Source organism: Cryptomeria japonica, chromosome 10 (genome assembly GCF_030272615.1).
Source record: "Cryptomeria japonica chromosome 10, Sugi_1.0, whole genome shotgun sequence".
Lineage (NCBI taxonomy): Eukaryota > Viridiplantae > Streptophyta > Pinopsida > Cupressales > Cupressaceae > Cryptomeria > Cryptomeria japonica.
The window spans coordinates 267,060,472-267,204,650 of record NC_081414.1 but is presented as its reverse complement, the minus strand read 5'-3'; the positions used below and the strand labels follow the sequence as shown (position 1 = coordinate 267,204,650).

Sequence of the window (144,179 nt, the reverse complement as noted above, 5' to 3'; positions counted from 1 at the left end):
TCCCAAGATTGGGAAACTGCACAAGGATGGGGGGGTACCCATCCCAAGAGTCATTCCAGAAAAGGACCTCCTCCCCCCTCCTGCAGATCCAAAAGAGTCCCTCCTTAATGAGAGATGCCCCCTTCTTGAGAGTATACCAAATAGTTGAGCCTTTTCCCTCAAGTGGATATCTTGGAACCTCCTGAACTGGGATCCTCTGCATATATTTGAAAGCCAAAAGCTTAGCCCACCCACGATCCTGCTCGACGCACCACCTCCAATACAGTTTAGCCACTAGAGCCTCCCCGAATAAAATAGCCTACCGTAAACCAAGCCCCCCCGACTGTTTCGGGCTACACACCAGGTCCCAATTAACCAGACTCCGTTTGGAGGAGGATAGATTGCCTGCCCATAAGAATTTCCTTGCCAAAGAGTCCAATCCCTTCAAGAACCACATAGGAGCCACTTGAAGCATACAACAATAAATCAGAAGAGCCTAAACCACCGACTGAATCAGTTGCACCCTCACAGTGAAAGATAACCATATGTGCGTCCAATTTTCCACCTTCGAGTGAAATTTATCCAAGATACCCTGCCATGACTCCCGAGGAGGATTACCAGGAGAGATAGGAATACCCAGATAAGTCATGGGAATAGTACCCACTTGGAACCTCAAGATAAGAGCAATCCTCCTTTGAATAGCTCCAGGAGTGTTGAAGAAAAGAATAGAAGACTTATCTTCATTAATCAACTGACCCAAGGCCGCCAGATAGACATCCAAAACCTTCCACAGATTAGTAGCTTCTCTGATCTGAGCCAGACCCATCAGGGTCATGTCATCAACAAACTACAAATGGGACTGAGGCTGCAGATCATTACCTCAACTCCAGCCCTGAATACTACCCAAACCCACATTATGTTTGATCAGCCTCCCCAGACCCTCAGTTAGGAGAATGAATAAGTAAGGGGAGAGGGGGTCCCCCTGGCAAAGTCCCCTGGTCGCACCAAACAGCTTCGTGTGATTACCATTAATAAGCACTGAGAAAGAGGTGGACGTGACACAACTTATAACCCATTGGCTCCATTCCTCAGCAAAGCCAAAAGACCTGAGGATCTTCAGAAGGAAGGACCAGTGAACTCTATCGTAAGCCTTAGCCATATCCAACTTGATAAACATAGATTTTTCCTTAGAGGATGTCATAGAGTGGATGGTCTCCGTAGAAATGACCACACCATCAAAAATTTGACGCCCTTCCACAAACCCGCTTTGTTTCTCTGAGATAACAGCCCCTAGACACTTCTTTAGCCTCTCTGCAATCGACTTATAAATGATCTTGTATATCGCATTGCAGAGATATAAGCCAGAACTGGGCTAACCTGTTGGCTCCATCACACTTAGGGATTAGTGCAATGAAGGTTGCATTCAAGGCCCGAAGCATCTGTTTGTTCCTCTGGGACTCTTGGACTACTTCGAGTAAGTCCATTTTGATGATATCCCAGAACTCTTGAAAGAATTCAACTGGAAACCCATAAGGTCCTGGAGCTTTTCCTTTCCTCGTGTGAAAAACAATCCGCTCAAGTTCTTCCAACAAAATAGGACACATAAGCTGCTCATTCATCTCCCTAGACACAAGAGGAGGAATGCAAGCGAGGACCCAGTTCTCCTCCACCAATTCCCCCTGAGAATCCTCACTGAAGAGGGATCAAAAATACTGAAGAGCCTCCCTAGAAATCTCCTGCAAGGATAATAACATCTCACCGCTATCATTGACCAGAGCAGAAATGGAGTTCCCATGGCGTCTCGCCTTCACAAAGTTGAAAAAGAAAGCAGTGTTCTTATCGCCCGCTTGAAGCCAATCTATGTGAGCTCTCTATTTCCAGTAAATTTCTTCCCTGAGTTCTCATTCCTCTAAATCCTTGAGAGCCTTGTCCTCCTCCTTAAGCAAGGCTTCAGACAAGCCTTGCTCTCTAATTTCATTGGTGATGCCACTTAACACTATTTGGGCAGCTTTCTTAGCGTGAAAAATGTTCTTGAAACACTGCCTATTCCACTATTTCAGCTGAAACTTAACAAACTGTAGCAGCTTGGCAAAAGTAAACATGGCAGTGCCAAAGGCTGGCCTCCCCTTCCTCCACCACTACTCAACTAGAACGTGCAGAGCAGGATCCCGAAGCCACATAAGTTGGAATTTGAAGGAAGGAGAGCGAGCAACCCAGGTTAAAGAAGAGACCAACTTGATAGGCCAATGGTCAGACCCTCTCTAGTCAAGAATCTCAGAACTTGTGGACCACCCCCCACCAACCCAAGGACTGGAAACTAGGAATCTGTCCAGCCTTTCAGCAATCCCAAACTCCCCCACTCTCCTATTGTTCCAAGTGAACAAACCGTTGTTGGGCTTAATTTCAACCAGATGCAGGGAAGATATACTATCCCGAAAGAGATAAGAAGAGGGGTCCAGTCGCATGACTCCCCCCTTCTTCTCACTCAACTCAATGATAGCATTAAAATCTCCCGCCATAATCCAAGGATGAAGAGGGGCCAACCTTCGCATACAAAAAATATGAGACCAAAGGTTTTGCTTGCCCAGAAAATTAGTGGGAGCATAGATATTAGTAAACAAGATATGGTCTCCGATCTCAAGACTCGAGGCAACCCCGGTTAACGATGACCTAGAAGCCACCCACCAAACAAGGCGAATCTTTGAAGGATTCCACAGACATGCCACTCCCCCCGATGACCCGGCAGTCCCAATACACTGATACTCGCCTCACCCCCATAGCTTTGGCACCAGCCCCATCATACTCTCCACCAAAAGTTTAGTTTCTTGTAAAAACAAGACATCAAGTGAATGATTCCTAATCAAATCCCGAACAGCTTTTTGTCTAGGGCCGTTGTTCAAACCCCTCACATTCCATGAAAGCATAATCATTTAGGAGGATTGGAAAAGTGAGAATCCAAAGTCTTTACTGACCCCGACTCAACCAAATTCTCTCCCATCAATTTGATTTTATCCAAATCCTTCTTTCTGCCGGCCTTTGAGATTTTCTCCGAAGCACTCTTCTTAATATCTTTCTGATGAAGACCCAAGTGAGCCGAAGACTTTTGAGTTTTAGCTCTAGCCGGTTCCACTTTCATAGCTATCGGGGAGCCCTCCCCTTCCACCAAATTCACCTCCAAAACAGGAGTGAGACCCACCTCAGCCCCTGCAATCTGCTACATCTCCATTAGATGGCTTCCAGTCACTAGCAAGGCCTAGGTAAAATCTTCCATAACTCTTTCCGGACCCCCCCTGAAGCATCTTGGTCCAACGGGGTTAACCCCGGATTCACTTCCTGTTGACTGAGGTTGTCCAATGCTTTGAATATGTTGAAGGTTTCCTCCTCCTGTCTCTCCTGAAGGGACCTCTTATGGCCACGATTTCTATTCCTTGTCTTAACTAGAGCAAAACTATCAACACCCACTGATAGTTTTGATACTTAATGTTAAGTACAGATGCCAAGCTAATAAGATGAGGGGGGGGGTGAATCATACAAACTTAATCTTCCATAAAAACATCAGATTCAACCTCGGTAACATATACTTCAGTAATATAACCAAAACTGCTAAACATGCAAACTCAAAAGCATATAAACATCATAACAATCATAACACCAAATTTAACGTAGAAACCCATATAGGGAAAAACCACTGTGGGATTTCAGACCCACTAAGAAATATACTCTTCTAGAGTATGCTCAGTTAAAAGAAAATCCTGTTAAAAATTATAAACACATTGCTAGATGTGACCCGGTTAAGGGATTTCCCTCAGATCTGTTAGGATCTTCACCTTGTTAAAGGATTTCAAACACTCAATCAGAATGTCACCTTGCTAAAGGGTTTTACAAAACAGGTCTTCAAGCTTCTGTGCTCGGTAATCACTATGTAGCATCCATGTGCATACACTTGCCCGCATACACTGTTTATCAACATTTCCTTATTTATAAACAATTCGTCAACCACTTAATCTCCTTGATCAAATTTCTCATGATTAATCATAGCCATCAGATCTTCAAACTTGACCAGGTTCAATGTATCCTTCGATCTGAAAATGTTTTACCCTGCCTTGGAACTTGCATACATTTCTTGGAACTTGTGCTAGGGTAATGTGGTTCAATCTAAGTTGTAGATCTTCCTGTCGATTTTCCTTTGTCATAGATTCTTTAACAAACTTCATGCACGACATACCAATCATTTAATCAGTTCCAGCTCATCAGCTTCCTTCATTAAATAACGCTTGTAATCATTTAATGCATTTTGTTATAGCTCGGTTACAACTCGGTAAATACTAAACTTCACTTGGTAGACATTTTGCCTTCATTAACCGATAGCGATAACCTTAGGGTTTACCGACTAGGTTCTTTGCTCGGTAACATAGTATAGTATTAACCTTACAATCAACAACATATGTAGGATATAAAAACAATCTAAACATCATGATCTCATCATTGTCTAACTTGGTAATAGTTTCCCATTGAATAACTTATTTTTCCCTTTATTCATCACATTCTTTCTATGTCTTTTACCAACATCTTTATACTCATCAAATCATACTTCTTAAGATATGGCAACATCATACTGAATTAGAAAATCAATTTCTTGACATCAATGACAAAATAATAATATTAAGACAGTAAACATCCTTAATCAGTTATATCCATAATCATCAACAACCTTCTCAATATCCTTAATGAAATGCCAACAATCTCCCTTTGTCTGCTATAATGCCAACAATCTCCCCCTTTGGCATTGATGGCAAACCAATTGATTTGACCTAAATGATTCGGATTCATATTGTTGTGATTTTGAAATGCTGAAATGCTCCCCTGTCATCAATCTTCTCCCCCATACATTAGTCTTCTCCTCTTTCCTCAATCTTCTCCATTCTTCTCCCCCTTTGACAACAATGCCAAAAAGTAAAGAACTAAAACATAATTTCTTCCTATATGAAGTGAATTCCTGCAGTTATGTATCAACTTAGTCTCGGTTAGAGCATTTTGTCTTCAATTCCTGTTCCCTATATTGTTTCCTACACACCTTTAGAAAAGCTCCTAAAGTGTGTAAATCAGCATCATCTCTTAAAAGATATTCTGTAGAGTCATCGAATTGATGTTTTCACCGAACTCGGTCAGTGAATGGAAGATAGGGGTAGGACCCCTAACTTACTTCTGAGATACTCAAAAGTGTCCCTTAGCAGTGGCTTGGTGAAGATATCTGCTATTTGTTCCTTTGTGCTAACATACTCCAACACCACTTTCTTCTCTTGAGCTTCTTCTCTAAGATAATGATATTTGATAGAGATGTGCTTTGTCTTAGAGTGCATAATAGAATTCTTTGAAATGTTAATGGCACTAGTATTGTCACAGAATATAGTTACTGGCTCTGTAACTTTCTCATTTATACCATCCAACAATTGTTTGATACATGCTATATTGGTGCAATTCAATGTTGCAGCAACATATTCAGCTTCTGTTGTTGACTGTGAAACACATCCTTGTTTCTTGCTAAGTCAACTCACTAGTCTTTCTCCTAAAAAGAAAGCTCCTCCACTTGTGTTTTTTCTGTCATCAATGTTGCCTGCCCAATCAGCATCAGTATAAACTTTTAAATCAAAATCATTTCCTTTCTGATATACTAAGCCATAATCCTCAGTGCCTTTCAAGTATTTGAAAATTCTTTTGATTGTTGTCATGTGTGTTTCCTTGGGATCTGTAGAGAATCTTGCAATTATACCTACTGCATGTGCTATATCTGGCCTGTTGTGAACAACATATTGCAACTTTCCAATCATGGATCGGTAGTGTCTCATCAACAGATGCAGATTCATCATTCTTTTATAGTTTACAGTTGGTAGTCATAGGAGTACTTACTGGTTTTGAATCCTCCATTCCAAATTTCTTCAAGATTTCTTTTATGTACTTGGATTGATTAATGAAAATCTCATTTTTCATTTGCAATATTTGTAAACCTATTAAATACTTTATCTCACCGATTAATGACATCTCAAATTCTTTGTTCATTTCATTTCAAAAGTTCTTACATAGAGAGTCATTTCCACAAAAGATAATATCATCAACAAATATGGCTGAGATCAATATTCCATTTTCATCATTCTTCATGTACATATTGTTGTTTTCACTTGTCCTTATAAAACCAATCTTGATTAAATAAGAGTGCAATCTTTCATACCATGCTCTAGGTGTTTGTTTTAGACCATATAAAGCTTTGTTCAATTTACATACCTGATCTTTATTTTTGTCTTCAACAAATCCTTCAGGTTGTTCAATAAAAACTTCTTCTAATATACCATTCAGAAATGCAGATTTGACATCCATTTGATATACCTTGAAATTATTGTAAGCAACATATGCCAACAATGTTCTTAATCCTTCAAGTCTAGCCACAGGTGCAAAAGTTTCACCATAATCAATTCCCTCTTCTTGAGCATAACCTTTGCAAACTAGTCTTGCTTTATTTCGAATGACCTCACCTTTTTCATTCAGCTTGTTTCTGAAAATCCACTTTGTACTGATTACATTTTTGTCCTTCGGTCTTGGGATTAGTGTCCATGTGTCATTCTTTTTTATTTGATCAATTTCTTCTATCATAGAATTTATCCAATCTTCACTGTTAAATGCCTCTTTCACTATTCTCGGCTCAAATCCAGATATTAGATATGTGTTTTGTCTTAGTTTGTTCCTTGTCATTACTAGATCATCTTTATCTCCTATAATCTGACTTGATGCATGATGTCTTCTAACATACTTGGCTAATACAGGCTCGATAGGCTCTGTATGATCTCCTTCATCACTCGGTAACTGGATATTCTCTTCATTTTCTTCAACAATTCTCTCGGTAAGACTTGTCGGTTGAACATAGACAAATTCATCATAATCTTATGGTTCTTTGGAGTTTCCTTCATCATTTCTTTCTGCAAATTCATCAATTTTCATATTTGCACTTTCTAGTATTTTTTTAGATGATTTGATCAGACATTTAAATGCTTTGCTTCTAGAAGAATAACCTAGAAATGTTCCTTCTTCACTTTTCTGATCAAACTTTCCATTTCTATCATCTTTGTGTACATAACATCTACTTCCAAAGATTTTGAAGTAACTTACATTAGGTTTCTTGTCATACCAGATTTCATATGGTGTCTTCAAAGTTCCTTTCTTCAGTTGTACTCGGTTCAGGGTGTAAACTGTTGTGCTTATTGCTTCTCTCCAAAATGTTTGTGGCACTTTCTTTTCAATCCTCAGGGTTCTGGCACAATCCACAATAGATCTGTTTCTTCTCTCAGCTATTCCATTTTGTTGTGGAGTTCTTGGTGCAGAGACTTGTCTTTTAATACCATGATCATTGCAGAATAAGTTGAACTCATCAGATGTGAACTCTCCTCCTCTATCTGATATAAGACATTTCAGTTGTCTTCCTGTTTCATTTTCAACTCTTGCCTTGTACCATTTAAACATTGGAAAAGCTTCTGATTTTTCTTTTAAAAATATTACTGACATCATCCTTGAATAGTCATCCACAAATAATATGAAATATTTATCACCATAATAACTTTGAACTTTCATAGGACCACAAAGATCAGTGTGCATAAGATCTAAAATTCCCTTAGAAGTGTAGGACTTACTTGTAAAGCTTGATCTTGTCATCTTACCCATCTGGCATCCTCGGATAGCATTCACAGGTTTTTCCAAACTCGGTAGACCTCTTACTCGATGCTTCTTACTTATTTTGATCGGATTATCAAAATTTACATGACAAAACCTTTTATGCCATAACCGAGTATCATCTATCTTTGCATACAGACATTTGTTCTGAGTTGAGTCAAGGTGAAATGTATTACCTTTTGTTTGTGTCCCAGTAGTAGCTAACTTTCCATTCTTGTTATGAACTTTGACAATTCCTTTCTGAAATTCTATTCAGTAACCTGTGTTGTTTAGCTGTGCTACACTCAACAAATTATATTTCAAACCTTCAACCCAATAAACATCATTGCATCTAGCATTGTCAAGAAGTGTTATGGATCATTTACCTTTCACCGGACATGGTGCATCATTACCAAATCTTACATAACCTCCATCATAGTCTTCTAACATAACAAACTTGTGTTTATCACCTGTCATGTGATGTGAGCATCCATTATCTATGATCCAAGAATCATTAGTATTTATGTGAGATATTAGGGCTTTTTCTTCATACCTTTCTTCATCTGATCCATCTTTGATAGCCACATAAACTACTTCCTCTGTATCAGTTTCATCTGCTTTATCATCAGCTATTAAGCATGTCTTTCTATCTCTTCTTCTGAAGTATCGGTGTCCTCTGTTATGATTATCTTTTTGTTTGTCATCTCGGTAATCTCTCTTTTCAGTAGAATCTTTGTCAGGACAGTTAGAAGCCATATGTCCTATCTTATCACAATTGAAACATTTCAAAGGTAGTTTTCCCTTATACTTACCTTTGCCTCCCAGTAACCTTCTGGCTAATAGTGCTTCAAACTCTTCCTGCTTTCGGATTTCCTCATATAATTTGTGTACTTCTTCCATGTTCTTGCAAAATCTTTCACTTGCTCCACTGTGATCTCCTTCAGAGTACTTATACTTTCTTTCATTGTAATCATTAGATTCATCAAGATGAAAAGAACTAAATGCAGATTCAACTTTATTTACCGAAAACCCACTGTTATCAAAATTACTTAACTCAAATGCATGTAGCTTACCAATAGTAGCATCTAAAGAAACTGGCATATTTGGTACAAACCTCAATTCATTGATTGCAAAGACTCGGATTGCATAAGCTGGTAGAAGGGTTCTTAACAACTTACTTGTTATATCCTTTTCTTCAATGGTTCCACCTGCTCCTTTGATTTAATTGACAATCTCCTTTAGTCTTGTACTGTACTGGGTTATGTTATCACCTTCATTCATCCTCATAGATTCAAGTTGCCCTCTTAGACTGTCCACTTTTGCTCTTTGAACATGTTCATCACCGCCATACACAGATATGAGCTTTTCCCACATTGCCTTTGCATCATTGTAGCCTTCTAGATCATTAAACTCTGAGTCGGTCAATGCATATGTTATTTCAATCATTGCTTGGATATGTTCTTGCTTTGCCTTTATCTCTTCCATTGTCAATGGATAGGTGCTCGGTGTAATGAAATCATTCTCCAGATAATATACAGCATATTCTCCAACTCCTGATAGGTGCAGCTTCATCCTTTTCTGCCATGTAGAGAAACTTGACTTGTTCAGCTTTGGTGCATCCCTCTTATACATCTTTGGATCTTTGCCTCAAGTACCTTTAAACTTTTCTTCCAGAGTTCAAAGCTCTGATACCAATTGATAGTTCTAATACTTAATGTTAAGTACAGATGCCAAGCTAATAAGATGAGAGGGGGGGGTGAATCATACAAACTTAATCTTCCATAAAAACATCACATTCAACCTCGGTAACATATACTTCAGTAATATAACCAAAACTGCTAAACATGCAAACTCAAAAGCATATAAACATCATAACACTCATAACATCAGATTTAACATGGAAATCCAAATAGGGAAAAACCACTATAGGATTTCGGACCCACTAAGAAATATACTCTTCTAGAGTATGCTCGGTTAAAAGCAAATCCTGTTAAAGATTACAAATACATTGCTAGATGTGACCCGGTTAAAGAATTTCCCTCAGATCTGTTAGGATCTTCACCTTGTTAGAGGTGACCTTGTTAAAGGATTTCAAACACTCAATCAGAATGTCACCTTTCTAGAGGGTTTTACAAATAAGACTGTTAAGTCCACTCGGTTAAGAGATTTTTTGTCACTTCACAAAATAACAGTAATAAAAATCTATCTGCAACTTCACATCTAAAATGCTAAAGCAGATTCTTATTTGCTCAATACAATCTAGACATAGAACTAATTTTGTCCTTCTGTTGGGCTCTATACTCGGTTATTCAAAATAGGTCTTCAAGCTTCTGTGCTCGGTAATCACTATGTAGCATCCCTGTGCATACACTTGCCTGCATACATTGTTTATCAACAGTTCCTTATTTATAAACAATTCGTCAACCGCTTAATCTCCTTGATCACATTTCCCATGATCAATCATAGCCATCAGATCTTCAAACTTGACCAGGTTCAATGTATCCTTCGATCTGAAAACGTTTTACCCTGCCTTGGAACTTGCATATATTTCTTGGAACTTGTGCTAGGGTAATGCGGTTCAATCTAAGCTATAGATCTTCTTGTCGATTTTCCTTTGCCACAGATTCTTTAACAAACTTCATGCACGACATACCAATCATTTAATCAGTTCCAGCTCATCAGCTTCCTTCATTAAATAACGCTTGTAATCATTTAATGCATTATGTTATAGCTCGGTTACAACTCGGTAAATACTAAACTTCACTCGGCAGACATTCCGTCTTCATTAACCGATAGCGATAACCTCGGGGTTTACCAACTAGGTTCTTTGCTTGGTAACATAGTATAGTATTAACCTTACAATCAACAACATATGTAGGATATAAAAACAATCTAAACATCATGATCTCATCATTGTCTAACTCGGTAATAGTTGCCCATTGAATAACTTATTTTTCTCTTTATTCATCACATTCTTTCTGTGTCTTTTACCGACATCTTTATACTCATCAAATCATACTTCTTAAGATATGGCAACATCATACTGAATTAGAAAATCAATTTCTTGACATCAATGACAAAATAATAATATTAAGACAGTAAACATCCTTAATCAGTTATATCCATAATCATCAACAACCTTCTCAATATCCTTAATGAAATGCCAACAATCTCCCTTTGTCTGTTATAATGCTAACACCCACAACCTCGGCCGATATAGTAGCTTTTCCTTTATCAGCCCTATCTTGGCTCTGGGCCAGTTGCTGAGGCTGGTGCACCACTGGTTTATATCTAGGACACTTATATTGTAAATGGCCATACTTATAGCACAGATGACAACGGAAAGGTAAGGTCTCATAATCTAACTGTTGAACCCAAGAGTAAGAACTGGCACACATATCTATAGCATCTGGTAAAGGTTTACTAAGATCAATTTCAACACAGATGCGCGCAAAGGTCATTACCTTTCTCCCTAGGGTTTGCGATGAGGATCCCACTAGTTTCCCAAGCAGTGCAGCCACCATCCGTAACACCTCCTCCCAACAGCACTCCACTGAAAATCGTGGCAAGCGAACCCACACAGGAACCCTGTTTGGGAGCTCCTCCGAAGGGTTAAACCCCGCATGCCAAGGTTTGATAAACAACCCCACCTGGTTGTAAAAATACGGGCCTCCTTCGAAGACCCTATTGCGATCCTCCATACAGTTGAAAGTAACCATGAAATAGTTGTTCGCCAACAGCATAATCTCCATTTCTCCATCCGGTGCCCAAGTCCTCTACGCCTAGTTATCCAAGAACTGCAGGGAGACCCTCATTTCCAGAAATTTGCAGTAAAGCAAGTGTTTTGAAAAGTACTCAACATCTTCAGCAATCATCTCAAGAGGAATAACCAAGTTCGGCCTTTCACTACATCTCTCGAAACACCCATTAATCTTCATGAGGCGAGAACTACCAGCACTTCCAGACCCCGGTTCTGAGGTGAAAAGATTATTGAAAAATGTCTTCATATTCTGAAGTGGGGGTTTTGAACCCACCGCAGCACAGAAGTCCATGGTTGGGGGCCCCTGTGAGGCCTCACCACCAAAGCCCGACATCGGATCACAAAAAGAGTTAAAAGGCGACAGAAAATAGCCAAATACCAAACCCGAAGAGCCCCTCGAGAAATCGCAACCCCCAAGATTCAACCCCTACCAAGCTTCTCCTCCAATGATACCAAACGAGCCCCCCAAACCCCACGGGAGACCCACGGGGTACCCACTACCCACAACAGTCCAACACCCAACACCCAACACCCCCGCAACCCAAAACTCCCCCCGGCGACCAGCGAAGAAGCCTTTCCTCCCCAAGCCGCACCCCCCCACTACTCTCCCCCGACACCCTTCCCTACCCTCCCCCTCTGCACCAGCTGCAGCTGCGCGCACGAGCTAGGGCTTCAAAACCCTAGCTCGGTCGTTCACTCCTCCCTGCACGCGAGCCATCTGCTCCTTATGAAAAAATATGATGTTGATTCCTCGTATTATATTATATATATTATAATATATAATACAATATATATTATTTTATATCATATTATATATAATATAATATAATATAATATTGTATCATATAATACGTATTATATAATATATTATTATATTATAATATAATATAATATAATAATATATTATTATATTATATAATACGTATTGTATTATATTATATATATTATAATATTATATATAATATAATATAATATTGTATTATATATAATATAATATTGTAATATATATAATATAATATTGTATTATATAATATGTATTATATAATATTGTATTATATTATAATATAATATAATATAATAATATATTATATAATACGTATTATATAATATGTAACATATAATATATTTTTTAAATTAAAATTACAAATAAAAATCGGATATCCGATTTGCATAGGCAATTACCAGGCCAAGGTGTACTGACACCCAGGCCAAGCAAAAAGTCAACACGGATTTTCGCGTTTTTAGGCAAGTGAGGAAGGCTATTTTTTTCACATCGCCACTTTTTGGCCCCCCTTGATCCTGCACTAACCCAAGTCTTCTTCATCTGATCTTTGATCTCTTCAACTTTTGCTTTACCCTTCTCATCTAGGTTCACATTCTTGTTTTAGTCTTCCAGACCTCTCCTTCACATTTTTGCTTCTGTAATACTTAGCAATATCACCGGATTTATTGCAAGCATAGCAAACAATATTTTCTTGCATAGGTCTGAAGTTCATCTGATTTCCCCTTGATCTGCATTGATTAGCAACATGTCCAAACCTACCACATATATGACATCTAACATTTCTCCTATTTTGAAAGTTATTCATCACACTTTTGCACTCATTTTCCTTATGACCATACTTATTGCATTTAAAACATTGACTGGTAAAAGATGGACCATTATTATTAATCCTATTTCTACATTGACTAGCCATATGACCAAATTTATTGCAAACAAAGCAGTTACCATTGAACTTATGAGTATTAGGTTGCCTTACCAGAGGCTTTCTTGAGTTGTTCTTCTGTTGTGTTGATTTGGAGCTTTCACCCTTCTCAAATTCAAGTGACTTGCAAGCATCTCATCTAGATTGGTTGAGCTGACTCAAAACTTCTCCTTTTACTCATTTGCAACATCTAGATCATATCTAATAAGAATGATCTTCCTTTCAAGATCTTCCTCATGTTGTCTAGAGTCTTGCAGGTCAAGCTTCAATTGTCCATTCTCATCCTCAAGTTTGCAACATTCTTCAATTTTTTCTTTTAGAGACTTAGCAAGTTTCTCCTCATTCTTCTTCATTTCTACAATCTCTTTTGTCAATCTCATCACAATGGCTTTCATCTCATTCTTTTGGATTGTATTGGCTCTAGCAAGTCTGTCACATTCTTTTGTCTTTTCCTTCAAGGCTTCTTCATGAATGCTTTGACTTTCTTTTTGCTTAAACTGATCAACAAGCTCCTTTCTCTTCTACCTTGACTTGTTCAATTGATCCATCAATGTTTCAATGAAGTTCTCAGCATCTTTAAGGTTTACTTTCACTTGTTGGACCTCAGCCTGGGCTTGATCAAGATCCTCAAGTGCTATAACAAGTTGTTGCTTCAAACTAGCGGAATTCATTGATTCACTTTCCTAGATCTTCCTCAAGCTATTAGGCTTCTTCCAAGGAACTAGGCTCTGATACTAATTGTTGGAATCAAGGAACACTGAGAGGGGGGGTGAATCAGTGTCCTGCAATTTTTAACTTTATTAACTTGTTCTTTCAACCACTTGATGCAAAAGAATAAAAGTAAGGTGCAAAAATACAAAGCAAAGATCAGCAACACCATAACACCAAGATTTTTATGTGGAAACCTGATTAAGGGAAAAACCACAGTGAGATTGAGACCCACAATATTAATAAACCTTATTAGAAGTATAATAATATTACATGAGGGGAATGCACATGCATTCAGACATATTGCCTAGAGCTCACTACTCAAATTACAATAAGAGCTACAACCCCTGAAGGCTCACTGCCTTACAAATGATTACAAATAATAATTGGAATGTTTGAACTGATAAACAACATCTACAAATGCCTAAAACGGTTAAGCACAAAATACTATGATCTGCAACACTGCTCTATTCGGATATTTTGTTGTATTTTGGAGCACAAATCCTTCAATTGCACACTTGAAATTGCGCACAATTGTTCATACACACATCACACATATCTACCCATATCAAAAATGATCAAATCAATCATTATAATATATTTGCAACATCAATTTAGGTTTATTTCATGTCAGCCCAAAAACACGTAACACACAAATGAAATGTGTTAGCCAAGTCGGCTCAATCCGATCCAAAACAACCAAGCGGACCAAAATAAATTGTCCATGCACGCTTCCCATATGTCGGCATAACATCCTCGAACACACAAAGAATCACCAAAATTACTCTGCACGATTTGCACAAAGAATCTTCACACGTTACAGCTGACGAACACTGTTCTAATAGAAAACCTGTCTATCGGATCTTCCAACTCACTCAATACTCAACACCAGAGGCCATAAACCTGGAATAAGGCATATTACATGTCCACAATGTGTCTCCAAGATTCGCAACACCAAATACTCAACACAAATGATTCGTTAATCAAAACACTGTACACTCTACCGGATGACTTGTTCTTCTCACCGAACCTCAATCAATCTACAGGTATGAATGAATCATGAACTGCAGATTGGATATCTAACTCAAGTTGCCATCAATGACAACATCTGATCATCAATGTAGTGTCTCTTGCAAACATGTAATGGTGCATGGTTAATTAACTCAAGTGCATCTTTTCATTTGACCTCTAATAGAGATTGGTTTATGAATATAAAGAGTTTAATGTAAGGTAAGATGTACTTGGGTGATGATTCTCATTTATATATTGTTGGTCGTAGTAAAGTTAGAATCAATTTTCTTGATGGTAGAATAAAAGGGATTAATGATGTTTTGCATATATCTAGACTAGCACGAAATTTTTAATATGTAAAAAAACTATTGTATGCAGATATGCAGGTAGTTTTTTTGTTTTGTTTTTTTGTTTTTTTGTAGGATGCAAAATGGTGAGAGGTGCTTTGATAATTGCTAGAGGTGTCAAATTTGACACATTATATAAGCTAAATGCATACACTATCGATTGTTATATTGTTATATGTGTGTGTTGGGGTGGGGGTTTCACCTTCAACACATGGTCATGGCTTTTGAGTACCTAAGGGTGCTCTTTCTTTTTAATCAAATTTATTTGCACAGAAGACTATTATTACACTAAAGACATGGCCACATTGGAGAAAAGGGTCTAAAGATCTTGAAAAATAAAAAAACTTTTGAAGGTTTGAATGATTGTAATCTTAATTTTGATTGTTGTGAGTATTGAATTTATGAAAAATAAAACCACATTAAATTTTACTCAAATGCTCATAAACCTTGTGATGTGCTGGATAGTATTCATTATGATGTGTTTGCTCCTGTAGATGTTCCTTCCATGGAAAAATCCACATTATTTTTCATTTATTGATGATATACCATAAGGACATGGAAATATTTTCAAAAAAGTAAATATGAAGTTTTCAATCAATTTAAAGAATTCAAAGCAATGGTTGTGTTATAGGCTGAAAAGAAAAGAAAATATTGAAGGACTAATAATGGCATTGAATTTTTCTCTAAAGATTTTGATAGATTCTATAAAAATTATGGTGTTAATTAATAGAAGACAACTTCATATTCTCCATGGCAAAATGAAGTTGCGGAAAGAATGAACAAGATACTAATGGAGAAGACTAGGAGTATGCTAAGTGGTGTTGGTCTAGAACAAAAATTTTGGGTTGAAGCTATTGCCACTTCTTGCTACATAATTAACAAGTTCCCTACATCAACTATTTTTGATAAAATGCCTATGGAGACATGGTTAGATAATAAGTCTTAATTGAAACATCTTAGAGTTCTTCGTTGTGAGATATATGCACATGTGCTAATAGAGAAGCAAACAAAGTTGGAGAACAAAATTGTGAAATGTATCTTCATTGGGTATAGCTATGGTGTGAAAGGATACAATCTTGGGATCATCTTGCACAAAAAGTAACATATACTAGAAGTTTTATTTTTAAAGAAACTAAGTCTCCTATTACATTACAAAAAAAGAAAAATAATGTTGTCCTCATTTTTGTTTCCAAAAATGAAGGACCACTACGGTGAAATTTTTGTGAAAAAATGAAAAAATTTATTCTATGGCACGCTTCCCGAGGTAGAATTTTGACTAACCCTTGGACTGGCTTAATCCTCAGTCCATTCTCGAACTACGTTTCGAATTTCGTCCAATTCTGGGTTCGTTTGCTATGCCTTTCCTTCAATTTCGGGTTTTAAAACCCAGACTGCAGGTGGAGAATTTTCTTCAAACTGCAAGTTTTAATGATATTCATTGTTGTGGTCTTTGTAGGGGAATTTTTGATCGATTACATGTGCATTTTTATTTTAAAAATGTCACTTGTAATTTATTTTAAGTTTCCCCTTTAATGTTTTTATCTCTTTATTGTTTTTTTGGTCATTTTTAGTTAAAATAGGGGTTTTTTGGCTCAACTGCAAGTAAACTTGCAGTTTGTTCAAAAAACCCCTACTTTAATGGTTTTCGCATGTAATAGGGATTTTAAATCCCCATTACATATGTGCAAGTGTTTTTTACTTGTTGTAGGGATTTTATTTCCCCCTTACAAGTATTTTTAAACTTGCAGTTTGTCTTTTAAAACCCCGTTTTTGGCTTGATGAGTGAAAAAGTGAAAAATTAAACTTGTCATTTGTCTTTTAAAACCCGATTTTGGCATGAAAGAGGGAAAAGTGAAAATCGAACTTGTTGTTTTCTTTCTAAAACCCGATTTGCTTCATTTTGAACAAATCGAACTTGTCTTTTGTTCCCAAAAACCCGAAATGCAAGGGAAAAAACGATTTTTGACCATTTCAAGGCGAATTTTGTGGAGAAATTGTTGGAGGAAGGAGGCGTTTTGGTTTGCATCCTATCTTCATGCATTGTTGGACATCTCTCACGCCATTTGGAGGATACATTTGCTGGTTTTTACCCTAAATCAGCAACCACACTCTTCTTTAATGCCACGTTTTGAGGAGTTAAATCTTTAACAACTTGCAATCTCCTAAGGCGTTTTGCCCTCTCTCACCTAGGCGTGGAGTATGGGATAGGTTTCAAGACATTTAATGATCCATTGAATGTGCATTGAATACCACGTTTTTTGCAAAAACGTGATTTCCTTTGGCTGCGTTTTTAACCTTTGGCGTCATTGCCTCCAACAAATACCTTTGGCGTCATTGCTCCAACAAATACCTTGGGCGTTTTGCTCCAATAAACTTGAAATGCACACTTCCATTGGCATTTTGCTCCTCCAAGTTTAAGATTGCTGCCATATTTGGGGCATTTTTACAAAAAACGTGTTAAGGGTTTGATAGTCCGGTTTTGCTTCTTCATCTCAAGAAGTATTGCATTGTTGGAGAAGCATTTTGCATTTCTAATAAAGGTATGTTCTTCCTTTCTTCTCTTCTTTTTATTATTTTCTTGTTTTCTTCTTTTTTCGTTATTTGTTGCATTTTTTTTGGCATGTGATGTTCTTCCCCTAAAAATTGGTTTTCATGAAAGAAATCTTCCCTTTGAAATGCAATTGTTAAATTGCATTATTCTTCTCAAAATTCCATTTTAGCTTGTATTCGGGATTTTTAATCTCGATTACAAGTTCGCTGGAAATTCTTGTTTTTCCCCTACGGTTAAGGAATTTAATCATTTTTGGTTAAAATTCCAAGCTTGAAAAGTGTGAAATACCCCTCTCTTGCAAATTCGGGTTTTGAAAACCGGATTACATGTTGAAAAGATCTTCCCATTTTCATGAAAATGACTATCCCGGATATTCCCGTTTCTATCCATTCACGTTCCCCATATCCGTACTTTCCATTTCCATCATTTCCCGTAAGTCAAAATCCCATTTTTCATCCATTTCTCCATTTTCGAATTTACAAGTGTACTTGTATTCGGGTTTTAAAACCCCGATTGCATGTATGTACTTTCCAACTTGTACACTTGCGAAAATTCTCCCAAGATCCGAAATTGGTCAAAGTCAAGATTTTCCCATTTCTACATATCTTCCCTCTTCCTCTCACAAAACCGTGAAATTCAGAGATCAAAGTTTTACCCATTTGAAAAAGAAAGAATGATATTTGCAGTTGATTATGATGTGGCCTTAACTCTTTTAAGTCTTCATCACAGCATTCCAGGTTCACAATCAATGTCAGATTTGCCGGCATCGCCAACTCCAAAGAAAATGAAATACAAATATGACAAATACCAGAATGAGGTTACACCTTCCCAGGTATCTTCTCCATTGGATCGCATCAGGAACACAGAAATAGGGCACGTTGATATGGCAGAATTCATTCACAGGGTAGAAGATCCACAGGATAACAACTTGCAGCGGCTGTTGGACAGCCATATCCATCATGCATCTTCTTTCCCAGTGGCTGCCCTAGAACCTGAGTTTGTTGTCGCATGCGCCCATCATTTTGACAAAGAGTCAAGAGTCATAAAAAATGATGATGGTGAAGCCATAATTCGTCTTGATGCGGATACAATCGAGAAGGTCTTCAAAATACCTCCTGCACCTGTTTATATGGAAATCACCAAAGAAAGTGCAGCAGAGTATTATGTGAAAAGAGAAAAAGATTGCAAGTGCCACATCAATAGGTGGATTCAAGAGCCACGTTCTTCCTTCTCAAGATGGGCAAAGTTGTACCGTTGTGATTTCAAGTGGGAGATAGGAGACACCATCACTCTTCTCAGCAGAATGTTGGGCCTTGAGCACTCCAATGTCTTTGAGCCATGGATGTATCAATTCATCATGTTCATACGGCAGTCGCATCACATTTCATGGGGTGAAATCATCAGCGATGCTTTGTGCGAACAACTTGCAGCGGTTCCTACCACTATGACCTTCTTCATGAATTCTTATTTGGTATATTTAGCAGCATCACTTAGACACTTTCCAGGTCTTTCTACTAAGGGTGATCGCTCGCTTATACCAGTTTGGGAATATTATGACCAGTTGCCTTTGAAACCTAGCAGACTGCATTTCAGAAGAGTCCAAGATGCATTCTTTGGATATTTCATGTGTCAGTTTGACATGGATCTCAGAAATAAAAGAGTATCAGATGAGGCATGGGTCAAGGTGTCTGAGTATGGGTGTTTATTCCTGCAATTTCCCACCTTCACCTACATGAGGATTGGGTGCTATGATGGACAACCATACATGCTTCCAAGATACCCAACCGATAAGATAATTCTTATGGAGTTGGGAAGACAGATTATGGTCGTTCACACTCTTCAGTCTGCTAGACACAAGGTTGGAATGGGGATCTCCAGCACAAATCCATTGAAAATTGGTCGATACTCCCCTGTCACATCTGTGAAGGCTAAGGCCATGGAGGTTGAATTGCAGGAAATCAAGCTTAAGAGGTTCAAACCTAGAGCTGATTTTGATTATAAAGGTATGAAGGAAAAGATCAAGAAATCCTTTGTACATGTTCATCGCATTGAAGACATCTGGGTAGATCTCCGCACAGAAGCCGAAGTTCTGAAGATGGATTACTGCAGGCTCACTGTTGAGCAAATTGTTGACTTGAACTTGGCAGATATCCCACAAGGGATGATCGATGACGGGCATATACTTGATCCTGAATACACTTCACGAAGGGTTGAGGAAGCTCCACTTCCTTTGATCCAATGGTCACACAAGGAGTGCGTCTCCATTCTTGACAGATTTCAGCCTATCTTGGCCAACACTAACGCATGGCTGAAAAGTAATGTTGTTAGACTTATCAAAATCAAGGTTGGTAAAGAAGATGATTCTACAGGGCCTCTTGGACGGAAGTCTGAGATTCAGATTGATAATAAGGAGGGTGCTTCATCTTCAGGCACAAGGATCAAGTTACGAGTTAGTCGTGCAGTAGTGCTTCCTTCTGAGGAGACAACTACTCGTGGGAAGGAGAAATCACGGTTCCATGTTCAGGTGATCGATCTGGATAATCCAGAAGAGGGGCAGCAATCTGATGATGCACCTAAGTCTCCAATTTCAGACACGCCTCACGAGGTCATTCCTCCGGTTTCCATTGAGACGCCTCTTTCTCCTCCTGATTTGCTCATTGATGAGTCTCCTCAAAATGCAGTTCCCATTTCAGCATACGAGCCTTCTCCTGATCAACAACGAGAAAGTGTGTTGAAAGTTCCTGAAGATATTCCCACTTGCATTCAGTTATCAGAAATTGATACTTCCACTTCTGGTTTTGAAGAATTCATGAGGCAATCTTCATGTCCATTGGTAACTGAGCAAACCGTGGTCGCTATTCAAACAGATATTCCTCCTAGGGTGACCACGGTAATTCAAACAGAAACTGCTTCTCCTTTGCCTACAGCTACTACAGGAAGTGAGTTGATGACTTTGCCTCCATGGCTTAGTTCTTTCACCCTGAAAAGAAAGAAGCAAGAGATCTCACCTGATGCCTTTGACTACTAGCAACTCAAACAGTCCAGATCCAAAGTTGCTAAGAAGGCGAAGACTATTTCTAGGGTAACTGTTGATAGCAACAAGATGAAAGTAGCTGAAATTGTGGAACCTATTGCAGATAAACCACTTGATGAAATGTCAGCTGCTGATTATAAGGTTACAAGGGTAGAATTGGGCAAGCAAACACATGAGGTCATTAAACATGATGCTCAGTTTTCTGTTGCTTCACTAGTGCAAAGGTGTGACGATCTTCTTGCAAAGAAAAACAAGCTAGAAGAAGAAAACCAACAGCTCATGGCAACCATTCATAAAATCACAAAACCTGTTGTTGAAGGGAGTAACTCCATAGGTTCTTCTAGTTCCCAAGAATCGATTCGTGGAGTGGAAAGGGCTGCTCAGAAAGTACAAGCACTGGATTCCTGGGTTGATCAGCTTCATGATCAATGTGTGCAAGTGATAAAAGACATTTTTCAAATAATGTCTAAGCTGGAAACCATTGAGGAGAAATTGGATCAGACTTCTAACACTTTCAAAAAGAATCTGGAAAGTGTTGAGAAAAGTCTGGCAATCTGGCGTACCATGCCCCAACAACAGCTCAATATCCTGCAGGATCACGCCATCATCTCGTCCAGGATCATGTACTTGGAATTTGAAGAACTCATGGAAAACAAGACTCTTGTTCTTAAATCCCTCATCGAAGAGATCAGTGATGCAAGGAGATTCCGGGATGAAGTTTATCAAGGTATTGTCTCACATTGTGAAAGGGCCTCTTGCAATATAGTAAGTCAGGATGGAGAGCTGATTCCAGAAGAAGAGGTTCTTGCGGATTTACAGATGAGGATTCATGGTGAATGGAGGAGTGAACAATTCTAGGCAATTTCAATTCAAGCATTGATGAAACACCAAGCCTTTTTGCATGAGATCCGGTCCATCCTGGATAAAGACAATTTCGCGCTCCTCCGCTATCACGACACTATTGTGAAGACTATGGTTGTTGCTAAGAACACCCATGAACCGAATCCCAAGGAACTACAAGCAAGCATCCGGAAATTTCAAGGATTCATGTCTTCACAAAGTTCAACTTAAGTGTTTTTCAGCACTTAGTTGAATCTTCTCTCTTTTTGTAATTTCTTAGTTGTAATTTTGTTTTGACAAGATACATGTAAAAGTAATTTATGTAAAATGCAAGTTACACATTACTTGTACTTATGTAATTACATGTAAGGCAACTACAAGTTGTGTCCGATTAGGACTGTAGTTGGAATAAGTCTTAGTTAGTTAGAATAACTCTTAGTTAGTTAATGAAGTCTCAGTTATTTATTGAATGAGTCTTGGTGGTTGAGAAAATCTCTCAAGTTAGTTAGGATCCTCCCACCTTTTTCTCATGGCTCCTATTCTATAAATACTTGAGAGGTCCATTGTAATTTTTATCTTTTTGAAAGCAAGCAAAAACTCTGCCAAATTTACAGCAAGAAGTCTTTGAGCTTATGTATGTGAATTGAAGGTTTTGAAGAATAATAAAGAAGGATTACTCAAGTTTGGAGTCTTTGAGCTACATGTTTGGGTTTGAATCTTTTATTTCTTCTATGCAAAGTGTTTCTAAAGGAGCTTAGTCCAATCTGATTTGAAGTCTTTGAGCTGCAAGTAGAGAAGATTAATTAAAATAGGAAACTCTCTTGAAGGAGCAGCAAGTCTTTGAGCTTGCACTAGTTCTTGTCTTTGTGTTAAAAGAATAGATTATTTCAGTCTTTGAGCTGTTATCTTTTATTCGTTGTAAAATTTAGTATAGCAAAAGGGTAGATAGGACTTCCAATAGTCAAGTCTTTGAGCTTGATATTGTTGTCCCATCCCGAAGGAAGTGACGGAAGTCTTTGCGCTTTCAAGAAACTTCATTTCCTTTCTCTTATTTCACTTGAAAGTGGTTACTGCTGTTATTCAATTGCTATCATTTTCTGTGAAGAGAAAAAGATATTGTCTTTCTTGAAAAAAGAAGAAAGATTGCTGTCCCATCCCATTTTATTTTCCAAGTTGTAGTTAGATAGGGGGAGCCTTCCCTTAATTAGGAGAGTTTTTACTCGTGTGCTGTGGTTGAAACCACAATTTTGTATATTTCCCCAAGTGTACAAAATTTTCAACCAACAAATAAGATGTGATTCAATATCATTCTATGCTTAAGAAAATTGAATCAAGACCCCTAGATAGACAAGAAGTTGAAGAGAGCTCATCTAACTCTAAATTTTTAGAAAGGAGTAAGAACCTCCAACTCAGATTGTTCAAAGGTCTACAAGGCATAGACAAGGCATAGACAACCACTTGTAAGGTATTCACCTGATGATTGGAGATATTTTTTTTCTTTGAATACTAACATGGATAAACCTAGATCTTTAGAAGAGGCATTAGGTATGAATGATGTTGAATTCTAAAATATTGGTATGGATGAGGAAATGATAGCTTTGAAAAAAAATGAAACGTGAAATTTTGTACCATTGCCTAAAAGACGAAAACATGTTGGTTACAAATGGGTGCTCAAAAAAAATATTGGTTTGGATGGAGGTATTAAAAAGTATAAAGTGAGGTTGGTTGTGAAAGGCTACTCTGAGGTTGAGGAGTTGATTATCGTGAGATATTTTCTCTCGTCTCAAAAATGGTATCCATTAGATTTTTGTTTTCTACTGATGTAGTTTATGAGAGGTTGAGAAAATGGATGTAAAAATTGTTTTCTATCATGCTGATTTGCAGGAGGATATTTATATGACACGGCCAAAACATTACATTGTAAAAGGTAAAAGTAATTTGGTTTTTAAATTTAAGAAATATTTGAATGGCCTCAAACAAAGTCCTAGGATGTGATTTATTGTTGGCAATATCTAATGTGTTTATGCAATTTCAAGTTCAAGCAAGCAAGGTGACATTAGAGGTCTATGTCTACAACCCCTTCTTTAGTCATTTGGGGAATGCCTTTTAAATTAGGTCCAAGATTTTGCCTGATCTGCCTTCCTTTGCCAAATCCCCTCAATGGGACTAGCAACACAACCATTCTAACTCTTCTCAGCACCACCTTCACAACTGTCTGTCAAAGAGCCACCACTCCACCACCACAACCAATTAGACAACACTCTAGGTGGACTTTTCCACCACCTCTACCTCCCGAACATTAGGGTGGTTGACCTCCACCTCTACCTCTGCATCACTCTTCTACGTCATCTCAAGCATGTGGATAGGTTCCCCAATCAAGGGAAATTCCCTTGCTTGGCTCTTGCATATTAACACCGAAGAATATGCAAAACTAGTTACAAGAAGATCCAAATATAGTGATATTGCTTCTCTTACTAGTGGGGAGCCTGTGGAAGATGGCAAGAATTTGCCAAGCAAAGGGTGGGATAACCCCAATGCGCAAGATCCCCCCTCAGCCCCATGAAACACTAGTGTTGCCCGCGCGGCATAATTGTCATGGTTTCCTTTTTATTATGTTATACTGCCTTGACAGTTGTTTCCGTTGTGGGGACATGCTCTCATTGTGTTGTTTCCGTGTTTTGGAGCCACATGTTATTGTTGTTCTCAGCTTTTCCATTCTGACTTGAGGAGATTATCGTATGTCCCCCGTAATTTATCAAGATCTGACTCTAAACTATTACTTGGGTCTTAGTAAATGGTCTTTTCATCAAAAAAATGTATTCTACCTTTGGAATGCCACAATCCATTTGAGAAGCGTAATCATGAAATTGCAGCTTCCAGGAGGGGTAGAAATTGTTTCATTGCATGAATCCATAATGATTGCACTACAATCATCTCAAGAAATTACCCCAGAAAGTAGAATTCCAAAGAAAAAGGTAGCATTGAATGTAGCAGTATAAAAGAGTAACTAATCATGACCTGCTGTACAGACTTGATGCTGACGCAAATAAGTGATAGATGAGAATATTCATATTGCATGGGAAGGCAGGAATAATGGAAGAAAAGATGGGGATGGAGATGAAAGAAAATAAGATAGATTCTCCATGCCATGATATCTATGTTGTGTGCCAAATGTTATTGTATTTGGTGCCTCAACTTCAAATATCCAACACAAAGAAACGATGTATGAGATTTCTACATAAGGCATGAACGGTTAGAACAAAGAGATAGAAGTGTATGGATGATGTCTTCATACAAAACCATTATCATTTATGGTTGGTATTATGTGTCGTACTTGAATCTCATAAATCTTGTTTCTGAGTATCCAACACATATACATTAACACACAAAATAGATAAGTACTCTAGCTTCACATATCATACTATTGATTGCTATACCATATTACAAATGAAATATGGATTAGACAAATACGTCATAAGGAAAAAAAATTAGCAGATAAATCTGTATCATATAGGACAAATATAAACTGGATGTACACTTGCTAAAATTTTGAGCGGCAAAATAGTTGTGATATTTGTGGCTCTGCCAAAGCAATTCTCAAATTCTTGTTTCAAGTGGCTTCAACTATAACAAACCTCACACACTGAATTGAAAAAATTCAGGACATATTATGCCGTTTGCATCTTCTTCCAATTCTTCTACAGCACTGAGAACAGGAAGAATTTACGCAGTCCTTGGCAGCCAGATCACGACAACCAGAAAAGGAGCAATTAACTGATCGTGCAGGTTTATTCTTAGGAACCCACATTTTTGTCACATCAGCAGGAATTTGTTGTTGCCCCATTACATTTGGTCTACTAATAACTTGTGGTGGGGGCATCATTCCAGATATACGTGTCCATTCTTCCCTTGGATTCCCATGATGAAATGAGGGAACAAAGTGGTCACTTCTAACTAGATTTTGTGACATCCCAGCCGATGATAAGTTTACATAGGGATCAACTGTTACTCTTCTGATGTTTGAATCGAATGGATAGGACACCGTTGGACGAAATTTGTGCAGAGACTGTTCCTCTCGATTGGTTGGATGGTGATGCATAATCTGATTTCTAAAGGCAATATCCATTTGTTGTTTATGGAAACCATTTGCATAGAAATGATTATATCCATGACTAAATCTCGGTGTAAAAGAAGAATTCCTTCTAGCATTGATATTTTGAGCTTGATGGTTGACAGCTACACGTGCCTCCGAGACTGCTACATTCCTCACAGGTGCAGCAAGAAAGCTTGGACATTCATTGCTTTTGGCTCGACCTTTTTGGTTTAGTGGCCTTTGTGTGTTGGAACATGCTGCCTCCTTCCAAGAAGACTTCTGCGATGTACTGTGGTTGTTCAACTTCTCCACTTTGCGTCGCTTTGAAGGTGATTCAAACTTACAAGAATTTTGAGAATGTTTATGACCTGTCAAGGGCAATAAATAAATTCAGTTACATCCCAATTTCATATCAAAACTACCATACAAACCGTCGCACAAAGATACTAATTAATTACCACAACATATGTTGCCGCATGCCTCAAATGAAAAAAACATAAAGGAAAAGAAATTTGTCATTGTTGACAAACCTGTACTTCCATACTTCACCCTTGCAGCGGTTCTTACACTTCTAGCTTCAGCACCTCTTGCATGTTTCTCTGCCAAAACTTTTTCTCTCTCTGCTTCATTTGGCCAAGGCTAGAAATACAAGAAAATAATATTAAAGCTTATGTTTGCTTCATAATTACCACTAAACGGAGAACTATAAAATGTAACTGGATGATTAAGACATTAAATATGCCTAATAGACACCTGTCGATATGTTCGCATACGGTACAAGTTGCGTCCCTTGATAAGCAATGGATAAAGTGGGGGCAAAGGCTTCACACCTATGCTCCATAGGATTTCAACCTTCTCAATAGAGAATCATGCATGATTCAGAATCTGGAAAATTTTATATTATAGCAATGAACTGATATTGTTTGTATAAAATGTGGAGACGCTGCTTACAGTAAAAGTATGCTGCTGCTTGGCTGCACCATAGCTTTCCTTCACAACTTTTCCTGCTATAGTACGTCTACCAATAGGATTTTGTGCGCCACCTCTTGATGCAAGATCATATCTATTCCACAAAACACAAGGTACTATGGTTAAAACAGAAAGCACTTGCAACAAGAAATCATGTTATTAAAATGGTGACAATTACTACATTAAAAAAAAAAACTAAAAATACTCAGCAGTGATGGATATGATGTCAATACTTTTCATAAACCTTCTGTGTGAATAAAACAATATCCCCAGTACAAACATCACCTGCAGCATCAAAAGCACTATTCTCAAAACAGGCTTCATGGTAATCACAACAAATTATTTCCATTACTGAGAACTAAACAAGATGAATTTATATCTTTGTAATCAAAAAGGTACTTCAAATGATAAAAGACAGAAGTTGACCATGCCTCTGCAATTGATGACAAATGACGATTTTGGATAAGCTTTTTGACCACCCCCATCTTTGATCCTGCAACAGCAACATCTATGACTATATGTTTGCTTCAAAATGACTGACACAGATAAGCAAGCAAATTAGGAATACCCTTCAGTATCTTGGTAGTAAGTAAAGAAAGATAACATTTGTCTCGTCATTCAGACTCAATTTCTCTAGACTAGATGTAGGAACTCTTCTTCAAACTAGGTGCACTGCTTAAAGTAGTATTACAAACCATTACCCACAGTCCAAAGAGTTCAGAGAGGTTCCAATAAGCATGCAGTGCAATTTATCTACAGTCTTGTGATGCCTTGTAAATCCAGTTGGCCTAATTTAATTGACATAACACTTCAAAGTTCAAATACATACTACATAACTTCTTTAATCATGCCCAGTGCCCAGCTTTTTCTATTGGCTTAAAACTGTCATTTGGTTTATCTACTCAAATTTTGAAGTGAACACCAATAACAATCACTTAGTGGTTACCGTTAGACATATCAATTTAGAGGCAGCTCCTTTTGATAGCTACAATATAACTCATTTGCAAAGTAGCAAGTGTGTGCCCATACCTCCTAGAAATGGACCACACCTAGCTCAAAATGGCCCACCTAAAACATACAATTTGTGTGTGTGCTGGAGCTGGTGTCTCCCACACCCAGAGGTGCACTGGTGCATCAAACTTACACGCTAGATAACAGATACAGCCAGGTTACAAACCTCTGAACCTCAGCTGAGTTGAAAGTATTATTTAAAATACACAATGAAAAGATTTTTTGTTTTTTGAATGGATACAACTGAGTTAGATATTGGCATCTCTACCCTTAAGCAGCTGGTTACAACATGCTGAGTACACATGTAAATATCAAAACTCTCCTTCAGTGAACCTGCCATAACTAGGAAGATCCATTCCATCAAAGTGAGCACGGATCAAACCTAACCCTCACTGCATTAGGTATCTCTGGGGATGTATACCTCAAGGGATGGTGTGGCTGTGGCACACCATTACACTCACCGATTGGGCTATAACCCCTATGATAAAATTAAGCTAATAAAGAAATAAAGGAGAACCAAACACTTAAAAAGACTCATTCATTTTCAGCTTTTAGCAGCCAACATTCAAATCTGATCAAGGAATAGAAGTCCTACAAAGAGGAATTAGTTTTGTGCCAACAGAAAGGGGCTTGACTGTTTCTCAACTCCTAAATTGCTAAACCTGGGACCTGTTTAAGTTTGGTTTACAGATTTAGTCAAAAACAGATTAGGGGTCAGGTTTGTTTTGGGTTCATCAATTATATATAGAACACCTAAAAGCAGGAATATTAGGAGCAATATACATCATAAAAAAATTTATGTACACAAATATTTATAAACCTTGTACAATATTAACAAAGTTAATATAATTATAGAATTATAAATAAAGTTAATTGTTGGAGTTATCTTTTATTAGCTAATAATTATTTATTTAATTATTAGTCTATTATACTCCATGCTTAAGCTAAACTTAGGAATCTTATAATTCTTTAGGGTTTTCTCCTTTAGGGTTTCGAGTATCCTCTTATAAGAATTCTCTCTTTGTATTTTCATAACAACTGTAATTATTGAATTGCATTCTTGTTGCACAATCAATATGACTCTTGTTTTTTGGATCTCTGAATTATGACCTCCATAGCATTTTTGCTTCTCTCGCTCTGATACCATATTGAAGTTGAGGAAAAATCAACAGCAGAGGACCACGGCCTGCTGCAGGCCGTATGGACCTGCATAGGTCGCCGGCCCCCCAAAAAGGCTTTTTTTTTTTGTTTCAAAAAAAAAAAAAAATGAAACCTTTGTGATTAAGGTATTTCAAAAAAAAGTATTTTTACTTTTGTTTGAAAATCCGGCCTTGGCGCTGGCCCGCCCTGCCGAGTCCCGCCGCTCGGAAACCCCGCCACCACCCCTGTACCACTCCCACACCGCCTAGGAGCTGTTGGCCTGTTTCCGGCCCCCTCCTTTGTTTTCCGGCGATTGGGATTTTTTGCCGAGCACCGGATTTTTTTTTCGACGAGTTTTTCCAAGTAGATTGTTTTTTTGGTAGTGACGGCCATACGGCCGTCAAATTTATGCTCATAGACTGATGATGTCAGCACTATGTAGGCAACCTTCAAGCCCCTTCTAGGCCCATCCAAAGCACCTTCAGTTTTTTGGCCATATCTTGGGCATACGAAGGTGTTTTTCGACAAATCTTATATCGTCGGAAAGCTCTTTCCGAGCTCTATCTAGAACTGGAGGTTTGAATTTTTTATTTTTCTTTTTTGGTGGTGTTTTTTTGCTATCAAAGCCAGAGGTTCTTTTTTACACTCCAAGAGATATAACTTGAGCATCCGAACTCCATTTTTCGAAAACTTTATATTGTTGGAAATCTTGTTTAGTGTTCTTTCCATTCATATGAGTTTTCTTTCTAGATTCTGCTCCAGGTATATTTTATTTAGTTTTTTGCTATTAAGCACTCTGGTGAATATTTTGGATGTTCCAGGTCCTGGGATCTCTTTCTTTGAGTAGGATGTCTCGTCTTTCGCTGTTCTTTCTGTTTCCAATCTTTTGTCTCTTCTGATCCTTGTAGCATTTTATTTATGCAAACGCACTGAGATAAAGTGCCACCATGCATTGTATACTTGGGATCTTGAACATCTTGTGCCTTATTGTACATGCACTACTTATAAAGTGTCATGGGGGGGTTAATGTTTGCCTTTGTTTGACATCTACCTTTGTCACGTGAGTGTTCCTTCCACGACATTAGCCTCATGATGTGTGTCAAGTAAGTGTTTCTTCCACGACACTATGTACTTTCTCTGTACCTTCGATGTTCCTGGTTCTTCGTCATGCAGTTCTTGTTGGCCGTTCTTTTCAGTCTACCTGTCCCTCTCCCTTTTCAGCATTATGGGGAGGTTTGTCCTGTTGTTCTAATGCTTCCTTGGTTTGATTGATCAACTCTTCAAGCTTTGGTGTTTCATGTCATCTGTATCTTCGAGTTCAGTTGTTTGCCTTTGTTTGCCATCTGATTGGAGTAGTGTCATTTGAGGGCACTCATGCAGATTACAATCTTCTCTACCTAGTCATGTTCTATTTCAATGGAGGTTCTTCAGATCAGCAGTTACTTTTCGACAGTGTTTGCAACTATTTCATGCTTCAGTAGTGTTCTTCATTCTCTTCTTTTTTGTTCCTATCTTCTAGAACACTCTTGCTTGGAGGCTTCTTAGTCCTTCACTTGAGCTTTCATCTCTTCTTGGAGAGGAGTTTTGTTCCCACAGGGTTTTCTCCTTTTTCTCCACTTTACAAAGATTTTATTGTACTTGGGTACCTCATCAGGCCTAGTTGTTGGGACCCATTGTTGCTTTCCTGCATTTTTTACATGTTTTTTTAGTCCTTAGTTGTTTTTTAGCTACTCCCTAAGTTCATCTTAAGGGGGGGTGTTGGAATTATCTTTTATTAGCTAATAATTATTTATTTAATTATTAGACTATTATACTCCATGCTTAAGCTAAACTTAAGAATCTTATAATTCTTTAGGGTTTTCTCCTTTAGGGTTTCGAGTATCCTCTTATAAAGATTCTCTCTTTGTATTTTCATAACAACTGTAATTATTTAATTGCATTCTTGTTGCACAATCAATATGACTCCTCTTTTCTGGATCTCTGAATTCTGGCCTCCATAGGTTTTTTGCTTCTCTCTTTTTGTGACAGGTTTGCATGCAGGGGATCTTTGGGAGCTGTAGAGTTGATTTTTCCTCAACTTCAATATTATTAATATAAAAATTAATTAACAAGACATAATAAAATATAAAAGCATGTTAGTTTATTTAAAAGGTTGTGCTCAAATGACAAGGCCATATGGTTCTCGTGATGGAGACCCAAGTTTGAATCCCCCTAACTAACATCTTAGTTCCACAGGTGTGTGTTCCAGCAATATCCCTACAATTTTAGTTGTAAGTCATATCCCCACTAATTGAGCAGTATCCCTGCAATTCGATTGTAACAAGGTCTTGGGCCCAAAAACAAACCTACATACCAATATTAAAAAAAAGCATATCATTTTCTGTATTAATATATTAGATTTTCAATTTAACATGTGAACGCATAACATAGGTGAAAAAATATCAACATATGCATTTCATCTGTACTTCGCTAGACCAAATACAAAGGTTTTTCCAACTTAATCAACCCCAAACACAGGTTTAAGAAATGATTATGGCTAAAGAGTATGCATACAGATCTAATGTGAACCATCAACAATATCATCAAAAACTAAGAACAAAACTTATTTTCTAGATGCACACTAAATATATGAAAGCAAGAAAAAGGGTATCCAACTACATTACCTAGGGACGCGTCCCCGGTTTTTTTTTCAGGCATCCCCGTCTCGGGGACATCCCGGGGACAGGGGACTCCTAAGGGACATCCCCATAAATTTTGCACATTGACAGTGAATTTTGACAATGAATTCTATACGCAATTTGACTTTGACTCTCAATTTAACACAAATTTGGCATAAGAACTTTGCTAGTTCTTATATTTTAAGGTTCTATGTAATATCCTTGTTGTTATTAACTAAGATATCCAAGGGATATTGTCAAACAATGTACTGATTACTTTGTTGTTCAAAGTTCCTAACTCTATAACCTGCGTGTTATGCAGATTTGTAGACCACTTGTGTGTTATGCTGTTCTGATTTCTGCAACACTTCAGACTAATTTTGACTCTAGGAAAATTGGTTTTCTAATGCGGATGACTTGCAAACAAATGGGACAATAATCAAGGATGATAATGCAACTTGTATTTTTAGGTTTTGATGAAAAAGCATGAATAGATATGCAGAAATATGTGATTACAACAGACTGTAATTATGACAAATAGTTGGCATGCAATCATGTAACAACACATAGACTAAAGCAACCTTATATCTTCCTTTATTAAAAGGCGATAGACTTATTACAATGTCTAGATAAGGGCCAAAGACTTTTGGCTAAACAATGATAATTTTCAGTGTCTGAGTAGAAATGACAGCCATGAATTCACACATACATAACTGAAACTTATTGTAAATAGTGCCAAGAAGAACCTGGATATATCGCCTAGGTGTAGAAGTGAAGAAGCAAGCAATATCAAGATGCCTTATGCACTCCTTATGCCAAATCGGCCCATTCACCGAAATCGCCCCTGTTCTGAGGTAAATGAGAATAACAAATAAATACGAGCAGATTCAACTCCTTTCAATCATCAAATACCATCGTTGACCTTAACCAAAGAGGGCGCTCCAAACCAGAGATGAAATTGATGCATGAACTAGGAGTTATGATGAAAATCGTGGGACATGGAAGGACTGATCGAATTTGTCTCAGATCTGAAAAGCCTGCAACTCTCTTCAAAATCACCTCCAATATGCTCCAAGAAAATCGCCTAGCCTCTCTCAATGTGTAGGCAGGATCATCACTGTTCATTCACCAAAGAGCTGAAGTCTTCACCAAAAATCATTCACCATGAAAACTGATATCAAACCTCAATTAGCTCAGTATGAAGGACTGAATGTCCCTCACTCTCAAGGCAACCCTTCAGAGGATCTCTCACCCCCTCATTTATGCAGATCAAAAGGGAGGTATTGTTCCCTATGACCAAATCTGCAGAAACCCTAGGCTCCACAACCACAATGCAAGAGAAAATGTCAAATCACCAATGCCAAAACAATGAGCCACATCCCCATTTAACCTTTTCCTCACATGGATCGGTCAGCTTCTAAAAGCTTCTCTTTTTAATAAAATAATATTTTAATATTTTTTCATAAGTGACTTATTAATTATTTTATTTTGTACTTAGTCACTTTATTAATTTAATAAAATATAAAATCATCTCACGTATGTTTTTAAATAAATATAATGAGACAACTTATATAATATTAAATTAAATAATTTTCCCTTATTTCTCCAAAAATCAAACACAAACAATTCTAGGCCAAAAACGGGGACATTACATTCTATTATGTATATGTGCATGCTTTATCCATGTTTTCATATGAATATTTTAAATTTCCCTATATATTTTAATTTTTCCTATTTTTATATAGCCGTCCCATTTGCCATCTCCTAGCCGTCCCCAAAATTGGCAAAAATCACCGTCCCAGAAATGCGTACCCCCGTCCCTTGCCGTCCCCAAAATTGGCAAAAAAAATCACCGTCCCAGAAATGCGTACCCCCGTCCCTTGCCGTCCCCGTCCTGGAAACTCAGGGTAACATAGGTATCCAAGGATTTGTTGATGTGTGAGTCTTCCATGAGCTTGAAACTATATGGGACAAACCAACAGCTGCCAATTCATCTACACACAGTGCACCTAAATCTGGTGTCTACACTCAAGTCATTGACAGAGGTAAAATCAATATTTAAAATGATCAAAAACTAAAAAATAAATCTAAAAGAAAAGACATTTTTTTTGGGTAGGCTCACTCTAGATTCTTTTGGGTTTTGTTCAATTCAACCCAAGTTCATTATGGACAAAACCATAGTTGGACCACACCGTGGCTGAATCTTCTCATGTACTAGTTCCAACTCTAGATTGGGTACGAACCAAACTCAGAACCAGCCATAAGCCTTGACAAAAGGTAACAGAACTTAATTACAACAACTCTCAAATTTTTGGGCTTTTCAATGATTATGGGATGTATTTTGTCATCGTGATAAGCAATTATCATTAATGAAACTCAGATTTTGCAGTTTTTAAAAAACTGAACTTCAAAATTGTTTGGACACACCCACACCTTGTGCCCCTACATCATAGTAACATTGCTGATTCACAATATCTCATTCTTATTTCATCTCGAAAGGCCTAATTTGATCGTATCTTAATCACTCAATATCAAGAAAAATTAATTTAGAGGCAACTCCTTTAGATTGCTAAAATATAACTCCTTTGCAAAGTAGTAGTTGTGTGCACGTAAATCCTAGAAATGAACCACTTAAAAAGCACAATTTGTGTGTGCTAATGCAATTTTCCCCCACACCCATAGGTATACTGGTGAATCCAACTTACACAAATTAGAAATGTAATCAAGCACTCTAAACCCCAGCTTGTGTGAAGGTATTAATTAGAATACACAATAAAATGGATCTTTTTTTTTATTTTGATGGATACAAATGAGCTACATAGATATCAGCCTCTTTACCCTTAAGTAGCCATTTACAACATGTGGTGTATGTGTGCACCTATATCAAAACCTCCTTTAGCTAAGTTGCCACAAGAAGGAAGATCCATTCCATAAAAGTTTCCCAAGGATTTGTACCTTGGTGGATGGCATGACACATCATCACCTTCACCAATTGGGCTACAACCCCTTCGATGATTTTATAAAAATATCAAAGGAGATGAGCTTAATTGGTAAGGATGATGGTATTCTCCACAATTACAAGACTCACCAAGAGTCCTAAGGTGGTCGTAACTTTGTGATTGAGGAACTTGGTGAATATGATTAAGCTCACCAAGTCAATCAGATTTGCTAAACCCAAAAAGTCCCTTCATAATACTGAATTGTATAAGTCAAACATAAAAATTAGAAACAAAAAAAGAAACAATCAAACCTAACACTCTAAAATGACCTCTAACATTCTCAAAACACATTCATTTTATTTGCAAGAACAAAGACGAGAAAAAAGCATATTGGAGCTAAAATCACAAGCCGTTGAAGCAAAACAAACAGATAACTTGAGTAGGAAACATTGATTTGGTATACTTTGATGAGACCGCCATTGATTTGAAGCAGCCCACTGTCAAATTCAAGAAAATCTCGAGAGGTATTTTCCTATTTTGAATCATTTCTTTCCCTTTTTTAAAAATTTTGTTGTCTTCTACATTTGTTTATATTTTTCATTTTAGATTCATGGAACAAGAAAGAAACGTGGGAAAATAATGAGAAATCGTTTTTACCTCATTTTCTAGTTTTATTATGGATTCTTTTGGTTTTGATCTCTTTTTATGAACAAGACCTAGCTATTTCTTTTATTTTTTAGCTACAAACCCTAACCATTTTTTACTATTTTCTGATTTCTTCAGTGTCACCCAAGGATGTGTCCCCATTTCCAAGACATCCTAGGGGTAAGGGGACGGATTGGGAACATCCCCTAGCCATCCCCAAAAATCTGGAAAATAAAAGAAACACCCCGAAAATGCAGGGACAGCAGTGATTCTTAGAGGGGACATCCAGTCATCCTCAAATGGTCGAGGGACGTCACAAATGTCCTCAAGGACTGCCGGCCATCCCACTTTTCCTAGCACATTTTTAAAAAAAACACACAAATACTTTTAAAAAATAGTTTTTTAATTTCTTTTTGTGGGCCCCCACACCTCAACAATAGTGCAGAAGTGTTTGATAAATTTCATACACATTAAACTACATATGTCAGTTCTAACTACAACAACATGAAATAGCGTCTTTTGTAATATCCCCTTCCTAAGCATTTTAGCATGATGATAGCCTATTCATAGGTTCCCATAGGCTAATGAGTTAAGGTTAGGGGACTCTTGATGACAGTTCGATCCAGCTTTTGGCAGTGATAGGTGTTTCTTTGAGCTCAGGTAGTTGAGATTGCATAACGCCCTTTTTTGGAATGGTTTTGGACAGTTTTCCCATACTATTTTTAGTGAGTCAGCCCAAGCACCAACTTAGCCAGTTGTCAATATTTCTATTTGTATATATGTCAGTGGATGCATTGAATGTTTATAACTTGGGTTTTAAGATGGTCCAGTGTATTTAATTTACATAATTAAATTAAATATTTAACTTTATCGTTAATTCATTATTTAATTATTGACTATATGGGTGCAAATATTAAATAAAAGACTATGTTGGAATATGTGCCACTTTATGGGAGACATAAGAATTTTAAATAAAATTAAAAAGCTCCTCTAGATGGGCATGGGAACTAGAGAGCTATGTAAGTCAGTGTTTAGAGCTCTTTTTAATATATGCCTAGTTTGATATTTTGGAGAATACATTTGCTGGTTGAACTTGTTCATAATGTGGCTTTGTGAGGACGAAAACCCTTGCAAGTAAACATCTTCTACGTTGGTCAAAGATCCAATCTAGAAGATTAATGGTGATTTCATTCAAAGATCACAGTTGGGCTTCATTGTTGGTTTAATATCTTCAGTTCGATTCACATAGAACTAACAGAAAATTGAAAGGAGATTGTTTGGAGCTGATTAAGAAAGTTTGCAGTAGTTGTAAGAGTTGATTACAACCTCCAGGCTAGTCATACTTTCCTCCTTGCTGGCCATATTGTCTTGGGATTGGCATGTGCATTTTCATAGCTAGGCGCTTTGGTACTTGAGGGATTTTGGAGGCCATTATTGAGGTGTCTAGGGCTTTTTGTGTTTTCTGTTCAATATTGTAATATCTAGAGCTGTATTTCACTATTTTGGACTCCATATTTGGGTGCTAGTTTACTCGGTATTCACAACATTGAACTTTTTTTACATTTGCAGAAAAAAGGTATGTTTGATAATGCATTGTAATGATATTTCAATGATATATTAGTCTTCCAATTTATTGCTAATTGTGGTTATTTCAAAATATTGTATTTGTGGAGCTATTTTTGTTCATTATTATTGCAATATCTATCTATTGTGATTCACAAATTCTACATCTCTATCTTCTTCTATAAAATACTTCAAAACAGAAAACAAAACAAAAATATAAGGGTGTATGTTATAGTGGTATCAGAGCAATATGTCCTACCATCCTGAAGGGTTCAGAATGATACAACAATGATGTGTCAAGGTTAGAGAGCAACCACCTTTCACATATCACTTCAACATTCCCAGGAACAAGTCTAATAGTAATTTGGCAACTAAACAACAAAGAGCACTAGAAGAATAGAGAACAACCAATATAGGTGATAGGGATCCAGATGGAGAACGATTCTTGAGCATGCTAGACACTCTTCTTAGAGGGCTAAAGCTGCAAAACAAAGAGAACAAGAAACAATCAATGTCTTGGACATCTAATTGACTTGATGGCTCGTCAAATGGGGGTGAACAAAAACAACAGCAATGTAGGTGCAAATAATGGACAACAAGGTAGTAACAATGGACAAGGGGATAACTCAATTAATAACAAAAATGCAAATCAGCAGGTAAGAACAGTTAATTCCAAGCCCCTTATGCCAATTTTCCCAACTAGGTTTCAACCACTGGCTGATAATGAACCCCAAGTTACGGATTTGTAAAATCAATCTATGTATCATTGGACAAATGGAGGTCTAGATTATCAGGCTGCTATATCACTAAGGGACTACATTGACCTCAAAATGAAGCATAGACCCTGTGTTGGAGAAAGAACAAATAAATATGACTTGCAAAAGAATGTTGGGAAACTAACCCTTCCCTACTATGATGGCTCAAGAAAGACTTTAGGTAGAGCTTGGGTGTAGAAAGTAGATACTCATTTCAGCTCAATCCAATGCCAAAAGAAGAAGCAATCAAGTATGCAGTAACACACCTGGATGGTATTGCACACAAGTGGTGGCACCATGGGATGATCACTATGGGGCATGATCAGATCATCTCTTATGCTTAGTTCACAAAGAGGCTTATTGAGAGATTTGACAAGAAAGACTTGTTGGAGTAATTAGGCCATTTATCTAATTATTTATTAATTGGGTCCTTTATTACTTTTTCACTTAAGCTAAACTTAGGTGCTTTTTCATTTTATTAAATTGGAATAATAATAATTTAAGTTGTCTCATTCATTATGATTGTGACACTTGGTGCATGCTAATTTAATCTAGCCTTTAGGGTTTGCAGCTAAGGTTTTATTCATCTTTTAATAAGGATTCATTCATCATTGTAAGTGTATCTCCAACCAATCAATTGTGCACTAATACAGAATTCATTGGTTGTTATAGAGCATATAACCTTTGCTTGATCTTTTCATCTTTGTTGACAGCCTCATCAGTGTTGTCAACCCATCTTCATCACCCATGGGGCTTGTTCTTCATCACATTTTGTAGAGTCCTAATTTGTCACCTTCTATTGTGATTGGGCATGTACCTAATCGGTTTGTGGCATCTTCATCATCCAAGGACTTGGCAACACATGAGCAGTTTTCAGAGACATCTCCATATATCTAGATTTGGATTCCTACATCTTCATGTTTATGGGAGTGTCTTTTCATATCTCTAGTGGATTGGTTTCTTCCATAGGGGAGAAATGTTGTTTGTAAGCAGTGGATCATGTTTTGTCTTCAAGCATTCATTATTGGCACAAGATCCTCATTTTCTCTCTTATGGGGGGTATATTCGTTGTATTGTGACAGAAGCAATCCTTGGAGGGTCACATTGAGTCCTCCTCCTTTCCTTCTTTCTCTGGTACAGTTATTGTATTTTTCTCTCTTTTGGAGAGGAATTTTCTCCCACTAGATTTTTCTCCGGTTGTGAGAGTTGCATTGCTTTGCATTGGTTTGTACATGAGTATCTAATCAGCCCTACTTTTCGGGACTCACTCATACATGCATTTTGCATTCATCATTAGCTCTTTAGCTTATCCCTAAGTTAATCTTAAGGGGGGGTGTTGGAGTAATTAGGACATTTATCTAATTATTTATTAATTAGGTTCTTTATTACTTCTTCACTTAAGCTAAACTTAGGTGCTCTTTAGCTTTTATTTAATTAGGCTAATAATAGCTTCACTCTAGTTTAATTGTAGTTGAGCTTTATTGAGCTCCTCATTCTTTTTCTTAGTTCTCCTAAATTTAGTTTAGGGCATCTTTGTGCTCTCTATATAAGCACATCATTATGCATTGTAATTTCATCCTGTAATCTTTGCTTTTGAGGAATATGGCATATGTTTCTTGCTACTTTCTTTTGTGGAAGGTATTCTAATTTGTTGTTTGATCTTGCAATCTTGTGTTGTAAAATTCACTTCAAGGAATTAGCTCAGCTGAAATAGTGGGTTCAGTAGATGCATGTGTGAATGATTTTCAAAGACTTTGAGAGTTGGTCACAAATATTTTAGAGATGAGGCTTATGGTTCTTTTCATGGATGGCTTTAGAAACCCCTTGAGAGGTTGGATTGAGGCACTCAATCCACCTACTTCATAGGAAGCCATCAAAAAGGCTAGAGACATGGAGGCTTCTACTTTTAGGAGCAAGTTTTAGTCTAAGGGATTCCCTCGCAAGAAGGATAAGGATAAGAAACATTTTCAAAAGGAATCAAATTAGTCACGAAATGAATCTAACAGGTTGGACAATGAGTAGTTGAATGATCTTCAAAGGAAGAAACTATGCTTTCAATGTAGGGAGTCTTGGGACCCATCTCACAAATGCAGTGTAAAATCTAAAGCAAAACAATTAGAGTACTTTTCAGCGAAAGAATCAACGTCAGAAAAATCAGATCAGCAATCTGATTCAAAGAGCAGTGAAGAGGAAAGCCCATCAGAAGAAGAGCAAAGAAGTGGCGGTACAGTCACCCAACTCTCTAGTGTCCAAAAAGAGTAACATTCAAGGTTAGAGGTGTGCAATAGGGGTAGAAAATAATAACGCTTATTGATACAAGTGCCACTCATTATTTCGTTGATGAGGGCTTTGTGGCTAGGAGAGGACTTCAAACTGAAAAACATGAGGGCTTCAGGGTGATGGTAGCTAATGGGTACAAGATCTCTTGTACTCGAAAGATTAACAATAAAAGCATACAGTTAGGATATTATGAGTTGAAGGAAGAGTTTTATGTGATGAATATAAGAGATAGTGATGTGGTTTTAGGGATGCACTAAATGCTATCTCTTGTGGATTTCTCCTTCAATTTGCAAAAAATGGAGATGAAGTTTGAATCAAATGGGAAGAGGATAGTGCTCAAAGGGTTATCACATGGGGGTCACAAAGTTGTATCCTTCAAGAGGACAGAGTGTTTGATTAGACATGATCAAGTAGAGTGGGCAGCAGAGTGTCTCATCATGCCTACAATTGCAAACCAAGAGAAAAACAATTATCATCCTGACATCCAAAAGTTGCTATCAAAGCATAGCAAGGTGTTTGGGAGTATTCCACGTGGAGTGCCACCAGAGAGAGGGATAGAGCGTCTGATAGAGCTGGAGGAAGGTGCCAAACTAATGATTACTACAAATTACAAACATCCTAAAAGGCATAAAGATGAAATAGAGAAAGCTATTATAGAGTTATTGGAGATGGGGTGCATTAGACCCAACAAGAGCCCTTTTGCTTCAACAGTGGTTTTGGTAAAGAATAAGGATGGGACAATATGGATGTGCATTGATTATAGGTCTCTAAACAAAAAGATGATAAAAATAGGTATCCCATTGCTAGGATTAATGAGTTGATTGATGAGCTACATAGTGCTTGTTGGTTTTTTAAGATTGATTTGAGATCAAGCTACCATCAAATTTGGATGGGAGAGGATATAGAGAAGATAGATTTCAGATGCCACTTTGGACGCTTTGAGTTTTTGGTGATGCCTTTCGGTTTAACTAATGCACCACCCACTTTCCATTATGTTGGTTGAAAATTTTGTGCACCTGGAAAGATGTGCAAAATTGTGGTATCAGCCACAGCGTGAGTATAAAACTCTCCTAATTTAAGGGAAGGCTCCCTTTTCTACTATTACTAACTAAACACTAATCTACATTGGGTGAAACAACATCCTTTTCTCTTTTTCAGAAAAGACGATATTCTTTCCTCTTCCTAGGAAAGAAACAGCAGTTTTAACAACAAATACAGTAGCTTAAAGAAACAAAAAGAAATGAAGTTTCCGTGAAAGCCCAAAGTCTTCGTCACTTCCCCCGGGACGGGAAAATAGAAACACGACACAAATTCTTGAGTTCCCACTATCCTATCTACCTTTTTCAGAATAATAAAAAAAGAACAATATACAGCATATGGCAGCACAAAGTCTGCAAATATGATGCACCTTCGAACTATTTCAAATGGGAACAACCACAAGCACAAAGTCTTACAACTCTTCTCAACTTTCAACACCTAACTAAACTAATTCAACCCTTACTATTTGCAGCACAAAGTCTGCAAGAAATCAAAGTGCAGCTCTTCTTAACAACTTTACTACAATCTCAAGCAAATACAAAGAAATATCCCACTATGACACAAGAACGCAATGGACATAGAAGTATGGCTTCAACACAAAGTCTGAAAGTCTCTATGATTGTAAATTTCTGCAAAGTTTTCTTGCTTGCTAAAAAGATAAAAATTACAAAGAGCACCCTCGTGTATATATAGGAGGGGGGTTGAGAGCAAAATGTGGGAGAAGTCTAACTAGATGGGACTTTTTCCACAACTAACTAACTAACTATGACTTATTCAAATTACAGTTCTATTACTAACCAACTTGTAATTTGTTTACATGTAATTACAAGTTACAAGAATGCAAGTAATGTGGCTACTTGCAATTACAATTTTTGACATTACATGTAATTTGTCAAAACTAAATTACAAATGCATAATTGAAACTAATCTAAGTGTCTGAGACATGACTTTATTTACATCATCCTCCGTCTAAGAGGTCTTCATGCTACTACAAGATGCTAGTACTTGAAGTATTCACGATTGGTGAAGGTATTTGATCGAGAACATCAACTTGCATCATTGTCCATGAATGGTAATGACAGCGACCTTGTGAAGATCAACCGCTGAACTTGAAGATAATGAGCATTCTTCATTGGTCACTATAATAATGAAAGTCGTTGCTTTTTGTCACCTAGTGCTGCTACAATGCATTCCTCTGCTGCATTATCCTTCATTTGTCAAGTTCTCTCTTATCATGGCATTGACTTTCACATTTGGTAAAGGAAAGAAAATATTCCCAATGGTGAGACTAGAACCATCATCCCTGATTTTAGATAGGACTTGACTTAGCCACTATTTTCTGCTTCATGGTTCATGCCATCTTGACCCTCTCTCTGCATATGACAGCATACTTTTTCCATTTAATGTCATCAACATATGACAGCACTGGCTTGGCTTGTGCTTTCTGTCCTTACATGCATTGAAAACCCCTTGCAATCAAGTCTCTAAGACCCGACTGCAAGTATTGATCTTGCAAAGGAAAGATGTGGGAATTAGAGTATGTGGAGACAAGGTGACTTTTGGATCTTGGGAGGTGGAATGCGAGTGAAAAGCAATAAGCTTAAAAAGGTGGAAATGACCAATGCAATGTAGGGAGAAAATGGGGAAGAGATGTTGAATCTTATACTTGCAATCGGGTCTTGGAGGCTTGATTACAAATAAGCGAGTTTGCACAATAGATATAAGCTTGCAATTGGCTAAAAATAAGTGGCAGGGATGAGCTTGCAATGAGAAAACGGTGGGGCATAAATGGAAAAACTCCGATACTTATACTTGCAATCGGGTCTTGGAGATCCGAATGCAAGTGAACATGTTTGCAAGGTAGATATAAGCTTGCAATCGGGTTTTGGAAGGTAATCTGCAAGTATGAAATGAAACAAGGCTGCAAGGTGAATATAAGCTTGTAATCGGGTCTTTAGGACCCGACGACTCGACTACAAGTGGATACACTTCAAAATGCTTATGCAATATGGGCTTGCAATCGGGTTTTGAAACACCGATTGCAAGTGAAAGGCAATGAGAAAAATCATGAAGGAAGACCATGATTGCAATCAGGGTTTCAAGACCCAATTGCAAGTAAAATGCAAAAGCAAAACAAGGGCTTGCAATCGGGTCTTGGAGGCCCGATTGCAAGTAATCACAACTTGAAAGGGAAAAATAAATGCCTTCATACTTGCAATCGGGTTTCAAAATCCCAATTGCAAGCAACTTTATTTCATGTCCTTGTAAAGCGAACTTCACTTGTAATTGGGTTTTAGGAACCCGACTGCAAGTGCACAAATACATTATAAAAACAAATTTACTTGTAATTGGGTTTCTAAGACCCTACTGCAAGTAACTTTAACTTGTAATGACTTCAAAAAAATTCCTACTTGCAGTGACATCAAAAAAGTTCCTACTTGCAGTGACTGACCTGAAACCCGAAATTGCACAGAAAGCTAGAAAAATGAAGGCAAAAATCAACTGAAACTTGGACAATGATGACAAAAACACCCACGCATGATTTGACATTAACAAATATGAGTTTTTTGCCTCATAAAACGTCAAATTTTGAGTAAAACTTTGTAGGGGTTGTCAAATATTTGGAAGTTCAAAAATTGAGACAACGCAATCTTGCATGAATCAGGTATTCAGGAAGCAATTAAGAAAGTTTGTGTTAATATATTTTGATGATATCCTGATTTGTAACAAAACTTGGGAAGAACATATGAGGCATCTTGAGGAGGCTTTGAGCATACCGAAGAGTGATTCATTATATGCTAAGGAGTCCAAGTGTGAATCGAACGATTGAGAGTTAATCCTAAGAAGATCAAGGCTATTGTTGAGTGGCCTACACCTACGAATTTGTCACAACTTTAGGGATTTTTTGGTCAGTGTGGCTTTTACAAGAGCTTTGTAAAGAGTTTTTCACAAACTGCAACTTCACTTACAAATTTGACGAAGAAGGGAGCTTTTGAGTGGTCCAACTCAGCACAAAAGTGTTTTGATCACTTCAAATAGGTAATGTTTACATGCCTTGTTGGCAATACCAAAATTCTCCAAGCCTTTTGAGTTGGAGTGTGATGCTTCAGGAGAGGGGAATAGTGTTGTTTTGATATAGAAGAAGCATCCCATAGCCTTCAAGGGCAAGAAGTTGAGAGGTGTTGAGAGGAGCTACTCCATATGTGATAGGGAGATGTTAGCGATCATGCATGCTTTGGCCAAATTCAGACCAAAATGGTAGGGGGCAAGTTCATCAAAACAGATCACAATAGCATCAAATATTTTATGAATCAAAAAGATCTCAACAATAGGAAACAAAAGTGGGTGAGTAGACTACAGGCATATGATTTCGACATTGTTTATGTTAAGGGGAAGAAGAATGTAGTTATTGATACACTTTCCAATAGGCCTCATTTGTGTTCATTGGTTGAGATCACCATTGATTAGAGAGGGATTATTTCAGAAAAGTATGCTAAGGATTCTTGATGAGCAGGGATCATTGAGGGCACTATTCATGATGACAAGTACACAGTGCTCAATGAGTTGATGATGTAGATAGAAGTGACCTCTCACAAAACCAAACTGATATAAATCAGTAAACTGTCTCTTGGATGTACAATGCAATTCAGAAATTCTTCAAACAATATCAAAAATCTGCAAAGAATAATGGAATTTTCTCACACCAAACCACTTGAATTGATATGACATCAAACCATAACTGAAATTACATTGATATGACAGCCATAGGGGCTGATGAAAATCATAACAAATCAAATGTAAAACTAATCTACAACAACAACCTTACATAAATGTCAAATATGAATGCAAACTATGAGACCGTCTACAACTTTGAGCCTATTGGCCTCACAATAACACCTGCAATTCTGAGTACACTAACAAAACCACCTGCAAGAAGAAACTATAACAGGAAAACCACCTTCAAATCTGATTTCCAGCTTCCTTCATTCCTTCCTTCTACACCTTCAAATCTGAAAACTCTTCTTAAACAAATGAAAGAATGAGAGTTTATTCCTCAAAAAGTCTATGAAATGACTTTCAATGAGCATTAAATGATCCTAGGAAGGCTACGCCCAAACCTAGAAGGCTGTATGTTTTGAATTTTAGAAATTGAGTTTGATGTCCTTGAATGATCTTACACTACCATTATGGGAATATGCCAATAATAACAGTTCAACTTTGCCATTATCTCCACCCAATTGACTCCCGAAATAGTCAAGATAGGAACTCCATCTTGGGCGCCCACCTTGAAATTAATGAACTATCATTGTTTGCAACTCCTAGAATCTTGTCATAATGCATTAAATCAAAATGTATGTCATTCCAAGTAGGTGGGGGTCTCTTCCAAATCCAACACCTAAGTTAGCCAATTTGAAATATTTGACATTGTAAATGCCAACAAATGCATCCAAATTTACACAAAAATTTAGCGTAAGGTACTGACCAAAATATTTAATAAAAATATTGGTCTTTATTACAAAGATATTCAAACTACAACATTTATTCACCTAAACTATGGAAATAAAAAAATAAAACATATTTTGGTTGATAAGGATGGCCCCTACACCATGAATGCTTTTGCATCATCTCATTATTTACAAAATGATAATCTATATGGTGCCTAATCCATAGCTTAAGGTGAAGATATTGAAGACCTTTCATTGTGCACCTATGGCTGGTCACCCGCGTTTCTTCAAGACATATAGGCACATCGAAGAGAGGTTCACATGGAAAGGGCTTAAAAATGAAGTCCTTAAGTATGTTAAAGATTGCCCCACATGCCAACAGAATATAGATGAGCAAACTTATCCAATTGGTTTGCTTCAGCCCTTACCCATTCCCAATCAAAAATGGGAATGTATCTCCATGGATTTCATCACCAAGCAACCTAAGGTACAAGGCAAGGACTATATATGTTGTAATAGACAGGTTGACCAAATTTGCACACATTTTGCTATTTTTGCATCATATACTACAACTAGGTAGCTAATTTAATCTTAGGGAGATTTTCGGACTTCATGGGACACCCAAGAGCATAGTGAGTGATAGGGACAGCAAGTTCTTAAGCCTCGTTTGGCAGGAGCTTTTCAAATTAAGTGGGACTGAGCTCACTCCCAAAACAAGCTACCACCCATAGACAGAATCGGTGGAGGGGTATCTCAGGAATTACATTTCAGGACAGCAAAACACGGGTGAAATGGCTACACCTTGGAGAATATTGTGTAATGTCCCCACTTTGAAATATAATTTAATAATAAATAATAGTAACAAAATTAAAATATTAAAAAATGTAATTAAAATATAAAGGAATAAAATTAAATATAATTGAAATTTAATTAAGTTATGAATGGTCAAAAGACATAAAATGAAAAGTTGGGACTCCCTCAAACATGAGATATAAAAGGGAGAAGAGAACCTCATTTGAGGGGGGATAATTTGGAAATCAGAAGTGCAGATTTGATTTGAATAAGATGTGCAGATCTGATTGTGAAAGGTTGTGTCCCTTTCAAAGGGCAGAAAGAATGAAGAGATGCATTCTTTCAAAGGGTGCTAATGGTGAAAGAGTGTCTCTTGCCAAAAGACATACATGATGAAGAGGTATGAGCTCTCCATCACATTGAAAGATATAAAGGAAAGGAATCAAAAGCCTTCAGTGGCATCACCATCAATCAGATCAGATCAGATCAGAACTGATATTAAGTTACAGGCAGTAACATATTTGTTCTTGGCAGTATGCATGGGGATGTGCTTAATATATGCAGCCTGATAATATTCTTATGCAGAATTTAGTAGTAATAATAGTAATATTAATATAGACTGCAATATGTATGACAGACATACTTAATTTTATATACATTCATAATAATTGAAAGACAAATATATTCACAGTCTAAGTACTTAATCAATTCTAATTCTATTCCCCAAGGGAGACGGGTGTTGTAGGGAGAGGCAGAGTAAATCCACTCCAAGATGAAAGGACCCCAAGGATGGAAATATTGATGTTCCTGACGTCTGGGCTGAATTAGGGAGGTGGTGTCATAGCGCCCTAAACAAGCCAATGCCCTCTTTTGGGATTAAGAATGAGAAGGGACCAGGAATTAGGACTAGAGTAATGACAATATTAAGTTAAATTAAGGGCAACTTTTAATTATCTACTCCGGATTAATGTAATATACTAGGTAGTAATGTACGTTTCACTTTGGGAATTGACAGCCTATATATAGGAGACATTACAAATGGTATCAAAGCTTTGATCCTGCCATCCTGCAGGGTAAAGATGAATCAATGAATCGTTCTAGTCAATGAGAAGAAATCTAACAATACGTTTATTCGTGTGTATGCTCCGTGTCTACATATATTAATGTGTATGCTTCATGTTTTCATGTGTATGCTCCGTGTTTGAGCTGATGTATTTCCAACATGTCTATCATGTTAGCACAAGTAGACATAACCAAGATAATGAAAGAAACATCACTTGGTATAAATTATCTTAGAGTTTATAGAAGAAGCTAATTACAGCACAAGATTACAAATTCCAAATGGTTGATTTGGAGAATCCTCATCTTGGTGGATGACTCAGCTTGAGAAAATTGGCATTGCTTGAGGACAAGCAATCTTAGGTGGGGCGGACTGTAATGTCCCCACTTTGAAATATAATTTGATAATAAATAATAATAACAAAATTTAAATATTAAAAATTCAATTAAAATATAAAAGAATATAATTAAATATAATTGAAATCTAATTAAGTTAATGAATGGTCAAAAGACATAAAATGAAAAGTTGAACATGAGATATTAAAGGGAGAAGAGAACCTCATTTGAGGGGGAATAATTTGGAAATCAAAAGTGCAGATTTGATTTAAATAAGATGTGCAGATCTGATTGTGAAAGGTTGTGTCCCTTTCAAAGGGCAGAAATAATGAAGAGTTGCATCCTTTCAAAGGGTGCTAATGGTGAAAGGGTGTGTCTCTTGCCAAAAGGCATACATGATAAAGAGGTGTGACCTCTCCATCAAAAGATATAAAGGAAAGGAATCAAAAGCCTTCAGTGACATCATCATCGATCAGATCAGTTCAGAACAGAATTGTTAGTAATTTATAGGCAATAACATCTTTGTTCTTGGTGGTATGCATGGGGATGTGCTTAATATATGCAGCCTGATAATATTCTTATGCAGAATTTAGTAGTAATAATAGTAATATGAATATAGACTACAATATGTATGACAGTCACACTTAATTTTATATACATTCATAATAATTGAAAGGCAAATATATTCACAATCTAAGTACTTAATCAATTCTAATTCTATTCCCCAAGGATGAAAGGGCCCCAAGGATGGAAGGATTGATGTTCCTGACGTCTAGGCTGAATTAGGGAGGTGGTGTCATAGCACCCTAAACAAGCCAAAGCCCTCTTCTGCGATTAAGAATTAGAAGGGATTAGGAATTAGGACTTGAGTAATGACAATATTAAGTTGAATTATGAACAACTTTAATTATCTACTCTGAATTAATGTAATATACTAGGTAGGAATGTATGTTTCCCTTTGGAAATTGACAGCCTATATGTAGGGGACATTATATATTGCTATAATTATACCTATCACATGTCTATCAAGATGTCACCATTTACAATATTATATGGGTATGAGGCACTTGACTTTATTAACTTGCTCTTTGGGAATGGTTGATTGCATAAGGCAAGAGATTTGTTACAGGAGATTCAAGATATTATGAAATCCTTGAAAGAGAACTTGCAGCAAGCACAATATCAGTAGAAGTTATATGCTGATCAGCATCGGATACAATGCAGTTAAGAGGTGGGTGACATGGTATATTTGAGGCTCCATCCATATAGACAGTCCACTCTTAAGAAGAGTGGATCAGATAAGCTTAAATCCAGGTTCTACAATCCTTTCAAAGTCTTCAAGAGGATTGGAGAAGTAGCCTATGAGATAAAGTTACCAGCTAGTAGCAAAGTGCACAATGTATTTCATGTGTCTAGGCTTAGAAAGGCACTCGGGCATAATGTGGTTCCCTCATCAAAGTTGCCAATGTTGGATGAGGAGGGAAACTTAAACTTGATTCTAGAGGCCATTGTAGACTACAGGGAGCGCACTCTACAGAAGAGAGTCACAAACAAGTACTTGGTCAAATAGAAGAAATTGTCGTTAGAGGATGCAACATGGGAGAATGAGCAAATTTTACAGCATCCACAATTGGAATTGCTTGGGAACAAGAAATTTTGAAGAGAGCGGACTGTGTCCCTTTCCTAAGCACTTCAATATAATGGACGGTTACCCTATTCAGTGGGTTCCCACAGGTTAATGAGTTAAGGTTAAGGGACTCTTGATGACAGTTTGATCCAGCTTTTGGCAGGGACAGGTGTTTCTTTGAGCTTGAGTGGTTGAGATTTGCATAACGCCCTTTTATAGAGTGGTTTTGAACAACTTTCACATGCTATGTTAGTAAGCCAGCCTAGGCATTGACAAAGCCAGTTGTTAATATTTGTATTTTTAGATATGTCAATGGATGCATTGATGTTGATATCTCAAGTTTTAAGGTGGTCCAGTGTATTTAAGTTAAATAACAATTAAGTTATAAAGTAATAAAGTTAAATTAAATATTTAATTTTATCATTATTTGATTATTTAATTATTGACTATATGGGTGCCCAAGTGTTAAATTTAAGTGCAAATATTAAATAAAAGACTATGTTGGAATGGGCGCCACTTTATGGGAGACATAAGGATTTTAAATAAAATTAACAACCTCCTCTAGTTGGGTGTGGGAATTAGAGGGCTATATAAGTAAGCTTTTGGAGCTCTTTTTGATATGCTTGGTTTGATATTTTGGATAATACATTTGCTAGTTGAACTTGTTCATCCTATGGCTTTGTGAAGACAAAAACCCTTGCAAGAAACATCTTCTACATTGGTGAAAGATCCAATATGGAAGATTAATGGTGATTTCATTCAAAAACCACAACTGGGCTTCATTGTCAATTTGATTCACAAAGAATTCAAGGAAGATTGAAAGGAGATTGTTTGGAACTTTGGAGCTCATTAAGAACCTTTGCAGCAGTTTTGAGAACTAATTACAACCTCCATGCTTGTTGCACTTTCCTCCTTGCTGGCCGTACTATCTTGGGATTGGCATAGGCTTTCTCCTAGCTAGGCGGTAGGATTTTTGAGGGATTTTGGAGGCCATTATTGAGGCATCTAGAGATTTTTATGTTTGTTGTTCAATATTGTAATATCTGGAGTTGTATTTCACTATTTTGGACTCCATATTTCAGTGCCAATTTGTTGGGTATTCACAACATTGCACTCTTTTTACATTTGCAGCAAATAGGTATGTTTGATAATGCATTGTAATGAGATTTCACTATTTGGGTGTCTCTAGTTTTTATGTGATATTACTCTCCCAATTTATTGCCGATGGTGAGTATTTCAAAATATTGTATTTGAGGAGTTATTTCTGTTCATTATTATTGCATATCTATCTATTGTGAAACACAACTTTTGCATCTCTATCTTCTTCTATAAAACACTTCAAAACTGAAAACAAAACAAAAAGAAAAAAAAAATTGATTTGCAAATTTGGCAAACAAACATTTGTGGGGGAGGCGTTGATCAATCGAAATTGCCTCACACATGACATGCAGAGATGATACTTTGTGCCTAGATATGCCTATTGAACTTGTGTACAAAGTACAAAGTCAACTAGAGACCTTTGACCAACAAAAGATACTAAAAGGGAGGTAAAGAGAAAGGATGGCAACTATTCATGCAAACCCTTGTTCTTTGATTCCTCCAATTCCTACACATATGACCATTAGTGGCAGTGGTGATGGCAATGACAATTCTAGTGGAAATGCTAGTGTTGATCCTGGAGTTTGTGTATCCAAATTGAATTCATATATTATACTACACACTACCCCAAGTTCCCAACCATCACTTGAAAACATGGGTTGGAATAAAAACAAGCATGTTGTCCAAAGAGTGCAATCGAATGATCTTTTAGTTCTATTGCTTGATTTCATTTTACATAGTCAACTAATTAATATTATTTTAGTTTTAAAATACATTTTTTTATTTCTTTGCCTCTTGAATTTTTTTAGTTTAAAGGCTTTTAGAATACTTATTTTGTTTATTTTCTTTGTTTTAGGTCTTCTTATTGGCAAAACGTAGTAGATGCAATTACAATATGTATGAAATTGATTAGCAGCAATATACATGTACGAAGAAGCGATGCATATTCATGACTAAGGTTGGATTAATAGGAGGAACAAAACAATATTGAATTTTCTTGTATCTTCCTCAAGTGATATAGTTTTCTAAAATCCATCGACTGTAATGTCCCCTTCTCAAGCCTACTCAGTTTGGTGACACTTGGCCTATTTCTTGTGTTCTCATAAGCTAATTGGTAAGGGAAAGGGGACTCCAAAGTTCTTGAAGAGCATAGGTTCAGTTTTTCTTGGTTACTATTTTTTGGCGATGAACTTAGTTGGAATCAAGATCCTAATGACACTTTCAAAAGTGTTTGTTGATATTTCAAGTGTTCTCCAGACTTCTTAGAAAGCATCTATTTTTAAGTTACCTAGTTGATTCTGATCATCACCATGTTGCTTCAGTTCATCATGGTGTGGTCAAAGTTGGATTCTAATATCATTGCAGTGCTTTCTACAACTCGGATGAGATATTTTAAATATGCACTTAAGTTTCTAACGTTAATTTATAAATTTACTACTTTAAGTGTTATATTTTTATAAAGATGTTTATGTCCCCCAAAAAAGGACACCTGGGAGAGAAAAAGAGGACCTTGCACATGAAATGATATTTATATATTTCAAAAAGTACTTTTGAGCTAAAAATGGATTAATATAATTTTTAAATTGCAGTCCCTCCAAAAAGCTATAAAAGGTGTTGTGGCTTATTTTTGCCATATATTGATGAATGATATTGTTATGTTGTCAGAATGAACTTGGGTTGGGTTCTTCCACAATCTTATGATAATGAAAAACCTCTCAAGATTTCTAGTTTCGAAGATGAAAACCTGCCTACCTAGGCTGGTGTGATTTCATTTAGGAATCGCCAATGCTTTAATTTGAACCTTTAATTTATTGCTTTCCGACATTAAATATTTTGATATGTTTTGAGTTGCAGATTTGGAGTGAAGGTTTCTAGTTTTTACTACGTATGGGTGTTTTGAAGGTTTCCTTTAAGTTGGTCGTACTTCCCGAACTTGGCAAGTCATACCATTTCTATGTATTGTCCCCTTCCCAAATTGCACTTTTCCTTACCTATTACATAATTAAGGGTTAGGGAACAATCATACTAATTAATTGATTTGCTAACAAGTGGAGCTTTAATAAGTAGAATCTACATAATAACTTAGTTGCCAAAAATACAATTTCATATTTATCTTGTTATTAGAGTTTGATCAAGTATAAATTTAACACATAGAATTGGAAGGAAGAAGACATGAAGGTTCGCCTAGGGTCATTTCTACACCAAGCCCAAGAAAGGTTGCCTTCTACAACCTTCTTGCTCCACTTGGTGGCCCATACTTACTGGCCTACCAGGTCTACTTCTTCCATATTTTATTAGGCCTTGTGAGGGAAAGGGTAGAGAGTGTGACTGGGTTCCTTGACTGCTCTGTGTAAGGACCATCCCAGCTCTAGATCGAACTTTGGTCATCCTAGGATGGCTCACTTACGAGCCTCTCATCACCCCTCCTTCACAAAGTGTATTCTTCTATCATTTGAAAGTTTTCTAAAAAAATGTATTTAGTATTTACTATTTATAATGATCTTACATATACAACATGTTCCATATTTATGATGATTATACTTGTTAATATCTTGTTCATTAAGTTTAACATCTTAGTGGATTATACATACTTATTATTTAACATTTTGATGTTTAAAATCTGTATTCTTTATGTCTGTTTAATATCCATATTCATTACACTTAATATCTATACTCCTTATATTTAATATCTACATTCATTAGATTCAATATCCATATTCATTATATTTAATATCTGAAAAAATTATGCATCTTTAATATCTGCAGTATGTTGTCTAATACCTACAGTAATTATTAATACTTTATTTAAATTCAATTATGATTAATTATGATCCTGATGCCCACAGACTTATTCTATATTAATTCCTTAAGAATGCTACCAAAGTTAGAATGATAAAGTAAAGTGTTTATATCCTATTGAATTTCTGATGTTGTTACAGTAAGTGGCAGTTTAGATACATATTACCTGGTGGGATGCACTACGTAGTATTGCTTGTCTTTGACTCTTCTTACCTCTCCGATTTCTTCCAGCTTTCTCCTCCTTTTCCCCACGATGCCTTCCCCAAAGGATTGCTTAGTCTTTACTATAAGTATCTTCAAACAATGGGCTGATTGGATGAGACGTGTCCCTTTCTCTTCCTATGTTAATTGTGTCCCTTCTTTGAAACGATCTGTCTTTGTGTCTTTAAGAAATGTTTTAATCCCAACTAGAATCGCTGTATCAATAAATAGTAATCATGCTTTTTCCTTTGTATGATATTACTAATACTTAGTCAGTGTTAGGATATGTAAAAGGATATTAACATTTGCTGATAATAATGCTTAATAATTAAGTAATGGTTATTTAAATCATGATGAATAATTAATTAATAAACATTATTACAATTAATCAACTAATTAATTAATGGTTAATTAACAAATGATCAAATAATCAACTAATTAACTAATCATGATGAATAAATAATCAACTAATTAAACAATGGTTAATTAACAAATAATCAAATAATCAACTAATTAACTAATCATGATGAATAAATAATCAACTAATTTCACAAATATGATTGTGTTATATTATCATAGTCTAAATGATCTAGTATATCTGAGCAAAGGAGCGGGGCATGACATTCTAGCTTGTTGCACCTTTCAAACTCTTTATGTGGGTGTTGATCTTTAATTTTATAATTTGAAATGTTTGTTGGTGATGATCAATGTATTGGTTGTACATGTTGAAGGTTGCAGATTGAAATATGTAGGAAGCCCTACCATCATGGGAGTCATAGCATGTCTTTGAGGAGGGGGTGTGAGCTTAAGTTTGAAGTGCTAATTTTTTGAGGATTCTTTTGGGCTACAAGGTGGTGCCTAGGCTCTAGATGGGAATTCCCATTGGATTCGTGAACTTTGGTTGGCATCATTCTTTTCAAGGGGTTGTACAGCCTTCAACACTTGTTATTTGATTGTTGTTCAATGTTCATCGATTATCAGACCTACATATGCCTGATAATCATTTCCAAATTGTTGTTTCATGCTTTAAGTGAGTTTTGGTGTGTTTGGATGAAGATCATTGTGTTTTGGAGCTGATGATTACAATCCATGTTCATTATTGGCAAGTTGGGTGTGCATTGATTGGGTTTCCTAAGTGATTAACTTGCTGACCAGACTGATACAGCATGATATCTGATCTTTTTCAGACCTGTTCCAGTGTTCTGCTTCATCCTTACAAGGTACCACATTGTTATTTCAATTGTTGGGTTGTTGGGTGCATGATATTTACCATCATTTTGGGTATAACAGTAGTTTATTTGAATCAGCACATTTATCAGCAGTTAATCAATGAAATATTGCAAATGGACTAAACACTGTATCGCTTCAGAAGGTCATACCGTCAAAATATTTCATTACTATGAACTTCATTTTGTAACACTGGATGTTTGTTGGTTGAAAATTTTGTACATCTTGGAAGGCATGCAAAATTATAGTTTCAGCCACAGTGTGTGAGTTTAAAACTCTCCTAATTCTAAGGGAAGGCTCCCCCTTTCCTACTTCTAACTATTACAAATTGACTATAACATATCAATACTAATTTAACTTACGTGGGACAACATCCTTTTCTCTTATTTAGAAAGCTGACATTCTTTTCTCTTTTTCAAAAAAGAAACTACAACTTAGAGTAACAAATTCAGAAACTTTTAGGAAATTTCAACAATTACAAAAATGCTTATGCAATAGGAAGCAAAGTTTCCATAAAAGCACAAAGTCTTATGTCGCTTCCCCGAGACAAGAAAATAGAAACAGAAGCCCAAAGTCTTCAACTCTTCTACTATCCTATCAACCTTCTAAAATGATTATTATGGTAACAACGTACAACAGCTCAAAGTCTGTCAATATAATGCACTCCTAAACTGCTATGAACAAAAACAATTACAAGCACAAAGTCTTGTAGCTTCTTCTTATCATGAACATTTAACTATGCTAATTTAACCCTCAATATTTGCAGCACAAAGTCTGCAAAAAAACAGATTAAAGCTCTTTCCAACAACCTTACTAGAATCTCAAGTATATGCAAAAAAAATTATCACTATAACATAAGAATACAATGAATATATGAATAAAGTATCAACACAAAGTCTGAAAACTCAAATGTTCTCTTTATATTGCTTGAGAGTCAAATTTACGAGTATAAAACACAGTTTTTATCACTATAAATTTTTGCAGAGTTTTTCTTGCTTGCCAAAAAGATCCATATTACATAGAGCACCCTCCAATATATAGGAGAGGGGCTAAGAGAAAAAAGTGGGAGAAGTCCATCTAACTAAGACTTATTCCACAACTAACTATGACTTATTCCAAATTACAGTCCTATTTGATTTTGACTTGTATTGTTCTTATATGTAATTACAACTTTTCATTTGACATGTTATATGTCAAAACCAAATTACATAATGCATGAGAGACAATAAACTAAGTGTCCGGTGACACGTCTTCATTATCGTCATCCTTGAAGTCTTCACATTGTTGCAAGGTAACATGTGTTTCTAGGTCATCTGGAATGGAAACATAGTAATGGATTTGAGCGTTCTCGGAGTTGGACAAAAATCTAACAAAAACCATGTGTTGTCGAATAAAAACTCCAAAAATGCAAAAAGGAAGAAAAATTGACCAAGTTTGGGAAAAGTTGTAATTTGGGTTTCAAAATCCGAATTACAAGTGAAAATGCATATGACATGTAATGGGGATCTTGAGACCCGAATTACATATGGGACATGTAATGGAGCTCCTCAGACCCGAATTACATATAAGACATGTAATGCATGAGAGACCCTGAGACCCGTATTTACATATAAGACATGTAATGCATGAGAGACAATAAACTAAGTGTCGAACTATATGTCCAAACCAAATTACATAATGCATGAGAGGCAATAAACTAAGTGTCTAGAGACAAGTCTTCATTATCGTCATCCTTGAAGTCTTCACATTGTTGTGAGGTAACATGTGTTTCTGGGTCATCAGTTATGGAGACATAGTAATGGATTTGAGCGTTCCCAAAGTTGGACAAAAATCTAACAAAAACCATGTGTTGTCAAATAAAAACTCCAAAAATGCAAAAAAGGAAGGAAAATTGACTAAGTCTGGGAAAAGTTGTAATTCGGGTTTCAAAACCCGAATTACAAGTGAAAATGCATATGACATGTAATGGGGGTCCTGAGACCCGAATTACATATGGGACATGTAATGGGGATCTGTTGACGTGTATTTTGTACACAATCATACACAGAATAAAATACCCAAAGGCATCTTATCCTCTCTTGAATAAAGTCTCTAACTGCTGAAGATTCGCATGAAGGATCAGTTAGGATGACTCCAATGTTCTGGTTAGTAGGGTCTCTACGTGTGGATAAGCACCAGTTGGTATGATGTGATTTGCTGTGTCCTCAAGGGGATCTTACACTCCGAAATTCCGAAATCTTACTAAACTAAGAAGCTTTTCAAAAAATAACAAAAGGGATAGGGTTTTGAAAGAATTTTAATCTAGTCTAACCCTAAGAATGACTTCATGTGAACAAGACTTGGCAAGATTCAACCAACTTCAATTTTGCCATAAGATAACAACTCAATTGAAATTGATGCGATCTTCTAAGGTAACAAAATGATTTTCAATGCATTAAAGATCAAAGACACCACCACGAAGGTACATATCCAAGACACAATAATGATTGAAGGTTAAGTGATTCAAGGTATTCTCCAGTCGACCACGCAAGGCGTTCCTACAATCAGCAAGAAGCTAGTGGTTTGGATTACGAATCCTACCAAAGATCAAGTCTCACACTATGTCCTTCAAATTAACACACTACTTTGATTGAGCATGATTCAAGTAAATTTAACAACCATGAAGATAACCAAGAAAGTTGCAACAAAACACCATAACTTCAATATTTCATTGATTTCAAAGTCATCATGTACAACAATTGCTTGAATTCCTCTCCTCAAACTCAATCTTGCTACAAAAGTAAAATTGCTTCTAATTTTAATCTCTCTAATCTCTCAACTATGTCTATTCTCTATTACTCTAGTTACAAATGAAATGAAAAATGAGGGTATAAATAGCATCCTCAATTACAATGAATGGTCCAGATTGAAAGTAGATCAACGGTCAAGATCATGACACCTAAACCCTAATTAGGGTTTGTTACAAATGGCCTCCTTTTTACTGAACAATATTAAATGCATAGCCAAATATTAAATTTGGCACAAAAACCTAGGAGACATAAACCAATGACAAATAAGATGCCATGTCATCTATAACAACCTCTCATCTAGAATCTTATTCCCTTTCCAATTCTCTTTTTTAGCATATGCAATGAATCTTGATACGATTCCTTCGATCTCTGCAATTGGAATCTCGGGAAGATTCTTCATACTTTCTTCCAAATGGATGACTTGATCGAATGCATCTAGAAGAGCTGCGTCCCATGAAGATTCAAGTTCCTTTGTTCTTTCAATCAAGAGCATGGTGGCAAACATCTGATCATATTGCTCATCTGTAACATTAGCGTCCTTGCAAAAGATGACCTTGATTCTATCCTCTAATTCCTGCATATCCACATCTGTCTCGACCTCGATCCTTCTGCCAAGAATGGTACGAAGTACCTCAAAAACTCTGTCCTGGATAGGATTGATCACCTCCTCAACTTGGCTACATTTAGTACTGATGTCCTCGAAGAGAACACTCTTCATATGGAGTAAGGTTGACCACTGAAGCAAACTGTGAGGTCCTCCATCCATGATCTTTTCTTGCGCTAAGACCTTCCTTGATGTGTGTCTAATTACTTTCAAGACAGGAATGATAACATCTTTGGTATGGGCAAATGCGGCTACTGTTATCATCAAATTGTGGATTATCTCAAGAACCTGGATAGCTTGATGAATAATCTTCATCATCCTTGTTACAAACTCTATGGCCACTGTATGAGATTTATCCATCCAAGTACTTGTACGCTGGACCATATTCCTGAATCTTTCTGCCTCATTGATTGATTGAAGTGGAAGTGCCTGCACTGGTGATCTAGCTGGATCCTGACGTCCCAAAGGTTCATTGATGTGACTGAAATATGTCCTCCATGCACCGACCTCTCTCTCAAGCTTTCTATTCTTCTCCATTTCTTCTCTAAGCTTGTCCTTCAATGCTTCAAATGAATCGGTGGCATCATCCAACGTCTGCTCTGGTGTGGATGGTCCTAGCTCAAAAGTCTGTATATCATATTCCTCTGCTAGGATCTCACCTTCATATTTGTCTACTGCCGGTGTAGCTATCTGCAGTTTTCTGGATCCAGTCTCATCTCGAATCATCTTGGACATCTTGGTAGCCTTTCTCTTCTCTGTTACTTCGTGAGAACGTCCAACAAGGCTCTCTAAATCAATTGCATTGTCCTCGTCCTCTACTACGATCACCTTGGTTAATCTTTCCTTCAACCAATCTGGGATAGCCGATCTTGTCTCTTGAACTTGAATTTCTTTATGCACTATTTCCTCTTGTCTGGGAGGAGATGTCATTTCATTGTCTTCTTTATCTTCATCAAACTCATAATCTTGGAGAGATCCATCTGGTGACCCTTGCTGTGCCTGTCCTTCCTCCTGCCTGTCGTTCTGTACCATCGACTCCATGGATTCTTCCACTTGAAGTGTCCTTTTCTCCTGTTGAGAAGATGTGCCAGATGAACGATCTCGGTTGGCCTCTTGTTTCTTCTTGGAAGATTCTCTCTTTCCAGGTCTCTCTTTCCTCTTCGAACCTCTTGGATGGAGATTGCCCTCACTGGCACACCGAAGGTTACCTTCACCTGAATTTCTAGGATTAGGATTGCCTTCACTCACACTAGCTCCACCTTCGGCTGGTTTCTCTTCCAAAGTGAAAGTCATAGCTATACCTTGTTCTCTCAACTTCTGATGCTGTACGTCAACCCATCTGCGAGTACAAGACAAGACTGGAGCCATTAAAGCATCTAAATCCACGACCTTGGGCTCATTCCAATCTAACCTTATTGATTTGCTTTCTCGATCATAGGATGACTGGATATGTCTGCCACTGTCCTGTGCTTGGTCTGCCACTCTGTAAATCCTGCATTTCCTGATGAAATCCAAAGGCAATCTAGAATGCATTTTTCGTTTCACTTCAAGATCATCTAAGAGATTCATCATAAAATCTTCAATTTGGTACTCATGCTTAAATTTCCTACCGACTGTCTCCTCTAAATGTCCATGTGGATCAAAGCTTTCCCTCAAAGCAAAGGTTGAAAAAGAATACAAGGCTAACTCCTCTGCGTCATCCATGGCTAAAGCATTAGGACATACCTCAACTGAATTGCCCAAAATGATAGGTACTGGAACTCCATTCCCATGTCTGTGTCTGAATGCCTTCGCATATGCTGCCAACTGTCTTGTTACTTCAAGTAACACAATTCTGTCTGTCGGATATCTCGGCAACATGTATGGAGGTAAAGGACATTCATGCACTCTAATATAAGTAAACTTCGGAAATTGGATAAACCAAGCACCGTACCTCTTGATTAATTCCTGTGCATCTTGAGATAATCTGTTGTGAATCCCACCTTGCAACGTCCTTGTGATGTTCATCGTGAAGGTATCATTAACTAGCTTGTAGTTGCTTCCTGGCGGATGATGCAAGTAGGCATAGGAATCACAAGCTCTGACCTCGCCGGGTCCTCTTCCAATCACTCCTCTGTGAGGTAGTCCTGCATACTCAAAACTCCTGATCAAGGCATAGATGACGTATGAACTCATGTGGAAGGACTTGGTAGCCTTGAGTCTCCTCAACTGTACGTCTAAGCAATGGCTAATCATCCTAGCCCAATGTATCGTACCCTTTCCCTGAACAATCACCTGGATGAAGTAGAACATCCACTTCTCAAAGTAGAAGGCGTGAGGGGCTCCTGTAACTCGGTTGAGCATTGTAATCAAATCTCTGTACTCCTCCTGGAAATCAATCCTGTGCGGTGTGTTCGGGATCTTGCTCAGACGGGGACGGCTCTTAAGTAACCAGTTCTTATTGATAATGCTTAGACAAGCATCTGGATCATCTTCGTACATTGACCTGGCTCCTTCTACGCTCTTGTATATCATGTCCCTATGCTCTGGAAGATGGAAAGCTTCACTTATAGCTTCCTCTGAAAGGTACGCCAAAGTGTTTCCCTCATTGGACACGATCGTTCTGGACTGTGGATCATAGTGACGAGCACACTCGATCATCAACTCATGGCACTGAACAGCTGGAGGAAAGCCGGCCGCCTTAATGATGCCACTCTCAATTATTCTCCGGGCGACAGGTGATGGCTTGCCAATGTAAGGGACCTCTCGAAACTTCCTCGTGCTGAAGTTACCCAAGTTAGTATCTCCAATGTTGCTCCACTTCGACACGATCTTAGTCTCCACTTCTTCGGTCTTCTGATCTTCTTTCATGAGAGCTGAACGACTGGTGGATGCTCCCGCCTTCGGGGTTGCCATACCTACACAACATTTCATAATGAGAAACTAGATCTTGCAATATATAACATAGATTAGAGAATATTTTAGGAAACTTCATGATAAGTCTTAGAGTTATCATTTCCTAAAAAACGATTGAGCTAGGAATTCAAAATTCAAAATTCAAAATTTAAGCTATGACGATCTAAAACTTAAAACAATAAAACCAAATCGCCATACCTCACGAGAGAGTTAACTCTAGAATGCAAATGAATAAAATCGCCTAGGCAAAATTGACGTTAGATGGCCTTCAACGTGATCTTTTCTTCAAAATAGCAATTTCGCCACCTTTGGTATGTCCTTGACGTAGTCTTCCAATGCTTGACAGGTTCGCACAATTTAAACTTCAAGTTCGCACCTCCTTGGATAATATTTGCGCCTTCCTTTGGATATAAATTCGCACCTCCTAACTTGAAATGAAATTCGTACCACCTTGAACACAACTTCGCACTTCTCCCTTTTTCTTCCTTAAATCGCACTTGAGATGATAGAATGATAATGTGAAAATAAAAATCTTCACCACCCTTTATAGCGCTCACCTCATATTCACCTTGAGGCCGACTTGGTAATTAAATAAGGCAATTTAAACGATTTTTAAATAAATACAAGGGCCGACCTCCATAAAACAAATAAATACCAAGCGCTATATTTAATTTTTTATTAAAATAATTAATTAATTATTTGCCAACGTTTTTTAATTTAACAATTTCGATTTTTACAAGGCAAAAACAATTAATTAATACCAAGCGCAAATATTAAATGCCATTTTAATTGGATTTTCAAACTTATCGAATTTTCTAGCATTTAAATAATTTCAAAAATGTGTTTGAGCGCCAAAATTTGAAAATGAAATATACAAACCTCATCGCCCTGGTCCCTGACTGAGGGACAGGAGCGATCCATCATCTTGGTCTCGATCTTTGCACTTTTGACGTTCAAAGTCTTCATCTTCACGTTGAAGTTGGCATTTTCGTTGGGTCCTTCAATCTTAATTGACTTGCTTGTGCGAATGAATGCATCTCATGACCATTATCGCCCTGGTCCCTTGGAGAGGGACAGGAGCGATCCCTATTCTTTTACGTGAGATTCTTCGTTCTTGATATCAATTCCTCGTTCATTATCCTTCAAACAACGTTTTGAACCCTTTGCAAGTTTGTTTTGTCATGATCTTCGAAGGATGATAAGTGCTTTAGCAAATATCGCCCTGGTCCCTTGGAGAGGGACAAGAGCGATCCTCATAATTTCTCCTTGACCTTTGTAACTTTGAACTTCAATCTTTGTTGTGAAGGATAAACAATGCTATTCTTTCATTCCACTTTCGTTTTGCTTGAATTCCACAAGACACCTTGATGTTTTAGAAGATCATCGCCCTGGTCCCTTGGAGAGGGACAGGAGCGATCTTGAAGCTCTAGCTAGAATTTGCCACCTTTCAACCTTTGTACTTCGATCATCATCTTTCAAATGGCGTTCTCGATCTTGCCCATCCTTGTCTTGCCTTGATTTTAAAGGAATATGAGTGTTTTAATAAAAATCGCTTTGGTCCTTGTCCAAAGGACAGGAGCGATATAACTTTCTTATTCAAATTGGTATACTTTGACGTTCGACACCTTTGCATATCACCTTGTTAAGACGCCTTAGACCTTGTGTGATCCTACAAAACCTTGACTCGGCATGAATTTTACATGAATTGGCAAGTATAATAGATATCGCTCTGGTCCCTTGGAGAGGGACAGGAGCGAACTTTAAGATTTTGAGCTTGTCTTTGTTTCCATCCACTTGCCATCGCTTTCATAATGTAAGATGAAGTCCCTTGATCCTTCTTAATCACTTGATACTTGTTTGACTTTTGAAATCTATGCCTTTATGGAAATATCGCTCTGGTCCCTGCCTGAGGGACAGGAGCGAACCTAGGTGTCTTGGTGTAAATCCTTTAATGTTGCGACCTTTGATGCCTTGTGTTTGATTGAGATGCCTCGAAACGCCCTTTGCCACCTTGTTCTTCATCTTGGAGTGTCTTGAACTTAAAGAAAAGGCAACATTACCATTATATCGCCCTGGTCCCTTGGAGAGGGACAGGAGCGATCTTGCTCTTGTGGGCTTCATCTCACCTTGTTAACTTCAAAAATTATCTTCAACGTATTCGTAATGTTCCTTTCCACTCATCCATGCCTTGGGATCCATTGTAACTTGGCAAGAAAATCATCTAAGACAAAAATCGCTCTGGTCCCTGCCTGAGGGACAGGAGCGAACTTGGGCATTTAGGTCCCTTGTTGACGTTTCATAATCTTCAATTTATCTTCAACGGGTTTAACTCATATCTTTTCTTGCCTTCAAAACAAAAACTTGCTTGATCTTTGTCCAGAACATGCCCTATGAAGGACTTCGCTCTGGTCCCTGGGAGAGGGACAGGAGCTACAAAGAACTTCGCCCTGGTCCCTGACAGAGGGACAGGAGCGATTTTTACATTTTGAGTCATTCTCCTTCATGACGGCACTTCAAGTTATATTCATTTGGTAGAACACATCTCCTTGGACCTCTTCAAATCATCAAGTCGTTAAAATCCTGCAAGGACAAAGCAATATTTGATTTTAAGCTCCGGTCCTTCACTGAGGGACAGGAGCGATTTTCTTCCCTAAGGCATTTCCGTGTTCGTGAAATTCTTCAATTTATATTCAACGGAAAGATCACGCCTTCCTTCATCACTTTTAATTCGAAATTCATCTTGACTCTGCAGGGACAGTAAGATATTTGAAAACGAGCTCTGGTCCTTCACTGAGGGACAGGAGCGATTTTGCTCCTACAGGCCAAATAACATGATTTCACAAGTTTAATCAATTCACGAGGCAAAAACAAATCATTCCCAATGCCCGGGATCAAAAATCAAAAAACTTCAAAATTTAGTCAAAATTACTCAATTGGACAAAAATTCACATTTCATCTTCAACACTTAGACAAATTTAAGCTCTGCACTCAAAATTTCCAATTGAAAATAGACCATTTTGGCGAATTCATTGCATTCAAAATTGCATCCTACGGAAGGAGGCTCAAAAAGCTCTCAAAACTGACTGGATTCTGGCCTGAAAAGACGGCAAAAACCCTAAGGCTTGACCCTAAATCCAGACAATTGACTGACTAACAAAACCCTAAAAAACGAAGCGAAAGGCGAGCGAGAAACGAGCAAAAAGAGGGGGTCCCCATTTCAAATGGGGCGATGTGTGAAATGGTCACAACAGGGTCCTAAGACCCGAATTACAAGTTAAAATGCATATGACATGTAATGGGGGTCCTGAGACCCGAATTACATATAGGACATGTTATGGGGGTCCTGAGACCCGAATTACACGAGACATCTAAGGGGGGTCCTGAGACCCAAATTACATATGGGACATGTAATGGGAGTCCTGAGACCCGAATTACATAAAGGGGCTATACAATTATGTAATGTCGAGTTTAAGACCCGACATTGCACGAGGTAAAAAATTTCTAACTCTATAAATTAGAAAACTTTGTCAGAATGAAGAAAAATGAAGGAAGACTGATTGAGGACAACTCGAGGGTTTATACTACATGAAAGGGCATTTGAAAATTACCTCGAAATGTGTTCCTAGAGGACATGGACTATGAAACTAACAAATTTTGCAAGGTTTATCCCACAATTTAAGTGAGCTAAAATTGGGGACAACAGTGAGTACTATGAGTGATTTGCTCAAGTTTATTAGTGATCTACTCACCCAACTAAATAAGTGGTTGTTATAATCGCCCACCAGTGGATAAGTGGAAGGATCTAGCTTTTTATTTCCAATTTGTATAAGCCTTTTTATTGAAAAGTGGATGTGCCCTAAAGATTTTCCACGGAAAGGTGGAGGTGCCATTGTAATTCCCATTGAACAAGTGGATGTTTTCTATGTTCAGTTTTTGCATTACATCCCACTAAATAGATGGTATTGGTCGGCTTGTCGCCCGTGGCTTTCCTTTCAGCAATTTGCTTTCAATTGTTTGTAACTCGAAACACTACGATACCAGATTAGTGCAAGGAGGATTGGGTCTAGGTACGGGTGCAATTCGGATCCGGGTACGAGTCAGTTTCCGTCCAGGGTTCGGCCCAGGCACCCGAATTCGTTGTGGGTTTAGTCAGGCCTAACCCACAGTGAATCCGAGTGCCCAGGACGGACCCTGGACAAACCCAGGCGTACCCAGACATTTCATAAATTTTTCCAATTAGTTGAGTCTAAATTTCGAGTTTGGATTTGAGTCAAAAATCAGCTTACTATATGAACCAAGTCCAAGTATTGTAACTATAATATATTACTTTGATCATAGTTTGCAAACTCCGCGAGTACTCTCTGAGTTGTCAAGTACTCTATTTTTTTTTGCTCGATTTTTTACAAGTTTAACTTGCAAGTTTTTATAAACACAAGAAAAACGTGGGTAAAAATGCATACGCAAGTAAAATGCTGGTTAAAATGCATTTTTCATACATTTTTTTGCTTTAAAACTATGCATTTTCTCTTTTGAGATGTCAATTTTTAATTTAATAGATTTGTAATTGAATTTTTTGCAAAAAATAAAAATAAAAAAGTTTTAGTACTTTTTTCCAAGTTCTTGCCAAGTATTTGCCAATTTTTTGCCAAGTTGAAATTTTTGGGCTTGCCGAGTACTGCAAACTATGAATTTGATTATGCCATATACCAAGAATCAAACCCTTGGAGGTACATTTGGGCCAAATTCAACCCCTAAGTGACTTTAATGGATTGGTCCCCCTCCTCATGGTAGCTTAGCTGGAGGAGGCTTCTAAAAAAAAAGTATGCTTAACATGTTGCAATCCACTTAAGGGCAAAGTTGTTGGTATTTAGAGATAATCCAATTGTATCCATCAAAAATAAATAAATAAAAGAAGTGAACACTAAAAAAGCCTCTTCTAGCATCCAACTTTCAAAATTGATCAAGAAATAGATTTCCCACCAAGAGGAACTAATTTTTTGCCATGATAAGGGAGTTTGACTATTTTAACTTAACTCCAACAATTCTCAAATTTGTGGACTTCTACAGTGAATTGTGGATGCAATTTGTCATTATGATAAGCAATGAACATCTATGTACCCTGGGGACACGTCCCATTTGTTTTTCTTGTTGTACCCATCCCAAGGGCAAGGGGATAGCTCAAGAGGGTCCCTTAGTTGTCATCGTTTTAAAAGAATTTGCCCTAAAAGTCTTAGGGATGTTGAGACATGCGACGACTAGTCGAATGTCCTTGAGACAATCGAGGACATCTAAGATGTTCCCTAGCCATCCTAGGGACAGTCGGTCATCTCAAGGATAGTCGGACATCCCTTGCACTCTAGAGGTGTTTGCAATTAAAAAAGGTCCAAATTTTAACCCACACCACTATTAGCCCTAAAACAACAAAAAAGGACCTCCCTATCTCATTGTAACTCATTTCTACATTTGCAGCCAAGTTAGAGAAAAAAAATTGAAGTTTGACGGTGCAACTAGAGAAACCAACATTGGTGAGCAATGAGGAGTGAGGTAGCAAGAGAAGTGAAAGAGGAAACTGAATCTTCTATATTCTTTTGTTTCTCAAAAGAAATTCAAATATTAAAAGAAGAAATGTATGATTTTTTTTCTATTTTTATTTTGCACTTGCATATCATTTCACAAAACAAAACAACATGAGCAGCAGCAATGAGAATAGTGAGCATGATAAGACGGAAGAAAGAAATGAAAATAAAAATGTGAGTTTCAAGCTAACTTGGGGGTTCAACAAGGTGTGGGAATGAAAGAGGAGAGCCACAAAATCCGTTTGAGTGCCCTTCAAAAGTTTTAAAAGCTTATGCAAAAATTTCTTTTAATCCCAAGAAACCTTGTCACCAATTAGTGACAAACCTACACAAATTTATAAAAAAATCGAAGGGTAATAGAGTGTGGTTGTGTCACATTTGCTATACAGATTTTAGACGAAGCTACACAAGAGTATATTGTTATCTATTTGAATGAATATGTGTCAAGAGCTACGTTACCTGGGGACGCGTCCCCGGTTTTTTTTTCAGGCGTTCCTGTCCCAGGGACATCCCGGGGACAGGAGACTCCTAGGGGACATCCCCATAAATTCTGCATATAGACAATGAATTTTGACGATAAAAACTATAAGCAATTTGACTTTGACTCTCAATTTAACACAAATTTGCCATAAGAACTCTACTAGTTTTTATATGTTAAGGTTCTATAATGTATATGTGCATGTTTTATGCATGTTTTCATATGAATATTTTAAATTTCCTTGTATATTTTAATTTTCCCTATTTTTATATAGCCATCCCCTTTGTCGTCCCCGAAATTTGCAAAAAAAATCACCGTCCCGAAAAATGCGTACCCTCGTCCCCTGCTGTCCCCGGTCAAGAGATAAAAAGATATGGGAAGGTAGAGGTTCATAGTTTGCATATGAAGGTGCAATCAAGGTCTATAGATGTGCCAATGCTTGAAATGATAATTGATTGTTATATAAACGAAGGAGAGGAATACTCCTTATATAAGCAATTACAAAAGATCTTTCCATAATGGAAACGATCGAGAACTAAAGACAAAATAGAAAGATTCTAAATACTAACTAACTGACTTACGAAATAGAAAGTTACTAAAAATCAACTAAACGATTTAAATGACCATTATAAGCTAAATATTACAATATTACTCTATTACCCTCCATTAATGGCCATTCTACTAACTACCATGCAAAAGACTTGTCATGATATGTTGGTCTTTTGGCCATGAATGCATAGAAGGCTACCCCTTCTCCTCTAAATGCTCTGTAACATGAGCCTATTGTTGAGACCCTTCCTAGTTGGATTTTTGATCTACCAACTGCTTTCTGCAAAACTTATTCATATGACCAAGTTTACCAAAAAAGAAGCTTCTCAAATACCTTCAATTTTTGTTGATAAAAAATCGGAAACAAAAATTGAAACCCACGATTTGTTTTTAAAAAATCATGCAAAAATTTTAAATACCCACAATTTTTTGGAAAATTGCTCTAAGCCTTCACATTTTTGAAAATCCGAGATTTTACCAAAACTCATCAAAAAAACCAGGTCAAAAACCCTCCACTGCTTTGGAAAAAAATAGCATCCATGATTTTGTAAAAAAATCACGCAAAAACTTAGTAATTTTATAGAAATGGTGTTTGCCCTAGAAACCCTAAGCGACCCAAAAAAACGCTGCAAAAAACTAATACCCACAATTTTGATGAAAAATCATGCAAAAAACTCAATCACGAGCATAAACACCTTGCTACCTGTGATTTCAAACAAGAAGGCTCACAATCTTCAAAAAGATTTGTGATTTTGCATGAAACAAACTTACAATTTGCACAAATAAAAACCACAATTTTAATTTCATCCCAGAAAAACCCTCGAATAAAAAACACAAACCAGAAAATCACGATTTTTATCAAAAAATCGTTAAAAACCTTTGCTTGTAAAAACCCTCAATCCCAACGAAAAAGAAGACTAGAAATTTTATTATTAAAAAAATCTACCAAAAAAACCTCATGATTTTTGGTTTAAAAAAACCGATCAAAAACTTTTTCGGTAAATGGACCACGAATCTTTTTTATTAAAAAATTTGCCAAACAAATAACCTATGCTCTAATACCATCAAATGATAATTGATTGTGATGCTCTGCAAAAAGGATTGTTACAATATTGTCAAGACAAACACAAAACACACAAGCAACAAATCAAGTGTTAGTGTTAGAAATCACAAATCAAACACTATCCTAAGCAAGCATATCAAGAGAGACACAAGACATAAAATAGAAAGCTTGATAAATCTAAGAAATGCAATAACGCATCTCAAAATGCCCTCCACCATGCTTGTAGCTTCTCCTCCCTTGTTCCTCTCCTCTCCAAGTTCCCAAATGAGTGTAGCTCTCAGTCGCTTTTTGCACTATTCTGGATGTCTTATGGAGGCTCAAGATTGTAGAATGGATGATTATGAGAATGAAAATGTGAACAAGCTAAAACAAGATATTATCTAATTATCTAATATTAATTTTAGCCCAAAAAGACAAATGTAGATGATTATGCTAAATGCGCTCTAAATTTCACTATAAGTTAGATGCATACAAGATTTCAAGATCTGGATTATGAAGAAATGAGCTCTATTTATAGGTAAAATGGAGCAATGGAGGGTTGAGATTGAGTAATCTCATCAAGCGTCAGGATTGAGGGGTTTATGATCCATGTGAGGGCTTTCAACCCAATCCCAAGATGACAAATGTCAACATGAGATGGGTTGAGAGGAGAGGGAATAAGCATTAAATGCTTGACATGACTTGAGGGTTAACTTGGGAGGTAAGGTTAATGTTGAGTTGAATGAATAAAGCCATTATCCAATAAATAATGTCTTTATCCAATGGATAAACTCTTGTGCAAGAGTTAGTGAGGATAACCATGGTTAAAGCAATAAATGCTTGAAGAGACCCATGGGTTAAACGAGGGTTGAGTTAGAGGTAAAATCTCTAACCATGGGGGCAAGTGGATTTAACCATAAATGGTTATGTAAGAGCCATTAATGGTCATCTAAGAGCCATTAGTGGTTTGGAAAACTTTAGAGGTTAGTTTGTTGAACACAAAGCATTAAATGTTTTTCAAAGACTTTGAAGGCTTTGAGAAGTGACTTCAAGTTGCTTAGGAATGTGACAATATTTAGAAAATGGATTAGGCTAATTAGGAATTATTAGAAAGTGGTTAGAAGGGTCTAGAAGGGGATTTAGGATTGCAAGTGGATTTGGTGGGTGAGGGAAAATAGGATTTTAATTAAAATAAAATTAATTTATTTCAATTGTGGTTGCAACTTGCATTTGTAGGAGAATGCATGTGGGGGGGATTTAATGATTTAAATAAATGTATTAATTATTTATTTAAAAGAGGAAAGGGAATTAAATTAAATAAATAGGATTTATTCATTAATTGATTGTGAATTTGGTTTAATGAATTAATTAAAATAAATTGAATAATTTATTTAATTAATAGGAGAATGATTGAAGATGAATTAATTAAATGTTAATTTAATTAACCGTTGGCTAGTGGATTTATTAATCAAATAAATAGTAAATATTCATTTAATTAAATGGACAGATTTATGTGACTACATTTGCCCCTCTTTGAGACGGTGCGGTTTATCGCGTCGTTTCAAAGAAAGAAAAATAGGCGTGAAGAAAATGCCCCATAAATGTTAAATTAGTGGGTGGTATGCCCCCTCGAGAGATGGGTCGAAAACTTTCGAAAAATCGGGCGATCTCTCGAAAAAGAACGAGAATTGGCGGGGAGGTAGAAGAGAAGAAAATAGCAATAACGGTGAAAGAATAGAAGAAATTGAGATTAAAACGGGGAAATGAGAGGCGCTGGAAGTTTGCGGGGACCACGGCGGTGAGCGAGGTAAAATTAGGTTTAAGGCTGAGGGTATATGTGGAGGGGAAGAGGTAAAAACAGGGTCATTTGCATCCATCTCCACAACGATTCAGAGCTCTAATAGTGACTTTTGTGAAATAGCGAGCAGCAGTCAGCATGCCAGTACCTATAGCAGATCATCGGCTAGAGCGGATCTGTCGATTCCAGCGGCCAGATGATTACGGACCAGCGGTACGCAAATTTGAATTTTTGCTTTTCATGCATTTTTTATATGTTTTTGCAAGTGTCCAAGTCCAACTAAGACAATAGCGCTAAAACTGTGTCTGTGTTTTAGCGCTCTTGTCACCTAAAATAGCGCTTTTGTGCCGCTATAACGCTATCGACTATTGTAGCGCAATCGTGAATTAGTATTAGCGCTATTGCATTTTTAGCGCTATCGAATCAATGTTGTAGCACTATCGTCATGTTATAGCGCGGTTGTATAGGTCTTGTAGCACTTTTGTTGTTTTAGCGCTAGTGTGTAGTGGTTTTAGCGCGATTGTTAATAGAATAGCGCTATTGTTCGAAAAATAGATGCCCCAGTGTTAGGAAAAATGATCTCCTGATGCCGATGTTGGGTGGATGGATGGATAAGTTGTTTTGAATCATAGCAGCCCCGTGGAGACTAGGTCATTATGAGAAATGTCTGTTGTAGTTTAGGTTTGCCATGATCGCTTACCTGTTGAGACCCGAAGATACTTGATCAAAGTATCTGTTGATAGTCTAGGTTTAAACTTAAGAAAGTTTGAAACAAAACAACTGATGATGATGTTGATGTGTGTGTAGGAGGATCTTCTCATGCTTCAGATGCGGGAGTGGCATCCGGCCACGCAGCAGCTGCGAGATCAGCTAACTGAGGTGGAGATTGATTGTGTCACAGCGACTGGACTATATGACATGATGTACATGCCCGTGATTCGGACGAATTGCGGACTAGTGACTGCATTAGCGGAGTAGTGGCACAGTGAGACCTGCACATTCCATTTATTGATGAGAGATGACCGTTACACTTGAGGATGTGTGGCGGATTTTGCATATCCCTATCCGAGGGGATCCGGTGATGTATGACCGAGGATTGGGTACAGCAGCGGTACAACAAATATTCGAAGAGGATGTCTACATTCATGATGGCTCGATCGCATGGGAGGAGATAGCGGCTTTATATGAGCCATTACCAGCAGTTTTATCAGGCATTGTCGGGGGTTGTTGTGCCCCGATCGATAATCGCATGGACTGGTCGTGGGTTGGGGCCAGGTGATTGAGTGCATGGTGACAAATGGGACCCGCTATGCATGGGGACCATGTGTGCTATCACACCTATACAGGAAGCTGCATGAGGTGGTATACCGAGATACAAGCTCTCTGGGGGTCGGCATTACTTTGCTACATATCTGGGCATGGGAGCACCTGCCAGTTACACGACCGGTGTGTATGAGATTTAGGGCAGTAGATCATCCCTATGTGTATATGTATGGAGGTATGATGAGTCAGCCCCACTTGGGGAAGTTGGAGTGGTGGCGGCGGGCATTGGATGATTTGGATGCAGTGATATGGAGGCCATATATTGAGTGTGAGCCTTGGGAGGATGATGCAAAGGCTTTGCCTTATGTATTTATGACACAGTATTTGATTGGTAAGACATCCTACAATGTTGAGAGACAAGTACCAGGTAGAGTGATGAGGCAGTTCAATCGGAGGCAGGGATTGTCGAGTGGATCAGGGGAGTATGCACGGGCGGTACGGGAGAGATTCCAGTGGGGGCCAGTGTTACCGTATGATCAGGCCTTAGTCGAGTTTCGGACTTTACAGGAGAGACCATGGCATATGAGGCCGAGGATTGTGGATGCAGGAGTGACAGAGGACTATACGCAATATCGTACCGCGCATCCTATTCCATGCATTTTCAGATCCAGCTGAGCCGGTACCATCATTTGAGGATGATAGGAGACAGCGACGAAGGAGAGGAGGTAGAGGAGTAGGAGGAGGTAGAGGTGATGGAGGAGGAAGAGATGGAGGTGGGGGAGGTTGTGGAGGAGGTTTTGGAGGAGGAGGAGGAGGTGGGGGTGGTGGATTTGGAGGTGGGGATGGATTTGGAGGTGGAGGTGGTGGAGGAGGACGATTACAGCAAAGAGGGAGAGGCGGGCAGTTGTTGCGACTGTCACAGGGTCCTTTGATTCAAGGAGGAGTCAGATTGGGTGGTAGGGATATTGGGGAGGGAGAGGCACCTGTGGATATGGGAGAGGGAGCTACCGATAGAGGAGAGGGAGCTACAGGTGGAGGAGAGGATCCTATTGGGATGGGAGGAGATCTGCGGGAGCATATACTAGTATATATGCAGACTCGACTTACAGCAGCCGAGGCACGGGTGGAGGATTGTGAGGCAGAGATTGCAGCTAGAGATGTTCAGCTGTTTGCGTGGGAGTCAGAATTTATAGTAGTGAGACGAGAGCAGGATGATGTTCTGGATAGGGTGATGCAGCTGCGGGAGAGAGTGTGAATCTTGGAGGGAGCACAGGGACATGATGCATTATTGCGTGCACTCGAGCGAGCAGGGGGAGAGATTGACTACTGGCGGGGTTTATACAAGCAGGTGGTGCCATCCAGTCAGCGAGCACTGAGTTATTCACAGATGCGTCGGGCGAGATCAGAGCAGTCTCAGAGGATGCAGAGCAGTGGTGGTGTTATGGGTCCTCCACGACGAGGTAGTGCAGGTGGTGCAGGGGGTAGTGGTGGAGCAGGCGGTAGTGGTGGAGCAAGTGGTGCAGCATCTGGCCAAAGTGCCATTTGAGAGAGATTTATGTATTTTATTACATTGTCATTTTGGACTGTGACTTGGATGGCTCTTGGTAGCCGATATTTTTGACATCACTGTACTCTGATACATGTATGCTTTTGCGAGATGATATATGATGTGATATATGAGGAGATCCCATATTTTGTGATGATATGCATGTTGATGATATGTATGGGTTTATGCAAGATGATGATTATGATGTATGCTTAGATGGATGTTATAGATGATTTTACTTGCTAGATGTATATGTTGATGAGATGATTTCTATATGCATGTTTTATGGATGAGTTGCTGACATGTGGATGCAGGTTAATAAATGTATGATATGCTTTGTTGTAATGCTTTATGTATGTAATGTCATGATGACTATGAATGCAAAATGATGAATGAATGATGTTGCTTGAGTTAGATAGTACTTGTGTTGATGATATGATGATATGTAGCTTTGTGTTTTGTAAGATGAAAATGTAATGAATCGAATGGTTTATGTAAATGCTCATGGATGGTTAAAAATACATGACAAATGGATAAAAAATTGTAAATACAAATGTGTATGTGATGATTTCTAAATGAATGCACTTTGAAAATGAATAAACAAATGTTGAGACAAATGTTTATGTTTATGATTATAAATGACTTAAATTATGACTAAGTGATAAACGAAAGTGAAATGATAATGTAAATAAATGTAACTAAGGGATAATGAATAACTGCACCTTAATGCAATTTATAAGGATAATGAATGCATCTTAATGAATCCAAATGAAACTTTAAGATGAGAATGAAATGAATGAGTATAAGAATATACTGGATGGACAGATGAATGTACTTGACTAATAGATAAATAAATGCAAATGAATGCAACTAAATTAATCTATATCAATGTATTTTAAACAAACTTAAATGATGATGAATGACTTTGAATGATTTAAAATACAACTAACCGTACCTAGATGACTAAATGAATGTATGTTAATAGCTAATAATGGAAGTAAATGAAATGATTGGAAATTTATCCAAATGAATCTAAATGCCCTTTTTGCAATGATGATAATGTAAGTAAATGATAATGAATGAAACTAAATGATATTAGAAGCACTTAAATGAATATCTATAATGGATGTAATGAACCTACATGCAAGTAAATGATAATGAACTAGGTGCATTTAAATGCAACTAAATGTAATGGAATGATAATGCCATGTGTTCATGATAGATGAATGCAAGTTGGTGAGAATTTGCATGATGCACTGACAATGTATCAGAGAACTCCGTCATGATTGTATCCAAGACCAATTCATATTAAATAACTTCTCGTATTTTAACTTGTTCACACTAGCATACAAACCATAAATATGAATAATGAATGATCGAATGGATGGGTGATATGCAACGGAATGCAATATAAACAGATGAGATGAAAGGACGATCCATAGTGTTTTATTTTTCATCATTGAGCATGGTAGTATCAATCTTGGACGAGGCAGTAGGAACCAAGTTTGGAGCATTGTACCTGTAAGCAAGCAGCATAGATAAAGAATATGGACCCTCCATTCTGGTTCATGTGCAGACGGTCGAGATATACGCTGTAGTCAGTAAGCCATAGTGATCCATGACTAGATTTTTTCCTATGATCACGTAGCTTAGTGAACTTCCCACGTAGACACCATTAGTACATGCCCCAAAACTTCATTGGAACAATTCGCAGACAACAAACAAACGATACTTAGGAACCATCCCGGCTACTCTAATCACTTGTGGATATCCTGGAGTAGCGTAGGAACCTGATATAAATGAATAAATAATTTATCAAACCGGCCAAGTACTTGATAGCTTAAACAGAATTTTCTTGTCAAGGAAAATGTTATCTTGTCTTTGTTTTGGTAAGGAAGGATTCATCCTTGTTGAAGACAGTTGTGTGTACCTGTGTTGATTGTTTGGGTGGATGTGATAAGTGATCATCATTTGAGTAGCTCAAAAATGTTGGTTTGATGTTTGTTTGCGATGTATATGTATAAAGGATTTCATGCGTTGCCATGTTGTTGATCAATTTTTGTTTGTTTTATGATGTTTTTGTCTTTTGTGAGTGTTTTGAATGTTTTTGGTATTTTGTGAGTGTTTTAAATGAAGAACTTAATGAATCACAAGTATTGCAGAATCCACTTCCATCAATAGGTTAATAGCATTGCCCCCAGTTTTAGATAGCACTATGAAAAGCAGGATGCAGGACGCAGGAAGTACTATCTCTGATTGCATATCAATAACAACCCATGGTTTGACTGATGGATGAATGGATGAAATGGATGTGATCGCAACAAGTTTGAAAGAAAATGGAGCCATAGCCTTTACGAGTGGCGCTTGTTTGCCAGGTTTTCACCATCATACTTACCCAAGGTGCCACCAGAGTGGTTGTTCACCGTTTGGATGCATGATTTTTCTTTTACTATTTTGATTTTTTTGTATTTTCTTCAAGACATTTATCTAAATGTTTTTGATGTTTTTCTTGGTATGTATGGGAGCCTAATGCTCTGTACAGCTTATGTATGAAACCGTTTGAGGTGCATGCTGTTGATCGGATCTACTAGCGGTTCACCTTCTGAAGTAGCCAACTGATATGCCTCGGACCCAAATATAGCAATGATAACATATGGACCCAACCAGTTTGATTCAAACTTTCCCTGCTGTTCTCTGTTTGGTTAGTTACGAGGATTCTCTCTGAGAACAAGATCACCTACCTCAAATGTATGAGGTTTAACCCGATGATTATAGCTTCTGCTCATGCACTGCTAATAGGCCTTGAGGTGGTTGTATGCAGCTTATCGCCTTTCATCAAGTAGTTCCAAGTCTTGAAGACAAGAGACTCGGTATGCTTCATCATCTATCAAATTATGCAAAGAAACCCGTAGAGATGGTATCTCAACCTCAATAGGAAGGATGGCTTATGCGCCATAGACCAGTGAGTAGGGAGTTGTGCCTGTAGGGGTTCGAATGGTAGTTCGATATGCCCATAATGTTGGATTTAATTGAACATGCCAGTCACGGCCAGCATCATTGATTGTCTTCTTGAGGATTCTCAATATGTTCACGTTTGATGCTTTAGCCTGACCATTACCTTGTGGGTAATAGGGAGTGGAAAAGCGGTGTTGGATGTGAAACTTCTCACAGAGCTCACGGACATCCTGATTTTTGAAAGGAAGATCGTTATCTGTGATGATGGACATGGGTACACCATACCGGCAAATGATGTAATTAACGATGAATGAGGCGATCTGCTTGCCGGTGACTTGGGTAAGTGGAACAGCTTCGATCCACTTTGTGAAGTATTTGGTGGCAATAATAATGAATTTGTGACTGTTGGATGAAGATGGATGGATTTTTCCCACAAGGTCAAGTCCCCATTGACAAAAGGGCCATGGTGTTGTGATTGGTTGCAATTCTTGTGCTGGTGCATGTATCAGGTCTCCGTGAACTTGGCACTTCTTGCATTTTCTGACAAAATAGTAGGAGTCTTTTTCCATGGATGACCAATAGTATCCAGTGCGCATGATCTTCTTTGCTAAGGAAGGACCACTTGAGTGAGTCCCACAAATTCCTTCATGAACCTCTTCCAAGGCCTTTGTTGTCTCATCCTGTTCCAAACATCGAAGGAGAGTACCATCAAGACTGCGTCGGTATAGGGTTTCAGCAATGATGGTGTATCGAGCGGTTTGGCGAATGAAGGTTTTGCGTTGGTTATTCGATTGGTTAGGAGGAAGTGTGTGATCACGTAGGTAGGTGTAGAACTCACCGTACCAAGGGGATTCAGAACCGACAAGGCGACATATCATCTCAGATTCGGGGATATCATAAGCGGGAATCCAAAGTTGTTCTAAAGACACATTTCTTTGGGTTGAGTCGAACATGATATTGTTCTAGTCTGTCAAATATTTTATCTAATATTGCAAGATGACCCTCTCTTGTTAATGATTTTGCTAGTAAGTCATCAACATAATCCTCCATTATGGTATGCATCATATCATGAAAGATGGTGGTCATTGCTCTTTGATAGGTCGCCCCTGTATTCTTCAGACCAAAAGGCATTACATTCCAACAGTATGTTCCCCATGGACATGTGAAGGCAGTCTTATGTTGATCTTCTGGTGCGATCTTTATCTGGTTGTACCCTGAAAAACCATCCATAAGAGAAAGCATGGCATGTCCTGCTATTAGGTCCACGATCATATCAATGTTTGGTAGGGGGAAGTCATCTTTAGGACATGCCTTGTTGAGACCTTTGAAGTTTGTATAGATACAGATGCCCCCATTTGGTTTACCAACAGGTACTATATTGGAGATCCACTCAGCGTAATCAATTGGTCTAATAAAACCAACATCCAGGAGTTTCTTAAGTTCTGCTTTGACTAGTACAGCAATCTAGGGGTGCATTTTGCGGAGCTTCTGTTTTACCGATTTAGCTCCTTCTGCCACGATGAGGTGATGCATGACCAAATCAGGATCGAGACCAGGCATGTCGGCATATGACCATGCAAAGTTGATCTGACGCTTCTGGAAGAATTCTACAAACTTAGGTTGTTCTTCTGGAGTTAAAGAGATGCCAGATGGATTTGGTGAGGAGTCTCAAGGGTCCCCACATTGAATTCTTTTGTTTCCTCGATGAGGATCGTTGATCGTTCCTGATTGGTACTGGAGGGGAGAATGTCAAACCTTTCATCCTCAGGCGCCTCAAAGAGGTTTTCACCATTGGATACGCTCTTTCTTCTTACTTTTTTGGGATCAAACAATGCAACAGTGTGGTTTTCACTGGAAGATCCATGTTTTATCGTGATATTTTTGCAGCTGAAAGGTTTGGCATCTGCCCCAAAGTATGTTGCGCTATTAAGTTCAATGGCGAATCCAACTTTGTGATCCCTGCTTGGTATGTTATCCCATAGTTCCAAAAAGTTAATGATCGCCTCATCGTTTTGGAATTGGTCAAGGCATGGGGGATTAGGTTGGTTCCATTCGATGAGTTCAAGATGGATAATGGGCATTACCTCATCGATCAGGTTAAGTTCATGAGATGTGTCAGTGAGGGTTAAGACATTGTGGTGAAGGTCGTTGATGGTACTCTCCCTGTCAGAATCAGGCGTAGGATGTGACGTAGGGTCTATGGAAGGTGTTTCCAGATCAGGAACCCAAGAGGTTTTAATTTGTGCTTCTCCGGAAATAGGGATTTCTTTGCGAGGTGGAGGTGGTGATGTGTCTTCCTCATCTGAAGTATTGAGATGTACGGAATCAAATTCCCACTCATGTGAGTCGGTCTCTGAGTCGCTTTCTAGTATCCGATTACTATACCAAATCGGGATATCTTTTGAGTTGAACACTACAAGTGTAATCCGCTGATGTACTTTTGGAGATGGAATGGTTGGTGTTGTGGGGAGGATTATTGGTATCATTGAATCTAATATTGGGAGTATCGGTGTTGTTGAATCTGTTGTTTCTGACGGAATTATCAGTGCTGTCGATACTACTTGGGGTTCTGATACTGCTAATGGTGTTGTTGATGCGGTTGTTGCTGCTGATGGGGTTGTTGGTTTGATTGGTGGGATGATGGGTGTTGTGGATGGTATTGATGGGATTCTCAGCCTTATTGGGGTAGTTGGTGCGGTTCTTGGTGTTGCTGATATAATCAAGGGTGGCATCTTTAGAGTATTAGGCTGATATAGAGGTTTGTTGGGTTTCCCTTTGAATCTAAGCTTAGGAAGAGCCTCCTTTTGAAAACCTAATCCACTGTTATCTTTAGGTTTTAATTTTGGCTGCAACGGCTCGTGTCATCCTTGCTTGCAAGGTCCCAAAGCACTCTAACCATCATAGCCCATTCTTTGCATAATGGTAAAACCTTTGCCATATTGATCTGTAGGAAGCTTAGCCTGTGGGATTTCCGTGGTGATAGGGTCTTTATAGATCCATTCTGCTAGGTCCTCATCTTGGGTCTCCTCTTCCTGACTTTTACCAAGGACAAAAGGCGCCAAAGTGCATGCTGGCTTGACCAGTGGTGGTTGAAGTAACCTTTGAAGCTTGCCATAAGTTCTAGGAGAAGTGGGTAATTGCCCAACACAAAAGAGTTGGCTTAGATTATATTCCCCAGGACCTTCCTCAGCCATTTTCATTTTCAACTTCTCTTGCTTTGGTATAGGGGTGATTGAGCTAGAAAGAGGGGTTGGACTAACATATGAGGTGGATGGGATAGCTTCTCTGTTGTTAGGAACGGTAATCTCTGGTTGATGGTTGATATTGTTACAATATGCAAATGGATTTGCATCACCAAGGATTGTAATTTCTACACCGTTATGAGGAAACTTGATACACTGGTGATAGGTGGATGGAACGGCTTGCATGGCGTGTATCCAAGGTCTTCCTAACAACAAATTATACGACAGAGGAAGGTCCAAAACTTGACATATGATGTGCTTCACCACTGGGCCCAATCGGATTGGTAACACAACAACTCCTTTGGGAGAACGCTCTGCATCATCATAGGCTTTTATGGTTATCTTTTTGCGGGGGTCCACTGATTCAACTGCATATCCTAATGTTGTGACCAATTGTAAAGTACATATATTCAGACCGGCGCCATTGTCAATCAAGACTTGCTTGATCCTGTGTTGGTTGATAAATCCTTCAATATGGAGTGAGGCGTTATGTGGTTGTTGGAAGGATGTATTGTCGCTTTTAGAGAAAGTGAGACATAGTGATGACCTCAGATTACCAACCATAGCTTGAAATTGATATGTATTTAGATTGGCAGGGACTGACGCCTCTTGGAGAGCTTGATCCAAGATTGTTTTATGAGACGAGGATAGGCGCAAAAGCTCTAAGATGGATATAAGTGCGAGCGTCTTATCTAACTATTCCACAAGGTTATACTGCTTTGGGATGGATGTTTTGCCTTGTGGAGCTACTTTAATGGTGATCTTGCTATGACGCGTAACAACATTGCAGGTAGGGTTGGGATCTTTGATGGTGAGGGGTGCAATTTGTTCATTGGCATCATATAGGTGATTTACAGTATAATTATAGGTGGCTCATGTATAATCGGTTGTATCTGTGTTTCGCCCTGAAGGGGAAGGACCCCTTTGATCTTGTGATGGAAGAGGATTCTTAAACATGAGATGATCATTATTTGAGGTTTTTGGGTCGTGTCCTTCGATTTCAATCTCTCCTCGGTCAATAAGATCTTGAACAAGATCTTTCATTCTATGGCAGTTACTTGTTTTATGCCTTTTCCCTTGGTGGAATTCGCAATGTTCATCATCTCTCCACCATGGAGGTTTGACCTGAGGTTCATAGTTAGATGTCTTTGGTAAGGTCACCAGATTTGAAGAGACCAACTGACGTAACACTGTTTTGATAGGTTCCCCTAAGGGAGTGTATGTACGTTTTGGTTTATAATTTTGTTGTCGTTGTCTTGGTTCCTCTTGCGGTGCATTGCGACCTTGATTTTGTGGAAGAGCAACCGTGTTGTTTTTAGGAGGGGGATTTTGCCCCGCAAATCGGACCATAGGTTGTGCACTCTTGATGGTTCTTGCATCTACAACCCCACCATTGACGATGTTTTTGTTTTTATTCCAGAAGTTGGGTTTATCACTGTTAAAACGCGGGCGAGGGCCATCTTTTGGTTCATTATATATCTTGATAAGTCCCTTTTTGATAAGGGCTCGTTCACATTTTAATCCCTGGGTGATCATGTCATCAAAGGACTCTGTGCCTTTCATGTCTAGGTGAAATTCCATTTCATCGTTCAAGTTGGAAATAAATATTTCCACTAGCTCTCGTTCAGGTAGATGAAGAGAACGTCTACTAGATAGTTGTCTCCACCGTTGCAGGAAAGCTGAAAATAGCTCCCTTGGATTTATTTGGTATTGCACAGATCTGCCATGGTTACATCGTGTTCTATGTTGTGTGAATAATGTGCGATGAACTTTTGGACTAGTTCTTCGAATGTCCTAATGCCGCCTGGTAAACAGGAAAACCATTGTGTGGTTGTCCCTCCCAAACTCTGAGGAAAGAGGCGCATTAGATGTGTCTTCATATGCCACTTCTAGGCAAGCTGAGTGAAATTCCCTGACATGATCTCTAGGGTCTCCTTTTCCCCGATACTTTTCAAACTTAGATGTTTCAAACCCTCGTGGAAAAGGTGGCATATGTAGATTCCTATCAAAGGGATAGGGACAAATATCATTAAGTGAAAACGAGGTAGTTTTCACACCACTGTGGAGTTGTTGGGCTAGATTCTCGATTTGTTGCCTCAACATGCCTATGTCGTTAGGAGGAGGTGGGGGATTTCCTTGATTAAGGTCATATCTGAAGTTATCTCGACCTCTTCCACCCTTATTACGGCTATGGTGTTCCGATGTTTGCCGTAACTGTGTGGTATCAAAATCAAAGGGTAGTTTGCCTCCCTCTTGAGCAAGTCTCAAAAAATGAGCATCGGCGTTGTTTTTGAGGATTTCATCAAAAAATCGATTGAAGAGGGGGTTGTGTTGTGCCCTTTCTATTGCTTCAGGAGTGGGAGTACTAGGATTTTCATCATTTGCATTTCCTCCAATGGCTTCTTGAAATTCATTGAGATTTTCATCCTCCTCTTCTTCGATCTCTAGTTGTCTAGTTCTCGATCTGGTTTGAGCCATTTTGTTTGAAAGTTGTTTTTGAAGTTTGGTGAAAGTGGATTATGAGTTGGTGATGGAATGAAAGATAAATGTTTTGTGAAGTGTCTAGCATATGGATCTCTAACACTAAAGGTTTGATATTACCAAAGTCCTTTTATGAATTGTTTTTGTTTGTATTGTTAACAATGTTGATATGATAAGGTATAGCAAGGTCTGAGATGTGTTACAAACCAAGCTATCTAGTAATGAGAGGATGCACTCATAGACTAGTTTTAACCTGCGTAGAAATGCCTCTTAGGATGAGTTTATCCTAGATGTAGAGACACTCTAAAAAGTGATGTGTTGTTTTGATTTTAAGCAATATCTGAAAAGAACTTAGGACAAGACCTTTTTATGTTTCGAGAGTTGAGATGGATTGATGATGTACGAATGTGAGAGTGGATAGAATGGGAACTTCAATAAAAACTTTGTGTTACAAATGGGACAAATTCTTCCTCTTCTTGCTCAGGGGTTGGTGGTTCTTCCCGAGCTATGTTATATGTAATGCAGATGTCTGGAAAGAAAGCAGGGTTGATTTTGCCTCCTTTGTTTTTATGATAACTCAAAGCTCTATACTGAGTAAAAGCTCTGTTGTTCAAGGGCTCTTTATCGAACTCGTTGATTTTTCCTTGAAGATATAGACGCATATGCCGCAAGAAGGTTCTGTGTGATACAAAAATTTGTCTATTGAGATAGAAAAATTTCCTTATTTTGATGAAAGCCTTTGAACTTAATGGTCTTCACGTCAGGTTCACCAAATGATGCTCTACATAAAGGATTGTTAGGATATTGTCAAGACAAACACAAAACACACAAGCAACAAATCAAGTGTTAGTGTTAGAAATCACAAATCAAACTCTATCCTAAGCAAGCATATCAAGAAAGACACAAAACATAAAATAGAAAGCTTGATAAATCTAACAAATGCAATAAGGCATCTCAAAATGCCCTCCACCATACTTGTAGATTCTCCTCCCTTGTTCCTCTCCTCTCCAAGTTCCCAAATGAGTGTAGCTCTCAATAGCTTTTTGCACTATTCTAGATGTCTTATGGAGGTTCAAGATTGTAGAATGGATGATTATGAGAATGAAAATGTGAACAAGCTAAAACAAGATATTATCTAACTATCTAATATTAATTTTAGCCCAAAAAGACAAATGTAGATGATCATGCTAAATGCTCTCTAAATTTCACTATAAGTTAGATGCATACAAGATTTCAGGATCTGGATTATGAAGAAATGAGCTCTATTTATAGGTAAAATGGAGCAATGGAGGGTTGAGATTGAGTAATCTCATCAAGGGTCGGGATTGAGGGGTTTATGATCCATGTGAGGGCTTTCAACCCAATCCTAGGATGACAAATGTCAACATGAGATGGGTTGAGAGGAGAGGGAATAAGCATTAAATGTTTGACATGACTTGAGGGTTAACTTGGGAGGTAAGGTTAATGTTGAGTTGAATGAATAAAGCCATTATCCAATAAATGATGTCTTTATCCAATGGATAAACTCTTGTGCAAGAGTTAGTGAGGATAACCATGGTTAAAACAATAAATGCTTGAAGAGACCCATGGGTTAAATGAGGGTTGAGTTAGAGGTAAAGTCTCTAACCATGGGGGCAAGTGGATTTAACCATAAATGTTATGTAAGAGCCATTAATGGTCATCTAAGAGCCATTAGTGGTTTGGAAGACTTTAGAGGTTAGTTTGTTGAACACATAAAGCATTAAATGCTTTTCAAAGACTTTGAAGGCTTTGAGAAGTGACTTCAAGTTGCTTAGGAATGTGACAATATTTAGGAGATGGATTAGGCTAATTAGAAATGATTAGAAAGTGGTTAGAAGGGTCTAGAAGGAGATTTAGGATTGCAAGTGGATTTGGTGGGTGAGGGAAAATAGGATTTTAATTAAAATAAAATTAATTTATTTCAATTGTGGTTGCAACTTGCATTTGTAGGAGAATGCAAGTGGGGGGGATTTAATGATTTAAATAAATGTTTTAATTATTTATTTAAAAGAGGAAAGGGAATTAAATTAAATAAATAGGATTTATTCATTTAATTGATTGTGAATTTGGTTTAATGAATTAATTATAATAAATTGAATAATTTATTTAATTAGTAGGAGAATGGTTGAAGATGAATTAATTAAATGTTAATTTAATTAACTGTTGGCTAGTGGATTTATTAATCAAATAAATAGTAAATATTCATTTAATTAAATGGACAGATTTATGTGACTACAGATTGTTATATAAACAAAGGAGAGGAATAATCCTTGTATAAGAAATTACAAAGGATCTTTCCATAACGAAACGATTGAGAACTAAAGACAAAATAGAAAGATTCTAAATAATAATTGACTTACAGAATAGAAAGTTACTAAAAACTAACTAAACGACTTAAATGGCCAACATAAGCTAATTATTACAATATTAATTTAACAATGCCAACACAATCAACTATGCAAGTGCCCCTCTATGGTGGGTAGTGGTAGTGGTAATTGTTGTAATGTCCCCTATTTATTAAGTGCTTTAATTATGGTTTTTTAGTTCTTAGGTTAAGGGTTTAGGGAAATACCTTAGCCTCTGGTGTAGATGACTTGCAAAAAAAAGGTCAGAAAGATACATACAAATTAAATAAAGAAATAACCATGTAAAGACTATGTAGAAATGTGTAATGTCCCCTTTTTGGGATGATATGGTTTATGATTGGATTAGCCTATTATTGGCCCTCGTAGGCTAAGACTGACGGTTAGAGGGTCCCAGTTGGCAGTGCAGGAGGCTTATTCCCATTTGGGAGGTCAGAAGTGTTCAGGATTGATCTTCGTTTAGTTCAGTTTGGCCTTCGTTTGACTCTGTTTCACACATTTACTATTTATAGTAAGTTAGTATTTGATCGAGAGGGACCCTTACTATTTTTAATAAGGCAGTTGGATGCGTAGTGGGAACAATGGTTGACCTCTAGGTTCAGATAGAGAGATAATGAGTAATTAATGAGATATTAAAATTATAAAGACATTTAATGTTATTATTCGCTAATGGTTATATTATAAAGTTATTATTTAACTTTATAAAATGTCATTAAGAGTGGGGCCATTATAGCATTAAATGACTTTATGATATGTTGACATAAGGTGGGGGTTAAAATGTATTTAAGTTATTTTCATAAAGTGACTTTATAAATTGACCATATTAAGTTACTTTAATTCATAAAGCTCTCCAACTTGTTCGAGAAGCTACTTCATAAGGAGGAATTAGAAGTAAAGAATGTTTTATCCCACATTGCTAAAAGTAAAAGCATTCACTGACTTGAGAAGCTATATAAACAAGGCTATCCTTTCATTTGAGGCATGTTATGAGAATATTATATTGAGTTATTCCTCCATTGTTGCTGATATTCAGTGACTGGACTGTTCTAAGGACGAAGTCCCTTGGATTTCTTGGTGTTGGACGGAAACCCAAGCACCATTGTGAGGTGGTTAGCACCATTGTGAGGTGGTTTCAATCAAGAATCACCATGGAGTTTATTGCAAGTTGTTAATTCATGTTTTTAGCATAATGGCAGCTAGAGTCTGCAAACAAATTCATATTATCAGCTGCATATTTATCCCAGAATGTTACAGCAGGGTTTGAGAGCAAATTAAAAGGGCAAACATTGCAGATTAAAGACTCCTTAACAAGCAGACCTGTATTCTTCATTGGCAGCCATCGTTGATCAGATTTCAAGTCTTTCTTTTTGCTGCTACAGTACATGTGAACAGTAAAACGCTACAGTACTTTGGCATCAAGGAGTACTCATTGCATGAGTTAATATTGTCACCTCTTCATTAGATATGGGCACTTATTTACACCAGGTTCTTAATGTCTTTTAGATGTAGTTTGCATTGTCATATCAGTCATGATAGCTTGCTATAGATGCACATTAGTTTACATGCCAAGTGTTTGTAGAAATGCTACTTGGCTGTAGGTATGTATTTTACCTCTGGAACTCATGTATTTGCATTTGAAAAGAGTAAAAACAAGTGAATTTCATTCTCAGCTCATTGTTGGATCTTTTGACATTCATTTCAAAGCATTTGCATCATTTCTACTTGATTTTAAGAGCATACACAGCAAACTGAAATTCCTAACTGCAAGCTACAACTTCGCATACAAAGTGTTTGAAAATATTCCTTCGGGTTCAAATAAGCAAAACAGGGTCAAATTAGCCAAGGGATATTACAAAATGACTAAGTAGAGCATAAAAGAGACTTATATAACAGAATCAGTGATAATTTATGATCAAGACAACCTCAATACTGTATGCTATCATACATGGTTGATAGGGTGTCTTGTTTAATTATTCAAGCATGATCATGTAGGGTGTCTTATACAATAGTTCCCCTACTCATTAAGGTCATGGAGGGTGTCTTATATAACAGTTCCCCTACTTGTTATGATCATGTAGGGTGTCTTATGTAACAGTTCCCCGACTTGTTATGATCACGTAGGGTGTCTTATGTAACAGTTCCCCTACTCAATATGATCATGTAGGGTGCCTTATACAGCAGTTCCCCTACCTAATATACACATGTAGGGTGCCTTATACAGCAATTCCCCTACAAAAGGAAAGAGAAATATTGTTGTTAGTGAGAAAGTGGGGACATTTGTAGGTTTGTTCAATATGTAGACACGGGATGTGGCAGTCTTCCATTGCCAAATTTCTATACCTATGTCATGCTATTCCATGTATCAATTTCTCTTTCCTTCAAACAAATGATCAAAGATGTAGCTTCTCTTGGTCCCTTATTAACCCACATGGAACACATAAACTATACACTACCCTCCTTGACAAAGAATATTCCAAGGTGAGTTTGGTGCTGGAAGACATGAGATAGAGTTGGATTCGGATGGGTTTCTCTATTGTCATGGATAGATGGACTGGTATTAGACATTGGCCACTCATCAACATTATATTCAAATGTTTAGTTGGCTCTCATTTTTTTAGAGCTATCGTTTGTTATGGAAAGCACAAAGATGCAAACCTCCAATTTCATATTTGAGAGATTCATAGAGGAGGTTGGGGCCTCAAATGTCATACAAATGGTCACTATTTCGACACGTGCAAATTAGTCGGCATGATGGTGGAAGGTGCTTACAAGCACATCTTTTTTAAACCCCTTGTGTTTATGTGTTAAACACACTAAAAGACATGGGGAAGATAGATTGGGTGCGACAAGTGGTGGCAAAAGCTAGAGATATTCAAATGTTTATTTGCAACCACCACGCCTTGCTCTCCTAAAGACTTTTCCAAAGAAGGAATTCCTCAAACCTATGGTGACAAGGTATGCCAATTATTTCATTTTTCTTGCAAGGATGCTTGAGGTGTAGAAAGCTCTACAATTGATGATGGATAATTCAAAGTGGAGCAGGTGGTCTATTACAAACCCTACGAAAGGAAAAAACATTTAAACAAAAAATTCTTAATAATGATTTGCGGTCCACTATGAAGTAAGAAATTGCTGATTTCTGATAACTTGCTGAATTTATTGATAATTTGATTGCTGATTTTATAATTAATTTTATAATTCTGATTTCAAACTGTCTTTTTTGAAAATTTTGTTTGCAAAAAAATTTGCTCCTTCAATTCGCCTATTGTAGATGTCATTGGATATGTTGATACAAACTCTCCTAGTTTTGGAGAGACTTTTAAGACATTTGACAACATGTTTAGAAAAATGAAGCAAGTAATTTGCAACAAAGATCTTGTTTTGGAATTATATGAGCAACATATTAAGCCCAATGTGAAGCAACAACGAAACATTACAAACACTCTGCTTCATATAGCAGACTTCGCTCTGAATCTCAAATTGTATGCACCAAAAGCTGGTAGATAGCCTCCTTGTGATGATGAGGAGGTGAAAGAAGGGTTAATTAAGGCTCTTTGAAAGATGTACTCAATTGAGGAATCAAGTATACTTCACACACAATGGCTTGCCTTTACTAATCTTTGGGGTCCAACATTTAGCAAACCAAAGGCAAAGATAGACAGAGCTACATTAGCTCAAACTAATCATATTGGATGGTGAAAATGGCAAAACAAGGATACACCAGAGTTGAAGAAGCTCGCTATTTGCCTCCTTTAGCAGTTTGCTAGTTTCTTTGTTACAAAGAGGAATTGGTCCACATACAACTTCATTCACTATGTCAAGAGGAATATGCTAATCTCGAGACAAGAAAAGAAGTTGGTGACCGTGCAAATGCTTTGCGACTCCAAAATCATCAAACTTTTAGAGTATCAATGGATGCCAACTTTATAATGGAATGTTGATCCAAAAGACACCACCCAGATTGATGAGGAGACACAAGAGAGTTTGGTGAGAATTCCATTAGATGAGGCAGTCCCCTATAGTGGCAATGACTCAAAATCAAACTCCAATTTTGATGTAGGTTGGCAAATGTCGATTAGAGACAGCCTCATACTTTCTATCACTATTTTTTTGTTACTTTGTCATGTTGACATTTGTAGTTTAAACTTGCAGCCTTTGGGTATTTTATTGTATTACTATTAGTTTCGTATCATATGCACATTCACAATGAATTAAGGAAGAAAATAAATCTTAAGTATTGACATTTATTAAAGCTAATCTATTCGACTCGCATTTCACTCCAATGTTGTGTATCAAGGATTCTATAATGTATATGCAATAGAATGAATGCCATATCAATGTTATCATATGAATATTTCAAATTTCCCTATTTTTTATATAGCCCTCCCCTTTGTCATCCCTTGCCATCCCCATTCCAGAAACTTAGTAGAACATAGATTATAATTAATAAAAGTTGCAAAATCAAACTTGCATTGATGAACCTAAAATTTGAAAAATGAACTTTATAATTGCTTGGACACATCCACACCCTATTCACCTCCACATACAAGTAACGCTGCTTATTCACAATTTGTCATTCTCGTTTACTGTGGAACAGAGGACTTAATTTGATGGTGTAACTTGTAATCAACTTGAACTGCAGAAGAACATTAAAGGCACTTTAGGAGTATTCCCAAGCAACTTAGATTCTGGATTTGGGAAAATATAATGCTATTTCTGAACAATGTCAAGACCTCACAAATTTTAATCTTCACAAACTCAGAGAAATGCAATCTAACAGATTAGTTCAAAATTATATTCAACGTAAGTTGTTCCATGCAAAGAAAAGCATTCTGAAGCACTAATGCACATGGATTGGCAAACAGTTGTGATAATATTCCATATATAATAAAGAAAAGCTCTTGTTTACCAAAAAAGCTAAACTACAGGGAAATGAGTAATTAAAGCTACACAAGAACAAACCAAGCACATCAAAGCAGAGATGTAGTAAAAAGGCTTACTTCCTATGCTCATGCACACGCTGAATACAAACTGACTTGGTACCAGTTATCCTCAGTCCATGCTTACGCAAATATGCTTTGATTTCTTCCAATTTTAGTCCATTCAAATCACCACCCTCTATTGCAAATAAAACCAATTAGCAATATGTCATTCAACAATTAGAAAATTTACATCGTGATGAAAAACTATACTTGCCACTAACATCATTCTAGAATCTTGACTTATTAAATGTGATAAAGCATTAAACAAGTTAATTCCCTCAAAGCACCCTGAAGCATTCAAAAGCTATCAGCCTGTAGAACACATCTACCTTGCTTAAGACACATCTCCCTGAAGAAACATCTAAATTATCAACAACAAAGATGTTCTACCAAAACTACAAATGCCACACAGTCCTAGCATGAATGTCTTGCCAACATTAAAAATCAAATTACTCTTGAGTGATGCTATACAGTATACAGCCAGCAAAATATTCTTGTTGAAACATACATTGAAATTATTAAGTTTCTGGAACAACTTCACACAAAAATCAGTGGTGTCCAAAAGTTTTTAGTCAAGTGAAATAAAAGTGGACACCTACCAAAATCAGGAAGTATAGAACATAAGGATCAAAGCTTCTTTATGTGATCCACCACCATGAGCAAAGTCAATCAATGCATGAATTACAATGCTGCATGTTATTTTAGAAAATCCAAAATAACTTTAATTAAATAAAAAATGAGACTTATTTAGCGAGGCAAACATTTGAATGAAACATTTAGCTGCTTTTCTAATGCAAAAAAAAAAAAACGTGTTCTTTACTTAAACCAGAAAAAAGCAAAATTTTCTAATTCTTTGCACATACCTCAGCATATTAGTTGAATGCCTACAGGTCATGTTGTTATCCCCTCTGGCATGTGTTGGCATTAAAGTCAAAATTTCAAGGTAATATGGTGGACTTTTCACTTGGTACACTTCACTATCACAATGATTTGATATTACAGTTTTATGAGAAGGTCTATCCTATAATGATTCTAATGTTGCTCCTAATGTCTAGTGGTTAATGATGCTTAAATCAAAGTCTAAATGACTCAGGCATAAAAGTTGTTGTACTCTCTCAAAAATGGCATTACAAGCTCCTAAGGCATGAAAAGATGATATGTTAAATCACTAGGACTTGGCAGGCATATTAAGTTGTTTTGTTAAAATATCCCACCAAAATGCATCTTGAATGGGATATGGGTTGCGGTTACCGAGGTTAAAGGCATATAACATAAAAGTAAAAACAAGGTATATCGAGCTCATTTTTGATAAAGCATGTTTTATATTTCATTGCCCTTTCTTGAGCTAGGGCACGGGAACACACAGCTAGGATTTGTTATGCAGCGATGACAGGAACAGTGAATGATGTGATTTCAAGCTTGAAGGCAGTATAGAAGCACATGGTATGTGGCGGCATGGACAGTTTTTCAGTCTTCCATCTATTCCAGGTGTTTTTGCTCCCTAAATCCTTGTTGGATTTCAATTTAGCATTGTTTATAGTCATGTTACCTGTCAGTTGTTTGGTGTGTTTTTGTTAAGCAAAGAGTTGATCTATTTTCTTGCCAGACAGTTTGTGTTGAGTGTGTTATGGGTAGCCATTACTATACTTTGTCTTGCTTATACAAATCTTGGTTACTGTTTTGTTGTACATACAATTATTTCTTGACAGTAATCAAAACGGTATTATGTATTCATTTTATGTTGAAACCCTAGCATGGTATTACTTTGTATTGGTTGTATTCATTCTGTCATATATTACAGTTTAGGGTTTTAGTATTTGTTTTGTAAAGTTAATCAGTCTCTGTTTAGAAAATCTTTGTGGGGTAGTTCGGGTTTGCAATTTTTCTTTTGTGAATATCTTATGTGTCGTGATACGAGTGCTCTTGAACTCTTATCTTTGTTTTTCTGTCTAAATAACCCTAGTTCAAGTTAATGCTTTTGTTATGAAGGCAGTTTTTCAATTCGGCACACATAACACTGCATTATTGTTAAGTTCTATACAAATGTGATGGACAGATGATATTATCATTTTTCTGCAAGGATATTTGTAAAAGTATTCAAATTTATGTTCAAAAGTGGAATGTTAAGGATTTTGTCTTTCTTTTAATTCCTTAGACAATATTCAATGCTATTAATGTATGCTCTCTAGTTATTTCTGATTATGAACTGAAACTTCTTTTTTTGCAGGTGGCTGTAGATAATATTTATTGATTTCGATATTTCTCCAGCATTCTTCACGGCACATATATATAGGCATTGCCTTGTAAGATCAAGGCATGCCTTGACCGGACATGTTTCATGACATGTCCGATCAAGACATGTCTTGATCAAGGGTGGTGCCTCTTCATAATGCAAACCGATAACTATCGGTTAATATAAATGCCGATACATAACAAATGATAATCGATGCCAATCGGTTTGTGATTTAATGCGGTTTGATTATCATTGTAACCGATAATGAATCGGTTAGTTTCTAATGCAATTTTAGTTATCATTAACTGATCACTAATCGGTTTATTCTTAATGCTATTTCATGGTAATCGATGGTAAATGCAACCCGATTATGGATCAGTATAAGAGCAAAAATATGTTAAAACGATAAATATTGTAGTTATCATATGACAACACTAATTAGTTTTGTCATATGACAACTAGAATAGATATGCAGAACCGATTACAATCACAGCATATAAATGAAATCATTGCATAGCAAATACGATCATATCTCGATCGATGATAGAAATGCTTATAAAGATGATTATGATGTCTACCATTAGCATGTAGATTTATCGATAGGATAGATGATTGAATGAGAGACTTCATTTATCTCTCATTCAATCATTTATCTTACCGAAGCTACATTGTTTCAACACTCCCTCTTAGCTAGGGAAGATAAATGGAGATCTATGTAAACATTGAAATAATCATCTAATTATATAGCATCACATTTCTCATAATAGAATGTATTACATGACCTCGTAATACAAAAGATCAAGTCACATATGCTCGTGACATGATGTATCACATAACACGTGATACAGAAATATATCACATCATCTCGTGATATAGAGATATCACATAGCACGTGATATCAGTATCGCATAACACGCGATACCTTGGATATAAAATAATTTGAGAATATTAAATTCCCTTATATCTAGGTTATGGTATGTGCACTAACATTACGTCACATAATGTCTACCATAACATATCATGGCACATCCATGAGTCAAGATGATATCAAGTCAGCATGATATCAACAGTACAAGATCCTCAACTTGTAATGTTCAATACAAGTGTTCATTATCTAAAAAATCGTCACCTCTTAGAAATGGACACAGGGGGAGGAGCCCATAAAGTCATAACACGACAAAAGAAGTTTACACATTAAACATCTTATATATTAGTACAGATTATAAAGCAAATTACAATTCAATCATACCAAGTCCTTTCTTGAAGTGTTCAACTTTTACTCTGGATAGAGGCTTGGTTAGTATGTCTTCTGTCTGGTCTCCTATACTGATATACTGCAACTGAATCACGTTCCAATTCACCATATCTCTCACATAGTGGTAAGGAATCTCTATGTATTTGGATCTCCATATCCCTCTTTTTTGAAGCAGCATCCTGAGGTGCTTTTCCTGTCAATCACGCTTCCAGCCCAATCTGAATCAGTGAACCCATGAAGATCCAAATCAACTTTCTCATACTTGAGTCCATAGTTAAGAGTACCTTCAAGGTATCTCATAATGTCTCACAGCCATAAGATGTATCTCCTTAGGTTCACACATGAACTGGCTCAAGGCATTTACTGGATAACAAATATCAGGTCTAGTATTGACCAGGTACATTAACGATCCAATCATCTGTCTGTAGAGAGTGGGATCTACCAATGGGGAATATGTTGCTGCCTCCTTCAGTTTGTGAAGATTAGTTTCCATACGAGAAGACATGGGTCTGCAGTTCATCATACCAAATCTCTTCAATATGTCTAAGTTGTATTTTCCTTGATTAAGCACAATACTGTCAGAGTTTTGCCAAACTTCCAATCCAAGAAAGTAATGTAGAAGGCCTAAATCCTTCATATCAAACTCCTTTTCAAGGTCTTTCTTACATTGTCCAATAAGGTGATCTCCTGTAATCAGAAGATCAACAACATATAAGATCAACAACATATAAGATCAATATCAGCATATCACCTTTGACTTTCTTGAAGTGTAGATTCAGATTTGCATCATTCTTTGAGAATCCCAATCCCAGAAGATAGCTGTCAATTCTTTCATACAAAGCCCTCAGAGCCTGTTTTAAACCATATAGGGCTTTCTTTAATCTGCACACATGTGTCTCTGCATTGTGGATCTCAAACCCTTCTGGCTGTTCTAAGTAGACTTCCTCAATTTACCATTCAAGAAAGCAGTTTTCACATCCATCTAATGGACTTTCCAACCTTTGGCTGCTACAATGGCCAATACTACTCTGACTGAGGTGTACCTAGCAACTGGAGCAAATGTCTCATCATAATCTATCCCTTCTTTCTATGAGAATCCCCGAGCAACAAATCCGGCTTTGTGTTTCTCTATGCTACCATCTGCGGCATGTTTGATTTTGAACAGCCACTTGGATGAAACAACGGATTTCCCTTTTGGCCTAGGAACAATTTCCCACACATCATTGTTAAGTATGGATGTATATTCTTCAGACATTGCATCTTTCCAAACTTGATGTTTAAGAGCTTCTGGTACACTAGAGGGTTCTGATTTGGAGAGATCATTCATAAGGGCTACATAGCTAGAAAATCTTCGGGGCCTCTTACTTTCTCTAAAAGTCCCTGAAGGAGCTGCAAAGTCCCTTGCATCCTCCATTGTTTTGTGAGCCCATAGAGGTCTTTTCTTAGGGATTTCTTGGGGAGGAATTTGTACTTCATTTTCTTCTAAACACTCCCTCTGAATCTCAGGAGTGGGATCCTCTTCTAGGTCTGAAGATGGAGCATAGATTTCAGACTCAATAGAGTATTTAGCCCTTTTGAAGGCTATTGTAGTTATCATATGACAACACTAATTAGTGTTGTCATATGACAACTACAATAGATATGCAGAACCGATTACAATCACAGCATATAAATGAAACCACTGCATAGCAAATACGATCATATCTCGATCGATGATAGAAATGCTTATAAAGATGATTATGATGTCTACCATTAGCATGTAGATTTATCAATAGGATAGATGATTGAATGAGAGACTTCATTTATCTCTCATTCAATCATTTATCTTACCGAAGCTACATTGTTTCAACAATATTATTATCATTCTGTTATTTGCTGAGAATCTAGCAACAGTTATGGAGCAAACTATTTCTCTTCAGTTAAAGAACGTTATACAGTTTATATACTACATTGAAGGCTTTCAGAAGTTAGAGTGGTATTGATCAGAAAGAAAATTATTTTTCTGCTATCTGTTACTTTGTAAAGACCTACTGCTATCACAATGACAAGTTTTTCAGTTGTATATCTGATTTTGTAAGCAACATTTGAGAAACAATTTGTAAAAACACTTCAATAGGCTTCACTACATTATATTACTGTGTGCATCTTCCATATGCACAATAGTATTTTATATGTGAGCAGTTAGGCTCTCTATATGATATTGTTGTGTATGTTTAGCCGATAGGCTATATAGCGTGAGGTTTCACATTGAAACCTATCTCATGCCACAAAACTGGTTTCTATGTCGGTAAACGTCCCTGAATACAAGCTAAAAAATTATCCCTTAAACAATTTGCTGGTCCTTGTTTTCTATTCTGACAGGGTATATTTTCTACCGCCTTTCACCCAGAAAGTTGTCTCACATCAAGCGGTGGACAGATCGAATCAACTGATTGCAAGTTGTTGGCTACTTGCATAGAAAAGCCATTCAAAACCAAATCTTCCAAAATCAAATCTTCAGGCAATAAAAATCAAATTTTCCAGCAATAGAAATCAAATATTATAAAATCAAATCTACAAGCAATACAATATCAAATCAATGCTAAAATAGTAGCTGGAACGCATTTGCACTTTCACTCTGACCGCCCTGAATTTCATTAAATATAGGTTGAAGCTATGAGGAGCTGAACAAATTAATGGATCTGATGTATAAATGCTGGCACCCACCATTGTAGTCTTGTGCTCTTGCTACAAATGTTAGAATTAAACGACTCCATACCTTTAGTATTGTCATTGCTGCAGTATTTTCTATGTTAAAATTAGGTTTCTCGGGCAAAGCGTGAATTTTGTTGTGTTTAAGTTGTAGTTCGTCGTAGTTCTTAAGTGACTTATCCCACAATCCACATTTATGCCACAACGTTATTCCATAGATTGAAATTTTCCTGTTATGAATTCATGTTTCTTCCTCAATTTTGTTTGCAAATTTTCTGGGCAAGAAGGCTTAAAGAACTTAACCAGAAATAACAAGGGTTGCCCTGTAGCTTGAGTCCCTATCTAATAAAAAAATAGTAGAGAAGCTTGAGTCCCTGCCTAATGCAAAAAATAACAGAAACGCTCTATGGCAATGAGAAAATATGGATATGGATATGCAAATGCAATATGTCCAAGAGCTTGGAAAATATGTCAAACATTCTGAGATGTAGATTGTGTAGTTGTTACACTTATTCACAAATAGAATTTCTGATTTATCTAATAAAATTTTGGGTGACCCAAATAAAACTAATTGAACTTCCTTAGCTTGATTTGTTGTGCTCTATGCAGATCTGAACTGTACAAATTAATTTTGCAATGCTCAATCCCAATCTTATTGCTGCAACTATGGAAGCCACCAAATTTAGTCAAAATTAGGTTTTTGAGATAAGACAGTTCCCAAAGAGGATCATACAAGTGTACTCCAATAATAGCATGGAAAGTCATGTCCATGTTTGTGGTAACAATTAGATTTTTTGATTACTCTGTAGTGTATAGAATGAGTAAGATTGTAATAGACCATGAAGATGCTAGATCAGAAAGAATTTGGGATTAAATAAATATACAGAGAATTTCTATACAAATATTAACTTTTTAAATTCACTAGAAGTAGAAATTAAAAACCTAAGTTGTTGTTAAAAGTATACCAAATAATTCACCACATATATTGGTGTACAGAATCTAAAATTTAAGAAACAAGTAAAAGTTTGTATAAAATATACAGATTTAAATCATTGCACATATATATAAAAGCTTTGAAGTGTCTTCTTTCACTTCGCAGAAATCGCTTGAGCAACAATAGGAGGACTTGGCATCACACCCAAATGACTATTACATCGACCTATGGTTCGTCTAGTGTTTCTAGACCCTCAGCGACTCCCAATTAAAAAAACCTATGGTGCTTAATGGATTGGACACGCTGCATCATTCTATTGTCTTGCACACAGTGTCTCACCAATACTAATTGCCGATTTGCTAACTACAGCTTGGTTGTTACAGGGTCCTCCCACCTTGTAATTGAATGGGTCCATTCTAAGCATCTTTCTAGCAATGACACCCCTAGAAACACAGTTAGATCTCAATCTTGTTTCCCCTAACACAAATGAAATTATATCTACCTCTGCAACCTTTCGACCCTTCTCACATTCCCCATACATAGAAATGGACAATGAGATGGTTTAGCTTGAAAATATCTAACTTAACATTTTTGTCCTAAACGAATTATACCCGGTGCACTCATTGAGGGATGGAATTATGTGACTGACCCCAGTAGGCATGTATGCAAATGTGTAAGCACACATCAGACACGTGAATTGTTCTAAGGACACCAACTGCGACATCATGCAACTTTTCATGTGTTGTTGATAAAAAAAATAGAAAATTTGCAAAAGCCAAAACATAAATAGTGGAAGATGTAAAAAATATTTGGAAACAGATTGGCAAAAACAAATATCCTTATTTTCAAATAGAAAAATAAAGAAAAAAGAAAAAACAGAAAAAAAAAATCTGGAAAATGAAATGACAGCAAACCATGGCATATTTTCTATTTCTTTTCTCATTTATGATGGCACGATTTCCAACCTGCAAACTGATTGAAAAAGTGGATAAAAAACATTAGTATCCACCTTCAAAGGCAGGGAGCCAGGGACTAAAAAGGGCTATCAATGTTTATTTATTTTGTAAATATGGTTGAGTGGTAGGGGAAATAGTATAACTAGTACTTTAGCTAAAAATATCACCTGCAGATCTATATTCAATTATTTATTTGTCCTTTGTTTTTGTTGTGATTATGGCTTTGTATTTGCTTAAATCAATGTCTTCACTCTCACTTATGGTGAGAGGATTGGAAGAGAAATGGAGATGTTTGGAGATTTCTTTTATTTGTATTATGTTTTTTTATTATTTATTATTATTGGATTGTAATCCTAACTTCCAACGACTGTGAAAAACTATTGAATATTAATGAATTAGGTTCAATGTATTTTGTTCAGTTATAAATTACAATCCTCTCTACCATACCTGGCCTAAGATTATCGATTATCTAGATAGAAATTTAACCTATGTGCAAGCTTGTAACAAAAAATTTGCACAGGGAGATTTTTTTGGTAGCTTTTTTTGTTTCTTTTGAAAAAGATGGAAAACAAAAATTTCCATTAAGAGATTTTTTTGGTCAATTGTTTTGTACAGAAAGATAGTCAGGAAAAATTTCATAGAGAGTTTTTCATGGTCATGTTTGACTTCATCCTCAACTGGTAATTCTGTAGAAAAATTGAAAACATAGGTGGAAGAAGTTGACAAGTTTACCTCCAAAAATTTAGAACCATGTAAAAATCAGAGAGATGTCATATGACAAGGAGTCTTTGCTAATCTAGCAAATGGAATATTGTTGTAGAACTTGCAATTTATTTTATAAACCCACTAACTTATTGTTTCAATGTATAGGAACAAAAAAAAATGAACAATATGAAAACACTTTCCACGTTCATTTCAAACAAGCAAAGAGAATCATCTACTACAAATTCTTTAAAATTATTATTGTTACAAATATTTCTTTCAATTAACTATGAGTAAATATGTAATACAAATCTTTTTCAAATGTTAAGATAGTATTGTACGCATTTCAAAGCTGCATTACAATGTTATATAGACAATAAATAATATACCTCTTCACTATGTTAACTTACATATAATTTTCTATCGGCGTAGCCCTTGCACCCCTTTCTGGTGCAAGTGCTGGTTAAATATACACAATTATGTATTGTATGTGAATTAGTTGAGACATGTTGTACTATTGCTTCTGAATCTCAATTGATATGAGATTAGAAGATGCTGTGAAAAGAAACAAAGATGAAACTCTGTATGTAAATTCAGAAAATTTGTGTGAATTGTTTCAGATAGCCAGTGAGGCATTGTAAAATCTATCAGTGAGATAGTATAGTCAGTGAGACACAAAATCAGCCAATGAGGCATTGTAAACAGATAAATTTCAGATAAAGCCAGTGAGGCAAGTTTATGAGTGGTTTTTATTCCCCGAGAGGGTTTTCCACTCATGAAATTTTCTGTCTATTTATGTGATGGCTTGATTTTTTAATTACTTAATCTGGATTATATGCTTTATACTGTATCTTAATCAAATCAATTAAAATCTTGTTTGATTTATTGAAACACTGATTCAACCCCCCCTCCCTCTCAGTGTTTTTCGTACTCCAACACATGTGCTCTGCTCTCCCTCAGTCTTTGAGTCAAACGAAAGCCAACATGTCTGCATTAATGAGCTGAACAAAAGTTCCACAACTCTGGACATCAATGAGCTCTCCATGGGAGATGGTATCTCCAAAGACCTTGTTCAAGATCTGGTTAACTATATCCATTACAATGATGTCGCTCAGGTGCAGCAAGCACTGTAGGACAAAGTAGCCCCAACAGCTTTGGGATGAATAGATGCCTTCAGATAACTTATCTTACAAATAGTAAATTGGTAATTGATAGCTCGTCCACACAAGAAAAATGTTCATAAGGCCCTTGGCTCAGTACCAAATTTTACTGCTTTGAAATGTTTTATAATCCTGAACTTCATTCAGTCAGGGATAAAATACTTACAATAACAAGTTCATATACAATTTTCCTTCAAAACTGAATAAGCCACATATTTCAACGAGTCGTAAGGATAAATACAAGTACAGTATTATTCAATAGCTCATCCGTAAGAAAAATGTTCAAAAGGTCCTAGGTTCAGTACCAAATGTTACATGCTTTGAAATGTCTCATATTCATGAACATCATCCCTTCATGGATAAAAATATTCACAATAACAAGTTCATACACAGATTTCCTTCAAAACTGATGTAGTCACTTATTCATACAGATCTAAGGACATCTCACCTTTGTCCCCAACGTCCAAAACAACAGGGTATGTTACATCATTGCCATGTACCATTGGTATGCATAAATCCTAATGTTGGGGCAAATTGCTAGTGATATGGAGTATAAGTTATGCTATTGATGATGTGCCTTTATTTATGGGTGCATGAAAACCACTACCCTAGAGACATTTTTGACAATTGTGTAGCTGTCTCAAAAATGTCCATATTCTTCCTCCACATGCAAATCAAATCAACAGTTAACCTGATTTGGATCCCAAGAAATAATCAATGGACAACACTCAAAATTTCTAAAACACAGATGTGTTGTACATAAAAATGACTTGTAGATAATAACACAGAGATAACATTCATCCATGAATCCAAAAGATGTATTTAGAATTGTACAGAATAATATTACATGGAACTCTAGTGAAGGAGACGAATGACTGTTCATCTTCTCTCCTTAACTCAATCTATGTATTTGAAATACAAAATGCAAAGAAACCATTCAGTAGAAGAGCAGTTTGCTCTTCCACATATGATCCTTTGCCTTCTATTGATTACAGATGAGTCATGTCAAGAAGTAACAGTCAGAACTAGTCCCACAAGGTAAGGAAACAACCTTGAGTCTGAGAAGAACTATAAATTTTGTCACTGAGTAACAGCAAAAATGTTGGTGCAACAACAGATATAAGACCACGTCTACTAAGTAGGAGAATGTTTCAATTGCTAACAAGTAACAAAAACCATAAGTTTAGAGTAGCCCCTTGGATCCATCTTCCAAATACACATGGTGGCAAAGTAAATTTTCATAAACATATGCTCTTAGTTTCTATAATTTTTATGTCAGGTTTCTGAAACCATCTATCATGCATCTAATAGCTGCAAACACTTTTCCCACCGTGTTTATTCCATCTTTGCTTCACTGACTGAAGCTATGAAGCTGTAATTTTCAACTTCTAACCGTTCTTATTAGTTTGATTTTAAGTGGACGTTATAAATTTTCTTTCAGATGAAATTGTGCTTGTAAAGTATATTATCCGAATTCTTATGTTAAATTGATGAAGGAGAATAGAGGTTTATTGCATATCCTATAAGAGTAATTGGTGAGTTCAATGCAAGTTGCAAAACGCATGTGAAAAACACAAGAATGGATGATCAAAGGGATTCACACACATGGAAGCTACCATCAATCTACCCAAAGCCCAACCCAACATTCCAAGGTCAAGAGCAGGGGCAAAGATTAGCTTTCCTAAGGAACAATACGGCCTTCTTGCTACAGCTTGCAGTCCCAATTTTCAAGACCTCTTGTCTCTTAGACTTTCAACAAGCTAAATTTCAAGTCCACGAGGGGACAAACCTATAATTGTGTAATGTCCCCTTCTCAAGCCTAGTGATGTGATCATTAGCCTATTTCTTGAGTTCCCATAGGCTAATTGGTAGCGGTTAGAGGACTCCAATGATCATGGAAAGCTTGGTTTCGATTTTTCTTGGCTTTTGTTGGTGGTGTTGAGTTCAATTGATGACTTGGATTATAGTGACGCTTTTGAAAGCATTGTAGGCCTCATACGCTGTGTTGATGGTAAAAATTTGCACTTTCAATCAATGAAATATAGAATGTTGGATGTATCCTATCCTCTCTTGAATAAGAAAATCTCTAATACTATTTGGATTGATCATAGGAGATAACCTCAAGGTTCCAGTTGTCAGGTCTTGGCTTGCTTAGGATAACTCAGTGTCGATGTGTTTTGTTGGTAAACACGAGGGGAATTATGCATCTGACAGGGGAATTATGCATCTGACAAGCTGGCCTACATCTTGTATGGCAATCTAGTGATGCTTTACTTCTAAAACTGGGGAAATAAATAGCAAAGGGATAGGTTTTAAGGATCCTGGGGACAAAGATATCAATGGTTGCTACTACAGATAGACAGATTTCAACTAAAGCTAGTTCTTGCTAAGCCAGATATAAACTCACAACTCCACAAGAATAGTGCAAACTCCAAGGGGAAGTAAAAGTTTTTCAAACCACGAACATTCATTTGGATACCCAATTTTGGCGCAATCCAAAACAAACACTCACGGTTGAACTAATAGCAACAATAAGCTCAAACTAACCATGCATAGAGACCTACCATCAGCAAGCCTCCAATGGTATGAACCTGAAATCAAATCAAATACCCACACACTTCACCATTAAGATCATTGAACTTTAACTAACTTGATGAAAAGAAACCATATAAATAGGTTAGGGCAAATGGAAAAACACCATGCTTCAATGCTTTATTCATTTGTTCTAACTGCTATTACAACAATTTATGTCCAACAATTCCTACTCTATTTTACTTCTAACTACTGCTACTTCTAACCTGCTAAAACTCTAGCTATCTAACCGTACAATTCTAACCCCTTACAATGTGAGAAGCATTGGCCTTTTATAGATTTTACATTCTGAATCAATGGCCAGGATTCAATTCATCCAACTGCTCATATTTGCCTTCTAGAAACCCTAACAACTTTTGGTTAAAGGCCTCGACAACTTCCAACCACCTTTTCAGCTACCTTCAATTGTTTTCAATTAACCCCATTAGAAGACATAAGTTCACGAGGCTCAAGGCACAAAAAAGTAAATTTGGTAGCTGGGGAAATAACTAATTTTGGCCCCCTTTTGAATTGCATTAAATTGGGCCCAAAAGTAGTTACCTTACAATAGGTTATTTGCTATTATACTAAATTCATTTTTCTATCATCTCCAACTGTTCATTTTCTATTTTTGCATAGTCCTGTAGCATTTTGTGCCTACCACTTCCTTCCAAGGCCTTGGGAATGACATCACTTTGATCTTCTACACTGTGGTGGTGGTCCTTATCTTTGTGATTTATGTTTGGCACTACTCTATGATCACACCTTCAATCCTACATGCCCTAGCTTTCATCTTATTGCCTTGTTGGCATTGGCAGTGATCTTTGCTCATCTAGCCCCTCTTACTTTGTCTGTTCATAGACATCTTCAGGGTGTTGACATGGAATTCTTCCTCTTTTATCACAGTGATCCTTCTGGCATATTTAGGCAATCCCATGGACCCTTGGCTTCTTCGTATGGTCCCTTCCTCTATTGGTGCTCCGGACTGTAGTGTTGTAGAGCTTACTTTGTCCCAAGCATCTCCACATGGCCTCCTTTGTGCTCTTCATCCTGCATGGAGACATAAGTTCAAGGATCAATCATTGTTTCATTTAGTTATTAATTCTCAACATCACATTCCATCCTATGTCATCACTCATTTCTTATTCATCCCCCGGAGGATCTTTATTTGATAGAATTTGGAATTAAAGCACCTTAGGAATAAGGTTTGATCAGACTTTACCTCAAACACCAAACTTTGCTTAGGTTTTTGTGAACTTCATCCCTCAATTCGACCTTTTCCTCGACACGGGGAAGCATATTGGAAATAAGGCATAATCAGATTGAACATGAAAATGCCATACTTGGGATAGGGCCAGAAATTGAGCCTAAAGTTTGGCACAGGGAAGCACCATGGGAACAAGGCTTATTCCAACTTTCATTGAAAACACCAAAGTTTGCCAGGAGAGGTGAAAATTTGGACTTTTCCTCGGCATTTGAAGGTCAAAAGTATTAAAGCTCATCCCTTTTCCTACTGCAAACACCGAAGTTTGGAGGGGCTACATGATCTTCAGCATAAACTTTGGTGTTTGAAACCTGTTTGGAACAAGGCCTGATCAAATTTTGTGAATAAGCCGAACTTTGAAGTGAAAGGATGAACTTCGGAGTTTTCTTTGGCATTTTCAAGGGGATTGGGAAAAGACTTATTCCAAGACTTTTATGCAAAAGCCAGACTTTGCTAGGTGGAAATGAACTTTGGCCTAAAGTTCAGTATTTGCAACACCTTTAGGAATAAGTCATGATCTGACTTTTGGGCTTAAAAAACAGTGAATTTTGAGTTGCCTTAGTTCCAGTTCGGCTTGGGACTGCCTTAGCTTAGGCTCAAGATGGAACCCATTGAATAATTTCAGCAAATGGAATGTCTTTAGCAACAATGTTTATTCCCTTTCCCAAAGCCAACCACTGAATTTTGCAGAGTGGAGGTTAAACTTCAGCGAAAACCATGGAGTTAGGACACCCTTTAAGAATACCTTAATCCTTTTGCATTACAAACTCCGAACTTTGAAGGGAAATCCCAAAATTCATTTCTAAGCTTGGGCTGGCCTATAGTTTGGGGTATTTAGGCTCGCTCCTTGACTCTAAGGTGCACTACAAGTTCAAGCCTATGGGTTCACACTATCTTCCTCGTGCTTGGATCTAAGTCCTTACTCCCTATACCCCTCAAGCTATCTCTCTCTCTCACTCAAACGGACAGAAACGCTAGCAAGGCAAAAAAAGGAAAGAGGGGGAGTTCCTATCAGAGACGGGGGAGTGTGTGCACAGCTGCTGCACAGCACAACAGGCTGTTCACACTTCTTGGAGAGCACATATTTTTAGTAAGTCTTCAAGTTGGCACGTCTTTATCCCACTAACTTAGCTTCATCTTAGCATGCTCGGTTTTGGTTTTTGAGGCCTTGGCAATGCTTTCCGCAAATTTGACGAGAGTATTTAAAATATGCACTAAAGTTCTAATGTTTATGTTATATTATTAATTTACTTCACTTTAGTGTTATATTTTATAAAGCTATATTATGTCCCCTCAAGTGGATGCCTAGGGAATGGGAACTTGCACATTAAGTCAATTTTATAATCTGAAAAGTGCTTTTGGTGGGAAATGAATTATTTGAAATTTTAAATTGGCTTTTTCCCCATTCTATTAAAAGGGGGTTCGAGCTCTCATCTTAGATATGTTGAAGTTTACAAATAACGAAATGTTGTCAGATTGAACCTATGAGTTCTTCCCAAGATCGATTGAAGATGAAAACCCTCATTGGGTCACTGGTTTCAGATCTAGAAGACAATCCCTAGCTGGTTGGAGTGATTCTACACAAGAGTCACCATTGTTTTCACAGTGCTGCATATTCGGGGGTTCAAAAAGATGAAGATTTTCAACATTTTCTGATAGTAGATTTCGGAGTTTATCTTTGGTGATTATTGCAAAAAAAAATTTTGTTTGAAGGTGATTATAGGGTTTCCCATTGCTAATTGTAAAGCTGTGAAATTTCTAGGCAATGCCCTAGCTAGGCCATACCATCTTTTTGGCATTGGGAAATGGGTCAAAGGGTTTGTGGCATTTGGAACTTTGTGCAAGGTGATTTACACTGTTGGGTGATCCTGTTTTGATGATTATTCAAGTGGTTATCTGCTGGCATAAATTTCTAGAGGATCTGTACACTTGCTTCAAGCCGTACAAGGTACTTGAACATGGCCTGAGGTATCCATGTTGTAGTGTTGAGTTTCCAAGGCATGTTCCTCCTTCAATGATGGCACCCAGACTTGATTAACATCTGCAGGTCATTATTATGATCTCTGGGTTGATATATCATATTGCTTGGAGGTTGAATGAGAAGTGCCGTGCAACTGTGAAGTGGTTTAGTGCTTGATTAAGCGTCCTATGCAGGGCTAGAGGGAGTTCTTGAGGTGTTATACTGCTGTTTGGACCTGTTCCAGTTGACAGTCATCCTGTAACTGTGAAATTTCTGTCATAGCAGACCTGTCACACTATCTACCATGCTCATCTACAAGCCTCTTGACAGTGTTCGTGGATTTGGATGCATATTCAGCCTACTGCCATAGCTGGGAGGTGATTCATGCTTGATAGAAGGGTGAATTTGGAGGATTGACATTGCTGCCACTGCCTGCAAGCTGAAACAGCAGACCTGCAATTTACTTCTCACCCTTGTTTTTGATGTATTTCAAGCTGTGTTTCATAGGTACATCTATTTTGTGTAATGAAGTATAAATTTTGAATGATATTCCTCCCAAAAACTTTTAAGAGCACTTATTTGCACCTAGAAATCAACATCAGCACTTTATGACAGCAAAGTATCTTCATTTTGCATGTTCATGTTACGATTTCCAATGGCAAAAGATTTGAAAAAAATTCTAGGGGGTTATTACAAATTTTTGGATGGAAGTGACTTGCCATTGCAAATATTTCTCATAGCGAAGACAAATTACAATATAAAACCACTCATGTATTTCACATCTCAAATTCACTACCATCAATTTTCTCCTTGACAACCAGACTCAACAATACCCAACACCAAACATTACAATTTAATATAGTTGATCCAAATAAGGTTTACTTCAAGTCCATGCATAAACCCATAAGAATTGTGGAATTGCCAATTATGAGACTGTTGTTCTTTTGTGAAACATACAACATAGAAGAAGTTGGACAAATGATGGCATAGCTATAAGTCACTTGCAGAACAAAATGCCAATGTGATCAAATTAATATGCAATGTGAGCAAGTTTGTTGGCATGGTGTAACACAAATTTAAAATATTTTATGAACACACTTCTGTCTTTAAAAACGATCCTACATATTTATTTGTTAAAAATTTGGGTAAAATAGTCGATTGAAACACTTTTATAATCTTAATAACCATTTGTCCCAAGTCTTTTTTCCAACCCCATAAAATGTAGATGGGTAAGGGACGATAGTTGACCAACGATAGGAAGCCTACTACGTTCTAGCTTATTGAGCTTGTGTTTGTATATCATATACTGTTTAAGGCTTCATTTTTCTACTTCCATCAAGAGAATATGATAATGTGAACTTCTCTTCATTTTGAGTCTTTTAAAAGCAATGAATTTTTTTGAGATTTGATCAATGTTGTTGTAAGTTTCCCTTGATATGTTTCCACCCAAAATTGCAAAATTCACAACCAACAAGGATCCAAAAGTTAGAGGCTAAAGAATAATGCTTTACTTTTATCCTAATGCCAACATTTAGAATCTATTTTCAATACTAAGGTTCCATTTTGGTTTATTATTAAGATCAATACCTAGATATTTACAAGAGCAAACCATCTCTAGAAATTTACCATTAAAAAAATTATAAGGTAGGTTGATTTCTTAAATTTGATTACCACAGTTTCATTTTTATCAACATAACATTAAATTGAACCTAAACTATTTTTGTGAGTCTGCGAGTTGTTCACCTATGAGAACAATATCTTCAATATATAATTGTAGCATAATGGTGTAGTTGCAAAGCCTACATACCCAACCTCCAAAAAGATCTACTAAATCATCTTAAGTTTGCCGTGCATTTTGAAAGGTTTCCTCTAGGGGCAGTGTCAAAGGATTTTTTAAAACTAACGAAGTAAATAGGGAGGTAAATCAAGAGTATACCATACATTTTAAAAGATCTCCCCTAGGGCTAGTGTCTAAGGCTTTCAACAATCAATAAAGACAGAAAAGATATCTCCTTTAATGTCACAACAATTTCAACAATAACCCTATGAGTAAGAACATGATCAAATTGGATTTATATAAGAAACTTGATTTTTTTGCAATGAGGAGTGAAAATAGGTCTGTCCCTTCTGAGGATTTTTTGCAATTTGCAGAAGCAAAAGAAGACAATATCCTTCATTTTCATCAGGACAGAAATGATGATTTCTCTGACCTCAAGAGCAAACACTATTTGTAATGCCCCCTGCTGGGTATACCTGATTTTTGCTCAAATGTAATAATTCCAACAATACAATTTGTTTACAAATAGTATTCTATAACTACATCATATAAGAGCTATTGAACTTAAGAGCAAATAAACGATTAACATTAATGAAATGATAAACAACATCACCTATTTGGATCCATTCTATATTTTCACTTCCAACAAACAACCATATTTAGGAATTGGAGGGGAAAGCACAATAGGGCACTGTTGTGACCATTTCACACATCGCCCCATTAGAATGGGGACCCCTTTTCTTTTCGCTTTTGTTTTGCCTGTTCTTCTCTCTGCTTTTAGGGTTTTGAGTGAGTGAGTGGTCTGTCTGGGCTAGGGCTAAACCTTAGGGGTTTCTTCTGAATGTTTTTCAAGCTGAGTCCAGTCAAATTTTGAAGGTTGTTAAGCATCCTCCCGAGGTTTGAGATTGTTGAAATAAGGTAAGCCTGTCAGGAGAGTCAGATAGGTCTCAGGTTAGGTCTAATTAGGGTTTTTTGGGGTAAAATCCAAAATTTTGTCTAAGTGTTAGCATTTTGGAGGTAAAATTGCGTGTCCTTGCCTAGGTAAATTTTGATCAAATTTTGGAGGCAAGATGATGCTTGAAACACAAAGTTCACTCCTGTCCTTCACTGGAGGCCCAGGGCGAATTTCATTCTAAGTGCAATTTCTTATTTTGAGAAGGCTTGCTAACTGGTTCTTGGCCTTGAAAATGACCTAACTCTGCCTTGTGAAATGATTGGAGACCTAAATTTTGAATATTTTAGCCAGAAAGGGTGAAATCGCTCCTATCCCTTGCTCAGGGTCCAGGGCGAAAATGTTATTTTTTGCATATTTGTCACTGACTTTTCTATTTTGTTTTGTGCAGGGTCTCCAGGAGTGATGATCGAACGTGACTTGATACTTTTGAAGATTTTGAAGGCATGAAAATGATGGATTTTGAAGATTTAGAGAAGTTCGCTCCTGTCCCTCTCCAAGGGACCAGGGCGAAAAGACTTATTTAAGTCATTTCTAACCTTGTTTGGTCAAATTGAAACATCAAAGGCATAACAAAGGACGAAATGAACGTGACAGAGCATCCAAACTTGATTAAAGACAATGAAATGATGAAGTTTTTGCCTAGAGGACAAAGTTCGCTCCTGTCCCTCACTGAAGGTCCGAAGCTTGATTTTCGAATTTGCACTATTCCTGCAAGATCAAAGTAATTTTATGATTTGAAGAGATCAAGGAGGGTATGTTTTGTCCATTGAATATAATTTGAGTGGTCCACAAAGGAGGAAATCAACCCAAGTGGCAAAAGGCACTCCTGTCCCTCACTGAAGGACCATGGCGTTTTTTCATGATTCTCCTTTTTGTTTGAAATTTTGAGGCAAAGTCTGACTTGGATAGGAGGGAGAGATGATGTTTTATACCTTAGATGCGATTGGGAGTCTAAAGAACAAGGAGATTTACCTAGAAGGCAAAAGGCACTCCTGTCCCTCTCCAAGGGTCCAGGGCGAAATTTCCAAGTATGCCCATTTACCTTACATTTTGAGATGATATTTTCGTTTCCGAGACTCAAGAGGAAGTGAAGTGTGATGTTCTACGCCTTGAGGGTAATTAGAAGACTAAAGCCTACCAAGTCATTCCACATGAGCTCATACGTCATATATGCCTTGATCAGGAGTTTCGAATATGTAGGACTACCTCACAGAGGAGTGATTGGAAGAGGACCCGGAGAGGTGAGAGTTTGTGACTCTTATGTTCATTTACATCATCCACCAGGAAGTGACTACAAGTTAGTCAATGATACCTTCACGATGAACATCACTAGGATATTGCAAGGCGGGATTCACAATCGACTATCTCTGGATGCACAAGAGCTTGTAAAGAGGTATGGTGCTTGGTTCATCCAATTTCAAAAGTTTACATATATCAGAGTTCATGGGTGTCCTTCACCTCCCTACATGTTGCCAAGGTATCCGACAGACAGGATAGTGCTACTTGAGGTGACCAGACAATTGGCAGCCTATGCCAAAGCATTCAAACACAGGCATGGAAGTGGAATTCCCGTGCCCATCATATTGGGGAATTCAGTTGAGGTATGTCCTAATGCTCAAGCCTTGGATGATGCAGAGAGGGAATTGGCTTTATATTCATTCACGTTCTTTGCCTTGAGGGAGAATTTTGATCCCTATGGGTATATGGAAGAGACAGCTGGTAGGAAGTACAAGCATGAATTTCAGGTAGAGGACTTTTGGATGAATCTCTCAAATGATTTAGAAGTGAAAAGAAAGATGCATTCCAGATTACCTTTAGATTTCATCAGGAAGTGCAAAGTTTACAGAGTGGCCAATCAAGCTCAGGACAGTGGCAGACATCTCCAGTCATCCTATGATAGAGAAGACAAAGCAATGAAGATAGATTGGAACGAGCCTGAGATTTCAGACTTGAGAGCTTTGATGGCTCCAATTTTGTCATGTACTCGCAGATGGGTAGATGTACAACATCAAAAGTTAAGAGAACAGAACATATCAATGACTTTTACTTTGGAGGAAAGACCAGAAGGAGGAGGAGCAAGCGCAAGTGAAGGCAATTCTCATCCTAGATGCGCGAAGAGGAAAGAAAGACCTAAGAAAAGGGAACCTTCCAAGAAGAAGCAAGAGGCCAATCGAGATCGCTCATCAGGCACATCTTCCCGACATGAAAAAAGGACAAGTCAAGTTGAAGAACAGGAGAAGACGGTGCCTGAGGTTGATGAATCTATGGAGTCGATGGTACAGAATGATAAACCTGAAAAAGGGGAGGCACCTCAACATTCATCAAGTCAATCTCCCCAAGTTAATGAGCTACATGAAGAGAAGAATGATGATGAAGTGGCATCTCCTCTCCGAGAAGACGAACCATTGCCTAAAGAAATACAAGTTAGAGAGACGAGATCCACCATTCCAGATTGGTTGAAGGAGAGACTGACAAGGGTGATTGTGATTGAGGATGAAGATGATGTAATTGACTTAGAGAGCCTTATAGGAAATTCTCAAGAAGTAACGGAGAAAAGGAAGGCCACCAAGATGTCCTAGATGATCAGAGATGAGACAGGATCTAGGAAATTGCAGATAGCTACACCAGTAGTGGACAAGTATGAAGGTGAAATTCTTGCAGAAGAGTATGATGTAGAAACGTTTGAGCTTGGTCCACTCACTGCTGAGCAGGCACTGGATGAGGCAACCGATTCATTTGAAGCACTTAAAGACAAGCTTAAGGAAGAAATGGAAAAGAATAGAAAGCTTGAGAGGGAGGTCGGTGCTTGGAGGGGCTACTTTAGTCATCTCAATAAGCCCCTGGAATGTCAGGATCCAGCAGTGTCTCCTGTGCAAGCACTTCTCCTTGAATCAGTTGGCGAGGCAGAAAGAGTCAAGAGCTTGGTTCAGCTTATGAGCTCTTGGATTGACAGATCCCACACAGTGGCCATTGAGTTTGCAACAAGAATGATGCAAACAATCCACCGAGCTATCCAGGTCCTTGAGATCGTCCACAACCTAATGATAACAGTAGCCGCTTTCGCTCACACTAGAGATGTTATCATTCTTGTTCTGCATGTAATCAGGCAAACACCAAGGAAGATCCTAGCACAAGAAAAGATAATGGATAGAGGAGCTCATAATTTACTTCAATGGTCAACTCTACTCCAGATGAAGGAGGTTCTTTTCGGGGACATCAGCACCAAATGCAATCAAGTTGAGGGCATCATCCATCCAATTCAGGATAAGGTGTTTGAAGTGTTGTGTACCATTCTCGGCAGGAGGATCGAAGTTGAGACAGATGTGGACCTTCAAGAATTGGAAGAAAGAGTCAAGGTCATCTTTTGCAAAGATGAGAATGTCATCACAGATGGGCAACGGGATCAAATGTTCGCTACTATGCTCCTGATTGAGAAGATCAAAGAACTCGAACCTGGATGGGAAACGGCTCTTCTCAAGGCCTTTGATCAGGTTATCCACTTGGAGGAGCGAATGAGGAATCTTCCTGAGATTCCTGTTGCTGAGATTGAAGGAATTGTGTCCAGATTCATTGCATATGCTAAGAAAGAGCATTGGAAGGGGAATAAGGTTCTAGAAGAGAGGTTGTTATAAAGTGATGTGGCATCTTAATTATCATTGGTCTATGTTTCCTCGATTTTTGTGCCAATTAAATATTTGGCTATGCATTTAATATTGTTCAACTAAAAGGGGAACTTTTTGTAACAAACCCTAATTAGGGTTTAGGTGTCAAAATCTCAGCCGTTGATCTTCTTTTGATCTGGGCCGTTCATTGTAATTGAGGATGCTATATATACCCTCATTCATTTCCATTTTGTCATTAGAAAATTAGAAATAGTAGATTAGAGATTAAAGATTTTGGAGAGAAGAAAGTTATTTTGTAGCAAGGTTGAGTATTGAAGAAGGAATTTCAAACAATTGTTGTCTCTTTTTGGCTTTGAGATCAATAAAATATTGAAGTTATGGTGTTTTATTGCAATTCTTGTGACTATCTTCATGGTTGTTTGCTTTCTTGAATCATTCTCAGTCGAAGTAGTATTTAAGTTTGAAGGACTAAGTGTTAGGCTTGATCTTTGGTGAGATTCACGTTCCAAACCACTACCTTCTTACTGATTGTAAGGATGCCTTGTGTGGTCAACTGGAGATATTTGGATTGCTTGAACCTTCAATCATTATTGAACTATTGATATGTACCTTCATGGTAGTGTCTATAATTCTTGATGATTTGAAAAATCACTAATCACCTTAGAAGATCGCATCAATTCCAGTAGAGTTGTAATTCCTTGGCAATACTGAAATTGGTAGAATCTTACCTAGTCTAGCCTACATTGAGTCATTCTTAGGATTAGATTAGAATTCATCTCTTGCAAACCCTATCTTTTGATCTTTTTTTTGAGAAACTGTTAGCTTTAGGAAAATCCTATTCCTGCAACTCGAAAACGTAAGGCCCCTTGAAGAAACAGCATTCACAACGACCACTGGTGCTTATCCACACGTAGAGATCCTACAACGAAGAACCTTGAAGTCAGCCTGATTGATCCTTTTCGCGATATCTTCAGCATTCAAAGGCTTTACTCAAGAGAGGATAAGGTACCCTTGGGTATTTTATTCTGTGTTTGATAGTGTACAAAATACACGTCAACAGGCACCCGGAGACTGTTCGCCACAACTAAGCCCAAGAGCACAAGACATCCAACAAAGACAATTCAAACCCTTGGCCCACAAGTGGCAGGACCTCCAATCCATCCAGATTGGGGTGGTCTACTCACATTATGGGAACCGGTCTACTGGCTCTCCCTAGCATGTTTCCTTCCAAATCTCAAGTATGATTGCTTGTAGGATGATAAATTGATTAATCTATCAATTCTAAGAATTTAGATATATTGATAATTCAAATTAATAAATAAATCAAATATTCATAAGAGATATAATAGACAATAGACATAACCACATTTTCATAACAAATACTTGCTTAAAACAAAAACGTTTCTTTCCTTGAATGCAGGTTATATATATGAATTCTGATTCGATGTTCTGTTCAAATCAAACTTGATCATTTGATTGTCGTTGAATGATTCATATTTGTATGAATGATTGATTGATTAATTGAATTCCTTTGATTGTATGATTTGAGGTACTGGTGAGTTGTGATTAAGCGATTGTTGATTACATGTAATGAATGCTGGTTTGATATATTGGTGAATGATAATTGAATGAATGCTGATTTGATAGAGTGGTTTGCTGATTGATTGTTTGCTTGGTTTGATAAGTGATGATTGCTTTTGTGGATTCATGAGTGATGATTGATAAGTGATCCTTGAATGATTGGAATGATTTGTTTTATACTTTATTGGTCAAAGGGTCACCACCTTTCATAAGACTTGAGTCACCACCCTCCATCGCTGCCTTTTGAAAAAAATAAATTATTTTCCAAATGGATCTCCCTTGGATGTCCCCCTCAAATGAAACCTTCTCCCCTTTATATCTTCCAATGTGAGGGAGAAGTCACAACTCTCCATCATGTCTGCCCTTTGCAAGAGTTGCATCCTTTCACTATTACCAACCTTTGAAAGAGTACAACTTTTCATCATTTTGCCCTTTGAAAGAGTCACAACCTTTCACAATTTTCACCTTTTGAAAGAGTACAACTCTTCATAATTTTGCCTTTTGAAGGAGTCGCTTCCTTATTTTCTTCCCATTCCTCTTATTCTTCTATATACTATTTCTTGATTCACGTGCTCCATCTTTTCCTCCTTTCTAATGAACTCTTCTCCCTTTTATACCTCATGTTTGAGGGAGACACAACTCTTCATTTCATGCATGTTGACCATTCATTAAACTTAATTAAATTTTAATTATAATATATTATATTTTATTTTTATTATTTTATATTATAATTTTATTATTCTTTATTATTAAATCCTATTTCAAAAAGGAGGCATTACAGTCTGTTGTGTTGTAAACACACATGCCCCATTGCAAATGGAGACCCCCTCTTTTTGCTTGATAGCTTAGTGTTTTGCTTAGTTTTGCTTAGTTTTGCTTAGCTTGGCAATAATTTTAGTCTTTGGCCTTAATATGAAGGGTTTCGTTTTGACAAGTCTAGGAGTGAATCAAGGAATGAAATTGTAAAAGAAAGTCTTGTGTAAATATGGGAGTCAAGGTTGAAAATTATGAAATTTTAATTTAGAAAAGTTACAACTTAAAACTTGAAATTGTGAAAGTGAAGAGATGTAGATGTGAATGGATGATGTTTGAAAGAGATGGGCAAATTTTCATACAAAATTGCAAGTAAAAGGTGAAGTGCCAAGTAAAGTTGTGAGATTGCTTGCAATTCCAGATCAAACTCCACCCTAAATTGTTAAGCAACCTTGCAAATCCACACAATGATCATGAAAAATCCAAAGTTCAAAAAAGGATTTTCTCCTTGGAATGAAGATGCAATAAGGAAAATTTCAAAGTTTAAGTTATTAGAAAGAGGAAAATCTATATCTAACTCTAACTTTCACTCAAAATCCTTGGACAAACTAAGATTGCATTTTTTTTTTAAATACTAGACAAGTTCGAATTTCCCTTGAAAATCCAAGAGTAGAGGTGAATCTTGCTTGAAAATCCATGTCTAGGATAAAATTCACTTGGACAATCCATGTCTAAGTCATTTTTCCCTTGGAAAAACCACGATCATGTTGGATTTCCACCCAAGAATCCTTGTTCAAAGTTGAAACTCACTCAAAACAAATCCTTGTCTAGGTTGCATCTCCACTGAAAAGTTCGTGATCACCTATGATTTCCACTTGGAAATCCTTAAGCATATGAGAGTTGCGCTCAAAAATGCAAAGCAAGGTTTCATTTCCGCTTGAGAGTACAAGTGTAGGTCAAAATCCCATTGGACAATGCATGATCAACATGCAAATCCGCTTCATAATGCAACACTAGGTTGGATATCTGCTGGAAAATGCAACATAAGGTGAAATTCCCACTCAAGGTAAGAATGTGAAATCCATGAAGGTGAAGGCCGACTTAGCATGGAGTGGAAGCAATTTAAAATTTGGGAAAATAAAAGGAAATTCCCTTGCCAAGGGCAATCATTACAAGAGTGCATATGAATGTAAGTCAAGATGAGTCATTTTGCAATGTAATCCAAATCAGATCCCAGCAAAGAAGAAGCATAGCAGATAAGTGTGATTTTCCACAAGGCAAAAATCAGGAATTTAGAAATCAAGCATTGTAAGAGAAGAGGGAGCGAATTACACCAAGAAAGGAGGTCATTTGTGAAGGAAAACAAATCATTTACATACAGATCAGAGTAAATTTCCTCACCAAATGGAGCACTTTCTAGACCTGAAACCTCATTTCCAGAATCATTGATCTTCAATTCTTTGGAAATTTTGTGCAAAAAAGAGAAGACCGAGGGTTTGAAAGGGTTTGTAAATCATTTTATGAGGCAGTTTTTTTATCACACTTTAAAATCCAAAGGAATTTGTTGTTCTGATATACAATTCATTTCACAATGTTTGAAGATTAATTTTCATGAAATTATTTTAAGTTCTTCAAAATGAATAAATTTAGAGTGCAGCATTTTGAATTTTCATTTTCCTATCACGATTTTCTTGCATTTCATTTTCATTCACAATTGAGATTCATGGTGTTTCCTCTTTTCAGGTATGATTGCAAGGAACTAATGGCGAATAAAGGAGGACTCAACAACGCGGGGGAAGATAAGGTCAAGGATATCCAAGGAGGATGGTGAAAGAAATGATCAAGGAAAGCATTTTTAAGTTTCAAAAGAGTTAATCAAAGTTAAAAACTCGTGAGGCGAAGATTCAAAGACTTCTTTATGATGATATAGAAATGGAGTCGAAACAAAGATGAAGAAAGAAGAAAGTTTACAAGGCATGTAAGAGATGAGGTGGCACCTACTCATCACCACCAACCAATCAAGTAATCCAAGGTCAACATGTCCAAATTCATCGAACCTGACTCATACAAAGAAGAAGAAGAAATGGACGTATAAAAGGCATTAAATGAAATATTATAACTCTTTTTTCTCATTGGTCCTTTCCCTAAAAAGACATATATTCAAAAACTGTATAATTTTCTCATTGATCAAAAATGTTGTAAGAGGTGGTAGGTATACCTACCCCCACCTTAGGGTTTTATTGTTTAATCTTGACCATTGATTTAGAATCAATCTGGGCCCTTGGTTTGTGATTGAGAGGTCTATATAAGGCTTAGCCTTTTCATTTGTAAAAGTTAATAATGGCAGGAATAATAGTAGTAGTAGAGGAGGGAGATTAGAAATTGTTGCCAGGACTATGTCGAAATCAATACATAGTTCATTGATTTTAATGGAGAAATCTGAAGATATTTGATGAATTCCTTGGTTCATACCATTTGTAGTTTGTTGATTGCAAATTGTAGTGCATGGTTAGTCTGAACCTTATTTTGACAATAGTTCGATTGTGGATGTTCATTTGGATTGTGTCAGCATTGAGTATTTGGATGGATGTTTACAATATGAAAATCTTTCACTACCTTTGGAGATTACACTCTTTCTATGGCGTTATGAGCTATCTCTGGTTAAGTATAAAGTAGTTCCATCAGGGATTTGTCTATCCGAAGCACTATCCATTATTATCATTGTTCATATGTCTTAGCTTAATTTCTCTAACCCTTATCCTTTTGTCCTTTTGGGTTGAAGAGTTTGAGTTAATTTAGGAGGAAAGCATCACCTAGATCGCCATAACAGATGTTCAAATTTCCAGCTTTGTAGAAGTGTAAGCCCTTTTGTGTAAATAGAAAATTACATCACGTCACTGAGTCTATCCATTGCATCATCAAGACCTGACAATAGGAACCTTGGGGTTACCTACCTTGATCACATTATTTAGCATTTGAGGTTTCCTTGTCCAAGAGAGGATATAATACTTAGTATTTTATTATGTGTTGGAGAGAGTCACAAAACACCCATCAACACAGTCAACCTGCTCAAGCTTGCTTGTCCTCAAGCAAAATTTGGTTTTAATTTTGTCAACTAAATTCTTTGCCAATATGAAGGTCAACCCTTGGAGATTTGTAATCCTTAAATCCTCCTTGTTATTGGATTTTGTTGTGTTACTCTAATATAATTATTGTTTCTTTCTTCATTGTGTTTGCCTTAGTGGACAGTCTTCCTATATGCATGACTTTTCACTGTAGACATAAGTTGAGAAGTGTCTAACATTTCCTTGCTCTCTACTTGATGCAAGTTGTCTGAAACTCGATTATATGAAACTTAAATTTGATTACCTTATATTTGTATGCTTTTCTTATAGCTGTAACTTCAACATGCGCAATAGGATCCATATACTTCAAACAATGTTGATAGCTTGCAACAACTTTAATATTACAACAACAGCAACAAAGGCCCACCATGGCCACAATGAAGGCAATTATTTTAGATTTCTGCCTCGAAGAGCTTCTTGATACACTGAAAACACAAATGCAACAACAATTTTTCATACTTTCACTCCACAACACTTTCTTCCATACATTATATGGCCCTACTTTTCATGATTTTGGACATGATAGTCTTCATACTCATATAGGCTGTTATCTTTCCCTGTCTTCGTTGTTGTACACAACGATGAACTTGACCTTCAAAATGAGTAGGGCAAGAAACTCTATCCAACTATTCTCTTGTTCACTTAAACTCTATTCACTGTACACTTCACTTTGCATTTTTTTCTGATACCTATCACAGTCTTATTACTTGCAGTAATAAGATTAATGAGAGATTTTCTTGCTGGGAAGAAGAGGTCCAGATTGCATCAGGAACCTCGTGCTACAACAGTTAGTAATGCCCAACATCTTCCCTATAATAGATGCTTGTATTCAATGCATGATGCTCTATATGACATCAAATTCTCTCTACCATAAGCTTGCAAAGCTATGTATTTGAACTTTGGGCAGTAAGAATTCAATGAGGATTTTTGTGTATTAGCACTGCAATTCATATGTATGCAAGGTAATGCATGTTTAGGATCAAGCAGAATTAGGTGAACTGCTTGTGAGGTGTTTTTGTGACAATTTACAAGCTGTGCCTCATCTATTAATTGCAAATGAGACAAATAGCTTCATTGTATCATCTAGAGATTGGCACACGAGGAACAAATTGTGGTTAATTCATTCATATTGCCATTATTAAGATGTGGAAGTGAATGTTTGTTAACGAGATCTGACTTTCAGAGGTGTTTGAGACATTTATTTTCCTCCCCAATCAACCCATTAAGAAGCCAGGGGACTTTGAAGTGCCTGAGCATGAGACTCATGTTTGCAGATTGAAGAAGGGCCTTCATGGTCTAAAACATGTACCTTATTTTAATTTGGATGCAAGATTATGGATTCTTGAAGAAGTGGGAAAAACTACCAAGAAGTAGCATTTTCATAACTGGCATAAAGTAATCATAAAACATGCATGGAGTAAACACACTGAAAACACATCAGACATGAAGAAAATATACATAAGATATGAAGCATACACAGGACAAAAGCATACATGAGAGAGGCATACATGTAAAACACACATGGAATAAACACGCTGAAAACACATCAGACATGAAGCAAATACACGTAAGATATGAAGCATACTGCGATGTCCCTTCTCGCTTAGCTTAAATAATGAATATTTTGCCAGCCTATTTTGTTCCCATAGGCTAAGGAAAAGAATAATTAGGGGAATAAGGTGATAAAATTAATATGAGGAGCAAAAAGCTAAAGTGGAAATCAATTCCATTTAATTATGTAAGAAACCTTATTAAACTGTATAGCCTTATCCTTCTTATCACTTAAGCCCATGGAGGAGGATAAGGCTATACAGTCTGCTACTATGCATTTGGCAGGAGTAACATATGACTGGTGGCACCATGGATTAGTGTCACAAGATCATGCCATTATACACTCTTATGAAGAATTTGTTAATAAACTGATTGCTCGCTTTGACCGGAAAGATGTAGAAGTCTATTACAGGGATTTGGCTCAGCTTAAACAAGTTGGACATGTGGAATCACATATTAATGAGTTCCAAAATATTTCTGTCATGGTTCCAGATATATAAAAAAAGAGAGTCACTATGCTGTTTGTGGAAGGTTCGAGTGACAAATTAAGGGGATTGGTCAAGGCACATAAGCCTAACACCTTGCATGATGCCATTGAGTTAGCACTTGACCTTGAGACCACACCTTCTTTTCAGCCATAGAAGAAAGGTTTCAACCCTTGGAAATCAAATAAAAAGGGCTTTAATCAGCAGAAGAGCACACCACCAAAAATTGATCAAGAGTCCAGGAATGAACTAAGAAAGAAGAACTTATGCTTCAATTGTAAGGAACCTTGAAAGCCTGGACACCGTTGCCTTGGGAATGGCAAAGTTCATTTGATTGAGGTTATGTCTAATAATGAAGAACAAGAAGAACAAGAGGCTTGTGTTGGAGGTGATAGAGATCATGAGGATCAACAACCGCGGGTAGAATTGAAGGATACTACAACCAAAGAAATTCCACTCAGCACCATAGCCACATTATCTAGAGTTCCCAGAAGTTGCCCATTTCGATTGAGAGGTGTTCTTAAGGGGCAACGGATGGTTTGTCTAGTGGATAGTGGAGCCACGCATAATTTTATTGATGAAGGATTAGTGGTGAAGTGTGGGCTATAGGTTGAAGACTTCCCGGGATTCAATGTCATTGTAGCTGATTGATTTACGTTGAGTTGCACAAAGGTGACTCCCCAGCTGAGCAATCAGATTGGAGATTACACCCTAACAAATGATTTCTATGTGCTTGGGCTTAGCAATATAGATGCCATCTTGGGGCTTGTTGTAACCTTTTTCACACATCGCCCCATTGCAAATCGGGAGCCTCCCCTTTTTCCTGCTTTCTAGGGTTTTTGTTAGTGTCCCATGGCCTTCCACTTCAGTTCTGCTCGGTTCTGTCAAGTTTTGAATGGTTTGAATCCTAGAGATTGAAAGTCAGTTTTTGCAAGCCAAGTGATAACAGAGTCCAAATACCATCAAAGTGCCTAGAAAGGCCAAAGGACGAAGAACGCAATTGATTTGAACGAATTTGAACAACTTTCTATTTTTAGAAAGTTTGCTTTTTGTTTTTTCCTATTTTTTAGGAAGTTTCGTTTTTGGCATTTTTAGCCCAATCCCCGGTATGGCTATTTTTAGAAAGTTTTCCCTATTTTTTAGGGATGCCTTCTTTTTGCTTTTTCGGAGTGGGGACCTAGGGTTTGCGCTGGTACCACTAACCTACTTCGATCGTGGTCGAAAATTTTCAATTTTTGACCCAAAAAGCTAAGCTCCTATATTTTAGGGGGTCATGGCACATTCAAAGGATAATCAGCTCGAAAAATCATCTAAGTCTGGAAATTCGCATATGTCATCCTGATTTGGCCTGAAATTTGACCAAGGCTGAAATTTTGAAAGATCTCCTAAAAACTAGAATTTGCATTATAAGTCCTAGAGATCTGAAACCACTCTCAAACATCCTGACAATATATATGAAATATAACTTAAAGTATAAGAAAGAGAAAAGACATATAGAAATACAACTTATACTAACATTTCATATACAGACAGAACAACTTAGTGATCCCTTGAAAGTCCGCCCTTGGAGGTAGTCACTCAAAACTCCGCCCTATCCAAGATGATGATGGAGATGCCTAAAAGTCCGCCCTAAAGGAGCACTCATCAAAGTCCGCCTCGGTGATGATCTTGAGCTTCCAAAAGCCCGCCTTCTTGGTCTCTCCAAAGTCCGCCTTGAAGCATGGTCCAAAACTCCGCCATGGTGAAGTCTCAAAACTTCGCCCTATATGATAATGCTTCAAAAGTCCGCCCTGGCAAAGAGTCATAATGTCTATGAAACTCCGCCCTATGCCAAGAGTCTTCAAAGTCTGCCCTCTAAGCAAGTTGGATGTCTAAGAAGTCCGCCCTGTGAAGAGATGCTCCAAAAGTCTGCCCTATGGATAAAGAAAAAGGTGTTCAAGGTAAGAAAGTCCACCTTGGGGTGAGGAGATAGCAAGCATGATGATGTTCTCAAATACCAAGGGTTCATCTTTCAAAAGTTCGCCATGCTTGATAATGTCTCTAAAGTCTGCCTTGGAGGAAGCACAAAACTCCGCCCTATGCAAGAGGTGGTCTTCCAAAACTCCACCTTTGGAGATGCCTTCAAAGTCCGCCTTGTTAGTCATTCAAAAGTCCACCATGCTTGAAGAAGAGTCATGAAATTCCACCATACTCAAACATGAAAGAGGAAGCCTAAAACTCCGCCCAAGCATGATGAGGAGGTGTCTTCAAAGTCCGCCCTAGGGGTAGTCATGAAAGTCCGCCTTGAAAGGCATGAAGGATGATTTCAAAGTAAAGAAAGTCCGCTCTACTTGGAAGTTGAAAGATGATGCCTATGTCTAGAAAGTCCGCCCTCCAAGCAACAAGAAAGATGCTTCAAAAGTCCGCCTAAGTCAAAGATTAAACCAATACTTGTTAAAGAATTGAGAATAAGGAATGTTCTTTGGTGATGTCATCCAAATCTTCATGGAAATCGAACTAAATCCCAAATTAGAAAGTTTCTAGGAGAATATTTGAAAGATCAAGTTCGGATATATAGACTAAAATCAATTTAGAAACTTGCACAAGAATAAGATTTTCGAACTTAAGGAGATGACAAGCCAACTGAAGTATAAAATGGAAACTTTCTTTGTGGATACAATGGACTGAGGATGAATTAGAAACATGAATTGGAAAAGATCTGCATGTTTCTAATTGCAGATTTGAACTTCATTACAAATACATTCTTCACTTCTTCATTCTTACACAAAAGTTCGAACTTTCTGAGCAAGCTAAGAGAAACATTGAGAGTTATTTTGCAGATTGAGGGTCATTTCGAAGAAGATTTTATAGATTGGAGGTGTTGCAAGGTGATCTCTTGCAGGTTGAGCGAGTTTTTTAAGGAATTTTGATTTATCTACCTCATTCTTATCAAGTATCTGCAGATTTTGGAGTCCAATCAACTAATAGAAGGCAGAACTTTCAAGTTTTCTGAGTTTTGTTCCTTCTATATTCTCATTTCTGTCAAAGGTGAAGTTGATTGGTGGGCAGACTTATCAATTTTCTCAATTTTTCTGAGTGTATTGGGGGTGTCTTTATCGGGTTTATCCAAAATCTTGATAAGAGGATCATTTTGGATTGAACGTTCTTTCTTTCAAGCATGACCTTCTAAGTGTTTGCAGCTTGTTTCAAAGCTAAAAGTATTGAGAAATCGGAAGACCAAAGCATTCTGCCATCTAACCTTCGAAACTTTGCACTAAAAGATAGATTTCTAACTTAATTTCCTTTGGTTTTGCAGGTCGCAGATGGTAATAGAAGCGGGATCATCATAGAGATCACAGCTGGAGTTTCAAGCCAAACAGAGGATTGAGGACAAGTTCACGAGCAAGGTTCATCCGAGCGTGAAGATAGACAAAATTTCGCTGTATGGGAAATGCTTCACAAAGAAAATTCCAAATTCCTCAATTATGATGAAGGCATGGAGAAATTCTTCTCCAAATTTCAGGGTATCGAGAAGGAGGACATGATCACAGCGAATGTCTGAACAGCTTGATCCTATCATTTCATATTTGCAAGGGGTTATCTAGAGCTTTCACCCTCCTCTCGCGCAACATAAATTGGAGCCACGAAGAAGCAAGCATAAAGTCGTCAACAAGAAATTATTCTAAGAAGTTCAACAATTTTCCTTCCGAGCTTCATGGGCATGCCAATCATTCCTCCTGAACCAGTACTATAGCCGAACTTGAATTTCAACGACGAGCAAGAAAACATCATCATAGAATTATGTAGCTTAGCTTGGAGTGTAAAAAGAAATTATCCTGACTGGTGTCGAATGTGCTTTATCCTTGAAGAGGAGGAAGTGATTGCTTATCGCATTGAAGCACAGATTCAAGGAAGAGAGCAACATCCATTGCCGCCCCAAGGAGTTGATCCAGCTATCGTACCTGCTCCTGCGCCGCCTCGGCAAGATTAGGAGTGACTCACGCTGGGGTGGCACCTCGTCATCTTTCGATGCTCCAAGTCAGCATGTCCAGGTTCAATGAACCTGACTTATCCAGAAGCTTCTAGAAGGGCACACTTCACAATGCAACAACCTTCTATTTTCATTGATGGTTCATATTTAACAAGAAGGACAAGTGTCCCAAATGTAATTTTCTCATTGGTCGAGGGTAGTTAGTTTTGGGAAACCCTAATTAGGGTTTGTAGCTTTCAATCTGGGCCCTTGATCACTGTTTTGATCTCGGACGTTCATTATTTTCTGAAAACTATATAAGGCTACCTCCTCTCATTTGGAGAGTGTGAGGTTTTTGACATATTGTTGCGTGAAGGTCATTTTCAAATAATATATTGCATGTGCGCTTTCTCTTAAGGCTTTGTAATCTCTGTTGTTTGAATGATTAGCATGGTTTCAATTTCCTCAACACATTAGTTAAAGTTAATTTAGATTTGCTTTCATGTTGTTAAAATTGAATGAAGGATTTGATAAGTGTTAATTGATGATGTATCTCTGCTCATACTTTTGGTGAATGGATGATTTCCATTTCACTGTGCAAATTTAGTCTCAGCCTATCCCCTATGCATGCCAAAACTTCGATCATAAGCACAACCCGTTGAAGATTGCACCCGCTTTGTGTAGTTGTCTTCAGTGTGGCGAAGCAAAGTGTGGTTTCCCGAGAACACCCAATTAATACCGTCTCCAAAATTCGTAGGATTAGATCAGCTTTCTCAAACCCTATCCCTTTTTCCCTTTTTGAAAGTCTAAATCTTGAAAAAAAAAAAGAGCTTAAAATTGCTAAATCCGTCTAAGTCCAGAAGCTTGAAAGACACTTGTTAACGTAAGTCCCCCTTGAGATTTTCAGCATACCCTACCCGAGTAGCTATCCCACTAAAGTTGCTTGTTCGCACATATAGACCTTGGAATCAGTAGTGATTTTTCAGGAGAGGATAGAATACCTTTGGGTATCTTATTCTAATGTTTGGTAGATGATAAAACAAACACCAACAGGGCTCCAATGGTTAGAGTCACTTGGACGATATGTACAGGACTTCAACCAAATGCAACTTAATTTATGGTTGATGGCAAGAAGACAATGCTTAAGGCCATGTCAAATGGTGGTCATCGAGTGGTTTCAGCAAGGAGGATGGAGGCCTATTCAAGCATGGTGATGTGGATTAGGCAGCTCAATGTTTTGTGTCTTCTAAACCTACCTCCCACAGTGAGCCGCAGTATCAAGTGGATATCCAAACAGTGTTGGATAAGCATAGTATAGTATTTGGAGACCTTCCCTCAAGTCGTCCTCCTGATCGTGGGTTTGAACATGTCATAGAGCTTGAGGAGGGTGCTAAACCAGTTATCACTATGCCCTACCGACACCCACGCCATTTTAAGGAAGAGATTGAGAAAACAATCAAGGAGTTGTTGAGTATGGAACACATTCAGCCCAGTTCCAATCCCTTTGCTTCGTCAATTGTTCTAGTGAAAAAGGACAACATTATGCGTATGTGCATAGATTACAGAGCCCTGAACAAGAAGACCATAAAGAATAGGTACCCCATTCCCAGGATCAATAGCTTCTTGATGAGTTGCATGGGGTTGTGTATTTCTCTAAGATTGATCTTCGTTTAGGCTATCACCATATACGTGTCCGAGAAGAAGACATACATAAGACTGGTTTCCATTGTCACTACGAGCACTTTGAATTTCTTATCATGCCATTCGGACTCACAAACGCAGCGGCAACATTTCAATCTTGCATGAATCACACACTCTGTGAGCAGCTGCAAAAATTTGTTGCATTCTTCTTTGGCGACATACTAATATACAGCAAAACATGGAGTGATCATTTGCAGCATTTGGATACACTGTTGAGTATCCTGGACGCTCAGTCGCTATATGTGAAGGCTTCCAAACGTGAGTTTGGGATGACCGAGATACTTTATCTTGGACATGTGATTGGAGCTGATGGTGTGAAAGTACACCTGGAGAAGATACAGGTAATTTTGGATTGGTTGCCTCCAAAGAATATATCAAAGTTGAGAGGCTTCTCAGGATTGTGTTGTTATTATAGGAGATTTGTGAGAGGCTTCTCATAGTTGGCGTCACCTTTGACAAACCTTACTAAGAAGGGTGGCACCGGTGACATTTGCCAAGCTCAAGGAGGTCATGAGCACAATCCAGTGTTGGCGTTACCAAATTACACACAGCCGTATATTTTGGAGTGCAACGCATCAGGACAGGGAATTGGCACAGTTTTGATGTAGAATCGTCATCTGATTGCATTCGAGAGAAGAAAATTGAGGGATGCAGAAAATTTGTACTCCATTTATGATAAGGAGATGCTAGCCATCATGCATGCACTAGCCAAATTTAGACAGTATCTAGTGGGCACGAAATTCGTAGTAAGGACTAATCACAACAACCTTAAATATTTCTTGGAGCAGAAAGATCTTAATGAAAGGCAACAAAAATGGGTGAGTAAAATCCAAGCATATGATTTTGACGTGGAATTTGTTAAGGGTAAAAAGAACATTGTTGTCGATGCTCTTTCCAGGAGACCTACACTCTTCTCTCTGACTAAAATTTCAACTGATTGGAAATCTCAATTGTTGACAGAATATTCTATAAGAATACTTTGGCCTGTGACTTTGATGGACGAGTACAGGATGACAGATATTCTATAGATGATGATATAATATATTATAAGAACAAGAGATGTCTTGTACCGGGATCTAAATTGAAGTTCAAAATTATGAGGGCCATGCATGAGACACCTCTAGCAAGGCATTTGGGATTCTTCAAAACATATAGTCAAATACGAGAGAGATTCACCTGGAAGGGTCTGAAAGACGATGTGTTGCAGCATGTTAGAGAGTGTCTCACTTGTTAACAGAATAAATCAAAACATACTTTTCCTGCAGGCCTACTTCAACCATTGTCAATACCCGAACAGAAGTGGGAAGGAATGTCCATGGATTTCATCATAGGACTTCCACGTGTTCAGGGAAGAGATTGCATATTTGTAATGGTTGACAAATTAACAAAATATGCACATTTCTTTGTTGTACCTACATATTAAACAGCACCATAGGTTGCAGACTTATTTTTCAAAGAGCTGTTCAGACTGCATGGGCTCCCTAAGACCATTGTTAGTGATTGAAACAACCGATTCCTCAATATGTTTTGGCAGGAGTTGTTTCGCTTAGCGGGTACAAAGTTGACACCAAGCACCATCTACCACCCTCAAACGAATGGTGAAACAGAAATTGTGAATAAGTGGATTGAAGGCTATCTTTGGAATTATGTTTTAGGGCAGCAGAATTCTTGGATCAAATGGATGCACTTAGGTGAGTATTGTAACAATACCACCTTTCATATGTCGATTGGCATGTCTCCATTCAGGGCCCTATACAGGTATGATGCATTAACATTTGTGGATTTGGCCTTTGATGATAGTAAGATCCCTCGGGCAAAAGAAACAATGCAAAACTATCAGGATATCCTTAAGACATTGAAGGATAATCTTTAGCACACTCAGAATCAATAGAAAATGTATGTAGACAGGCATCGTGTTGAGAGATCTTTTGAGGTTGGGGATTTAGTTTTCCTATGCCTATAGCCATACAAGCGGTCTACACTGAAGAAAAGTGGTGCAAAAAAACTTAAGCCACGTTTCTATGGGCCCTACAAGATTCTAAAGAGAATTGGTGAGGTTGCATATGAATTGGAACTTCCTGAAGATAGTAAGATCCATAATGTATTCCATGTTTCCTGCCTAAAAAAAACATTGGGCCAGCACACAGCTGCATCACCAGAGCTTCCACCCCTTGATGAAGAAGGAAATTGGTTTTGGTTCTTGACAGTATTGTAGATATGAGGGAGAGAAGATTGAGGAATAGGATGATCCATGAATATCTCATCAAGTGGAGAGACTTGCCGGTTGAGGATGCAACTTGGGAAGGAGAAGAGATTTTACAGCATCCTAATTTGCGATTACTAGAGAACCAGCAATCCTAGGAAGGGAGGACTGTGATGTCCCTTCTCGCCTAGCTTAAATAATGAATATTTTGCCAACCTATTTTGTTCCCATAGGCTAGGGGTAAAGAATAATTAAGGGAATAACGTGATAACTTAATATGAGGAGCAAAAGGCCAAAGTGGAATTCAATTCCATTTAATTATGTATTGGGGGCACTTAAAATAATAACTTGTTATCACCTAGGCCAACGTTATTAATAAGGGGGCGCTTTTTCCATTTAGGCGGTTTCATTTCTCTAGTAGCTTAATATAAGCCTAAGCCAGCTAAGAGAAATAATGACATTTTAATGTTAAAAGTCAATGGTGAAAAAGGCAAAATTTATATATATGGGGAAATCATGGAATTGAGACCGCTCATTCATTTTATTCATTATACGTTTTCTCCTTTGACCATCGACTCTAGTTTTCTCACCAAGCTAGGACAAAACCCCTAGTATGGTAGATGGTCTAGACGGAACCCTAGATCATCCATGGTGCAGCAGTATGAATCCGCCAAATTGATGGGCTAGGAATATCGAATTGCAGTTGGATTGAATCTCCAAGTGCAGAATTGTTCGCCAGAGCCAAAAATGTCTTCTTATCTCAGGCAATCTGTATTCACAAACCTGTTGTGACGTATTCACACATCGCCCCATTACAAATGGGGACCCCTACTTTTTGCTTTCTGGGGTTAGCCCTTTTGGTTTTGTTGTTAGTCGTTTTAGTGTCTTAGCCTTTGCATTGAAGGGATTGAGTCAGGTGGATCTCCTCAAGAGGTCAAGTCAATTGAGTGATTAGGGGTTATTTAGATCGTTCCTAGGGTGTTTTTTGTGTACTATCTGATCGCACTTCAAGTTGCTAAATCAAACCTTGGTTGAATACATAATGTCCTCCTAGGTCCCATCCCTTACATCAAGGACAGAGCGAATTCGTCTTAAGAAGTCTGGAATGTCATCCTGATCCTCAAATGTCCTGAAATTTGGCTGTCTGGAATGTCATCTTCATCCTAAAATTTGACTAAGTCTGGAAAATTGAAGAATCCTCCAAAAACTAGATTTTGCATTATAACTCCTGGAGGTCTGAAACCACTCTCAAACATCCTGACAATATATATGGAATATAACTTAAAGTATAAGTGACATTTCCTTATATCTTTCACTTACACTTAAATGTTATATTCCATATATGAATCCTGACGGAGAGACTAACATGTCAAATTTCGCTCCTGACCCTTCCAAAGGGTCTAGAGCGAATTCCTCTTGAGATCATGTACCTTCTAAAGGTACCTAAGCGAATTTGAGATCATCCCAAATTTGAGCAAGGAAAACCCTTAGGATGCCTTCCTAGCATAGACCAAGGTCAAAACAAAAGTAAAATGAAGGATAAATTGAGTGAAAATATGAATTTTGCTCCTAACCCTTCCAAAGGGTCCAGAGCGAAATCCTTCAAAAGACCTCTTATCTCACTCAAACAGTTGAATGAATCCTATTTCAAGTAGATTTGAGGGCAAATAGACTTGATTGAGATGGAGGGAGGACCCAAAAGCCAAGTCTAAGAGCAAAGTTGAAGGGAAAATTTGGAATTTGAGCCTAAAACATGAAATTCGCTCCTGACCCTTCCAAAGGGTCTAGAGCGAAATTCCTTTGATCTCCTTGTTTAGGTCAAATCTATGGCGTGATTGAGGCCAAGGTTGATTCATGCAAACCTTTGGAGTGAGTTGCAACCAAGTAAGGTGAAGTTCTATGAGAAATTTGTGCAAAAAGATATATTTCGCTCCTGGCCCTTCCAAAGGGTCCAGAGCAAAATTCCTGGATAGGTCCTGTCCTTCCAAAGGTACCTAAGCGAAATTGTTAAAATGCACTTTTCATTCAACATTTTGACTATGCACTTCCTTAAGGTGGTTTGTTGGTATGTCCTAAGGTGAGAGCAATGTGATTGAGAGTGAAGTTTGAGTGTTTGGATGGTATTTAAGACTAATTCCTCAAATTTGCTCCTGACCCTTCCAAAGGGTCCAGAGCGAATTTCCTTATATCTCCTTTCTTGGTCCTAATTTGCCTCATAAAACTTATCCTTATGACGTAATTGAGAGAGTATTGATGTATGACACAAAGTGAAGTGATGAAAAGTGAAGGATTTGAGCATAATTGCAAATTTCGCTCCTGACCCTTCCAAAGGGTCCAGAGCGAAATCTTCCAAAAGACCTATTTCTTCACTAGGGACATCAAATGGTGGACATACATGGCAATGAAGGGATTCAAAAAGACAAGTCTAAAGCAATGAGTGAAAAAGGGACATGAATTGAGCCAAAAAGAGCAAATTCGCTCCTGACCCTTCCAAAGGGTCTATAGCGAATTTCTTCATGAAGCATTATATCTTGCTCAAACCTATGAACTAATCCATTCCCAAGCATTTTGAAGGCAAAACACTTGTTTTTGATGAGGAAAGGTTAAAAATGAGGTCTAATTGAGCAACTTTGTCAAATTTCGCTCCTGACCCTTCCAAAGCGTCCAAAGCGAAATTTCCTAAAACCTCTATTTTGCTCCTTGTTGAGACCAAGATCTTGGTTCCTAAGGCATGGTTGGGAAAGGATTGATGTGTACTTGCTTTGAAAAGTGATTTGAGGCAATGAGATGATGAATTTGAGGCTTATAGACAAATTTCGCTCCTGACCCTTCCAAAGGGTCCAGAGCGAAATTCACCTAAGCTCCTGACCCTTCCAAAGGGTCTAAGCGAATTTCTTTAGGAAGTCTTGTACCTTGCCTAAGCCTTTAAACTAAACCATTCCTAAGCATTTTTGAGGGTAAAAGACTTGTTTTTGATGAGAAGAGGATGAGAAATGAAGTTTTATGAGGAAAATCAAGCAAAATGTCAATTTCGCTCCTGACCCTTCCAGAGGGTCCAGAGCGAAATTCCTAGGAGGTCTAATGTTTTGCCTAGGCCCTTGAGCGAAAAACCTATTCCTAGGCAATTTTGGAAGCGAATGATTTGATCTTGGTAAGGTGAGGTTGAAATTAAAGTTCTATGAAAGAAGATTGAGTAGAATGCAAGATTTCGCTCCTGACCCTTCCAAAGGGTCCAGAGCGAATTTCATTATAGGGCCTGTCCTTGGAGAGGGTCCAGAGCGAAATTAATTCTAATGCCTTTTTAAGGTAAGAAATGCCATGTTAAAATCAATATATCATGTATTCTTAATTTTTTTTTGTTTGTTTTGCAGGTCCGTCAAAATCAAGATGGAGGAAGATCAGGCCAGGACAAGGGTGACCTCTTCAAAGTTTCATCATCATCAAGGACACTTCAAATGTGTGGGAGAGTACTCAGGGTGTTGCTAAAATTAAAGGACTTCAAGTGTTAGAACTATCCTCAAGGAGATCACAAGATGGCAGAGAAGAAGGATCTTGTAAACATTTCAAAGGCAAGATGAGCTACTAGAGAAGGTGACTTGACCATGACTTCTTATCACCATAATGCATAATCAAGAAGGAGGCTTCATCAAGCACAAGAGAGACAAGGAAGGGTACATCATTCATCAAGTACATCAAGGACGAAGGAGGATTGACTAAGGTCATCACAGAGAAAGTACCAGACAAGGTGGCATCCCAGTCATTGTTCCTCTAGTCAGAAGGGTCCACATCAACGTGTCCAAATTCAGTGAATCACGCCTATTCATGAAGGCACAAACTTTGATGTACCTACCCCTGTTTCCTATTGGTTCTCAGATATTGAATGTAATTTTCTCATTGGCTAAGGGAGTTTGTTGTAACAAACCCTAATTAGGGTTTCCATCTTGTAATCCTAGCCATTGATTGTAAATCAATCAGAGCCATTGAATTGTAAAAGAGCTCCCTATATAAAGCTCTGGCTCTTCATTTGTAAAGGTTAACAGTTAGAGAATAGTCAATAGTGAATAGTCAGCAAATAGAATAGCAATTAGAGTAGATTAGGAAGAGAAGGCAAGAAATTGTTGCCTTGATTGTAAATAAACTCCATTTTCGTTGAAGTTATGGTGAAGTGTGTTGTTTCTTTGCAACATGCATGGTCTCTTGCTGAATCTTCATTTTAGATGGTAAATAATTAGATTGAATGAAGGAAGTTATTGAATGCACTTGCGTGGAATCCGCCTAGTCCAAACCACTAGCCTCTCGCTGATTGTAAGTGCGCCCTACGTGGTCAACTGGCATAGAATGAGCTTAATCTCAAGTCGTTACGCGTCTATTGTTCATGCATTAACTTGAATGGTGATCAGTGTCTGATGGTGTACGATTTGAATATATTTGAAGCATCCCTTAGAAGATCGCACTGAGCTGGTGTCGGATTGTTCAACCTGATGGTGAGACCCAGCCCAGTAGGACTCCACCTAGTTGTTCATCCATCTTCTTGCATTCTAGGTCTTAGATTAGATTCTCTAAACCCTATGCTTTTGCCACTTCTTTATCTTCCAGCTAGTAGATAGGATTCAAGTTCCAACAGATTAAACACTCAAGCGTACAAATGTAAGTCCCCTTGTGATTCCAGCAATATCATATCACACCAACAGAGCTTATCCACATGTAGAGACCCTACATATAAGAAAATTGGAGTCTTCTCGAATGATCCTTAGGCGAAATCTTCAGCATTCGAGGAAATTTTGTTCAAGAGAGGATAAGATACTTAAGGTATTTTATTCTGTGTTCGCACGTGCATAAAAAACACATCAACAAAACCCCAGTGTTCAGAAATTGGCACAATTTTCAGAAATCTGGAAGTTATATACATGTCACAGAATATACACAAGCAGTATTATTCAGCAGTGGCGACAATTACAATAGGGGTGCAACCTGCATGACATTTTGAGGTGAAATAAGGAATTGTTATTGCTGAACAAAGAGGGCGATTGGGAAATCCATATCATTTCATGGACAGCGATACCATCACAAGACCTCTTTCAGATTTTGTCTAAAGAATTGTTGTAGCAGCTGATTGGGGTATGTTATTAGATAATCTTGTGAAATACTGTTTATCTTCAGCAATAAAAATAATTTCATTCCGTTCATATTAATTAGTCAATGTTCTTGTTCGTCTAGAGGGTGTTATCTTTAATTCTGTCAATATCAAAGTACATTCATTGCATGCACAAGTATTTTCATGTGATGAAATAAACCAAAAAAAAAAAAACAGAAAATCAAACAAATCCAAAAACTTTGTCAAATTCAAATGAAAGGATATTTCACATACACAGGACACAAAGCATACATGAGAGACGCATACACATAAAGCACACAAGGAGTAAACATGTTAAAAACAAATCAGACACGAAGCAAGTACACCAAGCATATGTAGGAATACACATAAGACACAAAGCATGCACATAAAAACACGTAAATAGATGGGAAGCAAAGCATGCACATTATAGCTTATTCCTAATAACCAACCATATTAGAAACTTGAGGGGAAAGCACAATAGAGCACCAGGAGTAAATCTTCCACAACTAAGCCCAAGCGTGTCAAACAACCAACCAAGTAAATCTGACCCCTTGGCCCGCAAGCAATCCAACTCAATGGGTGGTCTACTTAATTGAGTGAACCCATACTCTTGCATCTCCCTATCATGTTTCCTTGCCAATTCCTAATTGAACGATAGTTAAAGTAGGTTTTCCCTGCAAGCTAGCAGGAATAATGCTTTGATACCTGATACTAATTGTAATGTCGCCTATTGGGGTATACCTAATTTTTGCCCAAAAGTGTAATGTCCCCAAATTGGGGTATTCCTGATTTTGCCCAAAGTAACAATTCCACAACAAAATTTGTTTACAAGTAGTATTCTATAAAAACATATGATAGCTATTGAATCTTTAAAGTAAATAAGAAATTAAATTAAATAACATCTCATATGTGGATCTAATTTATAGTTTTATTTCCAATAACCAACCATAGTAGGGGTTGAAGACCAGAACATTCGCCGCAACTAATCCCAAGGGCATGATACAACACCCCTTGTCCCACAAGCATGATACAACACCCCTTGGTGCACAAGTGGTAGGAACTCCTCTATCCAACATGGGGTTGCCTACTTAGAAGAGGAACCGATCTCTGCCATCCCTACTTGTATTTCCTTACTAACCTCTACGTGATTGTTTGTAGTAAAATAAGTAAATTTAATAAATAAATAAAGAATCTAGATTGGTTAGCATTTCACATCATTAACTATACCAAATACATAAGAGATTATATGTTAGGCAATATCTTCATTATGCATACCACAATACTTGCTAGAACACAAGATGGCTGTATTCTGAAATGCAGATTGCTTATATCCAATACTGATTTGATCCAATTCCTTGATGCTGATGCTATTTGATCTCCACCATAGACTTACTAATATTAGGCTGCATATACAAAATCAGAATCTGCCCTTTATTGGCTTGATATCTGAGATCAAATCAATTGCTTACTCCATTCCATTCACTTTATTAAAATATCTTTATTTCTACTTAATACATTTTTATGTGTATGTATGGTATTTATTTGTACATTTCTCCTTCATCCCAATAAAATCATTTATTTTCTGATCTCTTATTTTATTTATTCTATTTCCTATTCTATTCCAAGCCTCCCTGCAATGTCCCCTAATGGGACCCTCTTATATTCTGATTCAATAATCTCTGCCGTGTATGCTTCTTCCTTTCTTTTCCATAATCCCCATGCATAGCACCAAGAACAAGGATGTTACTGCCTGTAACTTAATAACAGTGCTGATCCGATCTGATCGATGGTGATGTCCTAGATGCTTTTGATTCCTTCCCTTTATATCTCTCAATGTGAGGGAGAGGTCACACCTCTTCATCATGTATGCCCTTTGGCAAGAGACACACCCTTTCCACCATTAGCACCCTTTGAAAGAGTGCAACTCTTGATTATTTCTGCCCTTTGAAAGGGACACAACCCTTCATAATCAGATCTGCACCTCTTATTTAAATCAGATCTGCACTTCTGATTCCCAAATTATCTCCCTCTCAAATGAGTTTCTCTTCTCCCTTTTATATCTCATTGTTGAGGGAGTCACAACTTTTCCTTCCATGTCTTTTGACCATTTATTAACTTAATTAAATTTTAATTAATTATATTTAATTATGTTCTTTTATATTTTAGTTTAAGTTTTAATATTTTAATTTTATTAATTATTATTTATTATTAAATTATATTTCAAAGTGGGGACATTACACTCCCTCAAATGAATAGGTCTTCCTTTAATATCCTCCACTTAAGGGGTCACACCCTTTCAACGTGGCTGTCTTTTGCAAGGGTTACACCTCTTTCTAACTAAACAATGCCTTTTAATTACTTGCATTTATTCCCTTTGGGCGTCTCTCCCCTCACTTTATTGTTTAAACAAGTCCCTTTGCCTTGGTCAGCCCTACAACCAACGTTTATAAGTTTTAGTCGGCCCTCTTTAAAATAGTGGCAACTGATTTTAATCATTTCAACTTGGATCGGCCTTACTTTCATTAATTCAATCACTACTTATTTTTTCTGTTTCTGAGTCGGCCCTTTTTTCATTCTTTTAATTATTTAATGCTGCGATTTGTATTTGTAAAGCCCTAACCTCAGTTGGGGAATGACAAAAAGTAATAATTCCAACAATTCAATTCGTTTACAAATAGTATTATATAACTATATCATATAATAGCTATAAAACTTAAGAGTAATTAAACAATTAACATTAATGAAATGATAAACAACATCACCTCTTTGTCCATCCATTCTATATTTTTACTTCCAAGAAACAACCATTTAGGAATTGGAGGGGAAAGCACGATAGTGCACCCGGAGACCATTCGCCACAACTAAGCCCAAGGGCGCAGAACATCCAACCAAGACAATTCAACCCCTTGGCCCACAAGTAGAAAGACCTCCAGTCCATCCAACTTGAGGTGGTCTACTTACATTGTGGGAACCGGTCTACTGCCTCTCCCTAGAATGTTTCCTTCCAAATCTCATGTATGATTGCTTGTAGGATGATAAATTGATTAATCTATTAATTCTAACTTCTAAGAATTTAGATATATTGATAGTTCAAATTATTAAATAAATCAAATATTCATAAAAGGTATACTAGACAACAGACTTAACCACATTTTCATCCCAAATACTTGCTTAAATCAAAAAGGCTGCTTTCCCTGAATGCAGATTATATATATGAATTCAGATCTGATTCGATGTTCTGTTCAAATCAAACTTGATCATTTAATTGTTGTTGAATGATTGATTGATTGTATGATTTGAGGTATTGGTAAGTTATGATTAAGCGACTGTTGATTACATGTAATGAATGCTCCAGTTTGATATATTGGTGAATGATGATTGAATGAATGCTGATTTGATAGAGTGGTTTGCTGATTAATTGTTTGCTTGGTTTGATAAGTGATGATTGCTTTTGTGGATTCATGAGTGATGATTGATAAGTGATCCTTGAATGATTGGACAACATCACCTCTTTGTCCATCCATTCTATATTTTTACTTCCAAGAACCAACCATTTAGGAATTGGAGGGGAAAGCACGATAGTGCGCCCGGAGACCGTTCGCCACAACTAAGCCCAAGGGCGCAGAACATCCAACCAAGACAATTCAACCCCTTGGCCCACAAGTAGCAAGACCTCCAGTCCATCCAACTTGAGGTGGTCTACTTACATTGTGGGAACTGGTCTACTGCCTCTCCCTAGAATGTTTCCTTCCAAATCTCAAGTATGATTGCTTGTAGGATGATAAATTGATTAATCTATTAATTCTAACTTCTAAGAATTTAGATATATTGATAATTCAAATTATTAAATAAATCAAATATTCATAAAAGGTATACTAGACAATAGACTTAACCACATTTTCATCCCAAATACTTGCTTAAATCAAAAAGGCTGCTTTGCCTGAATGCAGATTATATATATGAATTCAGATCTGATTCGATGTTCTGTTCAAATCAAACTTGATCATTTGATTGTTGTTGAATGATTGATTGATTGAATGAATTTATTTGATTGTATGATTTGAGGTCTTGGTAAGTTATGATTAAGCGACTGTTGATTACATGTAATGAATGCTCCAGTTTGATATATTGGTGAATGATGATTGAATGAATGCTGATTTGATAGAGTGGTTTGCTGATTGATTGTTTGCTTGGTTTGATAAGTGATGATTGCTTTTGTGGATTCATGAGTGATGATTGATAAGTGATCCTTGAATGATTGGAATGATCTCTTTTATACTTCATTGGTGAAAGGGTCACCACCTTTCATAAGACTTGAGTCACCACCCTCCATTGCTGCCTTTTGAGAATAATAAATTATTTTCCAAATGGATCTCCCTTGGATGTCCTCAAATGAAACCTTCTCCCATTTATATCTTCCATTGTGAAGGAGAAGTCACTCCTCTTCATCATGTTATTGGTGAATGATAATTGAATGAATGCTGATTTGATAGAGTGGTTTGCTGATTGATTGTTTGCTTGGTTTGATAAGTGATGATTACTTTTGTAAATTCATGAGTGATGATTGATAAGTAATCCTTGAATGATTGGGATGATCTCTTTTATATTTCATTGGTAAAAGGGTTGCCACCTTTCATAAGACTTGAGTCACCACCCTCCATTGCTGCCTTTTGAGAATAAAAAAATTAATTTCCAAATGAATCTCCCTTGGATGTTGTCCTCAAATGAAACCTTATCCCCTTTATATCATCCAATGTGAGGGAGAAGTCACACCTCTTCATCATGTCTGCTTTTTGCAAGAGTTACATCCTTTCACAATTACCATCCTTTGAAAGAGTGCCACTCTTCATCATTTCTGCCCATTGAAAGAGTCCCAACCTTTCACAATTTTCACCTTTTGAAAGAAACTCTTCATAGTTTTTGCCTTTTGAAGAAGTCATTTACTTATTTTCTTCTCATTCCTTTTTTTCTTCTATAAACTCTTTCTTGATTCACGTGCTCCATCCTTTCTTCCTTTCTAATGAACTCTTATCCTTTTTATACCTCATGTTTGAGGGAGTCACAACTCCTCATTTCATGCCTTTGACCATTCATTTAACTTAATTAAATTTTAATTATATTATATTTTATTTATATTATTTATATAATAATTTTATTATTATTTATTATTAAATCCAATTTCAAAAAGGGGACATAACAATATTCCAGTGGGAACCAAGCTGTGGAAACACATAGATGCCGAAAATAAAGGTTCTAGGAGGAAGTTAAAATTGATCTTTTGGACATTGCGCTTCATAGAATTAAGCATTTTGATATTGTTGCCATTATCAGCAAATTTGTGAATTCATGGCCAGCCTGCAATGAAGTGGAGTGATGGGTTTCGGAAACATGGCGAGCCGATTGCTTTGTAAAATTTTTCCCAAAAGAATTCTTTATGGTCTCTTGCCTAAGCACGGAAGATAAAAGGAAAATTTTGAACGAAGGCCCATAGATGATGGATGGGTTTTGTATTTACACCCATGAATGTAAACCTCAGTTTGGCCCCCTGAATTGCAGTATTGAGCAAGTTCTGATGTGGATCCATCTTTACAATCCCCCTTCTATATGTTAGGATTTGTCTTTTCTATCCATAATTGGTAACCTTTTGGGCAAATTCTTTAGCTTGGATGACAACGCTAAGGATAGAAAACCTAGGACTTGTGTACAAATTTGTGTTAAGGTGGGTACCTTCAAATCTCTTCCGCAGTTCATGCTATTGGAATCTAACAATGGTGTTTAAGAACAAGGCATGCTGAAGGTCCCTCTCCCAAGTTCTTACATTGTCACAAACAAGGTCACCAAAACATCAATTGCCCTTAAGCTTATATCAAAATTAAATGCAAAGACTTTTGTTGATCCCAAGCTCCTCGCCTTGGATTGGAGAGGGCAAAAAACACCGTTATAGAAACCAGTTCTTCTTTGGTTCCCATTCAAGAAGGGCTCTTTCCAATTAAGGACTTTTGTTTTTTATTTTTATTATAATGGGAGTGGACCCTGCCCCACTCTCCATCAATGAAAAGAAACAATTCGCATGCCACCATCTAAGTAATTGTATAGTTATTATCCTATTCTGTCGAGATCACCGCAGACAGACAAGCACCAATTAGCTGTGATTTCTTTGAAGAGAATCCTGAAACAACTAGAGGACAGTCTCAAAGTGGCCAAAGATAGGATGATATATCAACAAAATCAGCAATAACGAGAGAACTTGAGGTAAGTCGTTGAGTTTCCTTTAAGTTAAATCCTTCTAAGCAAAGCCTCCTAAAGGAATTGGTGCAAAGAAACTTGGGCCTCAATATTATGAACTATACTCTTGAACTACCAGAACTCAAGCGCACAATAAATTCCATGTCTCACATTTGAAGAAAGTAGCTAGAAAAAATGCCAAAGCTTCAAATGCCTTGCCATCACTCATTGATGAAAAGCATGTTATCATGGTTTCATAAAACAAAACCCAGAAATGATAAGATCATTTACATTCTTGCATGGCAGTGCATAATAGCATATAATGAATTAAAAAAAATTAAGTTCTGACAAGACGTTCAGAAACTGAAACTTAGTATTCTAATCCCAGAACATAATGCACTTGGGCTTCAATATACTAATATTAATTTTGGATGTCTCAGCTTCATCATTTGAATATCCCATACAGAATTCAACAATTACAAAAGGAAATGAACTTACTGGTCAACAACTTCATGACTTTATCATATCGGTCTTCCTCTGTTTCGGCATTCTTGTTTCCCTCCTTTTCAATTGATTCCTCTTCTGCCTCTCTGTCACTTTCATCGCTTTGATATTCACCATCATCACTTTCACCACTTTGATCTTCATCATCATCACTATCATCGCTGTGAAAATTTGCATCAGTCATCCATATTCAATTTATACATATGTAGTTCAATGGGATAAGCACAAGTGATAAAAACTTATAAGCACCAACAATTTCAAAATCCACGGTTCAAATGTATCAAGCTATGTGCAAATTTAGGAAGAATTTGATGGATATATATGCCTCTATCATTGTAAACAAGCACAAGGCTATGGAGGGAGGAAATTTAACAAAAATAAGAAAAACAAAAGAGGAACCTTCTTTGAAAGAATTTGAAGGCAATTCGGTAAATTACCCAATCAAAGAATAGTTCAAAAACCTTTTCAGTCTGCGAGCATCTGGATGGAATCTACCAATTCATATTAATTAAAAAAACGTAAACAAAAAAATCCTTTTCAAACTGAAGACATTTGGAAGAAATTTACTGAATCAAAAAATAAATTCAAAATCTTTTCAATCTTTTTGGAGGAAATTTACCAATCCAAAAATGTTTTAACTCTCAGCGCATTTAAGAGAACTCGCCAAATCAATTAAAAAAAAAATTAAAACAGGGAATTCACCCATTCAAGTAAAAGTTTATAGAAAAATATTTCAATTTAACAATTAAAAAAATTTAAAAGATCATTTCGCTCTGCGAGCATTTGGAGGAAATAAGCAAATAATAAGATATATGGAAAAACCAATTACCCACCTGGAGGATACGACCAGCACATCTGAATCTGTATCAGGGACATAATCCGAGCATTCTGAAACCTCCTCAGATGTTTCGTCTGAAGAAATGTCGAGCACCATTGAATTCGCCATGACAATCAGAACCCTAGACGTTGAAATTCAAATCTATTCTCTCTAATTTTGAAAGAAGCAAATTGGAGGTATATTCAATATGTACTGTGCTTTGAAAATTCAAATCAATCAAATAGAAATTGAAACGTTCAGGCCAAACGTGCAACGTGCGGATTTTTCCCGAGGATATTTGTTTGTTGTGTCTTTTAAACAGCCGCGGACGATGAGAATGCTGCCTTCATATCCAAGTATTCCCAAGTAAAATTATACTTCTTTCATTGCTCATTCTTACGTACTAGTATTATTATCTACTATTCCCTAGCATAGAATGCCACTTCAATTTTCCAAGTCATTCCAACGGCTTATATGGTTATGTATTTACAAGGAAGGTATAAAGATTGGACCATCTTGGACAAATATAATTATTAATATAAAAAATTAAATTATTTTTAAATTTTTTTTAATAAATATTTAATTTTTAAGTAAGGTTAACGAGGTGACAATTGTTGTTGAGGATTATGATATGTTTTTTATTACATTATTCATTGAGGTTCAAATTTCTAAAATGTAATTGAGCTAAGCTCAACTCATTGGTGACTTTGATGGACAAGATCCTCTTGTTTGTGGTTGCTTAACCAAAGGATGAGTTCTAGTTTAGAGTATGCTTACTCATCATGTTGTAATATGCTTGCTCAAGAAAACACTAAAGGTGTTGATAACTATATAGTCTAAATGTGGAGATGTGTTTAAGTTAGGTTCACCCCTAGGTTACTTTGACAAACGGGATCTCCTTGCTTGTGGTTGCTTAGTCAAAGGACAACTTAGACTACTTTAGATGTATGCTTGTTCATCATGTTGTAATCCACATGTTCAAAAATGGGCAAAGATGTTGATGCCTGTGTAATCAAAAATAAACTATAATAACAAGTATATGTAAGAATATACACAAAAAGAAATATAATTACTAGCATGTCTATCTTAGATAAATCTATGTAAAAGACCCTAAGAGATATCAATTTGGAGCTTCATACTCCACGTATATCACAAATCTAGTCAAAAATAGGTGCCTCAAGAATGATATCCCTTGACATTTGTATATAGAATTGTCTAAGATATGTGTAGTGTTTGTAATTATTGCATATAGAATGTCAATTTAGCGTCCAACATTATTTTCATCAATCATTCATTTTTCCTTTCAATAATAACATATCAATAACTTTATAAAAGATAAAATAAAATAAAAATGTGTATTTAATATTCATCAAAATGCGGTGTACACATCATAAAAATTATGAAATAACAATTAATTTTATATTCATAGAATAAAGTTATAATAAACTTACATGACCTCATTTATCTTTTAATAACTTCAGCCTCTCTTCCTTAGCTTTGTGAACAAAAAGTTATTTTCCATTTTCATCTTTTCATAATGACCATATGTAAATGGTGGTAATATTTTTAGTCCTTCAAGGATGTACATAAGATATAGCCACAAATATCAACCATGTTCTTTATTTTTGTCCTATGTTGATTGTGCCAAATCTTATGATTTGTGTATTGTTGATGACCAAGCCAACTATAAGGGCAGTTGATTTGTGTGCTCCCTTTATATTGGTGTAATGAAAAGTATATGTGAAATTTAATCTTCAAATGGTATCCTTGAGTAATTATCAAACTTGTTCATATCAATTTTGGTGATGTTGGTAAGGCAATCATAGGTTTGTATATTATATTTTAAATAACCCTAGAGATCCATTCACAAGACATGCTTCTATCTTGAAATTGAAGGTTAAAGTGTGACCCTTGCATCTTTGGCAATTAAAGCCCCCACATCAACTCCATCCATTTTGTTGGGTTTTTAGGTATCATTAACCTTGTAAGTCCATGTAATTAATTGTTTGTAATTTACCCATAAGGGATGGAGGGTTTCACTAAGAGTGGTAATTAATATTTTACTAGTATGATAAATTCTAAGGCAATGGTTGGTGAGCTAAAAGCTTAACTTTCAAGGATATTTGATATGAATGATTTCGACCTAAATCAAAAGAGAACAGGTAAATAGAAAGCTTTGGTTGTCACGTAATAAGTATGTAGGCACTATTTTGAACAGATTTAATATGCAGGATTGTAAACCAATAAGAATTATTCTACACTTTGGCACTGAGCATTCATTAGATAAGTGTCATAAGAATGATGACGATTTAGAGGATATGTCTAATGTGCCTTATGCTAGCGCTATAGGAAGTTTAATGTATGCAATGGTTTGTACTAGACCAGATATTACACATGACTAACCCTAGTAGAGAGTATTGGAATCATGTCAAAGGGGTGTTTAGATATTTGCAAGGAGCTTCTAATTATTATTTAGAATATTATGGGACTAATTGTATGCATAAGACATTGGACATGCAAGAATTTGTTGATGCAGATTGGGTAGGTGACTTGGATAATCAAAGGTCCACTAGTGGGTATGTGTTTACTTTGTCTAGAGTAGTGAGCTGGATGAGTAAAAGGCGGGTTGCAGTTGTTTTATTGATCACCAAAGCAGAGGATATGGTTACTACCCATGTCTCTAAGGAGGCAAGTTGGTTACGAAGGTCATGTATAGGTATTGGTTTTAATTGCAAGGCTATTAAAATTAATTGTGATAGTCAAGGTGCAATTCATTTAGCTAAGAATAATATGTATCATGCACAAACTAAGCATGTGGATGTACAATACCATTTTGTTCGCAAGTTGATTTCAAATGGACAAATTGAGTTAAAGAATATTGACACTCAAGAGAATATTGCAGATGCACTTACCAAACCTTTGAGCACAAAGTTAAATTTTACTTGGTCTAAAAAGGCCTTGGGCCTTGTTACTTGTACTTAGTTGATTCATGATTATGTATTCCTATGGGCGTATTTACAATGTATGATGTCAAGTGGGAGAAAGTTGGGTTTTTAGGTGTCGTCATGAATTTAATTGTTCCTATTATTATTTGTGTTTAGGGTGAAAATGGAATCAATGAGTATTAGGACCTAACCCCACCTTCATCAAACATTGGAATATGAAAGCACCTCGAGGAGTGATCCTCTTTGACTAACTCTTGTGAAAGTGAGTTAAGGGATACTTCTAGGGTTTTTATTCCTTTGCTGCTATGAAAGGGAATATGTAAAATATAAAGATAATGTAAAGTTGTACAATGAGAATGTAAACAAATGTAACTAAACAATAATAGCAGTCAATTGAATGATAACATAGTTGAGGAAACAAGTATAGATCTAAGAATGGAATTTTGGTGTGCACCTGTGATAAAAAAAACTAAGCTTGAATTGACAAGAGCAGGGCATTGTATGCCCTGGTCTAAGAAATTGTGAAGGCCTGCAAACTAGAAATCTAGTTTCTGAGACTATCTAGACTAAGACTTAAGAAATTGATGCAGAATAAGGAGGACCAGGGCATGGGACGCCCTAAACCTAGAGGACAAGGGCGTCGGGCACCCTAGTCCATGAAATTGAGGCCCAAATTCTAATAGAAGGTTTGTACTTGCTTGCTAAGATATTTTGGAAACTAACTACTCCAACAAAAACTTGTAACTATACCTACGATTTTAAAAATGGTGGTGTTGTGGTTATATAGGGGTTTTCCTTAGTCAACCCCCTTGTTTTGGTGAGTTCCACCTCCATAAATAATCGATATTGTAACTGAAAATGTGTGTGTGCTCTTGAATCTTATGTGTTTGTAAGATTGTTATAAGCTAAATGCAAACTATAGTTCCACCCTATGTTTTTTAGAAAACCATATATGCTTGTAATAAGAATGCTTTAAATCACAAAATTGTAATTCAAATCTAAAACAACACTACAAATCTAAAAACTGATGTGATGTAGCTTTGAAGCTTAATGTAGAGACATGAAAACGACATGAAATCATACCCAATCTTAAGGAAGAGGTACAAGCCAATCAACAATCAATGATTCCCTCATTATTCTTCAATGTCTCTTAAAGCTTCCATAATTGATAAAGATGATGATGAAGACTTGATTTATGGATGAATTTGCAAATCTGAGACTTCGCACGAAGCAATCCTTTCACTTCACGAGAATCTCCTTCAAAAATACTAGATGAAGGATCCTCAAATGAGGGAAAGAACCACCATATATATGAAACCCTAAATTTAAATTTGATAAAAGGTTGACTTATAATTGATGAAATTTGACACCAAAAGGGATTTGAATAGGGTAAGACCGCCTTAACATTCTCTCAAAATTCAGGGAAAAATGTTTAAGACCAGGTAGTATACTACTTGGACTTACCAACTTTTTATGATTTTCTAGGGATGTGAAATAGCATGATTCTAATGCTAAATCCAGCTTCATGGCTCAAACCAAGATGTGTAGATATGTGAAATATACCTTGAATATTGAAATTAGGGTAAAATTAAGATTAAATAAGAAAATAAATAAAAAGGGGTGCACCTAGGATCAAAGGCCCAATTTTATGATATGTAAATTGATGAGAGAGGACTTACATTTAATTAAATTAATAATCAAATTCCTAAAGAAGTCCTATAATGCAAAATGCAATGGGACACACTAAGGCAGGTGCTAACCTAAGCATGGAATTGGACAACCTAATTAAGGTTGTACAATTTATGATGCTATATTTAGCCCCCACTTTAGTGGTCATATGACACTACGTGCATATGTAAGATAAAGTACAAAAAAGTAAGCATTCATGGAAAAAAGGATATGTCCATAAGATGTCAAACGAAGCCCCCAATGGTATCTGCAGTACAATGTTAGGAACCGCATTCTACAAAATCACATTTGCTAGTTGAAATCATAAAATCTCTGAAAATTTCTTACTAAGAGTGATCAAATTAGAGGGTAGCTATATGCCCCCCTGTTCTGGCTTGCTAATTAGTATGTTGAAACAAGGTATCATGTTTACCACTTCAAATTGTGAAGGAAAATTGGTTGATGAATGTTGACAACCATGTTTGATACAAGATCAAAACTAATAAAAAATCATTTGATAAGAAAGAGAACTGAAACACAATTCCAATGCAACTAACCAGGCGAGAATCAGAGTTCTCTAGTTCAA

The 144,179-nt window shown here is 37.2% G+C and overlaps 1 protein-coding gene across 1 annotated transcript; it reads right to left on the bottom strand.

The window, feature by feature from the left end:
• Positions 1-25,022: 25,022 nt before the first annotated feature.
• LOC131039148 (uncharacterized) lies at positions 25,023-139,413 on the bottom strand. Its single transcript, XM_057971818.2, has 9 exons — positions 138,997-139,413; positions 138,158-138,324; positions 88,908-89,025; positions 27,125-27,186; positions 26,927-26,978; positions 26,676-26,787; positions 26,478-26,576; positions 26,255-26,363; positions 25,023-26,092 (listed from the first exon to the last, which is right to left on the bottom strand). Exons 1-9 carry the CDS (start codon positions 139,107-139,109, stop codon positions 25,290-25,292), a joined length of 1,635 nt encoding a protein of 544 aa, XP_057827801.1. The 5' UTR covers positions 139,110-139,413; the 3' UTR covers positions 25,023-25,289.
• Between the last annotated feature and the right edge of the window lie 4,766 nt (positions 139,414-144,179).

What these genes read in the sequence shown, in the direction of transcription:
- LOC131039148 (XM_057971818.2), bottom strand. Translation starts at nt 139,109, where the DNA reads ATGGCGAATTCAATGGTGCTCGACATTTCTTCAGACGAAACATCTGAG. An exon ending in ATTTGTCATCAATTGCAGAG is followed by an intron (nt 26,979 to 27,124) that starts GCATGGTCAACT and finishes TTGATGCTGCAG; the next exon opens with GTGATGTTTGTACTGGGGAT. An exon ending in ACACAGAAGGTTTATGAAAA is followed by an intron (nt 26,788 to 26,926) that starts GTATTGACATCA and finishes TTTGTGGAATAG; the next exon opens with ATATGATCTTGCATCAAGAG.